Source organism: Akebia trifoliata, chromosome 15 (genome assembly GCF_017979445.1).
Source record: "Akebia trifoliata isolate Shusen 1 chromosome 15, ASM1797944v1, whole genome shotgun sequence".
In the NCBI taxonomy this organism is placed as follows: Eukaryota; Viridiplantae; Streptophyta; class Magnoliopsida; order Ranunculales; family Lardizabalaceae; genus Akebia; species Akebia trifoliata.
The window spans coordinates 9,690,847-9,805,809 of NC_141389.1; the positions used below are offsets into that span (position 1 = coordinate 9,690,847).

Here is a 114,963-nt window from a genome sequence, read left to right on the forward strand (position 1 = left end):
CGTAATTGGGTTCAATTACAAATAAGATTGTTTAGTTTTTCCTTGACAAGTCAATTCAAATTAAACTAGCAGTATGGGTATTATGAATTGAACATAAAAGTAGATGATCCGGATGATTAATGTAAGTAAAACTTGATGTAAGAATATGGAGGTTGATTTTCTTATAAATTTAATCATATATTGTAGTATCATTTCCAACTTTTCTTTTGCTCTTCTCTTATTGTCTTATTTAATAGAGTCGTGATAATCTGACACCCCCTTTCCATACACCTTCAAAACTGGGTATGGATGTTCTTTTCTCAATTTAATATTTCAGCTTGGATTGTTTATCCCAATAGAGGATGGACTGCCCACCACACTTCAATCTCTCCACATTGATTATTGTCCGTCTAGCAAAACGGTGCTAAGAAGAGTGTGGTGAAGATTGGCCCAAGATATTGCACATTCCCAACATGCAAGTTTGTGATTAATATTCAATAGCAGGTATCTTTCTTTACCTTTTGTTCTGATTTTATACATTTACTTATTATTTATTGGAATTTGGGAATGATGTCGAAACTCATTTAGTTATATTTGTAGTGATGGTAGTCCAGTGTTGTCTTGTGTGTGTTTACATGGATTTGAAGGTGTGAGGAGGTGAGTGAGTTGCCTTCTTCGACAAGGATTGCTTGGAGAAGTAGTTGGATCATAAACACACCACTTGCCCTCTTTGTAGATCCACTCTTGAATAGAGTTAAATTGTGGTATTTTTTTAGTGTTGAAGATGATGGAATTTTCCTGAACAAGATAAGATTTAACCAAGTCTAGTGTATTAAAATAGGGCCATAGGGCTACACAAGGCACCTCATTCTGCTAGTTTAGAAACTAAGTATAAAGGGGTCACTGGATCAGAAAAGTAATGTTAAGTATCTATTGCTACCTCCACTACAGTAAAATAGGGCTATAGCGACGGTCACGACCGTCGCTATAGGTACAAAATACCGTTTCAAACGCATCTAACGACAGCCAGGGAGGCCGTCGGTTGTTGTCGCTAAACAGTCCATTGCTGAATGTACATGAGTTATAGCGACAGCCGCGCTGGCCGTCGCTATAGAGTGTTATTTTTTTAAAAAAAAATTTGTTATTAACTACGGTTTTTTGGCCGTCCCATAAAAGCTTTTGAAAAAAAAAAAAAACAAAAAAATTTAATTTTACACCAGCCCCCTCATGTATTGTTGAATATTGGAAATACCCCTATGTTTTGAAATTAATGACCTTGACCCCTATTACCAATATGAAAAGACCCAAATGCCCCTCCTATCTTCAACTTTAAAAAATCTATTAGCCAATCCAAATTCTAATCTACAATAAGCATTCCAGATGCATACAAGACAACCTCTACTTGCAAGTTCATCTATTTGTTTTGTAGAATATAAATAAGAAACTATCGGTAGCATGCCTCCCTCAAATCTACAATACTTCACCTTACTTGTCGTGATAACAATACTTATTTGTGGCGATGTTTCCCAAATACATATATACTTGTCTGATTCTATTGTGGATTAATTCCAACACTCGGTAACTGCAACCACGAAAAATCAAAAAAATAGAAGGTCATAAGTAGAATTTTAAAAAATCAAAACTTTAAAAGCACAATTGAAGATGAATCTATTGTGCATGAATCGGATCAAGAATTATCCCTAGAGATCTGAACAAATCTAATTTCTGAGTTAGCTTTATTGCAATAAAATCGTTGCAAATATTTTATAGATGAAAATGATAATCTAGGACTAGTTTAGAAACAAATTGCAGTCTAGAATCATACAAATGAAGACGAAATTGAACTATAAAAACCAATCCAAAGACATGATTTTTAGCACTAATTCAGCTAAATATAAAGAACGAACGTGAAATCCATAACATTTAGAAAAAACAAATGAAATAGAACTCACCATCCACTACGTCATAATGCGCGAAAAACGACATTTAGAAGACCAATCCGTACCACATACACATAAAGTTAGAACACCAAGTCAGGTTCATGAAGTCATAAAATTCCCTGAAAACAGAGGTATCAATCAAGATAATAAAAAGGCACGGTAAAACTTTCATTTTGATAGGTGGTTGGTTAAGTGTAAGATGAGGTTTTGATCCCAGGTCTGGAATTGCTGCACACAGTTTCAGATCAATATGACTCATACCTGTAGCTGGAAAGCTCTAGCCCTTTCTCCTGCGAGGACTCCCCTCGTTCTCTGCTCCATTGCTTGAAAATATCAAAATTGGTTTTACTAGCAGAGACGATATAACCCATGTCATTATACATTGGTATATCCTGAGGTAATTCAACAATGATTTCACACATGCTCAATATATTTATTTTTTGTTAAATTTTCTAAACAATCACTAATTCAGCTTAAGACAACAGAAATACTCAGCCCGCACATAGTTTTAGAATTAGGGTCAAGTAAGGTGTGTCCTGTTCCTATAGAATAGGAACAGTGTCTATGTGGCACATCTTGGTTGGAGTTTAAAGCACATCGGCTCCTAACCAAACCATTTTATACTTTGCACACAGCCCTATGTATTTTATCTCCAACCAAGAGGTGCCAAGTAGACACTTTATGTGGCTAATAGCCTACTATAGGAATGGGACACCGCTCTGGATCACGACTCGTAATTTTCATAAAATTATTGAAATTCGACGGATTAGAATCAAGTTTTATAATAAGAACGTTAAGGCGAGATGGTTTATTAGATATCTATAAAAAGCTCTATTGAATCAAAATTCAAGAACATTTTGTAGTTCAAAACATACCTCAATAGGTACAAGAGCTGTTGGAATGACCCTGCATATAAAAGATTAACCAGAACCAGAAATTAACAAAAAAAAAAAGCATTTTAATAAGAGCCAGAAGTTCATAGCTTGGTTTCATTATTAAATTTATATGAAAAATACACCCATCATGATATTTCTTAGTTACCCAAGAACATGGCAGCCACCATCATAAACTGTCTGAGATATCAAACCCAGCAATCCATAAACCAAATCAATTCTCCTGTTCACCTGTAATAATCAATACTCATTAAACTTAAAAGAAAAACCCATAAAAGATTTCACAAAAGCAATCAAAAGAAATACACAAAAACTACCAATTAATTAACTAATATATGACTTACAACCCAAAATATGAAAAACGAAGAGGAACCCAATTCAAAACAGCAAATACCCATTAATCAGAACCCTTAAAATCATTTAAAATAACTTTTCTGGGATGGCCTAGAATCATCTGCTGCCCATACTGCAATTTAGATGGATATAAGTGTGGTCACTTTCAGAATTTAAGCGACATTTCAACCTTAACTCGACACACATTTCAGTTGTTAGAAACACCAGCCTCAACAAACGTGCTGCACAGACAAGTCATCCAATAAATTCCTTTTTTATGGGTAAAGTATGTCATATATAATGAGATGTTTCGATAATAGGTCTCAGCATATCAGTGACGTGTGGTGCATACTAGGTGAGTGTCTCCAACCAACGCTAAATTTCATAAAATGGAATGGGTTTCTAAGTTAATGACAAGAACAACCCCTGGTAAAGAATATCAAATAGGTAGGGTCATCGTCCTCTATGCCTTTTCTTTGATTCTGAAATCATTTTGTTATATTGTTTGTTCTTTTGGATTAATGTTTGATCTTGCCTAACCAAATACATGTGTATCTATATATATATATATATAAAGAGTTCCTCGAGTAGGTGAAAGAATTTAAAGACTGCTTTGGAAATAAATAGGGTATGGACTTGAATCAAGAAGTGAAATGGAAGCTATGATCCTTGAATTTGCAATAGTAAATGATCTTTCAATAGCAATTTTGTTTTCGAAAAGAGAAATAAAAATTTAGTTAACTCAAGAGTAGAGCAAATAAAAGCTTGATAGACTTTTCTCTACTTATGGGAAATGAGCGATCAATATGCAAAGACTGTAAAAGATGTAGGCCTTGCACCATTGGGTGATAGGCAAAATTGATTGCAATGGTTTAGTAATGTGCAATGACAACATATGACGGCATCAACAAGAAGGAATGTGCGAGCTGAAGTTATAAGGGAGCAAGATTATTAGCAAAAAGGGCATCAATTAACATAGTGAGTATGAATATAAAAGAAGTTGAAATAGCAGAAGACATGGCTTTAGATATAATTGAATGGAGGAACATGATTCATTAAGCTGACCACAAATATTTTGCTAAGGCTTTACTCATTATGATAACGAGTTCCTTAAGTCAAAACGTTTTCCGATGATACATGACTTATAGCTGAAGTATAAACTAATATGTGGGCAGATGTCCAATGGAAGGTTGAAAAATGAAGTGAGCAATAATACAATTACCCATAAAACAAAGTATAAAGATTTATATTATACAACAATGCAAAAAATATAAATCAACAAGAAGAAGCATCAGGCAAGGATTCACTAGTTTTATAAATGATGGCTTTAGAAGTTCTTTTTATGTCAAGAACCTTATCCATTCAAAGACACCTGTAGCACAAAGCGAAAATAAGCATAGACGAAAGTGATCTTCACTAACTTATGAGAATATATAGCTAGGACATGGTAGAGGTAATAATATATCAATAAAACACCACATTAAATATTCATACCTTGCACTTCAAGCAACCCAGCCAACAAGAATTGCAGGCCATGCTAAGCCTCGAATCTACCAAGAAAATAATAGTGAATATATTAAGAAGACTGGAAAAAAAAAAAAAAGAGAGCACAAAAGCAGCTTTGTGACACAAAGTAATTGATTCATAACTTATCAAAAGAAAATAAAAGACGGAGAGTTAACATTCATTTTAGAGGTGAAAAACTCAACCCTGATTATTTCTAAAGCAGATTTGCCGCATAATGTAAAACAACTTGATAAAAGGTTTACTTGGTAAATAAACCTGGACGTATGCATTTGCAGTTGGTACTATATGCAAAATAACAAGACAGAAATTCCACACAAAAATGAGAACTACTTCGAAAACCATGCCAACTACTTCGAAGTTCACACTAGAATGGTTTAATGAGCCCAATGTTTTATATAGTAGCATTTGGTAGGGCACGCTGTGCTTGAAATCTAAATCTACTATGTGAGTGCTCCACAACTTTTTGGTAACAAGTAGTTAAGGCAAAAGCAACACCAGGTGATCCCACATGAGTATATTCTTCAGGAAACCCCATATGAATAATATGTTTTAAGGAATTTGTGTCCTAAGGATAAAGATAAAACTCATAACAACAAAAGCAAAACTATAAACAATGAAAGAAAAAGGGAAATATACTAGCTCACAAGGCCACAAAAACATGAAGTAATAAATTGGACTTGTGCTCTCATTTACCCATTAAAAAAGGTGATGGAACCAAATTAAGTGCATCAAAGCAAATGACTTACAAATGGAGATGTCCTCTTTTACTAGCACAAGAGAGATGGATGTGAGAAGCACCATCAATGACATGGTGTCAAGGACTCCATAAAAGATTCCCCACTTCACACACCACCAGACATGGAGCCTAGACCACATAGGCATGCCAAATTGTGCATCAAAATAATTTGATAACCTAAAATCTAATGGCTATGGTATCCAATAACTCAATCCACGTTCTTTCTGGTATTCCTCTTTCTCTGTTAAAACCTTCCATGTGTACATTCCATCTAATTGGGGCTGAATAAGTCTTCGTAGCACATGACCCAAATATTTCGCCTTTCAACTCTATCTAGAGCTATTTCTTATATCAAGGCATGTGTCTTCATATCATTCCTTACTATTCACATCACTTTTCAAACTACCACAAACCTTTATTGAGCCTTCAACTTCTACCAAAGCATTCCTCATTGGTGCTGTCATAATTATCATATAAAAGTATATATTCTAGAAATGCTTCAAAATAGTTTGATCACCATATTCTACACCTTATTGAGAGAACTAGTTGGCACATAAACTTATTACATCAACAAGCATACAATCCATACAACTGGGAAAATAATATACCTTGCTGTACGGTGTTGTAAGATCCATCTCATCAAATGGAAGATATCCTGCCATCAAAACATAAAGTTCTCCTGCCAGTTCAGAATGTTTTCTCCTGCTTGGTGACAACAAAAACATCAGAAAAATGTATGATTTTGGCCAAAAACAAGGTTCAGATGGACAAACAATAGACATAGAAAATCATAACCATAACATCATAGATTCTGACCATCTTCTGTAGGTGACACCCCATTAATCCCACTCCCTAGAATGGGTGTACAATCTCACAGCATAAGGAATGCTCTAAACCACGTAAAAAAGGCCACTCCATTTTACAAAAAGTTTCCTCTATGTACAACACATGCAACAATTGCTTCCATAAATAACTTAATAGTTTTTGCCAAGAACATATCATAATTTATTTCAATATTTGTTTTCATTCATAATGCATATCATCTTACCTGAGTGATACTACTATATTGTATCCTATAGATCGACTAAAGTCTCTAAAATATCTACCACTATGAGGAATATTATGATGATGATGATGATGATGATTGAAAATGATTATGGTGATAATATCTCATTGTCCATATTTATTTCAAATAGTTCGCAGATGTTAAATTATCTCTTTGTAAGAGCAATTTGGTCCCAAATAATTGTAACTTCTAAATTATCATAAATAAAAACTAAGAAAAAAGTATAATTCTCAGAGGTTGCTTCCTCTTCTCTAGCCTCGACAATTAGGGGACCAAAGGTCCCAACAAAATTCCTTTCTTTGGATGAAGACCTTGTGAAGAATCCTCGCAATGGATAATGTCATCTGACAAGGCCGCATTACTCTTAATACGTGTCTCACTTTTTAGCATTTTTTATATAGAAAAAACAAATGAAATAACTTAGGTTTCACAAATCATTGAATTTACCACAAAATTCAACATGAAAGGAAAAAATTTGATATAGATCTTCTCTACAAAATCAATTAAAATCGAAATACAATCAACAATAAAATTTTCTCCAAACCATTTAATTACACAAATTATCAAATTTACCACAAAATTCAACATGAAAGGAAAATTTTGATATAGATCCTATGTACAAAATCGAAATACAATCAGCAATAAAATTTTCTCCAAACCGAAACATCTCATTTATACACCTTGGTAGGAAAATGAAATTACTTGAAAAAATGAATTGGAAATGATGCATGTTGAGCTGATTTTAGGATCAAACAGAGCAGACTAACAAGTTTAATCAAATTATCGGATTTCTTGAAGTGTCGATCTCAATGTGATTTCTACAGAGTTCTCTAATTACCTGAAAAACCGATTCCTAAATCTCTTGAATCGATAGAAAAAATAAAAGCAAGCTTTCTCGTCTTCATCAAACCCTAGATCCACAACACACACATACACATAAAGAGAGAGAGAGAGAGAGAGAGTTACCTTGATGGGTCGATTGAAAAAGATGAACCAGAAGAGATTGAGTCGAGAGAGAGCGTGATATTGTTTATTTAAGGAGAGATGAATACAGGGGAATCCGAAAATTAGATCGGATCGACGAGAGAGAGAGAGAGCAGATCGAAGAGAAAATTGCGATTTCATTTGGTTTGAAGCAACGTATTACGACGGACACAACTAACGCTGTACATGCCTAAAACCAAATTTTTGAAGAAAACGCTGTACATGCCTAAAACCAAATTTTTTAAGAAAAAAAAAAAAAATTTAGGCTACAGCGACGTTTTCCTAGTGGCCGTCAGTAAATGTCGTCGTAATAAATTAATATTCTTGTAGTGCTCACATTGGATCACTCCCATTAATTAGTGATCATCATCACTGTCACTGAACCCTTTGGAAGGAAATTGATTAATATAATTATGAACCTTTTTTGGCTCGAATTTTGAGGAATCACAGGCCCTCATTTATACATCACACTAATAGCTTCATTTCCAACAATTCTTTTTTTCATGCTATTTCATTTTTTGTCCCTGTTATCAACATCTCACCAATAGAAATTAATGTTTTATATGCACATATGTGGCAGCTATGTCATTCTTGCTGATGTGAACCATTTTTTATTTTTTGCTGATGTGAAGCTATTTGTGAACTTGAGAACACCTCAATTATTGGGTATAGAAGAAAAAATCTGATTTAGTCATCAAATTTTCAATAATTATGATCAGATTTAGTACTGGAAATAAATATTTAGATTTGTTGATTGTTTACAGCATGTCTGAAGCCTTACGGAGCCCAAGCATGGCTGGATTTTGGTGCCAGAATGGGTTTATAAATGAAGCAATTCTGAGGGAATGATAGACGTTCGATAATTTGTTCTCTAACCAGGATGAAAGATTCTATTAAAGTGGCTAATTCATGCATATTGTATGTACAACTGGTGGCACATATATTAGTCATCTTCCATCGAAATTTATGAATAAAAAAGTATGGGAGGGCTAGAAAAATAAGAGTGAAGAAGAACTTGAGCCTATGAACTTGGTTGGGCATATATTCTAAAACCCAGAAACCTGGGCCATCTTGAGGCCTAAAAGGCTACATCTAATTACTTCTTTTCTGTAATCTTCAAGTTGATCGTACTGGAAGACTATCATGAAAATTCAATCCTGTAGGCATTCATAGCCACACAAAGAGACAGATCAACTTTTTTATGCAACATCAATAAAAATAAAAATAAAAATAAAAACAAAAAATTGATCCAAGGCTTTGGAAATTGATTTTACTCCCTAATGTTTAACTATTTCTTATTTTCATTTTGAAATTTTATTAATACACCCTGAGAAATTGGTGATATTAAATTTACCATATGTACTTCTATTTTGGGTGTGCAGGAATCACAGTTCACAAATCTAAAATGATTTTTTTTTTTTTTTTTAAATTGAAAAATTCACTACAAGAAAATGTCGAATTAGGAACAAAATTTTGAAACGACTTGTAGCCGTTTCAAATCAAAAACGTTTTAAAGCCGTTTCTCCATTGAGGACCGTTTCTTAACATTGATTTTACATCAGCAACATCGACAGCAACCTTTAACTCTCACATTCGAATCGGAACGAACGGTGAGACGGATACCCTAACGAAGCTCCATCTTCTATTTGCATCGAGTGTTTTTCGACTTCTCACATCTGGTTCTTGTTTCTCACACTCGAACGAAGTTCCATCTTTGATTTCCATCGAGGGATCTTCGATTTCTCACATCTGATCTCTGTTTTTCTAACCCTAACGAAGATCCATCTTCGATTCACATCAAGTGTTCTTCTATTTCTCAAATCCTCAAACCCTACGAAGCTCCATCTTCATCTCGACCAGCCTCAGTGCATGAGTGTAGTAGAGGGAACTTTTTCTAGGGTTTCGTTGCAGAGCTTTTCTCGAATAGGTTTCATTTTGAGATTTCAAAGTTTTATTTGAGGATTTCTAAAAATCTTCAAGGTATGGTTCTCTAATAGTTTTTTCCTTTTTTAAATTTTTAAATTTTTTCGATAAAATTTCAAGTTTCAATTGTTGTTCTTACTCGATCATTGGCAGTGGAAAGCCGAATCTGAGCAGAATTCATTAATTTTTTTACAAAATTCAAGCTCTTCGAAGTATTCCTATCGATTTGATGTGGAAACTTCAATGAAGTTAAAGATTACTCTTGGTATTAGATTTCAGGCCATTAGGATTCTGGACAATGTGAAATTTTGTTTTTTTTTTTTTCCTTCAGTCCCTTCTCCAGTTTTCTTTTCTTTTTCTTTTATGTTCACATTGTTACTTGTCTTATCTGAACTCGGTGATCAAATTCACAACTGCAGCAACATAGGGGAGCCTTTAGCTTTGCAATTATATGTTCGTACCTCATTTTCTTAAACTTAAATCTATATTGACTAAAGTTCATATCGTACCGCATGATTGTTTACATAGCAATTTTAAAATTCATAGGATTTTATTGTTGGTTGTAACTTGTACAACTAGTTCAAGGCTACCAGGACCCTAGTAAGTATTCTGGCAAAACATTGAATCAAGTAAACAAGTAATACCTTAACTAGAGAAAGAGGAATTTTGGTATCATGGGATAGAAATAGAGTAAAGCATGTAGAAAATTTAGGTTGGCACTTTCTCAATTTCAATCATGCCTGGTAGGGTGGGGGAGTAGCTTTTTTGGGTTTCTATTGGATGTATGGTCCTTTAAACTAGTGTGTGAGGATGGATTTTTGGGAGGAAGATGACTAAAAAACTTATTATTCTCTAGATTTCCATGTGACAAAGATTTCGTTTAGTGGGCGAAAAAATTCTGTGAAGAGAATGGAAAGTGGTGAAAGTAAAGAGGACAAGCCTCGAGCTTGGGAACTTGTTGACCCTGATTGTAGCGAAGTCTATGATATTTAAATGCCAATATCTCATTTTGAAGAGAACGCACAATTTCTTTTTTTGGATTCATTTTAGCAGGTGCAGGTTGTGTGGTTTCATATCTAGTTGTAAGAGAGGGTCGTGGTTCAGAGAAAGTTGTCAAAGCAATGTCAAAACAAATAAGTTTGTAAGCATAACAAAAACAAACAAAAGTCAAAAACAAAAGTTTACATGACTGTTTGACATGTTCTGAATCTTAAAGAGGAAAACCATGGTTCTTTAATATGGTTGTGCATTAGAGAGTATTTTGGTTTCCAGAGAGCTAGAATAGATGAATTCATGTTGGGTACGAGAATGAGATTCAATCCGTTGTGTAACACCGATTAACAACATAATGTTTGTACGGTAAATGTATCAAAGTTTTTTGGAACCTACAACCAATTATGTTTTGTATTAAATTGGGTAGGCAGATGAAGTACATTTACAGATGAAAATTGTTGGGTAGGCAGATGTCATGAACCTTAATATACAGATAGTGACATCAGGAACAGTTTGAAATTGTACTAAAAAAACAAGGGTGAGCTGCTATAAATTTGTAAAGTGGTTTGTCTGTGTTAAGGAAACATAAGTTGTATGTTTCTACCAATATGAGTGGCCCACCTAAAAATTTATATCAAACATTCAACCAGACTACTACCCTAAGTTATGGGAACCTTTACAATAACTGTCGTTCTCTCTTATATAAATCAGACAATTCATACATGGGAAAATTGGATTTTTGTTTTAATCTCTGCTTCTGCTCTTTTGCTTACTTGAATCGACTTGTTAGAAAACCAACCCATGGTTTTTTTTTTTGAGCCACACACGTACGTTCAAAGTTTTGAAGATCCAATTTAAGGTCTTGTTTAGACAAAAGATAGCTTCGTTGGTGTGGTTTCTTTTGTTATGATTGAAAAGGTGGCCTAATATTGATGAACATTCATGCTACACAAGCATGTCGGATTCTATGTTTTTATTTATTTGCGTAAGTTCTTTTTTTTTTTTGTGGTACTTTAGAGTAGATAGAAGCTAACATGAATTTAGCTTTGCTTATGAACATAAATAACTGTTTAAAACAAATGTTGTTGAAGATCAGCTTATTTCCTAAACAAGTTAAGCTGTTACTCTGTCATTACTCTATGAATGCTCCCTTATGACTATTTTTCTTTTTTTTTCAGTCGTTTATACGCTTGTTCTAGATATCTTACACCTCCATATAGATCTCTTTTTCTGACAATCTTAACCTAGAACTCTGCTCCTAGGCATTTTCATACATACTATCAGTGTATGATGAGTTAAGGAAACCCAAATTAAAGAGTCAGTATTTCTTAGGATTGTGAGTTTAGTTGTTCGTTCGTAGTGACCAATTTTATTTCTTTGCCTAAAGCTTTTCGTTTCCTTTGAACATTTTTAGGCCTTATTTTAAATGCAAATGAGTGTCAATTTGTGACCCAATCATGTAGCTGCTTGGATTTGATATGAACCAATCATTTTCTGATCCATTAACGGGTGTATTAAAATGTAGATTAATGATGTTATATATTTTATTTAGATATATGATGTATATCTATATGTCATACATATTGTTTATTGAATCTGATTTGATCTAAGATGAATCCAGTACAAGTGTTACTAGAGTGGATTTAGATCCACTTGTTGGTATAAGGGATCTAATCCAAACCAACTCTCATAGCCTACCTAGACACTATCGCTTTGGGTCATCCTGTTCAATTGAAGAGTTCGCTTGATTCTCTTAATTCATATCATCAGCTTCTTATAATGTATGCTACCACCATGTGTAGATTAAAAACAAATATTACATGGGCTACTAAAAAGAAAGATTTGATATCTTACAAACAAAAAAAAAAAAAATTTGGCATTGAGAGTTTTATCCCCTTTTTAGTATGGAGACTTTCTCGATTTATTTTGCTTTTGATCCTTGTTCATGAACATTTCATATATTTTTCTTAGAATCAGAATGATTTTGCATTCAATGTTTCCAAAGTGAAAGAACAAGTAATGCAAGGTTAATGCTTACAAAGGCAGAGTTATGTAACTGCCCTATGTTTATTAATTTGACATTTTTATAGCCAGTTTGCTTTCTTTTGAAATCTTGATTTAGTCTTTCACTCTTAGACTTGGGTGTCTTCCCGGTTGACAGATCACTCAATATTGTATTATATGAATATACGATATGTCTATAAAGCTCATGTCATGCCTAACTTGTGAAAAAGAAAAAAATAAGATCCTTGCATTATGCTTACTTCAGTTCTTTCTCTTACATATTTTCTCAGTTAATTAGGAATTAAGCTTAGTTGCTGGTTTTTACCCTGAGTTTTTTCTCCAACCCTTATATGGTGGTCTAATTCTGTTTGATATTATAGGCAACTGAAATGGAGAAGAAAGATAAGAAGAAAGGAAGAGAGGGAGAGCGGGACAAAGAAAAAGAGAAAGAAAGTGTTTTTTCTAATCCCCAATTTCAAGTTTGAAACTCTATAAATGTCCTCAATGGCCTATCTTGTTCCTCCATTCAATTTTTGCTTGAGTTCTGCCTTCTGTTATTGAAAGTGTGTCCATTCAATTTTTGCTAGTGAAAAAACTACACGCATCTTAAATTGTAGTTAGACCTTTGCCTAACTGGGACCCTTTGTATGTCAAATAAAAAAACATTCTATATTTTTGTGAGATTTTCATAAAGTAATAGAATTTAGTTTCGTGGAGTTTTCTATGCTAACTCTTCACCATGTTTTTCTTATAATTGAACATGTCATTTACCATGTTTTATGTTAAATTGCATTTTAATATCTAGAAATATTTTCCCTACTGTGGATTTTGGCAATCCTGATTCTCTTAAATTGATCAGAATTGTTTTATTCAAATCCTCTGTTTCTTTGCATGTTCTTCCACTGGTTTGTAGATGCCATGGAAAGTCAGGAGAAAAAAAACAACTGCTCATTATGCTCACTTTTGAAGGTGGGGTTTCATTTCTCATTTAGGGAGATTTCCTATGAAATTGGTTGTTGGATACAATTTATTGTTGGACGAGATTAGCAAAGTAAAGGTTGTTGTTCTTGCTAGTAATGTTAAAGCTTTTGGCATGAGATGAAGCTTCTTATTTTTTCAGTTGTCTGCATTCATGTTTGGTTTCATCTGCTACAAGCTAGATATACTACCTTATGCCTTTCTACTAGGGTTGCCAATTTCATGTTTGTAGACAATTCAATGATAAATATTAATTTTTAGGCCCTCAGGTTGTTGAATTAGCATCCACCCTATTACATTCAATAAGGTTGCTACAAAAGCAAAGAGAAAATATATGATGTGTAACATACTGACTGCATTTATGTGCCAACTTGCCTTCACTGGAGAAGCAATGCACATCTTTTATGCACTTCTATGAAAATGATAAAACACTAAGGATGTCAGTTGGGTCTAAGTGCAAACATCATAATATTGTTATACTCCATGATTGCTCTCTCTCTTGCTCTACTTACTGTTAGGATGTGTTTGTCTTCCTTTGGCATTTATAATTTGTTTAGTCCATGTAATCAGGTCCTCTGGTTGACTTTCAGTTCTATTGTGCATTATGACCTTCAATGGTCTACAGCATATATGCTTTTACCATCCCTTTTAGAACAAGAAGGTTTTATTGTGTATTTAAATTTCCACTTTTCCCTTAATTCAAGTCTCTATCAACATTACAGAGGGCAGATGCATCCACTGTATGGAAGGAATTTACAACTCAAGAAGGAAGAAAGAAGTGAGCAGATGCATCCATATATGCTTTTCCAATGTGTAGCTTTGCATAATAGTTCCATATTTTTCTCTATCATGTAAGGTTAATTAGTTTCATGGAATTTTCATTTCTGAATTTGATCTTAAATAAGTGATTGCAGGCCCAATACTTGGAAGAGATAATGCTCAATATTGGGCATTGGCATTGTATGAAGAAAAAAAAAATTTAAAAATTAAATTTTTTTTTAGAGTTTAGATATCGGTTTATGACCACTTTAGATATCACTTTGTAACCGATGCCTAAAGTCTCAAACATAGGACATCAGTCTTACAGACATCGGATTTAAAAACGATGTCTTAAGATATATTTTTTTAATATATAAATGTAGGTTTGGAGCGGTTTTAAGCGGATCCAAATGCTGATATCTAGAACAGCTTCCAGCCGTTTAAATTCATTAACGACGTCTCGATAGGAGTCGATCTTTCAACCGTTTCAAATAGTCTTAGGAACGGTTTGTAACAGTTCCTAATTTCCATTTTTTGTTGTAGTGATTGAAAAAACGACAGCTCTAGGCTGTTGTTAGAATAAAAATTTTATCCCAGAAGATCCGACTTTTCGATGGCTTTGGGCTGTCATTTTTTCCGACACAAATTGTGAGTCGTTTTAAAAAACAACTATGTTTTTAACGACGACATTTGTGACTTTAGCAGCCGTTGATTTGGGCACATTTTGACGTAATGGCTTGAGTAAGAAATTGTTGATTTTGGGTACCATATCTGCTCTTGAGTTCTTGATTATAGTGCTTTGCTTGAAATCGTCACATGTGTTCTTTTTCATGCTTCTGATCTTTAGCCTGTACGTACAGTTGAACACACACGTAATCAGTGGTTCCAAAATTATTTAATTTCATGCAATTATGCCAATTTTAATATGATGAATCATGTAAGGCCTTGACATAGGTGGAATACATGATTATTTGCAAATTATGGTACAATTAAGTTAGGGAATCTTATAAGTGCCGTGATAATGTGGGTTAAAGTATAGATTATAAGGCCCTGATCAGTGAAGGAAATTCTTAATTCTCGTCTTCACGTTAGTGGAGAGGATAAGATCATTTGGATGACCACAGAATCTAAGCACTTTACTTCTCGAAGTGCTTGGGACTTGATTCGGCAAAGAGGTACTATGCACAGATGTTGGGAGTATTTGGAAAGCTCCTCTACCCACCAAGTTTAAACCTTTTGGGTTGAAGTTCGTAGAAAATGGGGTATTTCTTTTGCCTCCAGATGTGTTCTCTGTTGTCAGGAGGAAGAGGCCCTCTCTCACTTTTTTTTGTTATTGTAAGTTTGCTCAATCCCTTTGGCTGAACTTTGGTACGTTACTATTGGAAGTTCCTTTCCAAACTCAGCCATCTCATCGAATGCTACATGGTATTATTCTCGATCTGTCATCCCAATTAGCAACTGTGCGGTTTTTTGGTGCCTTGGACATTGGTTTGGGATCTGTGGCTTGGAAGAAACCGGCTTATATTCAATGGTGGCGATCGAGGCCTCTTTTCAATCGGTGGTTCTGTCTATTTCCAAATGCTTAGTTGAACTTCGATGTGTGCATAACTTTAAGTATTCTTCTAGTGCTATTGAGAAGGATATTCTTTATTCTTCGCAAATTCCAATTTGCCACACTCGGATAAGAAAGTTGATTCAAATCAAATGGATGCCTCCTTCAATCAATCGGATTAAACTTAATATAGCTCTCTAGGCAACCCAGGTAGTGCATATGGGGGGATATATCTTGAGAGGAAGCAATGGATCCTTCATTCAAGCTGGGTGTTGGTGGTTCGGAGTGGCCTCAAATAATTGGGCAGAATTTCAAGCTCTTGATACTTTGAATTTAAAAGATACCAGTCTACTAATTGAAACATATTCTATGCTATTGGTAAATGCTTTACGTGGAGGAACGATTCCTTGGCGTTTGGACACGGGACTTCATTGAATAAAAACTATTCTTTCTCTAATTACTTGGGAAGTGCAACATGCTTGGTGAGAGATGTATTTTATTATCAATGTACTTGTAAATTTTTCCCTTTAATCTTCAGAGTCCCTTTAATGAAAGCAGCATTTTGTTTTTCCCATTAATAGCTTATCAATTTCAGATTTGTATAAATTGGGGGAACAGCGACGAGTTCTTTGTTGATCTCGTCCACATCACAAGGAAGAGGAATCGAGACCCAACCTCGCAATATGGCAAGGTGATCGGCTCCGGTCTATATTGGATCTAATTTGAGGTGTTCTTGATGGAGTGAAATTGAAGAAAAAGAAATTAAATAGAAAAGAGAATTAAAGATACAAGAAATTGGATGAAAACTACAATTAAATTTAGAATTTCATTGAAAAACAATAACGAAACTTTACAGATTTTGGAGTTTCTACTTCATCTTCATTTTATTCCCCAAGATCCCTAATTTTCTTCTCTACTTTCTATTTCTCTTTTTTTCTCTCCCTCCCCCTATGTGTGTGAGTGTGAGTAGGGGTGTCAATGGATAGTCGAAAATTCGAATCCGATTTGAATTTGAATTTGAATTTGAAAAATCCGATATTAATTCGAATTTGGATAGTTTTATATATTCAAATTCTTATTGGATATGGATTCAGATATTAACATTTCAAATCCGATAATATTCGAATCGAAATAATATATGTTTATATATTATTTTACTTGATTAATTTATTATATAAATAATATATTATATATTATTTTATTTTATTTATTTATTATATAAATAATATAATATATAATAAGTTTTTTTTAATAATGAAATATCAGTTGGATAAGGAAAAAATATGATTTTTTAACATACAAATTATTCGAATTCTAATTCGATATTATCCAATATCCAATAAGATAACTAGATTTGAATTTGGTTAGAGTTTTAAAACATCCCTTGGATTCGAATTCGGATATCAAATAAATTTTCGGATTTAGATTATAATAATGTTGTATCCGAATCGATAATTATCCGTTGACAGCCCTAAGTGTGAGAGAAGGAAATTATGGCTAAGTTTTCTCTTTTATTTATAGAATGAGAATCTTAAAAAATTACTAGTAACTCCCTCACTTATAAGTTTCAATTATTACAGAGCACTCTCTCAATTATTCCAAAATAACTCTTCACTTACAATTATTCCAAAGTACTCCCCTTTTCACTTATAATTATTCTAAAAAATTACCATAAATACAAGAAAATTTACAAAATCCCCCCTTCATATACAAATACCCCCAATGAATCTATTAATAAAAATGTAAACCAACCCAATTACATACCAAATATGCGTGTGTCAATTTTATCTTATAACACTCATATTTTCTCTAACTTCAAAATTTTCAAAAATTAGTTTTTCACTTTACTTGTAACCATCTTTTGGTAACCATCACTTGATGAATTGGACAAGGTGCCTAACACTTTCCTTATCCCTCAACTGAATCTTCTTACCTAGTTTTTAGGTATACTTAACCCCTTATACATTGATTATAAGTCATTATAAGGAAAATAAATAAATAAATAAATAAATTTTTAAAAATTTATTTTATATTGTCCATTCACACATTAAACATTGAATAGTGGCAACTCCTAAACTCCTGTAGAGTCAAATATTTTTTAACCTTATCTATCTACCCCAAACGATATGAATTAGAAAATATGATAAGTGCCTAAGGAAATGAAGGGAAAATATGGACTTTTAATTACTTAACAAATCTTTAAGAGAATCCATGTAAATATTAAAGTATTTAGAAGAAAAAATTAAATTGACTTTAAGTTTCTCCACCTCTCTAATAGCGGGAGTCTAGCCTAAAATCGTCAAAGAAAAAGTAAAATTTAAAATCTTAGGAAAAAAGACCTAAACAATATTAAAGAGAGGTACAGTATACAAAAGGACCTATCTGTCGCAGTAGAGTTAGAAGATTACCAGTTACAATTACCGACGGCTTGACGACTCGATCGTCGCTATAGAGCTTTTAACCTCCTTTTTATATCACTCCCAATTGCCAATTCTCTCTCTCTCTCTCTCTCTCTCTCTGTTAGATGTTCGAATTCTCACTGCCACCATCGTCGAAAAACCCTCCAAAGCAGGTAAGAATTTTTTATTTTTCTGTCATTCTTATATCTTTGTTTTTTTATTTTTATTTTTATTTTGGATTATCCCCAATTTCTATCTCGTTTCCTGATCAATGACCTAAGAATCTTCGTCACCATTGCTACCGTCTGAAACCCTAAATTATGTTAGGGTTTCAATTTTTTACTCACGTGTTGTGATTCTCGACAACAATCTAAGTTAGAGAGATGGATTCAATAAACCATTTCGATCTCAAAATAGCAGAAATTTCTCTTATAGGTATGTGATTCTGCATTTAAACCCTACCTTTGTCATAGTTAATTGAGCTTCAACGCTTGGATTTCTTCATGATTTGTATTTTTTTCAATTGAATTCGAACTCAGATATCAATTTTTCTGATCTTGAAACGTATTAAATCAACAACATTCTGTCATTGTGGCTGAATCTGTGTTCTCATTTACGAATCTGAAGTGTTCAAACATGTATTTGAGTTTAGAGTGAAGTTTCTGGTTTGATTTTGATGCATTTGTTCTAAAGTTTAGAGTTTTTAAGTTCGAAGTTGATTCCAAGGTTCATTGGATTGGATTCGGTGTTGTTTGATTTGAAATGCATGTGTGAAGTTGAAAGTTTATGCTTTTATCTGAATCGAATGTAGAAAAAGTAGAACTAGTAGCAGTTTTTTTATTTATTATTTTAGTTTGTTGAATTTCGATCAGAGCTACCAAGATTCTTTTTTTCCCAATTTATTTCTAAATGTGATCGATTTTATGCAGATTCCATTAGCTTTTTCAACTTTAAGGGAAGCTTTAATGGATTCAAGACTGCAAACTTGATAATAAATTGCACAAATTTATAGCAGTAAAGAACTATAGATATGCACATCTAAGTCTTACAAAAAATATAGTTCATACATAATAAATCTAAAAAACCAAGGATTAAGCTAGACGAATATACCAAAATGTGATTGGAAATAGGATACTTGGGTTCGATTGAACAATCCAGTTTTTTTAAGTCAAATTTTAATGAAGTATGTCATAATGGATTGAAATTTTGTGAGGACTGTCTTCAAGGCCTGTACAATTCAAGATGTCTAAAATAGGGAATATCTCTATCCTAATTCATATAAACTAGGAGTATCATTTTTTTTCAACATTATATACTTGTGGTCATAGTAGACTAATATGTAATGAAGGTAAAATTTCAAGTGATTGTCGATAGTTGCTTAAAATCACTTCAATTGAAAGATCTGAAGTTTAAGTCAGGGTATCACTTCAATTGAAGATCTGAAATTCAAGTCATTGTATCAACAAGAATATCAGCAAAATAGAATTTGGTTATGGAAGGTGCATTTTCATATATTGTGTCATGCACATCTTACTGCTTTGAGTTATCTGTAGTTGCTCCTTTGAAGTATTAGTGAATGTTGAGGACTGTGTAGACTTTTGTTTTAAGCTTCTTTAATTACTAATGGTGTAAAATTAGAAGTATGTAAAATGAAAAAAAAAATCATGTTGATTTAATGCTTGTTTGACACTACAAGATGCTTGAGGGGCCATTTTTATCGTGGACTCTCAATTCTTTTTGAATCACATCCAAAATATATGAAATTTTGTCATGGATTTTGATTTTTGTTATATATTGTTTGGACTATGTAATGAAAGATGGAGGGTAGTTTTGTTTTGAGGTGAGTGAATTGTCACGCAAAAGGTGGGGCAGTTTTGTTTTGAGGCGAGCGAATTGTTGAACAATTTGTGAATGCTTTCAGACTTTCTACATGTATGCATTTGCAATCATACACATGTATTTATGCACACACCCACACCGTTGAAATGTTTGCTTTTTTGTATCCATACGTATTTACATGCCTATGTATGTAGTGGATAGATTGTAGTGAAGAAATCCTTGGGTGTTGAGTGGGTATACCATAAGTTGGTCTATTAAAGATTTACACCTATGCAGGGGTCACATGCAAGTTCTAGAATCATCTATTCTTATTGAAGTACATACTCTTTTTATGGTTAAATGATGGATATGTAGTTTTTATAATAATTGAACATGTACCTAGAAAAATATGTTGGAAGTATGCTTAATAATGAACGCATGAGCAATCCAATTGAATAATTTAACATGATGATCCATAGGACCAACCAAACTAATTTGAGTTTTGACCGATCTAAGCTTACGAGAAGCAAATGATAGAAAAGATACCCTTTTTTGTTGCATCGTTGAACTGTGCATATCAGATCAAGATTAGAACATCCATATATTCCATTCATTCCCCTGTTTTGAGAAATGACATCTCTTGTGGTTTATTTGATTTGGAGTGTGGGTACAAGGAATAGAGCTTAAAAAAAAAAGAAAAAACAGATAAAAAAGTATATTAACTTCATATACTTGAGATAAAAAAGTATATTAACTTCATATACTTGAGCATGGAATAGCTATAATTCATATAAGGGTGTGGAGATTGAAGAAAAAATAATATTTTTTTATTATATATGGACATTCGAGTCAAGTTTTCAAGCTTGGAAAAATTGCAATGCTTTTTTTATTATTATACCAAATCTGACAATCAATCAAGATGTGGTATTAGGGCTAATAAAATGGCTGGGCTATATTTGCACCCACCATGTCTGCTCTCTGCTCCTACTTATCTCTATGCATCCCACCCGAAATGTGTTTGAAGTGGGTGCGGTGAGCACAAATGGTGGGTGCAAATATCCTTGCCCCTAATAATAGGTCCAAAAAATATCCCCACCAGAAATCAAAAAATGGCTCCTTGGTTTATATGAGTTATTATTCTTCACCATCTTTTTCTGGTTAGACTTGTAGATGATGATGATGACGGCCAAATAGGATTTCTGTGGTTGACTCCAATATTTTTTATTGTTATTTTAATTTTAATATATTTTTTTTTACTTTTTCGCAGACTCGAGTGTTAATTGATGACCTGAAATCTGCAAGTGGTTTAGAAGTGCAAGGTAGCAGAAGCAAATTGGGTGCCGACACTCAAACTCTATTGAGAATTTTATGCCACCGAAGTGATTCAGAAGCCTCTCAATTTCTCAAGAAACAATATAAAATACCCAGATCCACTGCATAGCCTCATCGAGAAAAAAATGTGTTTGTTGCAAAATGTCTGAAATTATTTGAATGTAATTTGTAACAGTAGAATTGATTCATTTATTTTTTATCTGTAATCTATATTATTCAAAGCCTCTTAATTTTGATATGGGAAACAGGTTCCATTTTCTGAAATGTCTTATATGGTATCATAATGTGTAAACTTTGTTCATTTCCCAAAGATACCCTCTCCTTCAGAATTAAAATAAATTTAAAGGGTAAAATTGTCTTTGTGCATCTTGTAGCTTTAGATTGTTATTATAATTATTTGTTACTTGCCTACTTAGATTAGATCACAAAAAAAAAAAAGGAAAAAATCGAGAAGGTTCTCATTCGACAGAGATCAAACCTCCCGATTCTACATTAATAAGTGCTAGAGTATCTTCACATGTGTTCTTTTTTATGCTTCTGATCTTTAGCCTGTACAGTTGATCACACACGTGATCAGTTATTCGAAAATTATTATATTTCATGCAATTATGTCAATTTTAATATGATGAATCATGTCAGCCATTGATATAGATGGAATACATGATTATTCACAAATTATGGTACAATTAAGTTAGGGAATCTTATTAGTACCGAGATAATGTGGGTTAAATTATAAATTATAAGGCCCTGATCTGTGTAGGAACTTCAAGTCAGTGGAGAGGATAAAGATCATTTGGCTGACCACCGAATCTAGGCACTTTACTTCTCGAAGTGCTTGGGACTATGCACAGATGTAGAGAGTATTTGGAAAGCTCCTCTACCCACCAAGTTTAAACCTTTTGGGTGGAAGCTTATCCTTGTGCTTTCCTAGTCGATGAAGTTCGTAGAAAATGGGGTATTTCTTTTGCCTCCAGATGTGCTCTCTGCTGTCAGGAGGAAGAGGTCCCCTCTCACTTTTTTTGTTATTGTAAGTTTTCTTAATCCCTTTGGCTGAACTTTGGTACATTACCATTGGAAGTTCTCGATCTGTCATCCCAATTAGCAACTGTGTGGTTTTTTTGGTGCCATGGACATTGGTTTGGGATCTGTGGCTTGGAAAAAACCTGCTATTTCTAATGGAGGCCTCTTTTCAATCGGTGGTTCAGTCTATTTCCAAATGCTTAGTAGAACTTCAATGTGTGCATAACTTTAAGCATTCTTCTAGTGCTATTGAGAAGGATATTCTTCATTCTTTGCAAATTCCAGTTTGCCACACTCGGATAAGAAAGTTGATTCAAATAAAATGAATGCCTCCTTCAATCAATCGGATTAAGCTTATTATAGCTCTCTAGGCAACCCAGGTAGTGCATATGAGGGGGATATCTTGAGAGGAACAGTGGATCCTTCATTCAAGCTGGGTGTTGGTGGTTCGGAGTGGGTTCAAATAATTGGGCAGAATTTAGAGCGCTTGCAGCAGCGCTTGATTCTTTGAATTTAAAAGATACAAGTCTGCTAATTGAAACATATTCTATGCTATTGGTAAATGCTTTACGTGGAGGAACGATTCCTTGGCGTTTGGAAATGGGACTTTATCGAATAAAAACTATTCTTTCTCTAATTACTTGGGAAGTGTAACATGCTTGGTGAGAGATGAATTTTACTATCAATGTGCTTCCAAATTTTTCCCTTTAATCTTCAGAGTCCTTTGGGTTTAACGATGTTAATAGCTTGCCAATCATTTTAAAAAGAATGTTTCTAGGGAGATAGGTTGGATCTTCCTATTGTTAGAGTTGTAAATTAATGGCAAGGCCCTTGTAATTCTTCTATTAATACATCATTTGCTCATTTAGCGGAAAAAAAAATAAAACTAGAAATATAATCGACAATGGGAGAGTCGCAAAATTTTGGACTGATCCTTGGTTATTGGATAAACAGCTGGTGGAAGTGTTTAGACAGAGAATGGTGTTTCAATTTGGAAGCAATTTAAACTCTTCTGCAGTTGAGGCTTTGCATTCAGATATTTTATCCCTTCAAAAAAGAAAAAAAAACGTGTACTATGAAGAAGGAGCAGCTTCATTCTAAGATTCTACAGTTCACTTTTGACTTCGAGTTCAATTTGAAAGAGGACAACGTGGTTTGGGCGGCAACTTCTTCAGGTATGTTTTCCTTAATCCAGTCTAGGAGAAATCTCATGACAGGTTTTCCTTCGTTGGATTGGCCTATGTTTATTTGGCACAAATTTAGATATAACAAGTGTGCACGTTGTGCTTGGTTAGCTTTACAAAATAAACTTATGATTGGGAATCTGTTGAACACTTATTTTTTAAGTCTTCTTATTCTAATTGGATTTGGAAATCACTCGGTTGGGGTTGGATTTCTAATGGAAGAGTTGGATAAGATTGGGATTTAATCTATATCTCATGAAACTCTTGCTCCTTGGTTTTTAACCTTTGGTGTCTTGGACTGTTTGGTATTTGTGGAAAAAACAATAAAGTGGGATTTTTGAGAAAATAAATTCTACAAAAAAGAATGTTGGTATTTCGAATCCTAGTAAAATATCACATGGAATTGATTTTTTGGAAAATCATTAATTGGGGTTAAAACTCAGCAAATCATGGAAGTTGCAGAAAGATTATGAATTTCGATCAGCGAAAAATAAATTACTAAAGTTCCTTACAGATGGAAAGCCCCGTATTTGGATTTCAATAAACTAAATTGTGATGGACTCTCCATGAAGGAAGATCAAGATTTAGTTGGATTTTATGTGATGACCACGGATTCATAAGTGAAACTTTTGGATCTTGCTTGTATAAAGACACTTGGGAGTATGAAAAAGTAAAATGTCTTGATCTGATTAATTTTCTATTTCAGTAAGTAAAGGAAATACAATAGGAAGTACTACATACAAAAATGTACAATGACATGCCTAAATAGTTCTAAAGAAGTACAAACCAATAATAATAATAATAATAAAAGATAAGAAAAACTGAAACTAAATCTCTGAGTGGATTATGACTTCATGAAACATTTTCTTAATCATATGCAACTCGATGAGAACATCTTTGATTTCCATTCGGTCACCCAATGACTCTGTAGAACATAGAACTCCAATTTTGAATATGGACATCAAGCATTCTTGCATTTTATCTGTTGCATTGTATCTTTGATGACTTTCAAAATCATTGGTAACTTCATTATGATCTTCTGAAAATAAACGTGGATCCACTACTTCCATCACTCGCCCAGTCAGTGCCATTTTTGAAAACTCATGAAGGCTTAGACTGTCCCTAAAAATTTCATCTGTCGGCCTCTTTTCCGTGAACATCTCCAACACAAGTATTCCATAGCTGTATACATCTCCTTGCTTAGAGATCTCAGCACCCATGCCATACTCTGCAATTCATGCATTGTTTAATCAATTTTTAAAAAATTAACATGTTATTGGACCAATTAAAATTACCAGATGAACTTAAAAAGATTGATAAATACCTGGAGGAATATACCCAACAGAACCTCGTATAAGTACTAGATTGGTTTCAATTTCGCTACTTTGAGAAAGAATCTTTACCAAACCAAAGTCAGCCACGTGGGCTGTCATGTCATCATCAAGAAGAATATTGCTTGGCTTTAGATCACAATGAATAATTGGTGTTTGGCCATGATTATGAAGATAATCCAATGCAGAAGCAATGTCAATCGTTATGCTTAGTCTCTGATGAAAGTTCGAATGCCTCCTGTTTTCACTTGGGTGCAACAAGTCTTCAAGACTCCCATTACTCATGAACTCAAAAACGAGAGCTTTGAAATCATTACCGCTAATGTCAACACTTGAGCATGCAGTTATGATCTTCAGCAAATTTCGATGTCGGACATTTCTTAAAGCTTTACACTCGTTCATAAAACTCCTCGAACTTCCTCGTACATTAAGGTTGAATACCTTCACTGCAATAAGTTTTTCATCTGGATGAAGAACTCCTTTATACACAGAGCCAAAATTTCCAATTCCAATTAAGTTTGCTGAAGAAAATCCCTCTGTTGCTTTATAGAGTTCATTGTAAGAAATCCTTTCATACCAATCACCCAAGAAATTATTTGAAGAAGAAGGTTTCATTCTTGGCTTTCTCCTCCAATATAGAACAAGAATGGATGCAACCACAATTGTAAATAGAATTGCACCAATTGTTACCTTGAAAGCAAGAGAGATTCGTCTTTGCTTAGATTTCTGAATGAGGCATGGAGGTAACTGAAGTTTTGGTATGCCCCCACAAAGTTTACCATTTCCAAAGAGAGTAAATGCGCTTGTATTTTGAAAGACTCCCTTTATTGGTACCTCACCCTCAAGATCATTTATGGACAGATTCAATTTTTTCAAGAAGGGAAGGTTGTCAAGATCTTTAGGAATTTTTCCAGATAAATTATTGCGTGAAAGATCTACATCTTGAATAGCCTTCAAAGCACTAAAAGATGAGGGAATGGGTCCTTGAAAGAAATTACCTTGCAAGTAAAGGTGTTCCAAGGTCAAACAACTACCAAGTGTGCTAGGAATTTTTCCAGACATATTGTTCTCAGAAAGATTTAGCTCTGCAAGACTTCTCATGTTACCCACTTCCAAAGGTATTGACCCAGTAAATGAATTATAGGCTAAATTAAAGTAAATTAACTGTGAGGATGAACCAATGACCCATTTGGGTATAGTTCCATTAAGATAATTTTTAGAAAGATCCAAATTCTGTAAAAATTTAGAATTCTCAAAATTTGAAATGATGTTTCCTACTAAGGAATTATGCGATAAATCAAGATAAAATATTTGAGTGATGTTGCCTAAAGAATTAGGAATATATCCTGAAAATCTATTTGCACTTAAATCTAATAATTGCAGCTTCTGAAGCTTCCCAATTTCCTTGGGAATACTACCATCAAGAAAGTTACTAGACATACCCAATCCAATTAAGTTAATAAGATTCCCAATTTCAGATGGAATGATTCCGAATATTTGAATATTTGCAAGATATAGTTGAGTGAGTTGGGTTGATAGATTGCCTATAGAGTTAGGTAGCTTACCTCCAAAATTATTGATACTGAAGTCCAACCAATTTAGATTGGAGCAGTTGGTCAATGAATTGAGGAATTTCAAATCATCAACTTTTCCACTTCCAAGATGATTGGAACTTAAAAGTAGAACTTGAAGAACCTTTAGGTTTCCAATCTCAAGAGGGACATTTCCAGCAAAATTGTTATGACCGATATCAAGCATCTCGAGTCTTGAAGCATTGAACAATGATATAGGAATGGATCCAAAAAAATGATTTGCTCCAATAAAAAATATGCGGATATTGGGGCCTATCTGAAGTGGAAGACTCCCAATTAGCTGGTTATCTGGTATAGAAATAATTTCTAAAGAAGAGATATTGTAGAGACAGGGAGGAAACACACCAGACAAAATATTTATTTCAAGTTGAAGAACCTCTAGATTTTTTAGTTGGCAAAGGGAACTTGGAATACCTCCTTCTATACTATTAACTCCTAAAGAAAGAAACTTAATAGATGAAAGATTACCAAGGAAAGCTGGAATCCAACCGGTTAGATTGTTTGTATAAAGAGACAATACAATGAGCTTGGATAGAGAGCCAAACTCAAAGGGTATATTCCCAACAAACTTGTTTCCCCCTAAATGAAGGATTCTGAGCTCAGAGCAATGGGACACATTGATTGGTATTTTGCCAACAAAAGAATTATTGGTCATCTTCTTGTAACCTGAACAAATGGCCAACTTCTTGGGGTATTTCGCCTTCGAAGCTGTTGTTTTGAAGATTTATGGACCTTAGGAAAGAAAGGTTCCCAATATACGGAGTTAGGGATCCTACTAACCTTTGGGAATCGAGCTTCAATATTAACACCCTTTGATGTCGATGACTGCATGTAATACCTTGCCATTCACAAAAATGGAGAGAATGGTTCCAAGAGTTCATAACTCCCTGAGGATCGTGAGATATAAGATCCTTGAAGGCAATCAAGGCAAGTCGATCGGTTTCATTCCCTTTTAGGATGATGCCAGATCCTATTGGTAAAACAATGGGCAAGAAAATGATCGAATACAGAAAAAAGAAACTAAATGCACTCATCATCATTATTAAAAATGTAAGCTCTCTTGTGGGTTTGCAATTGCATTGTGACTTATATTTATAGACAAAAGAGTGAGTGCCTGGCTGAAAAATGCATGCATGTACATATGAATCACACACATAATTAAGATTCTATTAATTAAACATATGAATCACAAAGGGTAGGGATACAGAACAGTCTGTCGTACCTAACAAAGGTCGGGTTACACCCTATTTCATTGCCACATGATATTTGTGGGACCCACTGACCATATGGATATGTGGTGAATCTATGTACCAAAAATCATAGTGTTTGATAACTTGTATCCATGGGATCTAAACTCTTGAAAAAGAATTTGAATCCAACGATTCAAAATCATTTTTAAGACAATGCTAATTTCAATGGATACACATCACCAATTCACTAAGGGATGGACCACATATCCATATGGTCCGTTGGTCCCACAAATATCAAGTGGCATAAAATGGAGTGCCACCTAACCTTTGTTAAGTACGACATACCATTTTGAATCCCTACCCTTTGTATCCACATCAAAAGTATGTCAAGTGCATGTGTCAAAAGCGTGTTAATTTATCACGACTTAAGTGAAAGGTAATTCTAGCAAAACCGAGGGTTTCTTATCTTATGACTTGACTTCAATGCTCGCCTCTTGGACAATGCTGTGCGTGATTATAAATCTACATGATCCACCTGTGGACCCCAACGTTTTATTGGGTTAATAGGGTGTAAACCTTTAATGTTACCTTTTTGATTGTTTGTTTAAAGACTAATAATAATCTCATGCCCTTTTTTTTTCTAGATGCCTTTACATGACAGTTATAGAACCATAAATCTTTTTCTTGTGCATCCCAAAGCAAAGGATCTACGACTCGTGAGAGTTTGTAAGTTGACTTCTCTAAGTAAAAAATTTTATTTAAATTTTTGCTTATAGTTTGCTTCTTTAAAGTGGGGGATTTCTAGATCTTTCCAAAGATATATGAATTGTCGAAAACAGATAAGTAAAGAGTCCTCGACAACTTTTACATGTTAACCCTAAAAATCTGCCTCGAGTGACGAGAATCATAGATTCTTCAAAACTTTAATATATTGTTTTACAATAAAATAATAGATTTTGGGTTTAAAACTACAATACATAGAAATCTAGGACTATTAGAAGATCTAGAAATTTCCTACCTTAAATTTACACTAAAAAATATTCGAAGAGCATAGAAAATTGAGTTGGGTCGAAGGTTTTAAATCAGATGTTGTCGAAAATCCTAGCTTTTTTTTTTTTTCTCAAAAGTTGCAATGATCCGATCGTTTTTCTCTTCTACGTCGACTTCCAACGGATGTTCGAAATAGATGAAAACCTAGGTTGAAGATGGAGAGAGGCTAGGGTTTTATTTTAGACGAAGAAAACATGAGAAATAGAGGATTAATTCTGAAATTTTCATGACTTTTAATATTTATAGTGTTAAAAAGACGTAACGGCCATCATTAATTATTTTGTTTTGACTAAAAAGTATATGGCCTGAACTCTAATTTTTGTGATCTTATAGTATATTTCGATTAATTTTTTGACGTGGATCTAATGGTGTAATCGGTATAAAAAATTCCAACTTCAAAAAAATTTTTTTTATTTGTTGACCTACGAATTTTCTTGAGATGCGCATTTAAAAATCTGGGGCGTTACAATGCACCCAAGATCCCGTCTACATTCACTCCACCTTAATTGGGATTATCTTTTATTAGCTATAGTCCCTGATTTGGGGGATTTTGGCTAGATTTTCTCCCATTTGATTCCTGACTTTTCGAGGATTCGATTTGACTAAATCTTTTTGCGTTTTAACACTCCCCGACCCCTCGAGGTAAATATGCCCATAACCGCTATCCCATCCGAGTTAATTAAGTTAACTAGTTGTTCGGACTCGGATAGAGTATCTCAGTTACATGGATTTGTGCGGATCCCTAGGAACCATGTGTTGACTCCTAGTGTTCTACAAAAAATAGCATTCACAGTGATCAATAGTTAAAGTTTAGGAACGTTCTGTCAAATAAAATATTTTTCAAATTATAAATAAGAACTCAAATTCATCCACATCTTTTCACACTCTCTCGATTCGAGAAAGGCAGGGAGGAAATAAATTTCAATTATGTCCCAATTATGATCAAAATTTTATTAGATGAGTTCATCAATGTGTATCCTGAAGAACAACCACCCGGATGGCCTCCAGATTGTTGTCCAATTGTTGAGTACAACAAGTTGATGTTAAAGGCTATTAGACCATACGCTTCAAACAACGATGCCTTGAACTCAAAGACGAGTTCCTTTCAACCCAGGGAGAATGATTCAGTGCAACAAGCCCAACTGAGCCCACAGATCAGAACGAGCAACGAAGTCAGAATCATCCGAAGAGACCTATTCTTCAATGGAAACGTCAAGATCTTCAAGATCCCTATCAAGCTATAGACATTCCTTTTTTAGGCCTAATTCCTTCGTTTACCTTATTTTCTAGATAATTTTGCTATTTTATAAATGTTTTGTTTTGTTGATAACTTTAGTTATAAAATTCAAAATAATGCATTGTCAATTCTCCTTTACTTTTATGGTTAAGTAGTATATATTTCCATGCTTAGGTCTTTTTTACTATTTTTGATAATTTTTCTTATTTTGGCTATTTTGTAGGAATAAGCCTATTTTCTATAAATAGTATTGTAACTCAAATATAGGGAACATCTTTTGATTAATAAAATTTATGTTTTTAGATAATTTTCTCTTTATTTCTAATTTCTTTGTATTTTGTGTAAATCAACAAGTTTTTGGTATCCAATTGTTCGGTATTCTTTTGAGAATCAATGAATCAATTGGAAGATTGTTCTTCGCCTTACATCACTTTTGGGTTCCTAGTCTTGACTAAAATGCCGTGTTGATTAGGCCAATTAACTAAACCAAATTTCTCTTAACATCAATTGGTCTTTAATCCAAAAAGGGTTTCAAGTTTCCTATTTAACCCTGAGGGAGGGACCTCTTTCTAAATATTAGTGAATTTTTTTCTTTATTAGTGACCCTCACACCCTTTTCCTCTTATAAAGATCGATATAAATCATTTTGGATGAGAAAATGATCGAGATTGACAATTTGTAGTCCTTAATCGACAATCGTAGACCTATATCAACAATTTAATCGTTGAGATCAATCTCGACTGTTAGATGTCAAAAGGTCAAGATCAACCATTTTGGATGAGGAAGGGATCGAAATCAACCATTTGTTGGTATATCCACCATTTAAATCGTCAAGATTCCATGGAAAAAGTTGGGCTTTTGGCTCCATCCTTCATATTCCAAGATTCCATGGAAAAAAGTAACCAAGGGTTTCTTATCTTGTGAATACCTACTCTTGACAAAAATGCCATGTCGTTTGGGTCAATGAATAAAACCAATTTCTCTCAACATCACTTGGTATATAGATCTAGCAAAAACTTCCTATTGAGTGGAGTAAGAGTAGGGGGAAATCATTGATGTAGCCATCGAATTCCTTTGGAGTAAGAGTATGGGAAATTATTGATGTACCCATCGAATTCCTTTTCCCTCTTAGGGTCGAGATTGACCATTTGTTGTCATATATGATATGGGTACCCATATAACCTAGTTCTCAAGAATTGAATGAGAAAAAATATTTTGCTTGTTGTGAATTTAAAGAAAATTTTTTTTTTTTATCAACTTAACTACAACTTGTTATAGTAAAGATATGAGTTAATAGTTTTCCAAAAATCAAAATTTATCTTCTTTCCAAGCTATAATTCTTTGGACTCATTTTATTAAGTTTTAATGCATAGTTTATATGGAAAATTAAAAGAACTTGATGGCATAGGAACTGATGGTTTTGATTCCTATTGGTTCAATTGCATTTTAGACCCAACTCTAATCAATTCCATAAAAAAGGAAACCCAACCATTGGACTTCTTAATTACATGGTTGAGATCATGTGATTTTTTCATGAGTCATCGGATCCTCAGTTTTCTTTTTCGATTGCTCCTTCAATGGCTGGATATGGAAGAGAGGTTTATGGAAATCCATGATAAGTCGAATTGGTTTCAGTTTGGTGGCAATCAAAATATTTGTAACAAAAGGAATTCAGTTTCCTAGTAGAGTGGTGTATGTTGGCCTCAACTTTCGCATTTTGATTTATCCTATCTGGAAGGAAAGAAATTGGAGGATTTTTTTTGTTTTATGAAATTGTTCTATATAATTGGTTGAACTCCAGGGAAGAGTAAGTTTTGGAGATGTCCAGATGTGAATATCATGTAGACGTGTGGAAAGTTGTTCCCATGTCTTAGGTTCAAACCCCTTGAACCCATGCAAGTTTAGGACAGTTGTTAGGTCCAGTGGCCACATTCTCAATCTTCCTGACAACCAAAAGACCATCTCTAAGAACTCTCCACAAGAAATCAACATACATCATCATCATCATCCACAATGCCTTCTTCAAACTATTTGGGATCAACAATTCTAAAAGGTGAAAATGGCTTTAAGGGGGAAAAATAATTCAAATATATTACTTCACATGGAAGTAAAATTAGATCAGAAGTAGAGCTTATCCCAAAAACTACATGCTTATTGTCAAGCCAATCATATTTCGAGCACTTAATAAAGAACTACATGGAAAGAAAAATATAATCACTAATGCAAACAACTCAATTTATAAAAATATATTCGGAAAATCAAACGTTAGATGTGCATGAAAAGGAATGAATATGAGCTAAAACTTGTTTCTATTTTGTAAAGGCTACCATTTCTCACTGATTTTGTTGCTGGCCCAAAAACATGTCAAAATCAAGTCTTCAATCATCACTTTGAAGGTTGACTGAGATTTAACCAAGTTTGAATGTGTTATGCGAGTTAATCGATGAAGCCCACAAAGTGTTTGTCGTAATTTCTCAACCAAATGTGGTTTCTAGGAATTCTTTGATTTGTGGTTTTTGGAGAATGTGCAGTTTTGAAAGGCACTAAGTTTGGATTCAGAGTTAGAGAGGTCTGATTTCAGGTGGATTTAGTCACGGAAACAAATCCAAAATTGCAAATCCAAGAGAAAAAACATAAGATCGAAACCGAAACAAATCTGAAATAAAACAAAACAAATTGAAATTGAAAAATATAAAAATTAAAAACAAATCCTACAAATCAGAACAGATCAATTAGTAAAAGCCAAAACAAATCGTAAACATAAATAAAAATGGATCTAAAATAGGAATGCAAATTAAGGCCAAAATTAAGCTACTCAAAGAAGTATTAAAACAAAAAGAAGAAGAACATTGAAGAGAGATTACAGATCTGGAAAACAGCAATGAGTTTAAGAAGAAGGCTAGAAGGTAAATAGATTGGAAAGAGAAAATTGGAGAAGAAATATTAAAATTTGAAGATTACATTCAAGAACACAAAAAAGGAAAACAGATCTATAAAAGAACAAATCCAAAAAGAAAATTAGAATTTATGAAGAATGCCTGAAGAACAAGAAATCAAAACACAAAACCGATCACAACCAAGATCCTTTCAATGAAAGCAACATTTTCCCCCCATTAATAGCTCAGCAATTTCAGATTTGAAAAAATTGGGGGAATAGTGACGAGTTCTTGGTTGATCTCGTTAACATTGCAAGGAAGAGGATTCGAGATCCAACCTTGCAATACGGCAAGGTGATCGGCTCTAATATATATTGGATCTGATTTGAGGTGTTTTTGATAGAGTGAAATTGAAGAAAAAGAAATTAAATAGAAGAGAGAATTAAAGATACAAGAAATTGAAAAAAAACAAGAAATTAAATGAAAATTGCAATTAAATTTGGAATTTCATTGAAAAACAATCAACAAACTTTCATTAGTAGAGCCTCTACTTCATCTTCATCTTCTTCCCCAAGATCCCTAATTTTCTTCTCTACTTTTTAATTCTTTTTTTTTTTTTTTTTCTATCCTTCCCCCCATGTGTGTGAGAGTGAGGGAAATTTACAGAATAAATTATGGATAAATTATACTTATTTTTTAAGTTTTCTCTTTAATATATAGAATGAGAATCTTGGAAATTATAATTAACTTTCTCACTTACAATTTTCAATTATTACAAAGCACTCCATTACATCTTCCTTTACAATTATTACAAAATAACTCCTCACTTACAATTATTCCAAAGTATTCCCATTTTCCCTTACACTCAGGGCAGAGCCAGTTAGGAGCTGGTAGGGGCAATTGTCCTCATAGAATTTGAGACACCCCTATATCTTCAACTAATTACATACCCCATTTGTCTCCACTCCCTCACCTCTCCCCATTTGCTCCCACACCCTCACCTCCCTCCAATTTGTGCCCCCACAACCTCACCTCCCTCCATTCAAGTTCTTCAACTATACAACTAATCATAGTTTGCCCCCACTACAAGAAAATCTTGGCTTTGCCCCTGCTTGCATTTATAATTATTTCAAAAACTTACCTTAAGTACAAGAAAATTTACAAAATAAGCCCTTCATTTACAAACACCCCCAATGAATCTATTGATAAAAATATAAACCAACCCACTTACGTACCAAATATACACGTGTCAATTTTGTCCTATAACACTCATATCACCTCTAATTTCAAAAACTTCAAAATTTTATTTTTTACTTCCCTTGTGGTCATCCTTTGGTAATCATCACTTAATGGGTGGGACAAGGTGCCTAATACATTCATTGTCCCTCAACCGAACCTCCTTACCTAGTTCTTAGGTATACCTAACCCCTTATGCATTGATTATAATTCACTACAAGCAAAAATAAAAAAATAAAAAAAATAAAAAAACGGATTTTTAAAAACTCATTTTATAGTGTCTATTCACACCTTAAACATTTAATGGTGGCAACTCCTAAACCCACGTAGAGTCAAATATTTTTTAACCCCACATATCTACCCCAACGATATGAGTTAGAAAATCTGATAAGTGCCTAAGGAAATAAAGGGAAAATATGGACTTTTAATTACTTAACAAACCTTTAAGAGAACCCATGGAAATATTAAAGTATTTAGAGGAAAAAAATTAAATTGGCTTTAGGCTTCTCCACCTCTCTAATGGAGGGAGTCTAGCCTAAGATCGTTGAAACAACAAGTGAAAGACAAAAATAAGAAGAGCTTCTTGTATTCATGGATGAAGTCTTGAGTTACACACTCTCTCTCTTCTCTCACAATTCTGAAATTTTTTGAAATAAAAGGAAATTTAAAACCTAACCTAATTAGGGAAGAAGACCTAAACAATATTAAAGAAGAGAACAGTTTACAAAGGACCAAGGGTCCTATTTATAGAGCAAATCAGGTTTCTAGACTTATCTCAAGCGTATAGCCGTCATCAATCTGATTACTTATGTATAAGAGCTATCCATGCAAAATTAGGACGACCTATCAACCCTTAACCACAACGCGGTTGGAGTCCACCGTGGCACAGTGAGCTTGAGTAAGAAATTGTAGATTTTGGGTCCCATATCTTCTCTTGACTTCTTGATTGTGGTGCTTTGCTTGAAATCATCACATGTGTTCTTTGTTATCCTTCTGATCCTTAGCCTGTACAGTTGAACACACACCTAATCAATTTTTCCAAAATTATTTAATTTCATGCAATTATGCCAATTTTAATATGATGAATCATGTAAGGCATTGACATAGATGGAATACATGATTATTCGCTAATTATGGTACAATTAAGTTAGGGAATCTTATAAGTGCCGTGATAATGTGGGTAAAATTATAAATGATTAGGCCCTGATCAGTGAAGGAAACTCTTAATTCTCATCTTCACATCAGTGGAGAGGATAAGATCATCTGGATGACCCCCGAATTCTCAAAGTGCTTGGGACTTGATTCGGCAAAGAGGTACTATGCACAAATGTTGGGAGTAAATATTTGGAAAGCTCCTCTACCCACCAAATTTAAACCTTTCGGGTGGAAGCTTATCCTCGTGCTTTCCCAGTCGATGAAGTTTGTAGAAAATGGGGTATTTCTTTAGTGTAATATGTGTCCTTTTAAATATTTTTATTTAACACTCGGGGCATTCGTTATCAATTGCTTCAGGTACTAAATCAATTATGTGATGTCATTGCGAGCCACTTAGAGATCACATTGTGACAGGCCTCCTTCAATCATCACTGGTTTGTGTTGTTACCCTACTTGTTTTAAGATTCCAAGTTAGAATTTACAATTTTATGCCAGGAGGGTTTACTTAGGGTGATATTAGATGGAGGTCCATCCCGTCACTTCATCCCAAACGATGCTATTTATTAGAGGAAGATCTAGAAATCTTGAAGGTGCGTTCACAGTTCTGTTGTGTACTATTGAGGATATTTCTGCCAAACTTTAGAGAACTAAATTCATTGCTTCCCATTATTCTCATTGTGTATGCAAATTTAAGAAAAATGATAACAAAAGTCTTCACATTGTTCTGTTTGTGCTGCAGGAATTCTTCATATCCGGTGGAGACGGGCTTCCCTGAGGGGTCGTTGAAAACCAAGTGTTGCGTGTCAGGCATATAATAAAGTTGCATGGATGTGAGGTTAGTCCATGCGCTGCCCTTTTATTCTTAGATATTTGAACATAACTGAAAATTGGTTTTAGTGATGGGGTGCCTCCCCCTCGATGGACTGAAAATTGCCTTGCCTTGATTCTAGTGTTGAACATCAAGAAGTATGTTCAATTTCAACACTAGCCAATTATATATGAGAATTTGTCAGCACATTTGATCAGGCCTTTCAGTCATCTGAACTAAGGTTTAAAACCTCGTCTCATTAGTTAGGAGAAAAACCAGGACTGTTCAGTGAAAAAAACAAGGCCATCTCTATTTTTGGTAAGCAATTTTTATTATTATTAGAAAGCAGTCGTGATGACCAGCTAAAGATTCAAAAATAGTAGAACCGACTCAAGACACACTATGCTGACGCTAAACCGCAGACCCGATCCCATCTAAACAAAATATCTTCGAAAACGAAATACTTAAAATTGGCATAATCATGTCTTGCATCGACTAGAGCTTTGCTTCAAAGAATCTTTTATTACGCTCCTTCCATAACACGTACATACTGGAAAGGGAGTTGTGCTGCTGACCAATCTCTTGGAGTCCTTGAAGGAGACACCTACCCCGCCCAAGACATAAACAAGGATTGCACTGACTGGGGCAGACAACACACAATACTGAACAAATTGAGAAACTACTCCAAGACCTAATGCACATTGGAACACTGAATAAGAGTGTGATCGGCCAACTCCTCATTGACCATACACGAGGCAAATATTTGGCCCCCAAAAATTTCTTAATAATTTGGTCCATCGTAAGAATTTTCCTTAACACTATACACCATATAAGGAACGCCACTTCTGACGAAATCCTCAGGCCCCAAATGGACACCACCACAAACAGAGATGCACAATTGCACAAAAAAAATATAGAATGACTTGATTGATAGCACACCATCTTGACTTCCAACTCAAGATCTTTCATCCTCCACACCGATCCTTAACGAAACATAGCCAATATGTGTCATCAACAATGCTACCACCTCGACTTCCTAGACATTGAAACCTCTTCTATACCCAAAGTCCCAATAAGGAATGATACAATCAGCATACCTTTATTTGGGGATATTGCAAACAATTTGGAAAAGCTGATCATCAAAGAATCCCCACACCAAATGTCCTCCCAAAACTGAACATGACTTCTGGCCCCAACTCTGCACCAAAATTTTCTACAAAGAGCACGTAAGAGTTTAAGATTCCCCTTCCATAACCTACACCCATGAAGTTATCTAGATTGCTTACTCTCCCAACCATAGTTGGGAATAAGTCGGCAAGGGGAAAATCGGGAAATATCAGAAAAAAGTCGGGGGAAAATCGAGCTAGGTCAGGGATATGTAATCGTACCTACTAGCGGCTGTTTCCATATTATATCATCAAGTTCCATAATAAACTAGAATGATAAATCTAGAATTCACATGTTGATATTATTTATGCATCCACAAGAAGTAATCACAGATTCACACAAGATATTAAAAAGACCACAATCATTTGTCCGAATTAGGATTCATTAACAAATCAGAACATCAGATCAATGTCATTCTCATTTGCATCCTCATTATTTCACATTATTCGTGATTTAATGATGAAGTTTGTAAAAGTCACCTATCATTAGAAAGGTCATGATTAAATCAGTGATGGAAAAAGTCAAGATTTAATCTCAACTTTTTCAATAAGTAGGAGACTTTGGTGACTATGCTCCCAAGCTCTTATCTTCCACTCTGAATCATACCACAATAACCATCCTCCAAATGCTATTCTCCTCTTCGCCAAACCTCCAAAACCAGTTACCTAGAAGAATGGGATTCATTAAACCCAACCTTCTAATCCCAAGCACCGATGCTTCTTTGGCAAGCAAACCATCCCAACTTCTGAGCTGTCACCTTCTTTTGGATGGTCGTTGAAAATGTCTGGTACTTCACGAATTACCATTATGGTAGTGAGGATCTACAGACGAATGTGATCTATTGTTGCACTTCCTTATTGGTTCATCAGTGGCCATGCTGATCAGTTATTGCAGAATCTAATTAGCAATTGTAACTACTAATAACAACCACAGCTAACTATGTGAAGGAAACAATTTATAAAGAAAAAGTGCGGAAAACTTCCATTTCCTGTTTTGATTGATATTCCTGGGACCCCCTTGTATTTTCGCCATGAAGATGGTGTACTGATTTGTCCTGACTATTTCAGTTGGTGATTTAAAATGAGTGGAGCTTTCTTGGTCCATTATTTTTGTTCCTTGTAAAATATACAACAGGTCATAGATCTAGAACTTGACGAATCATTTTAAAACTCCGACAAGTCGACTTGACTTCATAGAATTTTGAGGTGAATCTATCATCTGTGTACAGACTCATGAACTTGGAAATTGACCTAGTCAGATAACTCGACTGTGTTGTGTTCTATTTAATGTTCTTTTTTTGAATACTGCAAAGAAATGTGATTGAGATTTTAAATTGATAGAAGTGTTATAATATTAAGCACTTTATTGGATTTCCTGATTCAACTCGCTAGTCATCAAGTTGATTCAACTTTATGGACATTCGAGTCAAGTTTTCAAGCTTGGAAAAATTGCTACGCTTTGTTTTTTTACTGAATCTGACTATCAATCAAGATGTGGTATTAGGGCTATTAAAATGGCTGGGCTATATTTGCACCCACCATTTCTGCTCTCTGCTCCTACTTTTACCTCTATACATCCCACCCCAAATGTGTTTGAAGTGGGTGCAAATATCCTTGCCCCTAATAATAGATCCCACAATATCCCCACCAGAAATCAAAAAATGGCTCCTTGGTTTATATAAGTTATTATTCTTCACCATCCTTTCCTTGGTTAGACTTGTAGTTGATGATGATGACTCGAGATATAATTGAACGGCGAAATAGGATTTCTGTGGTTGACTCCAATATTTTTTATTGTTATTTTAATTTTAATATTATTTTTTTTCCTTTTTCGCAGACTCGAGTGTTAATTGATGACCTGAAATCTGCAAGTGGTTTAGAAGTGCAAGGTAGCAGAAGCAAACTGGGCGCCGACACTCAAACTCTATTGAGAATTTTATGCCACCGAAGTGATTCAGAAGCCTCTCAGTTTCTCAAGAAACAATATAAAATACCCAGATCCACTGCATAGCCTCACCGCGAAAAAAATGTGTTTGTTGCAAAATGTCTGAAATTATTTGAATGTAATTTGTAACACTTTAAGAATTGATTCATTTTTTTTATTATCTGTAATCTATATTATTCAAAGCCTCTTAATTTAGATATGGGAAACAGGTTCCATTTTCCGAAATGTCTATATGGTATCGTAATGTGTAAACATTGTTCAATTTCCAAAGATACCCTCTCCTTCAGAATTAAAATAAATTTGAAGGGTAAAATTGTCTTTGTGCATTTTGTAGCTTTAGATTGTTATTATAATTATTTGTTTTGTGCCTACTTAGATTAGATCACAAAAAAAATAGGAAAAAATCGAGAAAGTTCTCATCCGACAGAGATCAAACCTCCCGATACTACATTAATAAGTGCTAGAGTATCTTCACACATGTTCTTTTTTATGCTTCTGATCTTTAGCCTGTACAGTTGAACACACACGTAATTAGTTGTTCCAAAATTATTATATTTCATGCAATTATGTCGATTTTAATTTGATGAATCATGTAAGCCATTGACATAGATGGAATACATGATCATTCGCAAATTATGCAATTATGTCGAAGTGCTTGGGATTTGATTCGGCAAATGGGGTATTTCTTTTGCCTCCACATGTGCTCTCTGTTGTCAAGGGGAAGAGGCCCTCTCTCACTTTTTTTTGTTATTGTAAGTTTGTTCAATCCCTTTGGCTGAACTTTAGTACGTTACTGTCGTCCCAATAAGCAACTATGGTTTCTTGGTGCCTTGGACATTGGTTTGGGATCTGTAGCTTGGAAGAAACTGGCTTATATTCAATCAGTGGTTCCGTCTATTTCCAAATGCTTAGTTGAACTTCAATGTGTGCATAACTTTAAGCATTCTTCTAGTGCTACTGAGAAGGATGTTCTTCATTCTTCGCAAGTTCCGGTTCGCCACACTTGGATAAGAAAGTTGATTCAAATCAAATGAATGCCTCCTTGAATCAATCGGATTAAACTATAGCTCTCTAGGCAACCCAGGTAGTGCATATGAGGGGATATATCTTGAGAGGAACTAGTGGATCCTTCATTCAAGCTGGGTGTTGGTGGTCCGGATTGGACTCAAATAATTGGGCAGAATTTTGAGCGCTTTCAGCAGCGCTTGATACTTTGAATTTAAGAGATACCAGTCTGCTAATTGAAACATGTTCTATGCTATTGGTAAATGCTTTACGTGGAGGAACGATTCCTTGGCATTTGGAAACAGGACTTCATCGAATAAAAACTAATTACTTGGGAAGTGCAACATGCTTGGTGAGAGATGAATTTTACTATCAATGTAAAAAAAAAATAAATTAGGGAGATAGGTTGGATCTTCCAATTGTCATAGTAGTAAATTAAGGGCAAAGCACTTGTAATTCTTCTATTAATACATCATGTGCTAATTTAGCAGAAAAAATTAAAATTAGAAATTTAATCGACAATGGGAGAGTCGCTAAATTTTGGACTGATCCTTGATAGTTGGATAAACAGCTGGCGGAAGTGTTTGGACAGAGAATGGTGTCTCAATTTGGAAGCAATTTAAACTCTTCAGCAGTTGAGAAATCTCATGATAGGTTTTCCTTCGTTGGATTGTCCTATGTTTATTTGGCACAAATTTAGATTTAACAAGCGTGCGTGTTGTGCTTGGTTAGCTTTGCAAAATAAACTTACAATTGGATAATCTAATGAAATTGCTCCTCAAGTTGTTTCATTTGGATTTTTGTTACTATCTCTCTCGGTCAGAATGTGAATCTGTTGAACACTTATTTTTTAAGTCATCTTATTCTAGTTGGATTTGGAAATCGCACAGTTGTTCGGGGCTGAATTTCTAATGGAAGAGTTGAATAAGATTGGAATTTAATCTAAATCTCATGAAAATCTTGCTCCTTTGTTTTTAACCTTTGGTGTCTTCGACTATTTAGCATATGTGGAAAAAACAAAACAGTGGGATTTTTGAGAAAAAAATTTCTACAAAAAAGAGTGTTGGTGTTTGGAATCCTAGTAAAATATCACACGGAATTGTCTTTTTTGGAAAATGATTAATTGGGGTTAAAAATCAGCAAATCATGGAAGTTGTTGAAAGATTGGAAATTTCGATCAGCGAAAAATAAATTACTAAAGTTCCTTACAAATAGAAACCCCCTTATTTGGATTTTAATAAATTAAATTGGGAAGGACTATCCATGAAGGAAGATCAAGATTTGGTTGGATTTTATGGGACAACCATGGATTCATAAGTGAAAATTTTGGATCTTGCTCGTATAAAGACACTTGGCAGTATGAAAAAGTAAAATGTCTTGATTTGCCCAAATAATTCTAAAGAAGTACAACATAACAATAATAATAATAAAAAAGATAAGGATAATTGAACCTAAATCTATGAGTGGATTATGCCTTCATGAAACATTTTCTTAATCATATGCAACTCCGTGAGAACATCTTTGATTTCCATTCGGTCACCCAATGACTCTGTAGAACATAGAACTCCAATTTTGAATATGGAAATCAAGCATTTTTGCATTTTATATGTAGCATTGTATCTTTGATGACTTTCAAAATCATTGGTAACTTCATTATGATCTTCTGAATGTAAACGTGGATCCACTACTTCCATCACTCGCCCAGTCAGTGCCATTTTTGAAAACTCATGAAGGCTTAGACCATCTCTAAAAATTTCATCTGTCGGCCTCTTTCCCGTAAACATCTCCAACACAAGTATTCCATAGCTGTATATATCTCCTTGCTTAGAGATCTCGGCACCCATGCCATACTCTGCAATTCATACATTGTTTAATCAATTTTTTTTAAAATTAACATATTATTGGACCAATTAAAATTACCAGATGAACTTAAAAACATTGATAAATACCTGGAGGAATATACCCAACCGAACCTTGTATAAGTACTGGATTGGTTTCCATTTCGCTGCTCCGAGAAAGAATCTTTACCAAACCAAAGTCACCCACGTGGGCTGTCATGTCATCGTCAAGAAGAATATTACTTGGCTTTAGATCACAATGAATAATTGGTGTTTGGCCATGATTATGAAGATAATCCAATGCAGAAGCAATGTCAATCGTTATGCTTAGTCTCTGATGAAAGTTCGAATGCCTCCTGTTTTCACTTGGGTGCAACAAGTCTTCAAGGCTCCCATTACTCATGAACTCAAAAACAAGAGCTTTGAAATCATTACCGCTAATGTCAACACTTGAGCATGCAGTTATGATCTTCAACAAATTTCGATGTCGGACATTTCTTAAAGCTTTACACTCGTTCATAAAACTCCTTGAACCTCCTCGTACATTAAGGTTGAATACCTTCACTGCAATAAGTTTTTCATCTTGATGAAGAACTCCTTTATACACAGAGCCAAAATTTCCAATTCCAATTAAGTTTGCTAAAGAAAATCCCTCTGTTGCTTTATGGAGTTCATTGTAAGAAACCCTTTCATACCAATCACCCAAGAAATTATTTAAAGAAGGTTTCATTCTTGGCTTTCTCCTCCAATATAGAACAAGAAGAGATGCAGCCACAATTGTAAATAGAATTACACCAATTGTTACCTTGAAAGCAAGGGATATTTGTCTTTGCTTAGATTTCTGAATGAGGCATGGAGGTAATTGAAGTTTTGGTACGCCCCCACAAAGTTTACTATTTCCAAAGAGAGTAAATGCGCTTGTATTTTGGAAGACTCCCTTTATTGGTACCTCGCCCTCGAGATCATTTACGGACAGATTCAATTTTTCCAAAAAGGGAAGGTTGTCCAGATCTTTAGGAATTTTTCCAGATAAGTTATTTCGTGCAAGATCTACTTCTTGAATAGCCTTCAAAGCGCTAAAAGATGAGGGAATGGGTCCTTGAAAGAAATTACCTTGCAAATAAAGGTATTCTAAGTTCAAACAACTACCAAGTGTGCTAGGAATTTCTCCAAACATATTGTTCTCAGAAACATTTAGCACTTCAAGATTTTTCATGTTACCCACTTCCAAAGGTATTGACCCAGTAAATGAATTATCAGCTAAATTAAGGTAAATTAACTGTGAGGATGAACCAATGACCCATTTGGGTATAGTTCCATTAAGATTATTTTTAGAAAGTTCCAAAGTCCGTAAAAATTTAGAGTTCTCAAAATTTGAAATGATGTTTCCTACTAAGGAATTATGCGATAAATTAAGATAATATATTTGAGTAATGTTGCCTAAAGAATTAGGAATATATCCTGAAAATCTATTTGCACTTAAATCTAATCCTTGCAGCTTCTGAAGCTTCCCAATTTCCTTGGGAATACTACCATCGAGAAAGTTAGCATACATATCCAATCTAATTAAGTTAATGAGATTCCCAATTTCAAGTGGAATGATTCTGAATATTTGATTTTTTGCTAGATATAGTTGAGTGAGTTGGGTTGATAGATTGGCTATAGAATTAGGTAGTTTACCTCCAAAATTATTGCAACTGAATTCCAACCACTCTAGATTGGAGCAGTTGGTCAATGAATTGAGGAATTTCAAATCATCAACTTTTCCACTTCCAAGATGATTGTAACTTAAAATTAGAGATTGAAGAACCTTTAGGTTTCCAACCTCAAGAGGGACATTTCCAGCAAAATTGTTTTCACCGATCTCAAGCATCTCAATTCTTGAAGCATTGAACAATGATATAGGAATGGATCCGAAAAAAAGATTTCCTTCAATAAGAAAGTGACGGATATTCGGAAGACTGAGGCCTATCTCAAGTGGAAGACTCCCAATTAAGTGGTTATATGGTATAGAAATAATTTCTAAAGAAGAGATATTGTAGAGACAGGGAGGAAACACACCAGACAAAAGATTTGGACCAAGATCAAGAAACTCTAGATTTTTTAGTTGGCAAAGGGAACTTGGAATACCTCCTTCTATACTATTATCTCCTAGAGAAAGTATGTTAATAGATGAAAGATTACCAAAGGAAGTTGGAATCAAACCGGTTAGATTGTTCAGAGCAAGAGACAATACAATGAGCTTGGATAGAGAGACAAACTCAATTGGTATATTCCCAACAAATTTGTTTCCGCGTAAACGAAGGATTCTGAGGTCAGAGCAATGGGACACATTGATTGGTAGTTTGCCAACAAAAGAATTATTGGTCATATTGAATTCTTGTAACCTGAACAAATGGCCAACTTCTTGGGGTATTTCGCCTTGGAAGCTGTTGTTTCCAAGATTTATGGACCTTAGGAAAGAAAGGTTCCCAATATACGGAGTTAGGGATCCTACTAACCTTTGGGAATCGAGTTTCAATATTAACACCCTTTGATGTCGATGACTGCATGTAATACCTTGCCATGCACAAAAATGGAGAGAATAGTTCCAAGAGGTCAGAACTCCCTGAGGATCGTGAGATATAAGATCCTTGAACGCAATCAAGGCAAGTCTATCTGTTTCATTCCCTTTTAGGATGATGCCAGATCCTATTGGTAAACCAATGGGCAAGAAAATGATGAAATACAGAAAAAAGAAACTAAATGCACTCATCATCATTATTAAAAATGTAAGCTCTCTTGTGGGTTTGCAATTGCGTGGTGACTTATATTTATAGACAAAGGGTAGGGATACAGAACAGTGTGTCGTACCTAACAAAGGTCAGGTGGCACCTCATTTCATGCCATGTGGTATTTGTGGGACCCACTGACCGTATGGATATGTGATCCATCCCTTGGTGAACCTATGTACCAAAAATCATAGTGTTTGATAACTTGTATCCACTGGATCTAAACTCTTGAAAAAGAGTTTGAATCCAACAATTCAAAATCATTCTTAAGAAAATTTTGTTAATATCAATGAATGCACATACGGGTGAAAATCATTCTTAACCTTTGTTAAGTACGACACACCGTAAGCCATTGACATAGATGGAATACATGATCATTCGCAAATTATGCAATTATGTCGAAGTGCTTGGGATTTGATTCGGCAAATGGGGTATTTCTTTTGCCTCCACATGTGCTCTCTGTTGTCAAGGGGAAGAGGCCCTCTCTCACTTTTTTTTGTTATTGTAAGTTTGTTCAATCCCTTTGGCTGAACTTTAGTACGTTACTGTCGTCCCAATAAGCAACTATGGTTTCTTGGTGCCTTGGACATTGGTTTGGGATCTGTAGCTTGGAAGAAACTGGCTTATATTCAATCGGTGGTTCCGTCTATTTCCAAATGCTTAGTTGAACTTCAATGTGTGCATAACTTTAAGCATTCTTCTAGTGCTACTGAGAAGGATGTTCTTCATTCTTCGCAAGTTCCGGTTCGCCACACTTGGATAAGAAAGTTGATTCAAATCAAATGAATGCCTCCTTGAATCAATCGGATTAAACCATAGCTCTCTAGGCAACCCAGGTAGTGCATATGAGGGGATATATCTTGAGAGGAACCAGTGGATCCTTCATTCAAGCTGGGTGTTGGTGGTCCGGATTGTCCTATGTTTATTTGGCACAAATTTAGATTTAACAAGCGTGCGTGTTGTGCTTGGTTAGCTTTGCAAAATAAACTTACAATTGGATAATCTAATGAAATTGCTCCTCAAGTTGTTTCATTTGGATTTTTGTTACTATCTCTCTCGATCAGAATGTGAATTTGTTGAACATTTATTTTTTAAGTCATCTTATTCTAGTTGGATTTGGAAATCGCACAGTTGTTCGGGGTTGAATTTCTAATGGAAGAGTTGAATAAGATTGGAATTTAATCTAAATCTCATGAAAGTCTTGCTCCTTTGTTTTTAACCTTTGGTGTCTTCGACTGTTTGGCATATGTGGAAAAAACAAAACAGTGGGATTTTTAAGAAAAAAATTTCTACAAAAAAAGATAATAAAATATCACACGGAATTGTCTTTTTTGGAAAATGATTAATTGGGGTTAAAAATCAGTAAATCATGGAAGTTGTAGAAAGATTGGAAATTTCGCTCAGCGAAAAATAAATTACTAAAGTTCCTTACAGATGGAAACCCCTTAATTTGGATTCTAATAAACTAAATTGTGAAGGACTATCCATGAAGGAAGATCAAGATTTGGTTGGATTTTATGTGACAACCACAGATTCATAAGTGAAACTTTTGGATCTTGCTCGTATAAAGACACTTGGTAGTATGAAAAAGTAAAATGTCTTGATTTGCCCAAATAATTCTAAAGAAGTACAAAATAACAATAATAATAATAAAAAAGATAAGGATAACTGAACCTAAATCTATGAGTGGATTATGCCTTCATGAAACATTTTCTTAATCATATGCAACTCTGTGAGAACATCTTTGATTTCCATTCGGTCACCCAATGACTCTGTAGAACAGAGAACTCCAATTTTAAATATGGAAATCAAGCATTCTTGCATTTTATCTGTTGCCTTGTATCTTTGATGACTTCCAAATTCATTGGTAACTTCATTATGATTGTCTGAAAGTAAACGTGGATCCACTACTTCCATCACTCGCCCAATCAATGCCATTTTTGAAAACTCATGAAGGTTTAGACCATCCCTAAAAATTTCATCTGTCGGCCTCTTTCCTTGTAAACATCTCCAACACAAGTATTCCATAGCTGTATACATCTCCTTGCTTAGAGATCTCGGCACCCATGCCATACTCTGCAATTCATGCATTGTTTAATCAAATTTTTTAAAAATTAAACATGTTATTGGATAAATTAAAATTACTAGATAAACTTAAAAAGATTGATAAATACCTGGAGGAATATACCCAACCGAACCTTGTATAAGTACTGGATTGGTTTCCATTTCGCTGCTCTGAGAAAGAATTTTTACCAAACCAAAGTCACCCACGTGGGCTGTCATGTCATCGTCAAGAAGAATATTGCTTGGCTTTAGATCACAATGAATAATTGGTGTTTGGCCATGATTATGAAGATAATCCAATGCAAAAGCAATGTCAATCGTTATGCTTAGTCTCTGATGAAAGTTCGAATGCCTCCTGTTTTCACTTGGGTGCAACAAGTCTTCAAGGCTCCCATTACTCATGAACTCAAAAACAAGAGCTTTGAAATCATTACCGCTAATGTCAACACTTGAGCATGCAGTTATGATCTTCAGCAAATTTCGATGTCGGACATTTCTTAAAGCTTTACACTCGTTCATAAAACTCCTTGAACCTCCTCGTACATTAAGGTTGAATACCTTCACTGCAATAAGTTTTTCATCTTGATGAAAAACTCCTTTATACACAGAGCCAAAATTTCCAATTCCAATTAAGTTTGCTGAAGAAAATCCCTCTGTTGCTTTATGGAGTTCATTGTAAGAAACCCTTTCATACCAATCACCCAAGAAATTATTTAAAGAAGGTTTCATTCTTGGCTTTCTCCTCCAATATAGAACAAGAAGAGATGCAGCCACAATTGTAAATAGAATTGCACCAATTGTTACCTTGAAAGCAAGAGATATTCGTCTTTGCTTAGATTTCAAAATGAGGCATGGAGGTAACTGTAGTTTTGGTACGCCCCCACAAAGTTTACTATTGGTACCTCGCCCTCAAGATCATTTACAGACAGATTCAAATTTTCCAAAAAGGGAAGGTTGTCCAGATCTTTAGGAATTTTTCCAGATAAGTTATTTCGTGAAAGATCTACTTCTTGAATAGCCTTCAAAGCGCTAAAAGATGAGGGAATGGGTCCTCGAAAGAAATTACCTTGCAAATAAAGGTATTCCAAGCTCAAACAACTACCAAGTGTGCTAGGAATTTCTCCAAACATATTGTTCTCAGAAACATTTAGCACTTCAAGATTTTTCATGTTACCCACTTCCAAAGGTATTGACCCAGTAAATGAATTATAAGCTAAATTAAGGTAAATTAACTGTGAGGATGAACCAATGACCCATTTGGGTATAGTTCCATTAAAATTATTTTTAGAAAGATCCAAAATCTGTAAAAATTTAGAATTCTCAAAATTTGAAATGATGTTTCCTACTAAGGAATTATGCGATAAATCAGGATAAGATATTTGAGTGATGTTGCCTAAAGAATTAGGAATATATCCTGAAAATCTATTTGCACTTAAATCTAATCCTTGCAGCTTCTCAAGCTTCCCAATTTCCTTGGGAATACTACCATCGAGAAAGTTAGCACGCATATACAATCCAATTAAGTTAATGAGATTCCCGATTTCAGATGGAATGATTCCAAATATTTGATTTCCTGATAGATATAGTTTAGTGAGTTGGTTTGATAGATTTGCTATAGAGTTAGGTAGCTTACCTCCAAAATTATTGACACTGAAATCCAAGTACTCTAGATTGGAGCAGTTGGTCAATGAATTGAGGAATTTCAAATCATCAACTTTTCCACTTCCAAGATGATTGAAATCTAAAGCTAGAACTCGAACAACCTTTAGGTTTCCAACCTCAAGAGGGACATTTCCAGCAAAATTGTTATAACCGATATCAAGCATATCGAGTCTTGAAGCATTGAACAATGATATAGGAATGGATCCGAAAAAAAGATTTCCTGAAATAAGAAATTCACGGATATTCGGAAGACTGAGGCCTATCTCAAGTGGAAGACTCCCAATTAAGTGGTTATATGGTATAGAAATAAATTCTAAAGAAGAGATATTGTAGAGACAGGGAGGAAACACACCAGACAAAATATTTATACCAAGTGAAAGAACCTCTAGATTTTTTAGTTGGCAAAGGGAACTTGGAATACCTCCTTCTATGCTATTATCATGTAGAGAAAGAATGTTAATTGATGAAAGATTACCAAAGGAAGTTGGAATCAAACCGGTTACATTGTTCTGAGCAAGAGACAATCCAATGAGCTTGGATAGAGAGCCGAACTCAATTGGTATATTCCCAACAAACTTGTTCCAGCCTAAACGAAGGATTCTGAGGTCAGAGCAATGGGACACATTGATTGGTAGTTTGCCAACAAAAGAATTATTGCTCATATTGAATTCTTGTAACCTGAACAAATGGCCTACTTCTTGGGGTATTTCGCCTTGGAAGCTGTTGTTTTGAAGATTTATGGACCTTAAGAAAGAAAGGTTCCCAATATACGGAGTTAGGGATCCTACTAACCTTTGGGAATCGAGTTTCAATATTAACACCCTTTGATGTCGATGACTGCATGTAATACCTTGCCATTCACAAAAATGGAGAGAATAGTTCCAAGAGGCCATAACTCCCTGAGGATCGTTAGATATAAGATCCTTGAAGGCAATCAAGGCAAGTCGATCGGTTTCATTCCCTTTTAGGATGATGCCAGATCCTATTGGTAAACCAATGGGCCAGAAAATGATCGAATACAGAAAAAAGAAACTAAATGCACTCATTGTCATGATTAAAAATGTAAGCTCTCTTGTGGGTTTGCAATTGCGTGGTGACTTATATTTATAGGCAAAGGGTAGGGATACAGAACCGTGTGTTGTACCTAACAAAGGTCAGGTGGCACCTTATTTCATGCCACGTGATATTTGTGGGACCCACTGACCGTATGAATATGTGATCCATCAAAAGTGTGACACACCGTTTTGGATCCCTACCCTTTGTATCTACATCAAAAGTGTGTCAAGTGCATGTGCCTAAAGCGTGTTAATTTATCACCACTTAAGTGAAATGTAATTCAAGCAAAACCGAGTGTTTCTTATCTTATGACTTGACTTCAGTGCTGGCCTCTTGGACAGTGCTGTGTGTGATTATCAATCTACGTGATCTACATGTGGACCCCAGCGTTTTATTGGGTGAATGGAGTGTAAACCTGTAATGCTACCTTTTTGATTGTTTGTTTATTGACTAATAATAATAATCTCACACCCTTTTTTTCAGATGCCTTTATATTATAGTTAGAGAACCACAAATCTTTTTCTTGTGCATCCCAAGCAAAGGATCTACGACTCATGAGAGTTTGTAAGTTGACTTCTCTAAATACAAAATTTTATTTAAATTTTTGCTGATATTTTTCTTTTTTTTAAAGGGGACTTTTAAATCTTTTCAACGATATATAAATCATCGAAAATGGATAAGTAAAGAGTCCTCAGCAAAATTTTCAAGTTAATCCTAAAAATCTGCCTCGAGTGACGAGAATCATAAATTCTTCAAAATGATGGTTTTTTTTTTTAATATACTTTTTTTTTACAATAAAATAATAGATTTTGGGTTTAAAACTATAATGCATAGAATCTTAGACTATTAGAAGATTTAGAAGTTCTCTACCTTAAATTTACACCAAAAAATATCCGAAGCCCACAGAAAATTGAGTTGGGTCAAAGGTTTTGAATTGGATGTTGTCTAAAATCTTAGCTTTTTATTTTTTATTTTTCAAAAATTGCGATAATCTGATCGTTTTTCTTTTTTATGCCGACGTCCAATGGAGGCTCGAAATAAATGTAAACCTAAGTTAAAGATGGAGGGAGGTTAAGGTTTCTCTAGGGTTTTGTCCTAGATGATTTTGTTATTTTATAAATGTTTTGTTTTGTTAATAACTTTAGTTATAAAAGTCAAAATAATGCATTGTCGATTCTCCTTTACTTTTATGGTTAAGCAGTATATATTTCCATGCTTATATCTTTTTTACTACGATAGTTTTTCTTATTTTGGCTATTTTGTATTTTTGTAGGAATAAGCTTATTTTCTATAAATAGTATTGTAACTCCAATACAAGAAATATCTTTGGATTAATAAAATTTATGTTTTTAGATAATTTTCTCTTTATTTCTAATTTCTTGGTATTTTGTGTAAATCAATAAGTTTTTGGTACTCAATTGTTCGATATTTTTTTTAGAATCAGTCAACCAATTCTTAGATTGTTCTTCGCCTTACATCACTTTTGGGTTCCTAGTCTTGACTAAAATGTCGTGTTGATTAGGCCAATTAACTAAACCAAATTTCTCTTATCATCAATTGGTCTTAATCCAAAGAGGGTTTCAGGTTTCCTATTTAACCCCTGAGAGAGGGACCTCTTTCTAAATATTAGTGGATTTTTTTTTCTTTATTAGTGACCCTCACACCATTTTCCTCTTATAAAGATTGATATAAATCATTTTGGATGAGAAAATGATCGAGATTGACAATTTGTAGTCCTTAATCAACAATCGTAGACCTATATCAACAATTTAATCGTTGAGGTCGATCTCGACTATTAGATGTCAAAAGGTCAAGATCAACCATTTTGGATGAGAAAGTGGTCGAAATCAACAATTTGTTGGTATATCCACCATCAAATCATCAAGATTCCATGGAAATAGTTGGGTTTTTGGCTCCATCCTTCATATTCCAAGACTCCATGGAAAAAAGTAATGAAGGTGAAGGGTGAGTTAAGCAAAACCGAGGGTTTCTTATCATGTGAATACCTGGTCTTGACAAAAATGCCGCGTCGTTTGGGTCAATGAATAAAACCAATTTCTCTCAACATCGCTTGGTATATAGATCTGGCAAAAACTTCCTAATGAGTGGACTAAGAGTAGGGGAAAATTATTGATGTACCCATCGAATTCCTTTTCCCTCTTAGGGTCTTTGTTGTCATATGTAATATGGGTACCCCATATAACCTAATTCTCAAGAATTGAATGAGAAAAAATATTTTGCTTGTTGTGAATTTTTTTTTTTTTTGTCAAAAAATTATCAACTTAACTACAGCTAGTTATAATAAATATATGACTATAGTTTTCCAAAAATCAAGATTTATCTTCTTTCCAAGCTATACTTCTTTAGACTCGTTTTATTAAGTTTTAATGCATATTTTATTTGGAAAATTAAAAGAACTTCATGCCAAAGAAACTAATGGTTTTGGTTCCTATTGGTTCAATTGCCTTTTAGACCCAACTCTAATCGATTCTATTGGTTCAATTCCACTTTAGACCAGTTAAATAGGTATCCATACTAACTAGGCTATCAAGTTACCACTAAAAAGTTGGGGATTATCTAGAATGAAATCCTAACCATTGGATTTCGTAATTACACGGTTGAGATCATGTGATTTTTTCATGAGTCGTCGGATCCCCAGTTTTCTTTAATGGCCTAATTAACAATTCAGAACAAGCTTACAACTATTGGAAATACGGAAGACAATGGCTACTTCTTTTTCGATTGCTCCTTCAGTCGTGGCAAACAAAACATTTGTAACAAAAAGAATTCAGTTTCCTAGTAGAGTGGTGTATGCTGGCCTCAACTTTTGAACTTCGATTTATCCAATCTGCTAGGAAAGAAATTGGAGGATTTTTTATTTTATTTTATGAAATTGTTCTATATAATTGCTTCAACTCCAGGGAAGAGTAAGTTGTGGAGATGTTCGGATGTGAATATCATGAAGACGTCTGGAGAGTTGTTCCCATGTCTAAGGTTTAAACCCCTTGAACCCATACTTCTTATGCTAACCACTAACCCATCTTTACCAATGCAAAAAATTAAAAAATTAATGCCTTGGACTCGTATGAAAGAATACAACATTGTGGAGCAGTGAAATACCTCCTATCCTAATGAGATCAGATTACAAGTACTAAAATCAATTGCATTAATGGGCTGCTTGATCCTTCTTTGAAATTTGTGGAGCAAATGAAGGAAATCTAGTTGCTAGCTTCATCATTACTACTTGCACTCATGAGTTCTTTCCGAGAGGCAGATTATGAGAGAAATATTTTCGTTGTTGGTATAAATTACCTGAATATCAACATTAGATTCGTAAACTTTTTGTAATTAGTATCACAGCGGCATTTTACATTTCCCCACATTCAGCAATGACACATGACGGTTGTTAGGTCCAGTGGCCACATTCTCAATCTTCCTGACAACCAAAAGACCGTCTCCAAGCACTCTCTACAAGAAATCAAAATACATCATCATCATCCACAATGCCTTCTTCAAACTATTTGGGATCGACAAGTCTAAAAGGTGAAAATGGATTTAAGGGGAAAAAATAATTCATATATATTACTTCACATGGAAGTAAAATTAGACCAGGAGTAGAGCTTACCCCAAAAACTACATGCTTATTGTCAAGCCAATCACATTTCGAGCACGTAATAAAGAACTACAGGGAAAGAAAAATATAATCAGGATTAGATGAGGAATAAAGTTGTTTAGAGGAAACATCACTAATGCAAACAACTCAATTTATAAAAATATATTCAAAAAATCATAACCGAATGGTTGAAGTGAAGAATAAAGAATGTTTCCCAACAGAATTAGAACTGAATGGTTGAAGAATATATGATCAATGCATTAACAATCATATAAGACAATGGTAAGACTAGGTATTCTTTATGTTGGGCAATCAAAAAATAATATTTTCTTGCATTGAGTGTAGCCAAGATGAGAATATTGAAATGGATGAGAAGAAAGATATAATCAAGCATTCAAGAAAATTTAGTAGTCTCAGGTCATTTGGTCATGTGCAACAAAAATTTATCAGTGCCAGTTGGAAAGAACACTGGTAGAATGTTCCAAATGAGGAGAATTCCAAAAGCACTTGAATTGATGTAAGACGTGACTTTATAGAATTGAATGGGGACCAGGATTCATTCATCAGGATCCTAACAAGGGTTGTGAGTGTTCATATTACCAACAACTGGGTTAAAAAGTCAACCTTCAACGACTAATTTCTAACAACTAATCCAACTGCATATTAAAAAAAATAGAAAAAAGTTTTCGTTAATGTCAATTGGGTTCTGTATCAGGCAGGACCCAATATTACAATCTTCAAAACAACTGAAATGAGGTATTACATAATGCTGGGCTCCCTACAGATTATATGTTAAAAAATGTTTCAAAACAGGTTTCATAACGAAATTTGAGTTTTGAACAGAAGTAACAAAACTAGCTATAAAGTACTGGCCATGCGTGATAAAACCAGAGACCTGGAATCAAAACCCAACCTTCACACTTACACCTATCAAACATAATTGCACTTAACAAACATTTAAAAAGACAAGGGATGTCTATACCATGCTGGAAAAGGAAAATGCATGTTGACTGATTCTGGAAAAGACCATGTGACTGCTAATGAAATCAACCAGAAATAATTTTGAAATTTACCTGACATCCATTAGTGTTTGGTCCGCTATTTGCCTGCAAAGGGGGGGGGGGGGGGGGGGGGGGCGGGTTCACGACATGCCTTTCAAATCTTCAAAATAGTTCCACTGGGCTGTAACTCAAACAAACAACAATAGTTTACAATACGCTAGTATATATATATATATATATATAGGGAACCATTTGGAGGCCCTAAAGAGAGCCAAACATTTTTCAATATATGAGCTAGAAGTTTCGGAATGAGCTGATTTTTTGTGATGATCTCTATGGTGAGGGGATCATCCTAACAAAAAACCAGGCCATTCTGAAACTTCTAACCCCAGTTTACAAGTTGAAGAATCGTGAACAGTCAATTATTTGTAAACCACTTTTGAAGGGGTTAGAAGTTTCAAAATGGGCTGGTTTTTTGTGAGGATGATCTCCTCACCATAGAGATAATTCTCACAAAAAATCAGCCCATTCCAAAACTTCTAGCCTATATATTGAAAAATGTTTGGCTCATTTTAGGGCCTCCGAATGCTCCCCATTATTTATATATATATACACACTCACTAGTGTATTAACAAACAAATTTTTATATATATATATATATATATATATATATATATATATATATATATATATATATATATATATATATATAAATTTGTTTGTTAATACACTAGTGTGTGTGTATATATATATAAATAATGGGTGGCGTTCGGAGGCCCTAAAGAGAGCTAAACATTGTGCCAAACATTTTTTCAATGTATGGGTTAGAAGTTTCAGAATAGGCTGATTTTTTTTTTGGTGAGGATGATCTCTAAGATGAGGAGCTCATCCTCACCAAAAATCAGCCCATTCCGAAACTTCTAACCCCTATTTTGAAAAATGTTTGGCACAGTGTTTGGCTCTCTTTAGGGCCTCCAAATGCTTCCCATAGATAATACTTCAGACATTTATTATAGGTTTCCCATATATATTTTAAGAAGAAAAAAACAAATATATATATATGGGAAATGTTCAACAACAAACATTTTGTCAAACAGTTTGGCAAAACATGGGTTAGAGGTTTTGGAATGGGCTGATTTTTTTGTGAGGATGATCTCTACGGTGAGGAGATCATCATCACCAAAAATCAGCCCATTCCAAAACTTCTAACCCCATCAAAAATGGTTTACAAAAAATGGACGGTACACGATTTTTCAACTTGTAAACTGGGGCTAGAAGTTTTGGAATGGGCTGATTTTTGGTGAGGATGATCTCCTCACCGTAGAGATCATCCTCACCAAAAATCAGCCCATTCCAAAACCTCTAACCCATGTTTTGAAAAATGTTTTGCCAAAATGTTTGTTGCTAAACGGGACCCTATATATATATATTGAAAAAAATTTGGCACAATGTTTGGCTCTCTTAAGGGCCTCCAAATGCTTCCCATAGATAATACTTCAAACATTTATTATCAGTTTCCCATATATATTTTAAGAAGAAAAAAACAAATATATATATATATATATATGGGTCCCGTTCAGCACCTAACATTTGGGTCAACATTTTTGCCAGCCATTTTTGTCCTACATGGGATAGAAGTTTTGAAATGGGCTGATTTTTGGTGAGGATGATCTCTACGGTGAGGAGATCATCCTCACCAAAAATCAGCCCATTCCAAAACTTCTAGCCCCATGTTTACAAGTTGAAAAATCGTGGACCGTCCATTTTTTGTAAGCCATTTTTTATGGGGTTAGAAGTTTTGGAATGGGCTGATTTTTGGTGATGATGATCTCCTCACCGTAGAGATCATCATCACCAAAAATCAGTCCATTCCAAAACTTCTAACCCATGTTTTGAAAAATGTTTTGCCAAAATCTTTGGTACTGAACATTTCCCTATATATATATATATGGGTCGGGTTCCATAGACACATAAAGGTACAACGTTTTTGTCTTATATGGTTAAAAAGATTCGGAATAGGCTGATTTTTTGTGAGGATGATCTCTATGGTGAGAGGATCATCCTTGCAAAAAACCATCCCATTCCAAAACTTCTAACCCCATCAAAACTGATTTACAAAAATTGGACGGTCTAAAATTTTTCAACTTGTAAACATGGGGCTAGAAGTTTCATAATACGCTGATTTTTGGCAAGGATGATCTCCTCACCATAGAGATCATCCTCACAAAAAATCAGCCCATTCCAAACATTTTTGCCCATATAAGACAAAACACGTTGTAGCTTTATGAGTAGTTTTATGTGTATACGGATCCTAATCCTATATATATATATATATATATATATATATATATATATATATATATATATATATATATAGAGAGAGAGAGAGAGAGAGAGAGAGAGAGAGAGAGAGAGAGATGAGATGGGGTTAAATGGACTAAAGGACCATGCATCTCCATAGACCACATGTCAACGTGGCACCCAAATACACCATCGGGTGCCACATATACGTAGAACATAAATTTTTATGAACTCTCAAAAAAACAGAATTGAAAAAAGAGATTTTTTCACCGTTAGATTTAAATTGTAAATCTAGGAGTTCAATGACCGTCCATTTTTAAACCCAAGATTCAAATGGGCTGATTTCTGTGAGGATGAACTCTATGGTGCGGAAATCATCCTAACAAAAGTCCGCCCATCACAAAATATTAGCCCATTTCAAAACTTCTAACCCATATTTTGAAAAAATGTTTAGCTCTCTTTAGGGCCTCTTAATGCTCCCCTAGATATATATATATATTGAATGAACGAGTGACAACATGTTTCCATGCATCATTATATTTTAATCATGAACTTATCTTTTGAGCAAAACAATACACTATTGTAGAAATTAAAAAACCATAAGATCAAGACATTATCATTAAAGTCCATATTAAACAACATTTATAAACCAAATCACAAACAACCATAAGGCAACAAAAATTAACCATAGGCATACAAAAAAAAAAAGTTACTTTCATTCTTTATATAAAAATGTGTTTAAATGTAAAATAATGCGTTTAAAATGTTAAAAAACACAGTTCTAAGAAAAATCATATATTTTTATCGTTTTAATTGTTGGAGTCACAAAACATGATTTAAACGAAACTTAAAAAAAAGTAGTTTTTTGTAACTATGCACTATGCACTGGAGTGCAACCAAGAGAAAGAATGACCCACCAGCAATTCAATAGCACTATGGTGAAATCTTCATTCTTATTTGAACACGAGCGGAGAAAGAAGAAACCATCAAACAATGGCATTTGTTATGAAAACCCGTGCTTCCATATTATCTTCAAGAAACTTGTGGTGAGATGCAAACCACAATTTAGAATTTTCTTATCTTCAAGTAACCATGATACTGCTATGACAAGCATAATTTTCTATGAAGTTAATAAATGATATCTATCAAATATTAGAAGAATTTATTTGTCAAAAAAATAAAAAATATTAGAAGAATTTCAAATGATCAAAAGTTGGTGTTGCATCTGTGGATGGAGAAACTGTTGTTTCAAGTAGGTTTCAATTGGCCCTTACAAAAAAAAAAAAAAAAGACCATTTAATAGGTAAGGTCCTTAAGCTGAACTTTGGTGGTGGAATGACGAGCAAACTACCCTCTTCAAGAACTGCCCCCTATGCAGGGATAACAATGGTGAGGTAAGAACATTCATATCGGTTACACGGCAAATAAAAGGTTGGCTTCTATTAGGCTAAGTTCATCAACTTTGACAGTCACAAAACCTTCCTCTGACATGAGGTCATTTACTGCAAAGGTGGTGTTCTTAATGGAAGCAGAGTGATGTGTTTATCCTATGGATATTAGCAGATGGTGTTAGGTGAGGTATACCCATGTGTCCATAAGAAGGAAAACAATATTGCAGATTCCTTATCCAAGGAAGAGGCTTGATTATGAGCTTATTTGTCCATTGCATGCTCTAACTCACCTAAAGAGTTTCCTTCAAAAAAAAATTTTGCTTCCAATATTTTATACTATTTTATCTTGGTCAATAAATTAACAAAACTATTTAAGAAAAATATTACAGCATTTGTAGCTCTTATCAAATTACTTCTACACATAGATTGGTTTTTTCTTCAACAATGATTTATATTGGAAATAATATAGTTATTTTAGTCCTAATTGTTTAGTTATAGATTTTATTTTCATATTTCTTATTGTAAGGGCTTTTTAGTCTTTTTATTCTTTGATTATTATAAATTCCGGCCAAGTTCTCTAATTCCCTTATTCTTCTTGGTATCAGAGGCTCTAGAGGACATCCCCCTTTGGGTTGTTCGGATCTTGAAGTCCCTTCTCACCTCTTCTCTTCTTTTCTCTTTTCTTCCCTCATCAATCTTCTAGTTCTTGAGATCTAATAACCTAGCAGCCTCGTTGTTAGATCTCCTTTTTTTTTCTCCCTTAATCGCATGTTGCATTAGAGATTTCTCTTTAGTTATCACATGCTGTGATAGGGTTTTGCATTGTGATTCTACCCTACGTTAGGATTTGTTTCTTCACTAAGGCTGTCGGTGCACTATTGGGTACCCTACAATAAACTGGACTGCTGTTTTCTGCCCTTGTGACAGCAATAAAGTGGTTTCTGGGTGCTGCAGCAAGACTGCTGCCCATCTTTTTGCAATTCTGGGTATTGTAGCAAGACTATTGACCCCTTTTCTCCCCTGCGACAGCAATAGGATCACTCCTGAGTGTTGCGGAAAGGCTGTTAGCCTCTTTCCTGTCCTATGACAACACTTGGAACATCTGCAGCAAAGTTTTTTTTTGGTCTTTTTCTACACTTCTGGATACTACGGCAAGGTTGTTTGCCCTTTTTTTTTTTTTTAATAATTGAAGGTTGTTTGCCCTTTTTCTGTCCTACAACAGCAATAGGAACAATTTTGGTAAGTTGTTAGGCTGATTTCTTCCCTGTGACAGCAACAGGGGGTTTTGTTGTGAGCTAAGCAAAAGGTTGAGGTTCTTTTTTGGCTGTTTTAAAGGACTAGAAGACTACCATTTCTTCTCGTGATTTATTCCATATTAGGTTAAAGTTCCGAGAGATCTCCCTTCAAGCCAAAGTTATTAATTTCTACGATCACATTGAATAAAGAGATCAAGGATTCCAACACTGTACTTGGGGCTAATTCTTCAGCCCAACATATTACCATTGCTCTTCTCAATGGTCGGAACTTTCAGTCATGGTCTCAATTCTGTAAAACTTTATCTAGGTAGTAGAGAAAAATCTGGATGGCTCTCTGGCACTGTCACTAAGCCACCCCTTACTGATCCCAAATTTGAATCATGGGAGATCGACAACTGCACTATCTTTAGGTGGCTATTCAACTTCATGGAGCAACGCATCTAGACCATGTTCATGTACCATGAAATTGTCTCCTCTTTGTGGTCAAAACTTACTCAGACATATGCACATACCAGGAATGACTCGAGGATTTACGAGCTCTATCGAGACATTACCCAAGCTACCCAGGAAACTTAGAGTGTAGCTGATTACTTTGGATTTCTTCAATCATGTTGGGAGAAACTTTCTCATTATGAGTCTATGGCTGAATTGTCTTCAGAAACAGCCAATTATGTGGTTAAAAGAATTGCTTGACATCAGACCTACCAGTTTCTTATGGGTCTACATTTTGAGTTTGAGGTAATTCAAACACAGATCCTCAACACCACCCCTTTACCTTCTCTATTTGAGATATTAACCGCATCCCAAGTCGCACCTTTGAGGGACAAGTTCATCTTCATGTTTTTCAACCTGATAGCATACTTTTCCCCATTACACCTCGAGTATTGAGGTGCACGTGTTTGTTCAAGACAAAACTCCTAATCGTACAAAACTGGATAATAAAGCTATTTAGTGTGTTTTCTTAGGTTACTCCTCTATGTCAAAAGGGTATCGGTGTTATGATCCAAGTTCTCACCATGTCATACACTCCCTTGATGTTCTTTCTTTGAAAATGTCTCATACTTTAGTGCCACATCTACTTTGCAGGAATCTTCTACTTTGTAGGATCTGTCTCCTATAGTGTTGCCTTCTCCAGTTTTTTCTCCATCTTTGCCAATGCTTAAAGTCTACACTCGTCGGTCTCGCCCTCCTCCACCTTTGCCAACCTCCTCCTTGGATTCAGATATATCAATCCTTATCCCTTCTATTTCTAACTCTCACTTGCTTATTGTCATTCGCAAAGGTAAGCGGGGGTGTGTGACTAATCATCATATTGTCCAGTTTGTTTCCTATCAAGGTCTTTCTTCCTCTTATCAGGCCTACCTTGCAGCCACTGATTCTATTTGCATTCCTCGATCTATATCAGAGGCTTTGCGAGACCTTCAATGGACTAGAGCTATGAGATAGATGCTTTACAGAAAAATAATATCTGTGAGCTTGTACCCTTCTATCTGGGGAGAGTACTGTTGCTTGCAAATGGGTCTTCACTGTCAAATATCACACTGATGGGACTGTTGATCGTCTCGTTACTAAGGTGTTTACACAGACTCCTGGAAAAGATTTTGGTGCCACGTTTGTTCCAGTTGCCAAACTTTTGACAATTTAATTTCTTATCTCTGTAGCTGCATGTCTCTCCTGACCACTTCACCAACTCGATGTGAAGAACATCTTTCTAAATGGTGATTTGATTGAGGTTATTTATATAGACCCCCTCCTAGGTTTTGTCTTCAGGGAGAGTATCTTGGGAAGGTATTCCACCTTCTTAAATCTTTGTATGGCCTGAAACAGTCTCCACGAGCCTGATTTTAGCATTTTTCTGAGGTTATTTTATCTATGGAGTTTTCTACATACCACTCAGATCATACATACTTTATTCGTCGAAGAGTGGATGGTCGTTGTACCATTGTGTTGATTTATGTGGATATTATTGTGACTGGTGATGATGCACGGTGGATTGACAGAGTTAAAATGTTATTGGGTCGTGCTTTGAGATTAAGGACTTGGGTCCACTCAAGTACTTCTTAGAGATAGATGTGACCCACTCTCGTTGTGGTATTTTTCTATTTCAGCGTAAATAAACATTGGATCTTTTTCAGGACACTAGGATGCTTAGTTGTCGTCCTGCTTCGTCGCCTATGGATCAGAATCACATCCTTCAGACAGACTCTGGTGATCTTTTATCGGATCCTTCTTATTAGAGACTTGTAAGTCGTTTGATTTATTTAACTAACCCTAAACCGGACTTGTCCTTTGTAGTTAGTGTGGTCAGTCAGTTCATGCATATTTCACATATTTCTCATCTTAATGTCGTTTATTGTATTTTTACTACTTAAAGTTGTGTCCTGTCTTGGAATTTTCTACTCTTCCACTGCTCAGTCGCATTTGTCTTGTTTTACATATGTTGATCATGTTGGTTCTCTTATAGATAGGAGATATACCACTAGTTTCTGTACTTTTTATGATAATAATTTTATCTCGTGGAAAAGTAAGAAACAAAATGTGATTTTTCGTTCTGCTGAAGCTGAATATCGTGTTATGGCCCTTGGTACGTGTGAGCTAATTTAGCTTCAATCTTTGCTAAAGGAGTTGGAATTTCCTATTTCTGGTTCTTCTAATTTTTTCTGACAACAAAGATACTATCATACTTACTTCTGACTCAGTCCTTCACAAAAGAACTGAGCATACTAAGGTTAATGTTCATTTTCTCAGAGAGAAAATTCAGTCTGGTGATTTTCAAACATTCTTCGTCTCTTCTTTAGATTAGCTTGCCAATATGCTTACGAAATCTATCGATCCTTCTATCATGAATTCTCACCTTGTCAAACTGGGTTTAGTTAATATATCTACCCCAGCTTGAGGGAGAGTAGTGGAAATAATATAGTTATTTTAGTCCTAATTGTTTAGTTATAAATTTTATTTTCATATTTCTTATTATAAGAGCTTTTTAGTCTTTTTAACTCTTTGATTATTATAAATTCCTGCCAAGTTCTCTAATTGACTTTACGATTTCTACTCCATTATTCTTCTATTTATAAGACAAAGTAACTCCCCAAGCACTTGCATACACAAACCATTTGTTTGCACCCATTCTGATATATAGTTTGATGCAATTAGTTACGGCCTATGTTAACTTAAAATATAGACACATGAGCCGTGTCAAATGCATCCAGTGTTAGGCATGCTAAACTAGATAAGTTGATACATCCATACATTTGATTTAATATGTAGATATATTTTCAAATTGATTGATGTTTGTAAATATTAAAAATCTAAAAAAAATTAATTTAAATAAATTAACCAGTTTATTAATTATACGATGGCAAGATAATCAATAAATTAAGATTTTCCCAATGATAGTACCACCATGTGTGAAACAAAGGTGCCCATCAGCATTATTCTCAAGAAAACAGAGTGTCATTGACAAACAAGTTACAAGTAGTCACCACCAAACAAAAGAATGAACAATTTTAACTTCAGAAAATGAAAAACCAGAAGAGCAGAATGATTTTGATTCAACTGACTCTAGATGATTAAACTACAACTGCACTTAAAATAAATGGACAGCTACTGACCTTTATAAAATCACCAGCCTGAATCATGAAATCCTTAATCACCCTATGGAACTGACAGCCTTTGTACCCAATTGGTATTCCTGCTTTTCTGCAAATTAACTCAAACAAATGAAAGAGATTATTAACAAACATAAATATCTTTACCTATACAAACGATGACATGGACAAGTGTTGGTGTGCAACATAGATACAAGTTATCTGACACAACATCTTTCAGATCTCAGGATACAAACATGTACCTATGCATGTATATGGCATTATACTTTAGCTCTATATGAATGAATAAGAAGGTTTTTCAAAATACAATAAGGGAAATTATGGGAAGTAAAAGAAAGCCTTTCCATGCACCATGGATTGGATTACAAAAGGGAGACTATCCAACAACTATAGGTGTGTTTAACTACTACATGAAGTCAATAATGGGGACCACAAGCATGAAGAATTAGATTCCTAGAGACCTCAGGAATCATACAGGTACCTATGAATGTCTGTGGCATTATTCGAAATATCATAAAGGAAATTATGAGAAGTAAAAGAAAGCATTTCCATACACCATGGATTGGATTATAAGAGGGGAGACTATCAAACAACCATAGCTATTTTTAACAACTATAGAAAGTCAAAGTGATGGGGACCACAAGCATGAAGAATTAGATTCCTTTTAGGAGTATATTTTTTGTTTTTATTAGAGAGTTTGATGTTTTTGGGTGAGCTACTTTATTTTTTGTCATTAATAAGTTGTGGGTGCAAGGTAGATATTTTTTTTTAATTGATAAGTGGGCCAGCCACTTAATATTGTGGCCCAAAATTAGAGTTCGGCAGCGACTTTTAGTTGTAGTTACTTGTTTTAAAAGTAATTAGGGTTTTAGAATGTTAAAAAAATAGAAAATAAAATTTTAGAAGGTTTCTTCCCTTTTTTTACTATTTAAACACTGCAATAAGATCTCTTTAGAGATGAATATGAAAAAGATTTTTTTTACAGGTTTTCTCTTATGAGAGTCCTCTTATAGTGTAAGGGGATTGAAATCCTTAGTCAGATGTCAAGACCAATCTATCCTCCTTTTCTCCATCTCATCTTTATAAGTTTGTTCTTGTACTTAAGGGGGGTCACCTCGTCCTCATAGTTTTGGAATAAAATTATACTTATCAGAAAATAAAATAAAATAAAACAACCCAATTCTTTCATTTTCCTAGTTCATCTGTATAGGGTCCGAAAATGCCATCTCAAGTAGTTTTTCCATTAGTTTGCACATTTAGAAAAAAATCATAACAATTGACAAAGACATTCTGAGTTTTATCTCTGATGAAACTTTTAAGTTAGGGATGGTAATGTGACAATTATTATAAATATTTTGACATGGAAAATCAGATTTTGAGACTGACAACATTAGTTCTTTTCTGAGTAAATTATAAAGTCTTTTTTTTTTTTTCTACTCATCTAAATTCTCACCCGATTGTACATGGACAAATCTCGGTAGACTCTGTCATGTGTAAAGCTAGGGGGTGGAGGAGAGGGGGGAGGCAAATTTAATTATCTCTTGATCCATTGCAATGACACCACTTAGATATGATCTCATTGCTTCTCTATATTCCATATGTATTGGGCCTTCACCAATTCAGTGTGCCTTAAAGTCAATTCGTGGGCCTACTATGCTTTTCGTACTAGAGGAAAGATATGATGGAGAACGCTCCCTCTTGCAATGTGTTTGAGTGTTTGGAAAGAGAGCACCAATATGTTAGTGCAAAATAAGTAATCCATCATTTTAGTGCTCACTAGTCACAACTTTATTAATATGATGGTAGCAATCTAGAATGCTTATGAAATGAAAATTTCATCTAATCAAAAGTAGTTGAGTTATTGACAATGCAGATAAGGGAATTGACCTACCTGTATTCACCATTATAGAACTGCCTGCCAAACCAAAAAAAGAAAGTAAGTTTTAAGAAGTGAAGCTCTGGCAATTCTATGAAGCAAATTATTTAAACATAGAGCCAAAAAGAATTGCATGCAGTAATCTAGCAACTTATCAACAAAATTGTTATGAGAATAGTAGAAGACATCATTAACAAATTAGGTAAGCTTCACTAGGTACATAAAGGAAACACATTACATCACATATTGAGAATAATGGAGTTTATGGTTGTTTTTATTTTATCTTGTCTACGTATTTTATTTTACGTTTTTTTTTTTTAGGGTGGGTGGGGAGGGGGGGGGGGGGCTATTTCGTGTTTAGATGGGATCTTATTATTGGGTTTTAGCTTTTCAGTGCTTTTCATAGCTCTATTATATATTTTCTAGTAAGGTAATCTCAACCTCCTAGGTATTCCATAAGAGTCATTCTAAACCGACTACTCTGATGTGGCAATGTCCTCAGAACCATAGATTTATTTCCTCAAGATACAAGGAAACCCATTACATCACATATTGAGAATAATTCTATTATTGTGCTTGAAGAAGCTGCTGGATATATAGCCAATGTCACCAAAGCACTTTGACAAAGTTGAGAAATTGGCTAAAATCCTGATCTGCCATCCATTTAAGTGAGGAAATGGATATACCATTAACAAAAGCTCGATTGCACCTAGAGCACATCTACGATGATGGATCATGCAAAAAACCTAGTAGTCACAGGATGGGACAAAAGCACCCATGCAGAACCAACATGTGCATAAGTACATGGAAGAACAAGGTACACAAAAGGCCATGAAACAAAGAATCCCCTACCATTTGGTGAAGCTTTACTTATCATTTTATCATAGTCATAAGCTATTACCAATACAAGTGAATAATTTTTTTATAACAAAGATGAGAATACTTGGGAGCATTAAAACTTTAATGTTAAAGTGGTCCTCTTTACATATTTTAGGGTGATTTAGATATGCCCCCCTACGTTTTGCTGAATATTAGAAATACCCTGCATTTTTTAAACTGATGACATGCATCCCTTGACCTCGGTCTTCTAAATAGACTAAAGGGGAAAAGACTCATATGCCCGCTTCTTCAACCTCTAGACAAAAACTCATAGTTTTCTTTTCAAAATAAGTCATCCTCAAGTTCTCCAACCTCCATGCTATATCTACTCAATTTATCTTCAATTCGTCGTTTTCAACCTAGAATTAGCCCTTTACATAAAACCCTAGATTTTTCTATCCAAATCCCATCATGTTCAATTTCCTCAAAAATCTTATATGTTTTTTTACTTCCCAAAACTAGTCATCTTCAAGCTCTTCAACCTCTAGGGTAACTTTAATCTATTCAACCTTATTTGCATCCATCATTTTCTAACTTGCGTCATTTGTAGAGAACCCTGGTTTTTCTACGTAAAATTTTATCGTTTTATACTTTTTCAAAAATTGTATTTTGCCTTGAGATTTGAAGGTTGAAGACTTGAAGTAGATAAAAATCTTAAGATGGTTGATGAGAGTTAAAAATTTTATCCAAAGAGGTTGAAAATGAGGGTATTTGAGTATTTTCCCATTAGTCTATGTAGAAGACAGAGGCCAATGGATGCATGTCATCAGTTTCAAAACATAAGAGGGTATCTCTAATATTCAGCAAAACGTAGGTGGGCATGTCTAAATCATCCCATATTTTATGGGGGGTTTTTTTTCTTGTCTTTTTATTGTTTTTTTTTTAAGGGGAAAAGCCATTCCATCTTTAGATGGGATCTTCTTATCAATGGAGGATTTTAGTTTTTCAGTGCTTTTCGCAACTCTCTTCTATATTTTCAAGGATGGTCATATCAACCTCCTACGTGTTGCATATATTTGTGGCTAGTTTACATTCAAGCTACTTAATTAATTATTCTTAGCTTTTCCCTGCTTTGTGTCTCTCTTTTGCATTTCCTAGGTAGGTAATCTTGACCTCCTAGATACCATGTATAATTGAAGAGTCCTGATTTTCTAGCTAGAAAATCTTCACTCGGTCGATACTTTGCTGATGTGGCATGGACACAGAACCATAGAATATTTCATCGGGATACACAACTGTGCATCTCCATAAAATATGTGCAGTTGGGTATAATCTATGGTTCCATGTCCATGCCACATCAGCCGTGTATTGACCAAGTGAAGATTCTCTAGTTAGAAAATCAATATTCATAATTGAATCAAATTTACATTCCAGCTAATTAATCAATTCTACACTTTCCCAAAAAATGGGGTTGAAAAACTGACAAACATATACTAAGAATGGCATCACGAGTAACTTGATCCTATTATATAAAATCGCACCATTTTAAACTGTGCATGGTCCCCAAAACTTGCAATAGCAAAGAATAAATAAATAATTATAAAAATTAGGTTTTTTTTCATTTTCTTCCAAATAAAAAATAAATAAAAAAAGATTTATTGCAAATGATGAAAATCAGCCCAAGTGTACAAGAAAGCAAGATTTTTTCAATCAAAAAACAAATTAATGGTTCAGAAATGCAAGATTTTTTACCAATTAAGATAATCAAATAAGTCCATAAAAATGCAAATCTTTACAACAATAATTGTGTAATACTACTACAAGTTACTATTTTGCTTCGAGTTTCGGTAACAAATCATGGAGAGATTGTCGAACTAGAAGAGACTAATTGGGGTTTTCATCGATCATAGAGTTAGGGTTTCGAAGGTAGAATGGTGAGAATCAAACCTGAAATTTTCAGCGGTTTTGGGAGTGATATCGGCGAAGAGTTCCATCTTGATTCTTCCAGCAGGGATGGTCCCGATCGTTACGTCAAAGAAAACGATTGGGTTTTTAGGGTTTGGGGGTCTGCATTTCCTCCACCAGACGCCATGAAAATGGAGAGAGAGACTACCTACGGTTTGGGGTTCTCTTGTCCCACTCTGACCTACGCCTCCAATCACAGAACCTAGGGATACGCATAACCATAAATCTTTTTATTGTGTATCCCGAGGCAAATGAAGAGCGTATGGCAGAGGAGGGCAGCATTTTATCACGACTCTTGTTTTAAAACCCAGTATCGTCGTCTCGTCTCGGCCACCGTGGATACCGAGTGGACTCGTTGGAATCACCGTGTCATATAATATTCAATGATTTAACTCGGTTATTGTCACCAAACCTTATTTTATACAGATTTTTTATGAGGGCTGCTATTAGCACCACAACTTTTACTTATTACAGTCCAGTTTAAATTAAAGAAAAAATTAAATAAAAGTAGGGTGAATCTCCATTGCGTGTGATGAATATGACAAAATTCCAAGTCCATTAGATTGTTCATTTCAATTCCCGAAACATGTTTTTCCATTGAATTCGTCACTTTTATAATCAACAAATTTGATAATAAAATATCAATGATTTTGCCATATCCACAATCTCACTGATAATTTATCAATGAAGTTATAAAATTGATGAATTCACTAGAAAAAACATGTTTTGGGAAATATCTCATAAAAATAAGTCAATTATTTTTAAGAGATAATCGCAAAACATTCGAACACTCATTTTTACTTTTTTGGGATATAATGAAATAAAACTTCTCGATTGATAAACAATGAACGAAACTTTATTAAACTCTAGTACTTGACGAAGATCATACCTCTCCTCTAATTAGATCGAAGACCTATGGCAGTGAACCATACACCCCTTAGACCCTCATCATCGCTGCAAATCTCAACCTATACTCTCTTGCTAAAATGTTTATGCACCATTGTTCCTAAAACCATAGATGTTAGGAAAAGAATTTGTCTCAAAACCCTAGAAAGTGATAGACAAATTACAAAAAGAGAGAGAGAGATTACAGAGAGATAAAGATGATTTCTTGGGTGTATGGAAGAAAAAAAAATGATTTGAATTTTCTGAGAAAGGCATTGCAAGAGTAGTTTTGAACTTTTATGTTGTTGAAGGAGGGACTTCAAGATAAACAAATTATATGTTGAATCAAAATTTTTTTGCTCAAATCTAGTTGGTAAAGAAACAAAAAAGGGGTTGAGAATAAGAAAGTTGGAAGAAAAGGGCCTACGAGGATAATGTTGTCGAAAGAGAGAGGACTCTGGTTGAGCAAGTTCTTGGGTAAATTTGGAAACACTGGAAAGGGGCAAAGATCAAAGTTTTCTGCTAATGGTTAAACATTGATTACTTCAAAGGATAATATTCGTTGCATAAAGATGTCTCTAAAGAGAACAATAACAAATATAAAATTAAAAACTTATTTTAAATTGACAAGTAAGGTTATTCCATTAAGGATTGAGGACTAATATTCTAAATTTTAGAAAATCAAAGGAAAAAATTATGTGATTTTGTAGAAAAACTAAATTTTATCAAAAATAATTAATACTAAGAATGACTTGCAACTTAAGAAATCCTAGGGAGAGTCAATCCACCAAAATAACCTAATTAAATCTAATATGAATATTTAAGTTCTTGACAATAGCTAAAATAAAAAAATTCAACTAAGAATCTTGACTCAGAATATTTTTCATTAAAAATCCTTGTGTACTAAATCTAATTAACTAGCTAAATTTCTTCCACCTAAAATATTTTACTGTCAAATGATCATCTATCACGGTGAACATCTGATATTGAAGAAAAATTTATTAAAAACATTTAAAAACATATGTAAAAATAAAAATATTAGAATTAAACCTAATTAGTTTAACGTGACTTCATCAATCTCCCTAAAAATAAAAATAAAGCTTAAAACTAAAATATGAAAGAAGAGATTAAAAGAGGAGATGAGAGAGAGATAGAAGAGAGAGCCCAAGGACTAAAGAATTAAAGTCTTTTATAGATAAAAACTAAGGTTTCCTTGACAATAAATTTCTACCTTTTTGCCATTTGAATTGGTTCTCCTTCGTAAAATAAAAATATCTTTTCTCAATTAGAGTCTCAATCCTAGTGATCTTGCCTCATTTAGTAATCGAGTCAAAAGTTAAATTCATATTGGTAAAACATGATGGATTTGGAATATCTGACTTGTCACACATTTTTAACTAATTAAAAGTCCAAATTAGCTTTTCTTCGTGAAATAATATTTTGTTCTACTTTGAATCAAATTTTCAACCTCATAATCTCGTCTTAATTTGATAAGTAAGTCAAAAATTATAGACAAAATGGTATAACATGACACATTTGTAGTGAATGAAAACTTGATTATGTCAATCTGGGACTATCAGATCTCTTGGACCGTGCTTTCCTACTAAAAAACAACACCCAAATGTTCTTATTTTTCTTTCCCTCAAAGAAAAAAATTCACAAAAACCCTAAAAAAATTTTGAAAAAAATTTGTGACTATGAACCTATTTAAGGGTCTAAATACCATTTTCTGTCACCCTAACACCCTTCAACCTCCTAAAACTAATCTTTAACCACGATTTCAGTTTAACTTTTAAGGAATGAACTTCACCCTCTACCTCAACTTGGGTTGTCATTGGATAGGATTAGACATGGAATCCAATCCATTCTCATATTTTTGGATATCGATTGAGGGTTTCGATCCGATAACCTATTTACTCGGTTGATCCATCAACCATATCCCAGTCTTATATATAGGGGTCATTGATAAAGATGAGAAAGTGTATAAATTATATTATAAATTTTGTTTAATTAGTGTACAAAGTTTATTTAGATTTTAGCAAAAATTCCCAACGTGATCAGCTTCAATTCTGGCTCATTGTTTATTTTAATTCCTAAAACATGAAGGGCAAAACTGTAGATATTTCAAAGTGGCAATCTCCTTGATATAAAGAAGCAAACTCATTAATATTTATTTGAAAAATGACAATCTCGGTAGTTTATAAAGTAAGGATCTCACAGGTTCGCTACTTTTTAGCGAGTTAGATTTTTTACTTTTCAAATAAATATCAGCGATCTCGCTACTTTATATTAACGAGGTCATAACTTTGAAAATACCTAGGATCTCATTCTTCATGTTTTGGAAATTAAAATGAGTAGTGAGTCAGAATCGGGATTTCTTCATATCAGCTCTCAAACTGATAATTTACCCTAACTTTTATATATTAAATCACGTTTGATCTTATCCACATCAGCTCCAATTGTTATTGGATCGAGTTTGGATACTAATATTAATTAATAATTGATAAAAATTCAATCTAACAAGAATCCAATCTGATGCTAATCGGATCAGTTCGGAGTCAGATCCCATTCTTACATGATTGGAACTAGATCAACCCCAATCTGATCCATCAAAATACAATATTACCAATGGGTAGGTACCATGATTGCTAAGGAGCCCCCTTGATGTAACCAGATCCACAATTACACCACCCAAGACCTAAGCATGTGCATAGTAGATGATACGTGTAAGTCGATTAGGAGCCCATCATAGGCATGATTCGTCTTATAATGATGAGAATAGTGTGATCATCTTCAAATCAAATGCATTAAAGTTCATGTGTCATGTGTGATCCTATACATCAGGAGTAATGATGTTAAGTTCCACTCCCAGACACGCAAAAGATTGGTTGGTTGCGTCATGGAAATTATAATGGCTCAAGAATGATGAGATAAGGGCCTCATGGGTTGTTGTGCAGTTTAACGCCGTCCCTGCAAATAACTAAAAGTTGCAACAGATTAACGTAAGTCCCTCACTTCACTTGCATGTGCGAATATGATGATATGATCATTAACTACCAGAAGACATCCCCTAAAATAAGAAGAAAAATAAATAACCATATTTATAAAATACAGTTATGATTTCCCCGTTCATGAAAAATCAACATCTTTTGACTGACTATGAAAATTAAATTATTTTAGAGTCGTGCTGGGGTGACACAAGGGTGACAAAAACTCACGGTGTCATGTACATTACCGTAGATGCTTTCCGCGAGATACGAGTAAAAAACATCTACAGTTATGTGCGTGCCACCACATCATTTTTGTCACCCTTGTGTCTCCATTTGTGTCATTCCAACATTTTCCTTTTTTTTATTTTGCAAAATTTATGAAAGAACTGTGTTGGAGTGACCTCAAGATTGACCTCATTTCACATTTTTTTGATGTGGAGGTGCACACAAAACCATTCTATTGATGCTTTTCATTCGTATTTTGATGAAAATCATCTATGGTTGCTACACACTTCCATGTGATGAGAAAAGTGTGAAATGAAGTCAATTTAGTATTATTCTTTATGAAAATACTTTAAAAAATAATAATAATAAAGTGAAGTGGAGGTGTGCCCAGAATCATTGTTGCTTTCACTCATATCGCAGGAAAGATAATTTTTGGTTTTGTGTACATCTTCCATGTAGGGTGACAGTCTTAACATGATCCGCAAACATGACTCTCAAAACGACATGAAATTAGTGGGTTTGGGTTCAACCTAATTGAGTTTGGGTCATAATAATGTCGACTCGTTTAACACAATTATTAAATGGGTTAGGTTTGGTTTAGGGATATCAACCTGCTTAACTCATTTTGACACTTTTAGTTATTTTGTTATTAAAGTGCCATTTTAAATCATTAAACATAGGAGATATCTTAAATATCAATAATTATTTAAGGGTTTTTTAAATTAATATTTTATTTACTAGAATTTTGTAGTACTTTTTCATAATATATAAAATTTTTTTTTCAAATTTTATAAAATACAGATGGTGTTTTAGATAATTTTCAAATAATGAATGGTTTAACTTTTAGTTTGGGAAAGAAAAAAGATACTTTTCTAACTAAGCTATTTATATATTTTTTTAATAAGAGATTTTCATTGAAATCTAGAGGCCTTGCTAGATTCCCAATATGGTGATCCATGTGGGAAAACAGCCCTTAGTAAGACTTTAAATCTTACTAACTACGGCTAGTATGACTCATATGGTAATGAAGAACACTTTCCTTACCAAGTTAATTAGTAAGGAATTAATGCTTTTAATATATATTTTTTGTTACAGATGAAGATATGTAGTTTTTGTACTAGACTATGACACAGTTTCTTTTTCTAATTTTCTCGTCCCTTTAATTGGTTGTGATACATCTTTTGCGATCAACTTAATTTATGTTGATGGTTATTGATTTATTGTTGTATGACTTTACTTTTAGTAATAGAATTTTATTTGTGGTGGTGGAAATGGAACATATTTTTTCAAGTAAGATTATAATTTTATTAAACATGTTACATGGGTCGAGTTAGGTTACCTATTTAATAAATGTATTGGGTTTAAGGTTATAACACAATTATTAAATGGGTCAGGTTTAGGTGTGTTAAATTTTCATAATATGCTTACCTCAACATGATACAACTCGACCTATTGCCACCCCTAATCACACCCCAATTAAAGATTAAAACACACTATTCAAACATTAAAAAGATTTAGCTCAAATTATTATCTTAACATTACAAAACATTATAACACTCTTCAAACGATTTCAATAGTTGTTTACAATTATGATTAGGCTCATGTAAAATCCTAAATCGAAAAAATAGAAATTTAGCAAGAAAAAAAAAAGGGAACTTATATTGACACCCAACTTCAACTTACTCTCAATACTTCAATTATTTTATTTTCTTTTTTGGAGTAGAGCTAGCCTAACTTAGTAAGGAAAAAATGCCTTCCAAAGGCTCATCCACAGTAAATAAAAAAAAAAAAAACTGGCTTTAAGATCTGTAACAAATCATGAGGATTTGTTTTGACGGCAGATAATTAAGCCTTAATAAGGCCTTTTTCCATACTAATTAACTCCTTGGTATGAAGTCCTTTCTGTCAACAAAATATTAGTCATGAACACTTATATGGTAATGTCAAACCAATGAAGAACTATGATGCGGATCACGTGGATGCACATGGATGGTGAATACTAGAGTCTGTTTAACCATCATTCTACTTTCCAGTTTCTATGAAATTAAACTACTTTTTTTTTCATCTCTTCGGTGGTCGGTCGTATTTATGAACAAACATTTATTAACTTATATATATTGCTCATCAAGTTAGTTAATATGAGGTGATCCTCTTGTTTCTTAACCACTTTTTAAGTCTATTTAAACACCCACCTAGCTAACAATTGCAAACCCACAACTCAAATTTCTCTCTTCTTAATTGTCTCTTGATCTGATATACATTTCAAAGACTTCAAGTGGGTTTTAGATTTCAAATTTCTCACCTCGTGGTTTCTTTCTTGTTTGATTCTCAATGTCGATGATGTTGGGGAGAACAGCTTTGTTTTCTTAGCACTACTACTACTTGTATTGATCCCACAACAAGGAGATGCACGGATTTGGCTACAACAAACGAAACACGTTTCATTAGGAATGGGAGGCATTTGTACTTGAATGGGTTCAATGCTTACTAGTTGATGAACATAGCATCTGACCCATCTCAGAGAGTTAAGGTCACAACTACTCTCCAACAAGCTTCAAGGTCTGGGATGAATGTGGCAAGAACTTGGGCTTTTACTGATGGTGGTACTAATAAACCTTTACAATATTCTCCTGGCTCTTGCAATGAGGAAATGTTCAAGGTACCTATAATTAATTAATTAATTAAAAAAAAAACAATTCTTTTCCTTTTTATTTTAATTGAACTATTTAAATTTTTGGTTAATTGAGGCATGGTTTGATTGATATATTAATTGTTTGTATTTTCAGGGTTTGGATTTCGTGATAACTGAAGCTAGAAGAAATGGAATTTATTTGATTCTAAGTTTGGTAAATAACTATGAAAATTTTGGTGGAAGAAAACAGTATGTTCAGTGGGCAAGAGATCATGGACAAAACTTAAACTCTGATGATGATTTCTCTACACTAATCCAGAGGTCAAAGATTACTACAAGAACCATATGAAGGTATAAATAGAAAAAAATTACTTCTTTTTACACTAATCTAGAGTTTGCTCATTCATCCTCTTTGGAGTTAAAATGAGGTAAAAGAGGAAAAATGATAAAGTAAGAAAGGGTATTATTGAATAAATTTGATAAAATTAAAAGAGTGAAGAAAAAAGATAATAAAGTGCGATAGTGTTTCAATGTAATTGAAGTGAGACTCACATTATATTTTATTCTACATTGGTATGTCCGATGTAGACTGTGCTTACGAGAATTAACTTGATTACGGGAGTATCAGATAAAGATGATCCTCGCTGCCAATCTGAACTTTCTGGAAACATGGTTCAGGTGATGTTAACTACTCACGCTTTCCTCCACTTTCACCTTAACAAAAGATAACTTATCCTGATCCCATACTACACTGTACAATAAAAAAGAATACAATTCTACACGTGTTTCTTTCCTATAAGCTAGGTGAAGGCCTACCTGCTGTCCTATCACACATAATTTAATAGACTTTAAAATTGACATCAATTTACATTTTGCTGATGTGGAAGTGTGCTCCTAGCCATAGATTCTTGGAAATGCTGAAGTGAGATTGAAAATTAACATCCTTTCACACATTGCTGATGTGGATGTGTGCATAGAATCGTAGAGCTTTTCATTGAGATAAGAGTGAAAAGCATCAACGGTTCTGGGGGCACCTCTACATCAGCAATGTGTGAAATGATGTTAATTTTAGTGTCACTCCAACATGACTCTTCACTTGTATCTGGTTGAAAAGCTCTAGACACACATCCACATCAGAAAAGTGTGAATCAATATCAATTTTAAAGTCATTCCAACATTTTCATATTGAATTGTGATAAATTGATTTGAAAAATGTCATTCAAAATTCACTCAATTGCATAGAACCATAAAGATATTTTTCCTTTGTATCCTGAGGAAAGAAATATGCGGCCCCGTGCACGTCCCATGTTAATTGAGTGAATTTCGAGTATCGTTTCTCGAGTCAATTTATGACTCTTTCCTATTTTAAAACCCGTGAGCTCACCCTATTTGTATTAGTATTAGGTTTGAGTGGTGATAACATGACTCTCCCCATGTAGCATATACCCAATCGACTCCCCTGACATAGGGTGTGCCAAAACCATAGACTTTATGGGGATGTGAGGTTGTGTATCCCAAGGCATAAAGTCTATGGTTCTGGCACACCCCATGTCAAGGGAGTTGATTGAGTATGCCACATGGGGGAGTCATATTATCAAGACTTAATAGGTTTACAAGCACGATTGCCCTCTTTTACTTCATTGCCAATCAATCGATCACATTTGTAGTGCAATTTCTTTAAGAAATCCACAGTTCCACACTCATTTGTGGCTGAGTTATCACTCGTCGAGTTTTTATGTCCAACTACATTGGACACTTTTGTCTTCAATTTATGGTTGAGATGGGAAGACATTCCTCAGAGAAAGGAAAATTTACAGCAAGCCAGAATGAGAATGAGAACGAGAACGAGAATTTCATCAAAAGTTGATCATATTTTGAGAAATTTCTCTAAATTATATTCAATGGGTGCTTTTGGGAGCATGTAAAAGCAGCGCAAGTTCACCTATAGACCCAACTACGGCCCATGGGGCCTCCTAATTATATGTGATAAAAATTATTAGACTGATTTTATTTCAATATTTTATACAGGATTGGATTAGAGAAATGGGTACATATGTCAAATCCATAGATAGTAATCATCTCCTTGAGATCGGTCTAGAAGGATTTTACGGTGATTCAATGCCTAAAAAGAAGCAATTCAACCCTGGCTACCAAGTTGGAACAGACTTCATCTCCAATAATCAGATGCCAAAAGTTGATTTTACCACTATTCACCTCTACCCAGACCAATGGTAATTAAAATAATACATCCGATCCATCTATCCTTCCAGGGGAGGAAAAAAAATATCTAAACTTTTATCAACTTTAATCAACTTATATATATGGGAAGCGTTTAGAGGTCCTCAAGGGAGCCAAACATTTTCAAAATATGGGTTAGAAGTTTTGGAATGGCTGAATTTTTTTGTGAATTTGGTCTCTATGATGAAGAGATCATACTCACCAAAAATCAGCTCATTCTGAAACTTCTAACTCTAGTTTACAAGTTGAGGAATTGTGGATCGTCCAATTTTTTGTAAATCACTTTTGATGGGGTTAGAAGTTTAAGAATGGGCTGACTTTTGGTGAGGACGATCTCCTCATCATAAAGATCATCCTCAGAAAAAATTAGCCCAGTCCAAAACTTCCAAGGAGATCATACTCATCAAAAATCAGCCCAGTTCGAAACTTGTAACTCATATATTGAAAAAATGTTTGGCACAATGTTTGGTTCTCTTGAGGGCCGTGTATATATATATATATATTCCCATTTTTCATCTGTTAAAATTAAAATAATTAATCTTTGATTGTAGGATGTCAGGCTCAAATGATCAAGCCCAAGCTGCTTTTGTAGATAGATCGGTACAAGCCCACATCCCAGACTCAAATTCATCAGTCCTTGGAAATTACTGAATTTGGCAAGTCATCTAAGTCTTCAAGGTATAGTGTTGGACAAAGGGATGCCTATTTTGGAAACCTATATAACTCTATCTACACAATTGCTAGAAGTGGAGGAGCATGTGGTGGTGGGCTTTTTTGGCCCAAGGAATGGATAACTTCAATGATTGGTACGAAGTTGTATTGGTTGAGAGCCCTTCAATTGCTGGTGTCATCACTCGACAATCTTGTATACTATCAACTCTAAGTTAGACTCTTCAATGGGTGATTAATTATAAAGTTAGCTAGGGTTGATCCAACATCCAGGACTAGTTTTCAATAATATATAATGTAAGGTTGAGATTGTAGTATAGCTAGAGTTTTTTAATTAAATTTTGTAGGTAGAATGATGTTTTAAATTAAAATTAAAGTTTGATCTTTAATCATGCAACGAGCAATGACTCCGATCCTATCTGTTGCTTGCTTTTGATCAATTGTGCCATAAATACATAAATTCCCAAAACCCAATAAATCCATTTTGTCTAACAATTCATGCTACTTGCTCTTGTATTCTTCTTTTAATAAATCTAACCAGCTTGCCTGGGTTCAATCTAATAAAATTCCTCATAAGAAATATTAAACCCCAATAATGCATGGATCTTCAACTTCCACATTCATCCAATTTACAAGAAAACTGAACTCTAAACAGGAAATTGAACAAAATTTGAATTTTACGTACACACTAAGTCCCCTTGTTTCTAGATTTTTTTTATGGAAAAACAACAATTTGGTGCGTCCTAATGGACATATATGAAACATACTTTAAATGAAGGGCCTTGAAAAGATCTTTGAATCAACTACACATGGGCTTAAATCGGACGTGCAACGCGTTACAATACTCATTCAATCTAGAGAAATACAAGTTAATAAAACCTTGGTCAAAAATTGGAATCTAGTAAAGAACCAATGAAGGATAAAAGTTTGTTCAGTCAATACTTGAAGGTTCTGTTTGGTTACAATACTCATTCAATCTAGAGAAATTCAAGGTGTAGATGCATTCCTTTGCAAAATAGATTATTGTTTCATGTTCGAAGAGGTCCTTTAGTTTATTTGATTCCCACATGGACAAGTTCTGAAACCAAACAATTCTTTAGGAGAATCACTAACAAACATATTCTAAGAACAATGGTTTATACATGTCACTCCAAACAGACCCCAAAAGTACTGATTTATAAATAATTTAACATATATAGTATAACAAAATCAATGCACACAATGAGTCAATTCGATTTTGACTCTAGTCAAAACTCGTTCAAACAAGTCTAGTTTTTTTTTTTTATATTGTGGTTCTGTTCCAAAAAATATACGAAATTTAGTTAAAAAACAATTCTTATTGGTCGAGGTCAACAAGAGAGAAGGTTCTTTATTACACAGGTAACGAGCCAAACCAACAACTTTAAGGTTTAATGTATCCTACAAATTTTACACTTGGACCTTAGGCTCAATTTGCAATTTTTCTTGTACTTCTTCAATCGAACACAAAATTTAATTCAATTTTTTTCTTTAAATCTTGGTCCTTTGTCAAAAAGTGAATATGGACTTTTTGGGTCCAAGACTTCACTTTCCTCATTCAAATATCTGTAATGATTTTATAGTAAAATCCTAATGTTGAAACAATGATTGTGCATATGCCTAATTTTTTCATTTGCTTAATTAATCAACTTGTCAATCTGATTGTGACGATTCCTGATGATGGACAAATGTTTTAAGAGTGTTTTTTCGTCATTCGATATGTTCTAGAACTCGGATGAGAAATTCCATGCAAAAAAGCCTTAGAAACCACATTACGCTAGGAAAATGTGACTCAAAACCATGGTTTTATAACTCATTTTAATGTCTCATCCATGAACGAGACCAAGTGGTCTTGGACAAAATGACCATGTGTATGCATAGCCTAAGCAAGTTAACAGACCACTGCGACAACCCCACATCCTTTTTGGAATCTCATTCCTCATGACCAATTGCAAAATCCCTTTTAGAGTGAGTTTCTTAACCCCAAAACCTAATAGTTCAGCATGAAATTCTGTCGGCAGCACCTATCGATGCCACCCTTGCCATTGATGGAAAACTGCCTTCTAGAAGCATCTTCATGTACTCTGTTGGTACCACTGACAGTGCCACCAACAGTGTGAAATTGTCACATAATTTGAATTATATGATTGTTATGTCTCCCTATGGGTGCCACCAACAGGAAGATGTTACCTAACACTTAATTTATATATTAGAAGCATTTGACTTCATTTGGGCTTGATCAATCTTTGATAATCAGAGCTCCCAAGCCTCTCACACACATTGGAGCATTCTCAACCGCCATGTGAGACTAATACTAGTTGAACCCACCTTCAACCTCTGTAAAGCTCTCATTTGATCCCACTTCCACCAGCAAATCTTTCTTTGCACACACATTGCTAGATTCTTGGAGCAAGAGGCAAAAGGAGATGGAAGAAGTGAAGGCAAGGATGTGAATAATTCAAAGAGCTTGATTGGAAGATCCGTTGGTTGAGTCATCATTGTAAGTTTTTTTTTTTCATTTCAAAACCTTCTAAAGGAGTTTCTTATTTTTGCCTTGTCAAAAACCTAGTACTTGTTTGAGTCTAGGACTCTTATCAAGTGACAAAGTTTTAAGATTCCTAAGGATAGAAGTCAAATTTTGAGTGAGGAGTTGCCTTTTTTCAGACAAAAAGGTTTTGGGATTTAGCCTAGGGAAAAATCTCATATATAAGTGAATAGAAAACCTCTTTTATTAGCGAAAACCAAGAACCTAGCATAGGTGATCTTGGGAGTGGACGTAGGAAATTTGTCAAACCACTACAAATCTTGTGTTTCTTAGTTTATTACTTGTTTTCTTGTTAATGTACACTTGAATATTGTTTATGTATGCCATGAATGTCATGCTGAAATTCTGAGAATTTAAGTGTATTTCCTTGTTAAGTATAACCTAGAGACCTTGATTGCATTGGGTATATGTGAATAGCTCTAGGTTAGTAGATCATCGCACCTGACCCACCTAGAGGTCTTAGGATTAAAAAGGAAATTTTTTATTTGTCCTATTGACCTCCCTCCTCTAGGATTAGACACCTATGAAGACCGCAATTTTAGAACTTTGACTTCCTTGTAAATTTGGTTGGTTGGTTTAAAAGAAAAATAGAATTTGGTAGAACATATGTCTTGGAAAGTGACTAATGAATTAGACCGGGTACCTTAAAAAGGGCTACCTGCTTTTCGATTCAAAAAGTACGAAAAAATGTGAAGGAAGAAGATGAAATACTAAAATAAGTCCCAAAAGAAACTAAGGCTAAATAGTTCAAAAAGAAAAGAAAAAATAGTGGATTTAGTAAGGTGAAAGCTGTCGAGTGTAAAAATGCGAGTAAGTTAGAATATCACAAATAAAACCCCTTAGATGTATTAAAATAAACATTCACACCTCTCACTAATCTAGACGAAATGCTTAGTTTGGAATTAGATCTTTAGGTCAACCCAAGTACTCCTAGTAATTTGAAACAAACCTTATTCTAGGAGATCGAACCTCGGAGTTTGTAGTAAGAATTTCACTTGCAATCATGGTTTAATTTATTTTTGTAATTTTTTAAGAGACGGATAAGGATTGGATCTCTATTTCAAATATTAGAACAGTTCATTGATAAATCAAAATTAATCTATGCTTTTGAATATTAACTTTAGTATTGATTATTATACATTAATGTTGTTAAATTTTGTGGGTATATTTACTGCAAGCCCTCACGAGTCAAACTTATTCACTAGGAGTAACCTAGGGGTTTAAGGATTTGTTGCATTCGTTAAATCTAATTGAGTTGACTGCAAAAGTGGCATTGTAATTTATCTTTTCCTTTTTGTGCAAGAAGAGCAAAATCTAGGTTTGGGGTGTGATAACTTTTAAATAGTGCATATTTTATCATAGTTTCTCAGGGCAGCTGTCAAGCATTTCTTATTATAACTCCAATTTTACTTTAAAGGCATGAAATGTATTTATTTCATTATCTTGCGGATGTTATTGGCTTTTCCATAATATATTTGCATGTAATTATATATGTTTCAAAGATCCTAATTACGTGTGTGCGCTTTTGTAAGAATTAATTCAATGACATAAGGATCAAGAGAATAAAGTGCACAATTAAGACTTCAATTGCAATTAGAAACAAATAAATGATCATAGAGAAAAATGGAAGCCATAGGGAAGAACTTAACGACAACATGGTGGAAATGTAAGGTGGTGTTGTCAACAACTTGAATTTCACGCTTAAGCTTCACAGGAAGAACTCCCACGTGAGAATGATTGAAGCTTCGAGCTCACATGCTGACACCCCTTCCAGATAGTTTAGAGGAGCTTATAAAATATACTCATTTGGATTCAATTGTCTTGTCTTGGATAGTTCAAGTCATTGATCTCTAGTCTTGCTTAGGTTTAGTTTAGTTTCACTTCACCCTCTTCTTCTCCCTCCTCACTTCTTAGTTTTGTTTCCTTTCCAATTTTTTTTTTTGATTTTTTTCTAATTTTGGATAAAGAGGAGTTGCATACTCTATTTACAATCAATCAAACTTCATTTTAATTTCAATTGATTTTATCATTGATCTTGCAATGATGTGTAGGTGATTCCCTCCATTAGAGAGGTGGAGTAAGCCAAGATCAAATTATTAAATTTATCTTTGCTAGTTTGCTTTATTTTCAATTTCCTTTCCTTTGTGCTTAATTGTTTAATTCAATTGATTTCTCTTCAAGGATTAATCCAACTCTTGTGTTTTAAAGCTCAATTTAGATCTTCTTCCTAGTTACGCTAACCTAGATAATCCATGCTTAGATTAATTAGATCCGTAGATGGATTATGCTTAATCTAGATAACTAGTCATTAAGATCCAAAACCTTTGAGTGAAGGAGATCTTTTCTTTAGACCTTAATTTTGGGCTTCAAAACTCCATCTTCCAATCCAAGAGAATTTGGTTGCAAAATTGGATTGATATCAAGAGAGGATTCACTATGTGAAAATTAAAAAATTGGACAGAAAAAATTGACAAGCCAAGGCCCATGAAGTTTAGAAACTGAATTTTGACAGTCTAGAACCGTCGAAATTCTTGATGTTCCCAGATTTGACGGCTTAGAGCTGTCGAATTCCCATCCTTCATTAATTTGATAGTTTCGATCCGTCGAAAAAAAAAATTGACAATGAAAAATTCAACAACAGTTCGACCTCTTGGTCCGTCGAATTTTATGAATTTTGATGGTCTAGGGCCATCAAATTTGGGCTTTTTTCACATTGTGATTTGAAGTTAGATTGAACTTGTAAGACAGATCACTTGTTCTAGGTGGATTCTAACTCTCTAGTTCTTCTTAATTACATATTTTCTTTTAATTCAGAATTTCTTGTTTAGTAGATCAATTTCACAATCTTTATCCCTGTTTTCTTTCCTTTGTTCCAAAGCTTAACAACCATGCACTAATCCTTGTGGTTCAACCCTTACTTGCCTCAATAATTAAGGTTTCTTTTATTTGTTCTACATTGTTAAGCCATTCAAGAACAAGACACCACGATCACACCATTTGGTAAATTTTCGTCTAAAATGGTTATTAACAATTAAATATTAAAGATTATATTTATTTGTTTGATGTCTTAAAAAGACATAAACACATTAACATAAACCAATGACTTTCTCGCTAGACTCCATATTTCTTTATTTTTCTAATGAAACATTAAAAATTACAGATAAGTTGATTGGGTTTTTATCCAACTTGCTGCATTTCTGAATTGACTCATCCATGTTTCTTAGTGGGCTATGTAAGGTAATTCAAACAATATTTTGCCAAAAGCACTCGAAATTCATTTGAGTTGAGTTGACTCATCTAAGTTTTTTGGGTCAATTAAGCAAATTCCAAGTAAATGAAATAATCATAGAGTAATAAGAGAAAACAAAGTTGAAAGTCTTAAATGAGGAGTGTGCCACTCCCCAACCCATTATAATAGGAGGACAAATTTCTGATCTTCAAAGTTAGTAAAATAACTCTTTTATAAAATTTGTGAGAGAAATATTACTAGAAAACATTATCTTTCTTTTTCTACTTGGACGTTTTTGAGAGTTCATGCATTGATATACAAAACTCATCCAAGATCGAGACATATTGCCTGAGTTAACTTGGTATCGGAGCTGAATGAGAGATTTAATACCTAACATTGAATTTTTTGATTTTTTGAACAAGACGTCTCAAACATATCGGAAAACTCACTTGAGACGACTCGGTATCAAACCTGAGCGAGACGAGACGCGAAACTAAGTTTTAAAACCATGCTACATATACATTAAATTTTTTATTCCAAATAAGGAACAACATTTAATCTCTTCATAATATGAGGAAGGATCCTCAAAACATAGGAGAAGAACCTAATATTAATAGAAAACAATAAAATTCAGCCACCCATATTTATTGATAATCAAGAATAAATTCAAATTAATAAGGGTAAATTACACTTTGAACCCCTATGATTTGGCATAATTCTAAGTTGATCCTTTAATGTTTTAACAATGGCACTTATCTCCCTTATCATAGACGTTTTTAACGTTGAAATGCTATTTTACTATGTTACCCTCTTATTTTATAATTTTTTATTGAAAAAAAATAAACTTTAACAAAGATAAAAATGACTTGCTCGAACATTTTCAAACTCTTATATGTATGAACCATTTTATTCACGAGGATATCTTTGTTTATGAAAAAGGATGACATTTTAAAAATGGTAAAATAGCCTTTAAAAGAATTTTTCTTTTGTTTTGTTGATAAAATCATATTTTAACGGCTTGATTGACAACAAGTAGACGGAAAGGGGTTAAGAGAGGCCATAACATAACAATTGCTAAGGGAGGTAAAATGCAATTGTCAAAATGTTAGGGGTCGACATAAAATTATACCTATTAACTAATTTTACCCTTCAAATAAATAATCTCTCAATCATGATCAACCTATTAACTAACATTTATTGCAAATGACCATAAACTAATGTGTTTAAATGTCAGACATCAAATAATCTAAAAATATATATATATATATATATATAAAACTATAAAAGTATTGATTGATCTCTAGATCATCCTCATCAATGTTCTAAGCCTGTCCTCGGATTTCAAAGGGATTTGAAAATCCAATGAATAACAATTAATGCAAGGAACATGTTGATTCCTTAATATTCAATAATAAATATTCCATGGTTGGGTGTGTAAGATCATCTGTGAATGAACCCCAAAAGTCCCAGACTCATCCTTCGTCAATCTATCTATCTAGTTGGGTTAGGCAGCATCCCATGACTTGAACCAACAACCCACAAGATTACCAACAGATGGATGGCCGAGTGGTAGCGACGTAAATAAGTTGGCTGTTGCTAAATGTCGTTGCTATTTCTCAATTTTCTTGTACCGATTACTAATATTTGGTGGTCTCAGATCGCAGGGATTTAAAAAACAATAATTTACCAAAACGGCAAACACTACGTCATATTGCGGTTTTGGCGACGCCCCATTTGCGCTAAAAACGACTGCTAAAGGCAGTCGTTAATTGCGACAGTTCTTAACCGTCGTTTAAGCGTCGTTTCAATGAAATAAGTAAAATTTGGGGTGCCAATAGCGACTCTAAAAAAAAAAAAAAAATTCGTTTTCAGACCGTCTCTCTCGCTCGGTTCTCTCTCTCTGCTCGTATCTCACTTACACTCTCGCTCTCTCAGTCGAATCCGTCGCTTTTCTCACTCTCTCTCGAATCTGTCTCTGTCTCTCTCTCTCTCTCGAATCTCTCTCTCTGTCTCTCTCTCTCTTTGTCGAATCTATCTCTCTCTTACTCGACGCTATCCCGATTTCAATAAGTTTGAAATCGTCTTCTTCTAAGTTTGGATCTAGAAGGTAAATCGATCGAAGTTTGATCGAAGGACCTGTGCTCGATCTCTCACTACAGAATCTGTGATTTTGATCGAAGGTTTTAGTGATTTAGGGCAGAATCGATCGGAGTTTGATCGAAGGTTTTAGTGATTTGTTCGATCTCCCTCCCTTTGCTTGGTTTGTGATCGAATCTTCAGGTATGTTAAAATTTTTTATTGAATCTCTGATTTTCCTTAATTAATTTAGGATTTAAAATGTTTTCTTCAATGTTAAAGCATGTTTTAGGGTTTGCTTATGGAGTTTTATATCATGATCTAGCTATTATGTCTCTTTAATTTCAGTTTTGAACATGAGTTCTTGCCTTTATTACCCTTCTTTAAGCTCAATTTTAGATCTGATTATCTTTCATATTCATCAATTTGAGATCTGAATATGCCTCTTTTTCTGAAAATTTTAGAAGATCCATTACTTTTTTCAATTTTGTTTGCAAATTTTTTTTTCTTCAATTCCACTCATTAACATTGGCTCTGCTCAAATTCAGTGGGATCTATGTCGTTTATAAAGAGATGTAAGAGCTAGATCTGATATGTAGGGAAGTTTGATCAGACAATGTGGAATTGATCTGAATTATTGGTTTTTAGACTAGTCTTGCACATTTATGAACTTAGGTGTCCATTCTTGAGAAAATTTGTCCTTTCTAGAGAAATCACCATCTCATTTTGACTGAATGAGAATCATGTGTTCCTTTATTATGATAGGTCCCCTCGGTAGATTCATCACCTCAAAAAGTCGTGAATGAGTATGCATGAGGTTGTCAAAAGTGTTCCATGGCATTTCCAAGAGCTCAATGGCCTTGTTCTAGCAAGTTTCCTATGATATTCTCAGGGCATTTTTATGGCCTTGTTGGATTGGATCCAACAGATTTCCCATGATGTTTTCATGGCATTTTTAAGACCTCATTAGTGCGGGTCTTGTGTGTCACCCACATTGTTCTTATGGTATTTTTAAGACCTCGTTAGCTTAGGTCCAATAGGTTCTTGGCACTATTCTCATACAATCCTTAAGGTCTTGTTGGCTCGGGACTATCAAGTTGTTCGCATTGTTTTCTTTGGTTCTTTAAATGTTCAATAGTCCAGCTCTAGTTAATGCATTGTTCTCAAGGCTTGTACTATTCATGGTGTATATAAGATCTCACTAGCCAGAAGGTCGCACAGGCATTTGCATGACATCTTTGTGTTCTTGCTGACCTGAGTCCAGTAGGTTGTTCATACTATTCTCAAGTTTCGGCAAGTGGCTAATGTTATTCTGCTAATGCCTTTAAGGCCTCGTTGGCCTGAATCTGGCAGATCGCCAATGCTGTTCTCATGGCGTCAGTAAATCCTTCCCAGCTTAGGTACAGTATGTTGGATGCATTATTCTCACAGAATATTTAAGATTTTGAAGGTCAGGGGCTAGTAGGTTCTCGTGGCATCTTGTCAGCCTGGGGCCAGTAATTTGCATCATTCTTATTGCATCTTCAAGTCCTCATTAATTTGGGCTACAGGTAATTCATCCTGTTTTTATACTGTATTTAAGGCCTAGTTATACTCTCCCATATTATTTGCGTCTTCAAATATTATAAATGTTCCCATCACATTATGGGTCGTACAAATAGAATACAATTGATCGATGGTTAGGATCATCATTGTTTCATGAATCAATGCTACATGCTATGATTTCTTATTCTTTTAATGGTTACTTCTCTAGGCTCCATATTCTTTACGTTCATAGGCTGTCTGGAAGAAATAAATAAAGAGAAAAAGAAAGAAGAAAGCACATGGTCACACATTGAGCTATAAATGAATTTTCTAAGTGCAAGCAAGCATCAGAAACCGTGCCTAAAAGTGATCATAACTAATCCTCACTTTTCTCCATTTTATCTATTTTGTCCTTCAATTTTAATTAATTATTGTGAAACCCATTTTAGAGGTGCTAAGCATACTTGTTAAGTCTTACTAAATACTTGAATTATATCGATGACACTCGTGGCCATATGTGCCACTGAACCTGCTATATCGATATATAATTACGACTAAATATAGTTTACTTGAAAAGCTCATATAGAATATAGTTTACTGATTAGGGTTCATGTTAGGGGATGAGGGATTTTTATACCAATTGCCAACCTTATAAGGCATTGGTCCTTTATTCAGGTTTGAGACCGGTATTTTAATGTGAAGGGGACGTTACTATGGCTGATAACAGCTTGCCCCATTTTGTTCTGTTTTCATCTTTACGAGCTTTTTTCGCTTGTTCTAGTAGGTTGACCTGTGTTCTCATAGCATTTTTGAAGGCCTCGTTGGCCAAAGGTCAGCATGTCCCCTACGATGTTCTCTATACCAATTTTCAGGCCTCACTAGTCTGGTCCATCAGGTTGCCCAGATTGTTCTCATGGTATCTTTAATTCCTCGTTGACTCGGGTCTTGTGGATCATCGAATGTTTTTCATGGTACCTTTAAGACCTCATTGGCCTGGGTCTAGAAAGTTACCTATTCTGATCCCTTGGTGCCTTTGAAACCTGTTAATCCAGATCTGGCAAGTCTCGACACATTGACGAAATCAGAATTCAAATGCATTCCCAAAACATTCAATTTTCTGTATTGGTCTCAGCCAATGCATTCTGATATTTTGAACCTTGGTTAGAATTACTACAACTGGTGTGCAGTCCACAGCCAACCTAAGGAATGAAGTAACATTTTTACAGTCCAGCCTGACAGTCTTGTATAGTTTTTGAATCCTAAATTTCATGCTTAAGACTGTTTTTACTCATATATATATCACCTCTACTATTCATATTGTATATGAAGAATTTTCTGATACTTATTTTTCTCTGCAATTGTAGTTCATCAAATTCTAGATTATTTTTTTTTACATTTACTGTATGTTTCTTTGAAACAGGTGGGCAGACAAGTATCAGGTATGTTATGTTTGTTTCTTTTTCTTTTTTCCCCTCCCTTTAATTTATGTTTCAGTCCTTTTCTTCTTAAGCAAGGAAATGTCTAACACGTGTAGCTTATGTACGCAACATAAATTGGTTGTGGGTGCTAGGCATTCTGGTTTGTATTTTTCAGTTTAGTGCCAATCATTCTTGAAGTTTTAAGTTTTAATTTAGGGTTTCAATTCATAAAAGTGACAATTACATAGATAGGGATCCTAACTCTTTACTAAATTTATCATCTCAATTCATTTATTGTTAGTCAAAATTTTTAGCAAAACAAACATATCCATTATAGGAAACTAGATCATTTGCCTCGGGATACATTAAGAAATCATTGCACTTGATATGTACCATGATTTAGGTTTAAAATCTCCCTTGATCACATATTACTTATTGAACACTAATCTCTTTTAGCAAGAAAAGAAATAGGCATACCAATCACTTTTCATTAATCTGCTACATGCTATATAAGACTGAACTCAAGGATAATACTATATAATAAAATAAAAATATGAATAAACCTAAAAGAGTGCTGATTTTTTTCTAATTCAACCTGACAAACTAACTCAAAATAAACATGTGCAGTTGTGTATGCTGAGGGAAAAAAATCGACCGTTCTTACATGTGCCATGTCAATGAGTTTTTTAGTTAGTTTGTCAAACTAACCCAAAACAGTGCTGTGCTGATTTTTTATTTTTATTTTTTACTTACTTAAAAGTAGACTTGTGTTTAATCTCAATAAAAGATGTTCATTTTAACAACACATAAATGACAAGAGGCAATGAAAATAGAGGCACAGAGACCCAATATGACAACAACTGATCAGAGCAGAGCAGATATTTTACACAAACTTGAAAGGAATGATAGAACTTGAGCATCAACTGACCCTATTACAACCCAAGTGTGGAATACACCCCCATCATAGCTTGTATGTATACATTTCCTAGTCCAAAATCTTCTTACCTGACTCATGAACCCTCTCCCACCCACACATACTGCAGCTGGTCAGTGACTAACCAAAGTGACTCACCACCAACACTGAATTATTGATCAAAGTCCCTTTTTTTGACTTCTACAAGGAATCAAATCAACCCAACACACACACATTCCAATAGAAGAAGAAGAAAACTTTACTTATAAAGAAAAATTAGATTCTACAAGAAACTAACAAAAGCTGATTTGGTTGGTACCCAATTACCACATAAAAAGGTCTCACTTAACTAAATCGGTGGTCTCACTTTACTAAATCGGTACGTATATATGCTATTTTCCCCATGTATTTGTTGTAATATACAGAATCAATGAGCTCTAGGTACGTATAAATGTCATTGTCGTCCTACCTTCAATAACTCACTTTATGTGGGTTGTTTTCTTTAGAATAGTATTTGATATTTTTAATTGTTGACATTTATTTTATTTTATTTTCTTTTTATTTTAGTTTTTTATTCATTTTTTCACAATAATAAATTTATTTTTATTTCCATTCGTAGAAAATGTCTTCCTCGTCTACACCCCCAAGTAAAGAATGGATGACGGCACCAAGACTATCTGTTGAATACTTAGAAGGAGTTAATTCGTTTTTTAGATTCATAAGAGATAATACCCATAAATTGGGGAGTGATGATTGGTATTGTTGTCCTTGTGTTAAATGTCGTAATCTTTTAGGAGGAAAGAAAACACTTAAGGATATTCATACACATTTAATATGTGATGGTATAGATACTTCCTACACGACATGGATCTATCACGGAGAAAGCCCCATAAGTGATGTCAATATCGATATTGGTCCGTTTACTAGTAATCGTAATGAAGATGTATTCCCAAGAATGGTTGAAGTTAATGAAGAAGAAGATGTTCAGGTTAATGAAGAAGATGTTCAAGTTCATGATGATTTACCAGAGGATATTCAATACAAGAAATTGATAGAGGATTCAATGCAACCTTTATATCCGTCTTGTCGAATTGAGAATACAAAATTATCCGTGACAGTTGATTTGTTGAGCATGAAGGCTAGACATCAATGGTCTAATAAGAGTTTCTCAGAGTTGTTACAATTAATTAAAAAGATTTTACCCGATGATAACACTTTGCCAGATAATACTTTCACTGCTAAGAAGATGGTCAAATCTTTGCGTATGAAGTGCGAGATTATCCATGCATGTCGTAACGATTGCATACTATACTGGAGAGAACATGAAAATAAGGATAGTTGTCCTACGTGTGGTGAAAGTAGATGGAAGCCGATAAACGATTTGAAATTGAGAAGTTCACGTTTACCGTGGAAAAAATTAAGATATTTTCCATTAACACCAAGACTACAAAGAATGTACAATATACCGTGGATTGCAGAGAATATGACATGGCATGAAGATGTGGGTTCAGTACTGAATGAATTAAGTATGCGTCATCCAAGAGATTCTTCCTGTTGGCAACAAGTAAATCGTAAGTGGGACACATTTGCTGCTGAAGCACGTAATGTTCGATTAGGACTTGCAACAGATGGATTCAATCCTTTTGGGAATAATAACAATTCTTATAGTTGTTGGCCTGTTATGATTGTCCCGTACAATCTACCTCCATCCCTATGCATGCGAAAGGAGTTTACAATGTTAACATTATTGATTCCTGGAAAAAAAGGTCCTGGGTATGATATTGATGTTTACTTACAGCCATTGATTGCAGAATTGAATGAATTGTGGTCTAGTGGAACAACAATATATGACTCTCATAAAAAGAAAAATTTTACAATGAAAGCAATTTTGTTGTGGGCAATACATGATTTTCCTGCGTATGGTCATCTGTCGGGTTGTAGGACTGCAGGAAAGTATGGTTGTCCTGTTTGTAGCGAAGGGACAGAGGCATTGTGGCTAAAACATGGAAAAAAGTTTGCTTATATGGGACATAGAAGATTTCTAACAAATCCAAGACATATTTTCAGGAGTCAAAAATCACAATTTAATGGAAATGAAGAACATAGAAAACATCCTCGGCGTTTGAGTGGTTTTGAGGTATTAAAAAATATGGAAAATATCCAAACAAAATTTGGAAAAGTACCAGGCAATAAGCGGAAAAGGCCTGTAGATGAAAATGAATCATCTGCATGGTCTAAGAGATCGATCTTTTTTGATTTACCATATTGGAAGGTACGTTATAACTTTTTTAAAATATTAATGATTTATACTATATAATGATGGTTGTAACTAACATATAATATTTCATTCCTATAGGATCTACCTATTCGTCATAATTTGGATGTAATGCACGTGGAGAAAAATGTAACAGAAAATCTCTTTGCAACAATTATGAACACGAAAGATAAGACTAAGGATGATCTTCAAGCTCGTCAAGATCTTAAGGATATGAGAATAAGAAAAAAATTGTGGCCAGTAGAAAAGAATGGCAAGTTGACATACCCGGAAGCTCCTTACGTACTATCTCGACGAGAAAAAGAGTTAATTTGTATGACTTTGTATAATTTGAAGGTTCCTATGGGGTATAGTGCAAACTGGAAACATAACGTGAGCTTAGAGGATAATGAGTTAAAAAATTTGAAGTCTCATGATTATCACATTCTCATGCAACAGTTATTACCAGTTTTGCTGATGCATGCATTCAAGACACATAAAGCTTTGCGCGTTGCTATTCGACAGTTATCGGTATTCTTTAATGTCTTGTGTTCGAAGGAGATCATCCGTGAAGAACTTTCTAATATGAAAGAACGCATTGTGGAAACATTATGTGTGTTCGAAAAGTATTTTCCGCCGTCATTTTTTGTTTCTATGACACATCTTGTTGTGCATTTGGCAGAGGAAGCCCAAGTTTGTGGACCTGTTAGATATCGATGGATGTATCCCTTTGAAAGGTATGTAAAAAGTTTTATATTCTGTATATGTTTCTATATTGTATTAATAAGTTTAACGCCAAGTTTTAATATTCGACGACATATGTATATCAGGATGATGAAAACGTACAAACGATACGTACTAAATCATACATATCCAGAGGGGTCTATTACTGAGTGTTTCCTCATGGACGAGGCAATGATGTATGCCATGAATTACATGCCCAATGATAGAAAAGGATGCCAAAAACAAGTATGTGAGAAAGTAATGGATGCTAGTAGTGAAGGACCCTATCCTATTGATAAAAAAGGGAAGGTTTGCATTCTTGAAAATGTTCAATACCAACAAGCACGTAAATGGGTACTTCGCCAATCGCCTGAAAATGCTGAGTGGGAAAGGTATATACAATTTGATTTTCTTATAAACTTGAACATTATGTTAAAGATTATATAACACATTCACGTTACTTTCGTGCATAGGAAGTATGCTACTTATATTCAGAGCCACACATTCGACAGTCAAATTCGGAGAGGAAATTTACGACAAGAAAAGACAATGGATTACATTCCTTGGCTCAGACAACAATTACAAAATGAACCAAATTGTCCTCTAAAAAGACTTGTTGATGGGCCGAAGTTTGAAGCCATTTCATATAGTGCATATTCAGTAAATGGATATCTTTTTTGTACAGCAGATTCAGAAATGAATAAAACAACACAGAACAGTGGGGTCTCTATGAAAGCCATAACTAGTTTTAGGTCAAGTGTCAGGGATACGAATTTGGTGAATGAAGAAGTCACTTACTATGGCATTGTGAAACAGATTTTAGATCTTGATTATCATGACTTTAGAGTTACAGTATTCTATTGTGACTGGGTACGCATAGAAGACGCAAATGGATATGCAGTTGATCCAGAAACAAATTTGATTTATGTTAATTTTAAAAGATTGATGAAAAATACAAGAGAAACTGATGAGCCATTTATCCTTGCTTCTCAAGCAACTCAAATATTCTATTGCAAAGATCATAGTAGACCTATGGATGATTGGCATGTTGTCTTGGAAGTTCCGAAGAGATTGAATCGAGACATGGACTCTTACGAAGACCCCTTTGTATTTGAGGCAAGAATGAATGAAGATGTTTTAACAACAACATTACGAGATGATATCATAGAAGATGATAACATAGAAAATGATGATTGACAATGCTTGTAATCAATGGTTAGACATTTTGTTTATTTTTAACAAATCTATTTTATATGCATGTTAATCTTAATTATAAATGTATATAGTTTCTTATAATTATTGTATTTGTTTGACAGGTACTATGTCAAGCGATAGATCATCTGCATCTACTTCTCATGGGTTTACTTCTCAGAGTATGTTATTAATTGTTGTGTTTTGTATTTCTTATTAGATGTTTGATTTTGTAACTCATCGACTATTTGTAACAGGTGCACGTATTCCTGTGAAATTTAGTATAGATGGGCAACCTATTGGGAAAAACTCAAACAAATTATCTACATCTATAGGGCGTGCTGTGAAGACTTATGTATCACCGATTTATGTCAAATGGAGCAATGTGCCCAATGATTTTAAAAATCAAATGTGGGAAGTTATAAAGGTGAGTTCTTTTGTCTATTTGTTCTACATATTTGTTATTTTGTTTATTTGTTATGCATATTTTAACCGTTAATTTAAAATAATTTATCTTCCTTGCAGAATACATATGCTGTTTCAGATGAGAATAGAGAATGGGTCCTTAAAAAGGCCAATCTCTTATGGAAAGATTGGAAAAGTTACCTTCGTTGTGAGGTATATGATAAATATAATACAGATGCAGAAAGAAAAATTCATATACCTCCATACGTGAAGAAAGAAGATTGGGAAATTTTCGTTGATGAGTGTTCGAGACCCGATGTGCAAACATTAAGGCATAATGGGAAAAAAGCTAGGAAAGCACAAAAGACTACACACACTTCAGGCCGAAAGGGCCAAGCAAGGATTGCCGAAGAGCTGGTAAGTTTATACTATAAGCATAAATTAGTAAACATATTAATTATTTCTAATATATTTACTTATCTTACTTACAGAGAGAAAAAAATCCTAATGGGGAGATCACAAGAACAGATGTCTTTCTTGCGACCCATACTAAGAAGGATGGGCTTGATAAACAACAACTTGTAAGAATAATTAATTTATTTATTCATTTGATATTAATTGCACCAAGAAATTATTAAATTAAATATTATTTTTTATTTATTATTCAATTAATTTGTAAGAAGCGATTGATAGGATGATTGATACTGATCCCTCTAGTGTACATAGGGATTTGGACCATGATCCAGTTGCAACAGTATGTGCATTATTTAAACTCTTAATTAGTCTATTTAATGTCTCTTGAAAGTATTAACATTACTTATTTATTATTATTCTTTTTTTAATAGATTTATGGTCGTGATAATCGAGGTCTTGTGTGAGGTATGGGTCTCGGTGTTTCCAAAACCTCCATGCATTATACAGCTCCATTAAAAAAAGCCTTAAAAGATCAACAAGTATCACATCAAACATTCGAGGCTAACTTGGAGGCTAAGTTTAATGCTAAGTTTGAGGAGTTGACAGAACGATTACAAGAGGAGTCTAGAGCACGCAAGTTATTAGAAGAGAAATTGCTTTTTTATGCCCAAACTGGAACATTGATGCAACCTTCCTTTAATATTGGAAGTTCTTCAAAAGTATAAATTTTAATTTAATTAAATAGTAGATTTCATTCATATTAAATGTTGGAATTTATAAAATATTTATATTGCATCTATTGTTTTGCAATTTTATAGGCGAGACACGATACAACACAGCAGGATGTACAATCAGATCGATCAACTGCGCAAACAGCTAGAGGCCGTTGTAAGCTGCTCCGTATACGAAAGCCGTGTGATCCTATTGCCGTAGGGAGAGTGACTTGTGTGTCTGCTACTGATCCAGATTGTTACAATGTTATTATTGATGATATCCTTGTTGGGAGTGTGGAATTACAAAGTGGGGAAGGAACTTTTGAAGATTTGACAATCGGAGATGTCACTGAATGGCCCAAATTCAGGACACAATTTTATTGATGAAGAAATGGAAAAAAGGTAATTTAATTTCGTATATGTAGTTACATTATTCCTTATTAAAAATATATACTTAAATGTTGTATTGATACAAATGCAGATGCAGAAAGAGATCTAATGTCAGATCGAGAGTTAGACTTTAATTTTTGGTATATTTAGTTTTTGGTACATTTAATTTCACTACATAGACTTTTTACTTACGTATGTTTTACGATTTCTTTTAACTATATTTATTGTTGTTAATTAACCCCTTTTTAACTCCGCCAATGTAAAATTATATGTTTTACATTGCCGGTCCCAAGCCCGGATAAAGGAGGAGGGAAAAGGATGGTCCCAAGGAGGAGGTAAAATTATATGACATCAAATTTGCAGTGGTGTGGATTTATAAAGTTAATGCTTGGTTGTCATGGATTTATAAAGTTAATGCTTGGTTGTCATGGTTTGTTTCAACAGGATTTTGAGTTCAAAGAGTTAGATGAAGCACTGCAGACACTAAGTCGAATGAGAGTTCACAATGGGAAAAAAATTTCATTTATATTTTTATTGTTTAAAGGTAAACTTTCAGAGGAATTGGAGGTACCCCCAGAAATAAAAAACAAATTACAAAATTCCATCTTTTTATTATAAAAAATGTTTAGCTTTGTTGATTTTTATATTGAATACTAAGGAGAATTGTGTGGAATCTTGACCCTGTATTCTTGAATCTTTTCAGGTGAAGGCAGATCTGTCTATGTGAGAATTGTGTGCCTGATGCCAAGACAATTCAGTCGATACTTCTCAATTTTGGATAAGTTTTGAAAACATGCTCTCTATGGAAGTAAGTCAGATGTAAATATTATGAAATTTAAAACACACCATCCTACAATATTATTTGAAACCTTGGTAACATCTGTATGATTCATTAATCTTGCTTTAGTTGAACCTTTTTTATCATCCAAACACCGTGTAATAATACGAGTGGTTTCAATATAAGTCAATCTTATGCTATGATACAGAAAGAACTCTAGTGAGGCCAACATGTGCACCGTGTGTTAAATAACATTAACTGTTTCTGTTTTTAATGTTCTTCACAGTGATCTCACCCGCAACTACCTTAACGGAACAATTCCTCCAGAATGGGGTTCAATGCAATTGATGTTCATGTAAGCTCACTTATCCCCATGGCTTACTTTAGCAAATCAATGCTTTTGTTTTCTACAATTAACAGAGAGGTATCACTTGCAGCACCCTTTTGGGAAACTGATTATCGGGTCCAATTCCGAAAGAAATCGGAAACATCAAAACTCTCAGAACTCTGTGAGTTCTGATTCTCCCTTTTTTTCTCAATTTTCTGTAATGAAAATCTTTAAGAGCTCCATCTAAGTGGAATTTTAATTTCCAGGTCCTTGATGTACAACCAACTCTCTGGAGTTCTACCATCAGAGCTTGGAAATCTGGTTGACATAGAGGAAATGTAAGATCTTTCAGCCATTTTATGTCATTTATGGGATTTTTTTTAATATGGGTATTTGTATAATTGGTGTATCTTCGAATAATTTTAGCATGTTACTACTGATTAATCGTTTGGTTTAATAATTTTTTGTTACGGTAGACGTATGAATCCAACAATTTTATATTGTTTATGGGATTATTTGAATATGGGTATTTGTCTAATTGTTATCTTCTCGAATAATTTTAGGATGTTACCACTTTGTTATGGTAGACGTATAAATCCCACAATTTTATATCGTTTATGGGATTTTTTGAATATGGGCATTTCTCACTGTGTCAAGATTTGGAATGTATATTGCCTGATTTATAAAATGTCTAATCCATGATTTCAAATAAAACTTGACTCATCTGGACCATAATGCTGACATTACCATAATGCTGAATTATGATATTATGATTCTCTGTAGGCATCTCCAATACAGCTTGGTGGACGGCAAGTACACATTGAGGAGAGGAGGGCAAATGACACCAGCACATATCGTGGGGGAAGTATGTGCCTTTTTTCCCTAGCTCTCTACTATTTGCTTTTTTTCCCCTTTTGGTTCTTTGTTGTCATCTTCCTTTGTTTGTTTACCACTGTTTCTTTTGTGGTGTATGTTTCTGATGTTCACTATTTACCATAACATTTAGAATATGTATTGAAATAATATTTTGAGCCTTTCCTGCAATAATGCTATAAAGTTTCTGCCCATTGCAATGCTTCAATAAGGTTGACTGAACTCACATTCATTTTCAGTATTTGCTCTCATCTTCAATGGACAAAACAGTTCGGATGTGGCATATGGGTAGCAATTCTTGCTTGAAAATTTTCTCACACAGTGATTATGGTGAGTGTAATGTGTTCTCATAATGGAATTCTTTATGTTACTAATCCTTCATGTTCTAACTTTGGTCCTTGGCCTTGAAGCTTTCTATCTCTTCGAATTGTAATATCTGGAATGATCTACATGAGATGGTGACTGCTGCTTGCTATACACCCGATGGCCAGGTTTAGTCATGTTTGATGACTTGTATTCACTTATGGTCATTCTAGAAACTTTTTTTAATGGTCTTCGGTGGCTCAAGGATTTCTATTTGTTGACTTGTGAAGGGTGCATTAGTTGGCTCATACAAGGGGAATTGCTGTCTATACGACACATCTGGTATGATCCAATGGTTCTCCACTTTTATTTATGAGTCGTACTGGAGTAACATTGAAATTGACATTGTTTCAGACATTGGTGTGCACAGAACCATAGATGCTTCTCAGTCGTATCTTGATGTTATGAGTTACTTGATCAAACATCGCTGTTCTGCTGTTTTATTGAACTAGTCGTCGATCTGCATTTGCTTTGCTGACTGTGTTTTTGCTCTAAATAAGTAGAACATGGTATGGTAAGAGCTGTAAATAGTTTTTCTGGTTTTGTATGCAGAAAACCAAATTGCAGATTGATGGTTACTGATGACGACTATAGCATGATGTCCAGGCTACCAAAGGAGAGAACTTCAGTGGTAACCATACTTAGAAGCCCAGTTGATCGTGTCTTTAGCACTTACGAATTTTCAGTGGAGGTTGCAGCTAGATTTCTAGTGCCCAACCTATGCCAGCTGAAAGGTATGGATGATCACCGAACCCCACTCCACTGGGCGGCCAGTACAGGGAGAATCGATAACATGTTAATAATTCTCTTGGCTTATCCGGAAGCTATTCAAGTCATAACAGTTTCGGGTAAAACAGTTCTTCATATTACTCTGGAACATAAACACTGTGATGCGTTTGAATGGTTGTTGAGAGAGTTGAAGCAGATGAAACAAGATGGATCGGCATGGTAACATGCTCCTGCACCTTGCTGTTTCCATGAAACTACTCCAGGTAACTTCTCATCTGTCTATCTTTTAATTTCTTGTGATGTCTTGTAGTCAGCAACTCTCTTTCTTGATTTATTACTTGTTATTTGTAATATTTATGGATCTTTTTGTTTCTGTGTCCGTGGTATCTTCACAGCCTTTTACATCGACAAGTGTTGAGTCCTCATCATCTGCCGATGTGGGTATGATGTCTGGATGCGGTGTCAAAGAAGTTGGAGGAGGATTGCTGGGTCACCAAAATACAGTTATGAAAGAGTAGCCAGAGAATTGTCAGATCAGCAAAGAGAGTCACCAAAATACAGTTAGTTCGATCGAAAGTTCAACCTATAACAACAACAGTAGAGAAAGAGATTGTTGGGTCAAACCCACAAATTCATTGTGCCATTAATTTGTTGTGACATTGTTGGGTCTTCAATTGGATCTCACACATTCTTTGTAATAAAAAAAATTATTACATTGGTCTTCCATTTGCACTTTTTAGCTATTGATTTTTCTTTTTTAAATTTATAAATAATAAAAAAAAAAACGAGAGATCTGACAGTCGTTTTACCTGTCGGCCTTCCCGACTGTCCAAAACAGTCGTTTTGTCCGACTGTTAAGTGACGTATTTCCCGACTGCCATAGACAGTCGTTTTGTCCGACTGTTAAGTGTCGTATTTTCCGACTGCCATAGACAGTCGTTTTTTCCCGACTGTCTGGGACAGTCGTTTTTTCCGACTGTTTTGGACAGTCGCAATTAAAAAACCACTCCTTTCAAAACGACCCCATTTGCGACTGAAGCGGCAGTCGTTTTTTAAAAAAACGACTGTCTTGGACAGTCGTTTTTGGCGCAATATGACGTAGTGAAAGTTTTCGAAATTAATTCCGAAAACGGTAAATTTACCGTTTTCAGAATTAATATTTTTTACCAAAATGGTAAAAACAGTAAAAAAAAAAATATTTTTTTACCGAAAATACCCTTTTTTTGTTTTACATATATATTTACAATTTTAACCTTAAAAAAATGAAAATCCACCTAAAAAGATTCACTCTCTTTCGGTAATCCAACAATCATATGTATTTATAATTTTTTTTTACCAAAATCACTTTTATTTTCGTAATTTCAGTCAAAAAATAAAAATGGGCATTTTTGGTAAAAAAAAAAATTACATTTTACTGTTTTTAACGTTTTGGTAAAAAAATTAATTCCGAAAACAGTAAATTTACTGTTTTCGGAATTAATTGCTACAATGTACCATTTTGGTAAATATTCGAAATGTTGTGTATGTTTTGGTAAATCTGCCTTAAAAAAAAAAAAAAACAAGATGGTGTGGAGACCTCAGTCCATGCGCTATATGTCCATGGGCCCACATGGACTTCACATGGACTTTCTAATCCCTAACGAAATAATTGAGCAGCAGAATGCTTTATTATTTCAATCCATCGCGCCCACTTCAAAGATTTTTTATTTTTCACTATTGGCTCTATGAAAAGATTAGATGAATTACTTTTCCACCATGAACGAAATGATCTTATAAAAATCTTTAGTCAGGACAAATCGTGGGGAAAATATCGAAAGTTATTTCTAAATCCTCAAAATTATGAATATATCATTCTAGATTTATCATCCACCGTCACAATTGTTAGAATGGATCACAATCAATAGAGATAAAAATGTGAACAAAAAAAAGGTATTTTGAGTACTTTAAAAATTGTGTCGAGGTGGAGAGGCGTTGAGAAATAAAAATGTGAACAAAAAGGGTAGTACTAATCTATAGACCAAAAATTAAGGGTATTTACAAGGAAATCTCTTCTACAGGGTGCCTCAAGTAAACTTTCTTTTGATATAAGGGTTGGGGCAACCATAATGGGTCATTGAATCAAAAATGTGAACAGTACGATACCAGGTTTTTCAAGTGACGATCTTACAAGTTTAAAGTGAGAATCTCATTGGTTTACATAGTGACGATCTCACTAACAGTAGCGAACCCATGAGATAGTCACTTGAAACCTGCAAGGTTGCCACTCAAAACCTGTGAGATTTTCACTTGAAAAACCTATGATCTCACACCTCATGTTCTGGGAACTAAAATGAACAGGAAGCAGGAATCGGAATTTCGTCAAAAATTGATCACGTTTTGGGCAATTTTTCTCTAAATTATTAATGGAATACTAGATCTTGATCCAAATACTAATGTCAAAAAAATCATTAAAAAGAAAAAGTAGTAGAAAATGATGTTACTAATGGAATATGTGCAATTTACTCGATATGAGTTTAATTGCAAAACCATAACTCGTCAAAAACCAATCATCTTAAAGCTCTTCCATCCTTAGCCACTTCAATTTCCCAAAAAATTGTTTTAATTTTTCTTCTCATGATTGATTTTTCTTGAGTTGATGTATTTTACTTCCTCAAAATTAGTCATCTTCAACGCTTTATTTATTTTTTCATCTTCAAACCAATCATCTTCAACAACGGCCTTTTGGTTAAAAAATATCCGGTTTTCTATAAAGGTTTATTGTTATGTTGTAGAATAGGGATTCAAGATAAGATTGAATTGATCGAATAAAAAAATACGTACAAGAGTAAAAAAAAAATAACCATGAAGATGTGGCTTGTTTTGAAAGAAATATACAAGGGCTCTTTTACCATCAGGGACTAGCTGATGGTAAAGGTGACTGGGTGTGCTCCCTAGGTCACACCTTCGAGTCCTATATGCCCATCCACTTAAAAGTGACGATATTTAAATGCTGAACACGTACTAGGGTGTGGTTGGTACGTGCGGCCAGCCAAAGCAAAAAGTAAAATAAAATACAAGGGCTCTTTTTGCTAGATATTGAAGATAAGGGTATTTATTTCATTAGATATAAAAGAAGACCAAGGTAGCTGAGCCATTGATTTCAAGGGCTGATTTGGCAGCCATGTATGGCTTTTAATCAAACTCGATCACTATTTCTAACCATTAGATCAGAACATTTTTCCTAGTGTGTTGTTTGAAGAAAATCTTATATGAATTCAATATTCCATTATGAAAGAAATGATCCTTTAGAAATCGTTAATTTTTAGGTGGGGTCTAAGTGGTGTCTACAATAGTCAAGTGAGTGGTATCTACTATAGTCAAGTCTCACAATTACAAGACAAGAAATCATTCATCTTCATTACTTAGCATCCATGAAATTTGAGAAATGATAGAGGACACTTTGCATCAGAAGTCTCCAAGGAAAAATTAAGAGGGTGACCCAAAGACTTTCCTTGTCTAACTGTATATCATCTTTACTAACACTTCCATTGTACAACTCTTTCAAACAAGGGGCAACTAAGTCTAGTCGTACTCAACTATATACGAAATTGGTTTAATGGTTTACTTGGTGCAATCAACACGTTGTTTTATCGAAACTTTTCAAATGATTGACCCAAGAAGGTGGATCTAGAGACAAGTCTCCCGACCATTTTCCTCGAGTGTGGGACATCCTTCCCCTACCTTTGAGTTGACTCATTCCTTAGACTTGAATCAGACTGAGGCCCAACTTTTGATTGGTTTAATTGGTGAAAGGTGGCCAAAATGATTGAACTGAGTCAATCTGGCGTGACATTAAAACTCACATCAATTCACACATTGCTGAGATGGAAAGACATATGAGATGATGTTAAATCATAGAGTGAAGTCCAATTCGTGGGTGCATAAGTCTAACTCTACCGACAAGATAGGTATGGTTGGTATTTGTTGGACTAACTATGGGATACCACCATGCCTCAAAATTCTCCAAAGAAAACTTAAGAGGCTGGCAGAATTTTTGGTTGAGTCGTGACAAACTGACTGACAAAAACATATGTAATTGACATGGCAAGTGCACAGAAGCATAGATCTTTTTCTTCGGACTATACAAGGAAAAGGCAACTTTACCAAAACATGCACCAAAATTGACTATTTACCAAAATCGTAAATTGTAGCAATTAATTCTGAAAATGGTAATTTACCATCTTCGAAAATAATTTGTTTTGCCAAACTGGTAAAAATAGTTTAAAAAAAATATTATTCCAAAAATACCCTTTTTTTTAATTTTGACTGAAATTACGAATAAATTCTCCTCTCCTCTTTCATATTTCTATTTTGCTGTCATTTGTATTGGGTTTCCATCGAATAATTTCCGCAGAGGTCGAAGGATTCAAATTGAGGTATGCAACCTCTCTCTCTCTCTCTCTCTCCCCATTGTGGAGATCGTACAAGTTTCCATCTCTCTCTCCATTGTGGAGATCGTGAGAAACTTGCAAGTCACTCTCTCTATCTCTCTCCGTTGTGGAGATCGTGAGAAATTTAAATCGAAACTATTTGTCTATGTGTTTAGGGTATTCAAACCCTAGATTGTAAATTTGATTAGGTACAATTAGGATTTTGATTTTTCGAATATTTAGGATCGATGTAAATTTCATCATTATAAGATTTAATGACTAATTTTCTAGATTGATTTAGATTTGTTAGGGTTTCATGTTTAGATAAGTTCAACCATAGAAGGATTTCTTGGTTCTCTAGAGTTATATTAGATTTTTAATGTTTAAGGAAATGCAATGATATTTTTTCATTATTTAGTTTTATTAAAATTTAATTGTTGAAATTTAGTAGAATTTTGGATGATGTATTTGATGATATTTTTCTCATGAGTTAGAACTACAATTGTTAATGTCTTAGAGCTTGATTATCGTGTTGCATTTAATGTATTTGATGTATTGCATCTTAAAGGTTCAATAGAATGTGTAAAAAATTTTCCATGTATTTTCATAAATTTTTCATTTGTTTACAAATAATCTCACTCTTAGTAGGAAGAGAATTTAATAAATTGATAAAAAGAAGATTTCGTTGATATGCTTTCACGATAGAAAGATCGTAAACCCATTTGACGGGTTTAAGTACAGTGGTAAATGCAATAATAAGTACATTGGATGTGATATTTCATTTAAAATATTAATCGACATGATGTATGAAGTCACTGCATGTGGTCGAGATGAGATTATTTTGAAGTTAAAATACTTGTATAGAATTAACCCTCCATTTGTTGAGATAATTATAGAAAACGATGCAGACGTTAAGAGATGTTCTTTGGAGTACCGGAAGATTCTCAAACCATATACGTTTTCATCATGAAATCTTGACGTCTTGTTGAAATGAAAAATGATAGCAACCGTATGCATGCATAGAATATATTTGAAAATAAGTACGGAACATTATGAACTCATATCTATTATAGTAAAAAATTTATTTGTTGTGTTTTATTTGTGATTGATACAATTAATTTACTGTTTTACACATGCAAAAGGGAAAAAACGTTAGAGTCAAGTGTGGTCCCTTCGAAGTTGTTGAAAATACAAAGATGTGCAAGTAGGTTCATTCTTTTTTTAATTTTATTTTAAATTAAGAACTAGCTATAGTCTAAGTTATATTGATGGGATTCATCTCTAATTATTCTTTCAATCCCATTTACAAATAAATGGTTAAGATAATCTTATTTCAACAAATCCAACCAAGGGATGCAATGATACTGGACAAGTTCCAACACCTATTAGGTTTGTATATGAAACTAGGCATATGGTAAGGTGATTCAAACCTAAAAAAATCATATATATTTTTTCCTTGATTTTTTTATTCCTGTTGTCATGTCTACAATAAATTTGGGAGTTCAATTTATCTACTTATACATTGAAATGTTCCAGATTTAAATCACCCCAATCCAGACGTACACGTCAATATTTTAGGACGTTCAACTCCTATGTATGTCTACTCGTATTACTTTCCTCAATTAATCTTCTTAGAAATATTTATAAATTTGGCATGTCTATACTTAGGTACAATTTTCCTTCTACAATGAATTGTCTGTTTGATAGCGGGGATGTTGATATAGATGAGGGTGTTTGCTCTCGTAGAAAAAAAAAGAAAAGAAAATTTTGAGTCATGTAATTCGTCCAAAAAGAAAGTCTTGGAAAATAGTTCATACAATAGTTCTAACTCGATAGAAGTATTTAGTAGCAGTGTAGACATGGGATTAGATTCTAACAAAAGATCTGATGATGTTGAATTCGACAATATATAGGGAAAAGATTATAATAAAGGATACGATAGCCCAGATTTCGATGATGAAATTCTTGAGTTTTCTCTTGAAAATCATTTTAGAGGATAGATATAATTAAAAGTTGGAAATACTTATGGTTCAAAAAAATTATTTCAAGTAGCTTTGAAAGAGTGTGCGATATTGTCAAATTTTCATATTGAACCCATAAGGACTTGTAACACAACGATCTCAACCAAGTGTGTTGTCTAAAGTTGTCATTGGCGCATTCATGCTACTAAACTCCATGGGGTTTCAACTTTTGAAATAAAGAAGTCAATCTCCAATCGTACGTGTGCATTATCAACACGTGACCATGACCATAGGTAGACCAGTAGTCGTTGGATTACAATTCGAGTTAAGGCGACTTTGAAGAAATACCCCAATATGACACCTGCTCAAATTATCACGTATATTAAAACATACTTTGGTGCTACAATTTCATATCATAAGGCGTGGAAGGCAAAATAGTTTGCTATATCAAAATTGGTAGGTTCATGGGACGAGTCATATCGTATATTACCATCGTATTATATAGAGTTAATACGTGTTGATCCTGATGCCGTTACTGTACTTGTATATAAAGAGGAAGATAGGTTTGCGAGATTTTTTTGGAGTTTTGGTCCTTGTATTAAAAATTACAGAAATAATATATGAGGTATTATATCGATTGATACATCCCACTTAAAAGGTAAATACCATGGCCAACTCTTAGTTGCAATTGGCTTAGATGGAAATAACAAGGTCTTTCCATTAGCCTTTGCAGTCATTGAGAGTAAAAATACCGATTTATAGTCATGATTTTTTCGAATCCTCGGAGATATAGTTATTAGAATTGAAAGTTAGTTCGTATTGATATTTGATCGTCACCTAGGCATTCTAGAGATTGTCCCTTTTGTATTTTCTAACGTCATCCATGGGTTTTGTTTAAGACACCTATGTGATAACTTCCTACTTGAATTAAAGGACAACGTAACCAAATAGAAGATCTAGATGAGGGGAAAGATATATAGCATTTCAGCATTTAACCATGAGATGTTGGGTTGTGCAACACTCAACCCAAATATTACAAATGGTTAAGTGCCACCGATCAGAAAAAATGGACTAGAACATACTTTCTTACCAAACGACGACGACGAACAAATCTGAATATATGAATAAAATTCTAAAGTTAGAAAAGAAACTTTTGGTTACAACTCTTATTCATGCAACAAGTACTAAGTTGTCTAAGTATTTTTTTGAACGGTCTGAAAAATGCAAAACATTCAAGGAATAGTTGATTCCTTTTGCTCTGCGTGAAATTAAGAGATTTGATATTCCATCAAATTATGCGGATGTTCGTCAAACTAGAACGCATATTTATGAGGTTGGTGTACTTAAAAATAAATATGTTATCGATCTGGGAAAGTTGAGTTGCATATGTTGTCGTTATGATCACCTTGGTCTCTCATGCTTTCATGTCATTTCTGTCATCAAGCAAGGAAAAATGTCACTTTATGATTTCTCAAAGGATTGGTTCACAATTGTTCAATACCAAGAAACATACAAAGATTCCATCAATCCTACGGTTGATAAAAGTCAATGGACTGTTAGATGTAATGATGTGATCGTATCCCCTCCAGATGTCCTAATTGTGGTTGGCTTCTACTCGAAAAATAGTTATGATTATTTTTGTACAATTATATTACCTTATTCTTATCATTTGTATAAAATACATTCTAATATAGTGTCAAGAGGATCCTTCTGACATTGTATAAAATACATTTTGATATAATGTTAAAAAGATCATTTTGACATTGTATAAAATATATTATGATATAATATCAAAAAGATCCTTCTAACATTATATTCAAATAATTGTATACAAGTGTCCATAGAATAAAATGTTCAAAGAGATATTTTGGAGAAATATTAATCTTTTTATTATACTTGAGGTGTCCATATAAATCCTTTTGATAAAATTAGTTATTTTTTTATGAATTCAATGTCAACAAGATCCTTCTAACATTGTATTTATTCATTGTATTCAATTGTCCATAGGATCAAATATTTAGAAATTTCAAATGGCTGAACATTTATTTTTTTCGGTCAATGAACATATTTAAACAAATTTATATATTTTTTGGTCAATAAACATGTCTAAATAACTACTTAGGTATATGATTTTGATTTATTTTGTTAATTTATAAAGATGTTTAAACAATCAATTGGATTATAATGATCCATCATTTTGTTAGATTATGAACAATCATTTGTAGGTGTTTTGCAAACATAAGCTTATTACTATGTGCAGGTATATTTTGATGGCTTAAATTTCGAACATTATTGTGCAGGTATATTTTGATGGCTAAATACTATGTCATGTTCATTGGACGTAAGTCAAAAATATACTCTACTTGGGAAAAGTGTTATAGGTATGTCGATGGTTATCTTGGAACATGTTATAAGTCATTTAAGACTTTAAAAGATGCTGAGAAACACTTTCTTAATGATCAAATTTGTGGTACTTGTCTGAATCAAAAGAAAATTGACAAGTTGGAGGCTTGTGGGATGTCTTGTGTTTTGGTTAGTATTAGTATGATTTTATTAGTAGTTATGTTGTTAGGTTTTTATGTAATATGATGTTTTTTTGCATAGAATTTTTTTGTAAATGATGTTATTCGAAACAAACTTTTAAAATTGCAATTGAGGCATGGAAACTCCTTATTGTTTAAAATAGTTGTGAATGATATAAGTAGATGTCTTATCCCCCAAAAAAGTAAAATAAATATTAAGTGAGATGCCTATATAAAAGATTATTTATAGAAAAAAAATTTAATACTGATACGACCAACTTCTATTTTACACAATTCTTGAGTTAGTAGAAGATATCTTTACCCTATAAATCATATTACATTATCTAAAAAGTGATTTATGTCTCCCACCCCACTCTTTCATTGCTATGACATTGTCACATACCTTTCATAATTAAATAAAGTCAAATTTAAATTTTATTCTAGGTTTGCATTATTATTATCACTTTATTAACAAGGATAAATAATACTTAATTATAACAGTTGAAGTGGGTTATATTAATAAACTTGATCTCTTAATGTTATTCAATACATGAAAAATACATGAAAAATATTAAAGATAAGAGATAATGACTTGACTTAACATCTGTGACACATTTATTCTTTTCTAAAATTTCGAGAATTTTTTTTTTCAAAGATCTGTGTAAATCTGATCAACTGAATGACTTGACTTGACATTTGTGACATATTGATTCTTTTGTAAAATTTTGAGAAAATAAATTTCCAAAGATTTGTGTAAATCTTAGTGACTGAATGACTTAACTTGACATCTATGATACTTTGATTATTTTGTAAATTTGTGTAAAGGACTTGATTTGACATCTACAGCACATTGATTATTTTGTAAATTCTAGAAAAAAAAATATTTCCAAAGATTTGTGTAAATCTAAGTGAATGACTAACTTGACTTTGTAACACATTGATTCAGTCACCCGAAATTTGTGAAACTTTTTATAAACTTGGAACAGATAGGTCTGGCAAAACATGGAATCTCTCATGAAAAATCCAATGTCACAAGTATCCTTTTAACATTGATTTTATAAAAAAAATTCATTTATAATATCAAAAGGATTTATATATACATCTCACCTACAATAAAAAGATGAACATTTCTCATATAGGATCCCTTCGTACATTTCGATTAATTTTTTAGTCTCTTATAGATATTTAATCCTAGAACGTTGGTTCCTACAAATTTATGCCAAGTTGACCCCTCATTTGTATTTGAACCATCTATATCTACACACAATACAATATGATAAAACTGTTATAATTAGAAAACGTTAGGGATATTCAACATATGTACAAAGATTAAATATATTGATAGAAATAATAAAATAGAAACTCATTTGTATTTGTACCGATGTATGTATATCAAAAATAAAAATCTTAATTTATTTTTACGTTTGGTAGAACCTATGTGGTCCAGTTGCAGTCTTCTAGATTGGAGTTGAATTAAAATAAAAATTACTTGTAGCAAAAGGATTCCTATGTACATTTGATCTTATAGAGACTTGAATACAATGGAAATATTTAATGTCAAAAGTTTGGAGTTTCTAATATGAATTCAGAATGTATTTTATATAATGTCAGAAAGATCCTTCTGACATTAGATCAGAATGTATTTTATTCAATGTCAAAAGGTTTATTTTGACATTATATCCAAATGTATTTTATTCAATGTTCAATTGCGTTGTTTAATATTCAAGTCCTTTGTGAGATATCATCTTTTAAATGACTAATTGTTTTCTATTAGAAGTTAATAAGTGAGTTAATAATAATCCAGAAGCCCAGGACATGATATTTTAATGTATGATTAAGCAGTTGGCATTGATATTGGAATGTGGATATTGATATGAAGGTGTTGTTTGGTATACAAATATTTTAGAGTGTCAAGTGAAATACTTTGTATATCTTTAAGTCAGAATGCATACATGAACGCACTTTATATAACTCGCCTTATTTATTGTAATGGTAGGTTCCAAAATAGGCAAATATGAAAATTTATTTTATTTTTGAAGGCAAGAAACAAGGAGACCAGGGATATATAGGTCAACTGGCCAAGTTAATAGATTTACAGGTTGTGTAATAAATCATATTCAATTTTAGATAAACCAGCTAAGTCATTTGGAAGATATGTCGTTCAGGAAGAACTATAAGGGTTAATATCGGAGAATGTGCATCCTAAAGGGTATTCTTTGATCCTCTAATCATACAACATCAAGCAGATGAGGGGTGGTGTTATAGTTATATTATTTTGATAGTTATCATTATAATTATATGTTTATTAATCTATACATACTTGTTTTAAGATTTGTAATAGATGGTAAAAATAATCCCTAGTTAAGTTCATTTAAAGAACTGGTTAGATCGATCAATATGATTATGTTGTTCTCTATCCTTAGCTCTTAAACTTTTCTCATATTGTTTGTACATTTTATCTTTGGAAATTTGTACTTGTGTATTATTATATATTGGATAGTATATAAGAGTACACTAGTTATCTTCATTTTGTTCAATGTCTACCAGATGGGTGACCCATTGATTTTCAATGGCAGGAGTATGACATGCTCTCTTATTATATATAAAAAATTTGTTCTCCACCGAGCAAGAACTCAAAGATAACATCAATTTTTTAACAACTCTATAAGCAAAAGAGCCTTTTGAATCTATTAAACTCTAAAAAAAAGACGTAATAATAAGAAAGGTATTGGGTTTGACAGTTTGTCAAGTTATGTGGGGGTGTCCAAAGGCTACTTGAGAATTTCCAAGAACTTGTGGGACAATCTGGGTCTAACTCGTTAGCAGGGAAATTTTGAATATATTTAAATATTGAATAACTCTATTTACTTAATCCCACTTTAAATTGGGGAAAAAATTGCATAAAATTTTTGGAAGGCCTTACAATATTTTTGGAAAAATATGTCCACTTTAAACTTTTATTGCCAACTTTTAAAAAGAGACATGAGTTCCTTCATTTTTATTTCATCTAGATTAACTTCAAGAGAAGATACTTAAAGATGATGCCTACTATCAATCTAATGGTACATTTTTTTATCAGTAAGCCTATTTTTAATGATACTTACTGTTGTTAGTATGGTATATTAGTTTAAAATCCTTAAAATTATAATCCTTAAAATCATGTTAGAATTCTTGTGCAAGTCAAAAATTAAAAACTAGGTAAATCAATGGGACACATGAAATTACTTTCTTAAACTAACTTCATACTATCAAAAGAATGGTGCACTGTTGGAACTAGAATTTTAAACCTTCCAAGACCCAAATTGTAGTATTTGATAATAACCATGTTGGCCAAGTCACACACAATGACAAAATTTAGAATCTTGTAAATAAACGGCAATGCCTTTCTACTAATCCCCAAAGGTACATGCAAAGAATGTTCCACTTTCCAAAAGATACCCAAAAATACACTGTCATTTATAATTTGATAAATAAAAAACATATAAGGAATAAAGTTGCATCACATTTTTTTTCTTCTCTAATGTACATTTGTCTACCCACCCTACAATTCATTAAAGAAAATAATCATCATATTATCCACTAGTGTGCCATTAATCATCATATTATCCACTCACGTGCCTTTCACCAATTAATTGATAATATCAAGAAACTTAAAGACCTCTCTCCGATGGTCGTGAACATAAAAAGAAACATAACATAAGCACATTGTAGCAATTAAAAAACTATAGGTGCGTGAATCCACTCATGTTTGATCCAATGTAGAAGTAGAAACAACAGGTAAATATGAAAAATGAAGTTGAGCTTTCACATAGTACAAATCTATATCAAGCAGTAAAAAGAGTCAAGCCATAGAAGAATAAAAAGTTTTGTTTTAGCCCATTCGAGTATTTCTGACAACTAAATAACATGATTACATACTTGATCATGGTTTAGAAAGTTGTTTCTAGAGCCCTAATTACATAGACTCTATTAGTAAACCATACATTAGATCTTCTAATTGCATATGGTTCATTGTTAGTCCATAATAATTCTTGTTTTCAATTTAATTATATAATTCGAAATTAACTACTGTTATTTACGTGTAACAGAAAATATTCACAAAATTTCAAGGCGAATCAAAAAAATCTAAAGTTACCACTATAATCGAAGATCCAAAATAAGATTATGGACCAAAAATTCAAGTCAATTGACCAAAACTTTATTGTGGTGCCATGGTCAACTACGACAACGCAATCAACGAAAAAAATCAAGTCTCGAAATTCGTACTGAAGTTTGGCGGCTGAACAACATTCGTAATAGACTTTTTAAATATTTTTTATAAACATGAAATGTTTTCAAAGTCTTAATTTCCACAAGAGATCCTAATCTGGTCTCTCTATAAATAGGAGACCAGACCAAGAGTTAATGGGGGTTAGATTTTGGAGAATTAGTTTTAGTTATTATTTTCTTTATTTCTTAGTTTTATAAAAACTGTAAGGAGGCCCTGTCGATTTCAAGTCAAGAAGCAATAAATATAATTTCTTTTTCTCATCTCTACTTTTCCTTTCCATGCTTTCTTTACTTTACTTTTGCTTTATTGTTATTGTGATAATTGTTGGCTAAATCTCCATTAAATTGGTTGAGAAAGTCGGAGTAAGATTTATTAGTGTTTTACTGTTCTCGTATGGCTTCATAGTTTTATTGGGATAATATTAGGTATTTACTATTAAATCAAATACTGAATGTTACTCAAGTTTTGATGATTTCTTTCTTTAATAGAGAATTGTTAATGTTTATCTAATAGTCTTAACTTAATTTATTGCATACTTTTGATCTCGTTTTTATTATAACTATTTGATTTTTCGATCGACAAACATTAGTTTTGTTTAGTGGATCGAGATAAAAAAGAACCAGAATTCATTGATAAAGCTTATAAAGGTGGATCCAATTGATCTGCACTACTTTATCATATTTTTAAGTTTTTAGTTTATTCGTTTATTTTACATAAATCTCTTTCAAAAATTATTTTTAATCGTTTCCATAAACTTGAATTGGATTGGAAGTAAAAATACTTTGGATTAACGTTATCTTTGTGGTTCGATCCTTACTTGCTAAGGTTTTCTTTTATTCTTTATTTTATCATCATCTACTGCTTGAACAATACTACATGTTACATTCTAGGCATTATATTTGAATTAAATTTCTCTAAATTATATATGTGCTTCATAGTTCCTATAGAAACAGATTAAAAAAGGGTTGGTTGGTTGGTTGGCTAATCTGAAGAAGATGAGTCAATTACTTATAAAAATAAAAAATTTAAAAAGAAGAATGAGTTTTAACAATTTTTTATACCAATTTTTAAAATCAAGTTAAGTATTTTATTCAATGTCAAAAGGCTTCTTCTGACATTAGATCAGAAGTATTTTGTTTAATGTCAGAAGGAGCATTTTGACATTAGATCGGAAGTATTTTATTCAATGTCAAAAGACTCCTTCAAACATTAGATCAAAATGTATTTTATTCAATGTTAAAAGACTCATTCAGATATTAGATCAGAAGTATATTATTAAATGTCAAAAGGAGCCTTTTGACATTATATCATAATGCATTTTATTCAATTTCAAAAGACTCCTTCTGACATTAGATCAGAAGTATTTTATTCAATGTCAAAATGCTCCTTCTGACATTAAATTAAAATATAGTTTATTCAATGTTAGAATAAGCCTTTTGACATTAGATCAGTAGTAGTTTATTCAATGTTAAGAGGGTCTTTCTGACATTAGATTATAACTATTTTACTCAATGTTAGAAAGTGCCCTTTGACATTAGATCAGAATGTATTTGAATACAACCATTCTATTAGTCATCTACATAACTATTATGTTGACCATCCATACAAGCATCCTATAGGCCATCCTATCATCCATAATCTACAAAGTCATCCTTATAGCCATCCTCAAACCATTCTACAAAGTCATCCTCACAACCATCCTCTAGGCCATCCTATTATTCATTATCTAGAAAGTCATCTTCACAGCCATCCTACAAAGTTATTCTCACAACCACCCTCTCAAGCATCCTTTAGGCCATTCTATCATCCATCATCTACAAAGTCATCCTCACAGCCATTCTCACAGACATTCTCTAAACTATCCTATCATTTATTATTTACAAAGTCATCCTTACAACCATCCTACAAAGTCATCCTCACAGGCACCATCCATATAGCCATCCTCACAACCATCCTAGAGTTCCATCCACATAGTCATCCTAGAAATCCATCCATATAAGTATCATCTAGGCCATCCAATCATCCATCATCTAGAAAGTCATCCTAGCCACCATCCACATGACCATCCTGTAGGTCATCTTATAAGCCTTATTTCCTGCTATCCACACAACCATCCTCATAGCCATCCAATCAATCATCATGTAGGCCATCCAATCAACTATCCTCATCGCTATCATGTAGGCCATCTTCACAATCATCCTATTAGTCATCCTGTAGGTCATCCTTATAGCCATCCTATAGGCCATCCTCACAACCATCTTCACAACCATCCTATAGGCCATCCTATCAGCCATCTTGTAGGCCATCCTAACCACCATCCACACAGTCATCTTGTAGGTCATCATATCAACCATCATCTCGATCATCCTCACAGCCATTCTTACAGCCATCCTACAAAGTCATCTTCATAGTCATCCTCACATACACCATCCACATAGCCATCTTGTAGGCCATCCTATCAACCTTCCTCTCTGCCATCCACATAGCCATCCTATTAGCCATCTTCTTGACTATCCTCATAGCTATCATGTAAGCCATCCACTCAACCATCCTTTGGGCCATCCTCACAACCATCCTGTAGGCCATCCTCATAGCCATCCTCACAACCATCATGTAGGCCATCCAATCAACCATCCTGTAGGTCATCCTACCAACCATCCTTTTGGCCATCTTAACCACCATCCACACAGTTATATACACACAAGTCTTTTCTAGAGATTTATGATATTTTATTTTTAATTGGGGTCAAATTTAATTAAACAAGATTTTTGTAATCAAATATACATATTTTTTTTATGATAAGCTTTAGGAAAAATTAATGAAATATTATAAATTTAAATAGATTTATCGAACACTGAAATAATGTTAGAAGGAGTCTTTTGACATTAGATCAGAAGTATTTTATTCAATGTTAAAAGACTTCTTCTAACATTAGACCAGAATGCATTTTATGGAATGTTAAAAAACTTCTTTTGACATTAGATTAGAAGTAATTTATTTAATGTCAGAAGGAGCATTTTAACATTAAATCAGAAATATTTTATTCAATGTCAAAAGACTCCTTCTAACATGAGATCAAAAGTATTTTATTCAATGTCAGAAGGAGCTTTTTGATATTAGATCAGAAGTATTTTATTCAATATCAAAAGACTCCTTCTGACATTAGATCAGAAGTATTTTATTCAATATTAGAATGAACCTTTTGACATTATATTAGAATGTATTTTAGCACAATCATTATATCATCCATCATCTACAAAGTCATCCTCAGAGCCATCCTCACAGCTATGCTATTAGTCATCCTCACATCCATCTTAGAAAGCCATACTCACAACCATCCTAGAAAGCCATCATATCCACCATCCTAGAAAGCCATCCTAGCCACCATCCACTTGACCATCTTCACAGCCATCCTATTAGCCATCTTATCAGTCATTCTAGTAGCCATCCAAAAGTTTTGAATTTTTTTATAAAATTGGAATAGATAGGTCTGCCAAAATATATAATTTCTCATGAAAAATTTCAAAACTTTCTAGGATCAATACCTTAGTCTCTTGTGACTAATCGATTAGTCATCTGTATCTCAAACATCTGAATCTACACACAATATGACAAAAATGTTATAATTAGATGACGTTAGTTATATTGCATAATGTCTGAATCTACGTGTATTTGAGCCATTCTGTATTTCAAAAATCAACATGGCATATTAAATTTGATTTTATATTTGTTTACCTGATGACAACTCAATTACTTGCTTATTGTCGTTGTGTCGATTTCTTTTCATTCTACCCAGCGCTGCAACATGAGTTCGATATGACACATTATATAAGTTCCGAGTACATTTCATTGGTTGTGAAACCAATGTTAATAATTTGTATATCTATCATGATTAGGTGTGTAAACACAACCTTAAAAATAAATTATTTAAAGTTTGAATCACGAAAAATATAACTCACCACTCACACGTTCTATATGCTCCACAACAATTGTTTGTACTCTTTAAGCTCTTTTCTTTCGTAATAGCGTGGTATTTGTTGAAGTAC

The 114,963-nt window shown here is 33.9% G+C and overlaps 4 protein-coding genes, 4 long non-coding RNA genes and 2 pseudogenes across 14 annotated transcripts; 6 read left to right on the plus strand and 4 right to left on the minus strand.

The window, feature by feature from the left end:
• Positions 1–1,299: 1,299 nt before the first annotated feature.
• Positions 1,300–7,701, minus strand: LOC147384269 (uncharacterized). Of its 2 annotated transcripts, none has more exons than XR_015172420.1 (6): positions 7,441–7,700; positions 6,017–6,110; positions 4,640–4,695; positions 2,961–3,387; positions 2,795–2,825; positions 1,300–1,561 (listed from the first exon to the last, which is right to left on the minus strand). It is a non-coding gene; the product is annotated as an uncharacterized LOC147384269 (long non-coding RNA). The 2 variants fall into 2 exon arrangements; XR_015172421.1 differs by lacking the exon at positions 1,300–1,561 and adding an exon at positions 2,189–2,231 and having other exon boundaries at positions 7,441–7,701.
• Positions 7,702–18,245: 10,544 nt separating this feature from the next.
• Positions 18,246–21,480, plus strand: LOC147384270 (uncharacterized). Its single transcript, XR_015173033.1, has 2 exons — positions 18,246–19,950; positions 21,152–21,480. It is a non-coding gene; the product is annotated as an uncharacterized LOC147384270 (long non-coding RNA).
• Positions 21,481–24,083: 2,603 nt separating this feature from the next.
• Positions 24,084–44,939, minus strand: LOC147384271 (putative receptor-like protein kinase At3g47110). Of its 3 annotated transcripts, none has more exons than XM_086425998.1 (2): positions 41,961–44,939; positions 24,084–24,648 (listed from the first exon to the last, which is right to left on the minus strand). In XM_086425998.1, exons 1-2 carry the CDS (start codon positions 44,608–44,610, stop codon positions 24,248–24,250), a joined length of 3,051 nt encoding a protein of 1,016 aa, XP_086282124.1. In that variant the 5' UTR covers positions 44,611–44,939; the 3' UTR covers positions 24,084–24,247. The 3 variants fall into 3 exon arrangements, with proteins under 3 accessions (XP_086282124.1, XP_086282126.1, XP_086282125.1); XM_086426000.1 differs by lacking the exon at positions 41,961–44,939 and adding an exon at positions 24,745–27,435; XM_086425999.1 differs by lacking the exon at positions 24,084–24,648 and adding an exon at positions 41,357–41,863 and having other exon boundaries at positions 41,961–44,938.
• Positions 35,457–39,332, plus strand: LOC147384272 (uncharacterized). Its single transcript, XR_015172954.1, has 4 exons — positions 35,457–35,521; positions 35,583–35,677; positions 35,827–35,922; positions 38,899–39,332. It is a non-coding gene; the product is annotated as an uncharacterized LOC147384272 (long non-coding RNA).
• A 1,259-nt stretch (positions 44,940–46,198) lies between the features above and the next one.
• LOC147384273 (LRR receptor-like serine/threonine-protein kinase EFR) lies at positions 46,199–49,413 on the minus strand. Of its 2 annotated transcripts, none has more exons than XM_086426724.1 (2): positions 46,795–49,413; positions 46,199–46,696 (listed from the first exon to the last, which is right to left on the minus strand). In XM_086426724.1, the coding sequence occupies exons 1-2, from the start codon at positions 47,411–47,413 to the stop codon at positions 46,599–46,601; spliced, it is 717 nt and encodes a 238-aa protein (XP_086282850.1). In that variant the 5' UTR covers positions 47,414–49,413; the 3' UTR covers positions 46,199–46,598. Both variants share the same exon structure in this region; 1 of them encodes a protein (XP_086282850.1).
• A 3,048-nt stretch (positions 49,414–52,461) lies between these two features.
• Positions 52,462–67,493, minus strand: LOC147384274 (peptidyl-prolyl cis-trans isomerase CYP22-like; annotated as a pseudogene). The gene is made up of 6 exons (XR_015172589.1): positions 67,215–67,493; positions 64,464–64,487; positions 62,576–62,663; positions 54,089–54,121; positions 53,028–53,084; positions 52,462–52,870 (listed from the first exon to the last, which is right to left on the minus strand). The product of XR_015172589.1 is annotated as a peptidyl-prolyl cis-trans isomerase CYP22-like (transcript).
• A 6,197-nt stretch (positions 67,494–73,690) lies between these two features.
• Positions 73,691–76,649, plus strand: LOC147384275 (mannan endo-1,4-beta-mannosidase 1-like; annotated as a pseudogene). Its single transcript, XR_015172447.1, has 4 exons — positions 73,691–73,991; positions 74,119–74,315; positions 74,553–74,642; positions 75,954–76,649. The product of XR_015172447.1 is annotated as a mannan endo-1,4-beta-mannosidase 1-like (transcript).
• A 7,879-nt stretch (positions 76,650–84,528) lies between these two features.
• LOC147384276 (uncharacterized) lies at positions 84,529–91,472 on the plus strand. The gene is made up of 5 exons (XM_086425726.1): positions 84,529–84,943; positions 87,684–87,702; positions 89,214–90,866; positions 90,951–91,216; positions 91,308–91,472. Exons 3-5 carry the CDS (start codon positions 89,217–89,219, stop codon positions 91,324–91,326), a joined length of 1,935 nt encoding a protein of 644 aa, XP_086281852.1. The 5' UTR covers positions 84,529–84,943; positions 87,684–87,702; positions 89,214–89,216; the 3' UTR covers positions 91,327–91,472.
• Positions 91,473–91,509: 37 nt separating this feature from the next.
• On the plus strand, positions 91,510–94,918 carry LOC147384277 (uncharacterized). The gene is made up of 7 exons (XM_086425727.1): positions 91,510–91,585; positions 92,888–92,944; positions 93,020–93,189; positions 93,288–93,584; positions 93,659–93,748; positions 94,400–94,696; positions 94,776–94,918. Exons 2-6 carry the CDS (start codon positions 92,893–92,895, stop codon positions 94,676–94,678), a joined length of 888 nt encoding a protein of 295 aa, XP_086281853.1. The 5' UTR covers positions 91,510–91,585; positions 92,888–92,892; the 3' UTR covers positions 94,679–94,696; positions 94,776–94,918.
• An 11-nt stretch (positions 94,919–94,929) lies between these two features.
• LOC147384278 (uncharacterized) lies at positions 94,930–98,481 on the plus strand. The gene is made up of 12 exons (XR_015172682.1): positions 94,930–95,019; positions 95,129–95,228; positions 95,388–95,492; positions 95,749–95,817; positions 95,900–95,971; positions 96,057–96,128; positions 96,574–96,655; positions 96,903–96,993; positions 97,074–97,154; positions 97,257–97,308; positions 97,579–98,018; positions 98,151–98,481. It is a non-coding gene; the product is annotated as an uncharacterized LOC147384278 (long non-coding RNA).
• Positions 98,482–114,963: the final 16,482 nt, after the last annotated feature.

Excerpts from the sequence above, each read along its gene's own strand:
- LOC147384277 (XM_086425727.1), top strand. The coding sequence starts at position 92,893 with ATGTCAAGCGATAGATCATCTGCATCTACTTCTCATGGGTTTACTTCT. Across the intron at positions 93,585-93,658 it reads CAAGGATTGCCGAAGAGCTG|AGAGAAAAAAATCCTAATGG; the intron begins GTAAGTTTATAC and ends TCTTACTTACAG. Across the intron at positions 93,749-94,399 it reads GGCTTGATAAACAACAACTT|GCGAGACACGATACAACACA; the intron begins GTAAGAATAATT and ends GCAATTTTATAG.
- LOC147384273 (XM_086426724.1), bottom strand. The coding sequence starts at position 47,413 with ATGAAACCTTCTTTAAATAATTTCTTGGGTGATTGGTATGAAAGGGTT. Across the intron at positions 46,697-46,794 it reads GGTTGGGTATATTCCTCCAG|AGTATGGCATGGGTGCCGAG; the intron begins GTATTTATCAAT and ends CATGAATTGCAG.
- LOC147384271 (XM_086425998.1), bottom strand. The coding sequence starts at position 44,610 with ATGATGATGAGTGCATTTAGTTTCTTTTTTCTGTATTTCATCATTTTC. Across the intron at positions 24,649-41,960 it reads GGTTGGGTATATTCCTCCAG|AGTATGGCATGGGTGCTGAG; the intron begins GTATTTATCAAT and ends CATGAATTGCAG.
- LOC147384276 (XM_086425726.1), top strand. The coding sequence starts at position 89,217 with ATGTCTTCCTCGTCTACACCCCCAAGTAAAGAATGGATGACGGCACCA. Across the intron at positions 90,867-90,950 it reads TTGATTTACCATATTGGAAG|GATCTACCTATTCGTCATAA; the intron begins GTACGTTATAAC and ends TCATTCCTATAG.